This window comes from Nelumbo nucifera, chromosome 6 (assembly GCF_055504915.1).
Source record: "Nelumbo nucifera cultivar China Antique chromosome 6, China Antique-T2T, whole genome shotgun sequence".
NCBI lineage: Eukaryota > Viridiplantae > Streptophyta > Magnoliopsida > Proteales > Nelumbonaceae > Nelumbo > Nelumbo nucifera.
The window spans coordinates 26,258,630-26,402,808 of NC_142654.1; the positions used below are offsets into that span (position 1 = coordinate 26,258,630).

Genomic DNA, 144,179 nt, shown 5'->3' on the forward strand with positions numbered 1-144,179 from the left:
GAGCTCACCGTATTTCTGACTTCTGAAACTTCCGGCACGCGGTATGGACTACCGGGACCTGTTAATCCGTTGAAATGGCTGGCACGAATACAAAAGAAGGCAGAAGAAGACGATGAACAGTGCCACTGCCCTTTTTTTGATATTTTTCTAAAGAAGTTCTCTTACTTTAATTATTTTATAAAAGGATTATTTTTTATTGATATTAAGGGTCTCTTTCAATGCGAGAAAATTGGACTGAGAAAGGATGGGATGAGAAAAGGAAAATTTATTTTCTCGGTTAGTTATAATGTGTTTGTTTGCCCAGAAATTTTTTGTGAGAAAATCCACTTTCTAGTGTTTGTTTTGCAAGAAATTTTTTTTGAGTTGATTGTCACCAGCAATCAGAGACAGAACTTCGGATCATCGCCAGCAAGATTGGATCCAGAAATCCGAAATTGCTAGAGATTTCAACTGTCCTGAGATAGCCGGTAACCATTGAGACACGAAATTAACCGTCGTGAGGTAGAGATCGTCGGATTCGTCGTCGGCGTCGAGTATCCCCCGAAATGGATTTTCAACGCCAATAGAGCCACTGAGTTCTCTGGATTGCTCAGCACGAGGATCGCAGTTTGCTTCATTATGATCTTTGGCGTGTTCAACTGTTCCATGCTGGGATGGCGCATCTTTAGAATTCCTGGCGATGGTTGGTTGGGATTGGGGCTCAGAAGCGAGACAAAGCTTTCTCCCGTTTTGTTTGGAACAACCACTGTCTCCAACGCCTTCCTCTTGTTTGAAATCAGAGTTTGGGTTGGGATTTGAGCTAGTGGGGGCGGTGGTGCTAGAGATGCGAGACAGAGCTTTCTCCCGTTTGCGGAGGAGAATCTTGAAATCTTTGAGGGAAATGCAAGGGATTGGCATGAGCCATTGCCGAGGGACGTCGGGCGCCCTGTGCAGGTTCCCTTTGTACAGTGAGATCGCCACCATCTCGTTACTCGAATATCGATTGATCAAAAACGACGACAACTGCCCTTTTGTTCCGTTTCCTCTTTTGATGTTTCTCGGCCGCCTGAAGGCGAAGGGCACCACCTTCGTGAGGGAATGCCTTTTTTCTTCGTCCGATTGGAATCTATTTTACACCGCATCCCACCTTGTATTAGATTGCTCAGCTTGCATTTTCTTAGCGTTTTCTTTTCTCACCGGGGTCGCACTGTTTTGGTGCGACCCCACTCACTTAATTTTGGGATCCCGTGTCCCTCTTGTTTCTCATCCCAAAACACTGTTTACTAGTAAACAAACACAAGAAAGAAAGAATAATTCGGGAAGATTCCCATTTCTCATTCCTTTCTCAGCATCAAACAGACCCTTAGGGCAAAAAGTTGCCCTTATTTGCTAAAAACACTAAAACTTTGTAAAATCTTTGAAAATTTAATTGACTCAAACTTTGGTCTGTCCCACATCGGCTGGTGAAAAGAATCGAATAGGTAGCAGTATCTGTTCTTATCAGTTTAATATCTGATACGTGAGCAATTGGTCCACATGATATTAATTTTATTTTTATAGGGAGATGGCCCATTACAGTTGTTTTCTACTTGGGTCTTCGTGCTTCTCCTTTGCGTTTCACTACTTCTCGGGCCTGTTTACCCCTTCAAGTCACTTATCAAAGGGTTCTTCGGTTTAAGGCTATGAATTGTTCGAAAGAAAAATAAAATTCTAAAAAAAATTTGCCCACTTTGAACTGTGATAGATTCAGAATAATTTCTACTATGTGGACTGTGTCAATACTGTTCACAATTCGAAATCCAGACAAAACTGTGTAAAACCACTCTGGGATTTCAGAGAGAGAGAGGTGATGGCAATGGTCATCCACTACTGTGATTTACAATCGTTACGTCGTCTATCCCTTCCCTTCTAGCTTCTGGCTTTCATACTCAAATTCTGTGAGAATTCCTATATTCCATCTTCTCTCTTTTTTCTTCCCAATTCTGGTTCCCACTTTTCCATCCACAACCCCCCATCCCCAGATCCTCTCAATTCACTCAATTGAAAGCTCCTTTTCCTCATGTTTCCCTCTGTTGTACTGCTATTCAGTAATTGGCCTTCTGATCTTTTTAATCAGTCTCCAGTTTGTGTTAAGGATTCCACTCTCCACCTCCATCTCATCTCGTGGCTCTCGTTTTGGAAGCCTGGGCCCTACCCCAGTGGTAAAACCCTTTTCCAAATATGTCCAGCCCTCAGTGCTTACCAAGTTATATAACCTCAAGAGACAGAGCAACCGATCACCTCTTCACTAGTTCTTTTCACTCCCTTTAATTTCAACCTCTGGCTTGATTCTTTTCCGAGTTCTTATATTGTTATCATTATCTATAATCTGAGTAGATTACCAAGTGGATGTCTGATGACGTTTGTGCTTTTGTACTGCAGCAAATCCCTACTGGCCAGTGGATGACCCATGGATTTGTACTACCTCAACTGATTCAATTAACCGTAGTAGGTTTCTGATATATAAACCTGAGTTCCTTGTTTTCATTCTCAAACTGCTCGAGCTACCAAACCCATAAATTGTTTTAGCTTTACAGCTACTGTGTTGTTCTTGTTGTTGCTTGCTTGCTGCAGCTGCTGCTGCTGCTACCAAGAATATGGATGTGAATTTGTCGAGTATCACTCTGCGTCCGTTCAGACTCACAGACCTTGACGACTTCATGGTGTGGGCGAGTGACGATCAAGTAACTCATTTCATGAGATGGAACACCTTCAGCTCTAGGGAAGAGGCACTGAACTACATCAGGGACGTTTGCATCCCCCACCCTTGGCGCCGATCAATATGCTTGGATGACCGCTCCATTGGATTCATTTCTGTCAAGCCGGCTTCCGGCAACGACTACTGCAGGGCTGAGGTGGGTTATGCCATTGCCTTTAAGTACTGGGGCCAGGGGATTGCCACCAGAGCTTTGAAGATGGCACTCTCCTGTGTGTTCAAGGATATGCCATATTTGGTGAGACTGCAGGCTTTGGTTGATATAGATAATAAAGCTTCTGAGAGGGTCTTAGAAAAAGCCGGCTTCCTCAAGGAGGGTGTTTTGAGGAAGTATTGCCTTCTCAAAAGTGGGGTTAAGGATCTTGCTATCTACAGTTTCCTCAGTACTGATAGCATTCTAGACTGATATATATACTCTCTTGTTTTCTTTTTCTGGCCCCCTTTTCACATCTGAGCTGAACTGGATTAGTTAACTGACCAGTCTACGGTTTATTCTTTATAAACTTCTTCCCATCTCTCTCTGATAAGTGTGTATATGTCACCTGACATTGAAGGTTTCTATGGGTTCTCTTTGAAAAGTAAGTTTCAGTCTGAAGGCCTTGCCACCTGGCAAAAATAAAACGTTTTTGTTTTTCTCTCGCGTTTGTTTGTTAAAAAGTTGATCCTGACACTCAAAAGGTTCGACAAATGGTAGGGATAGAGGGTGCACATGAACAAGTGCGCAGTGGATTTTTAATTGGAATATAGGATTTGCCCTTTGAGCGAGTGAAGAGACGCATTACTCTTCAGTCATTGATAAACAAATGAAAGTTGACTGGAAGGTCATGATCCAACAGGCGCATGATTCACTGCGAAGGCTGCCAATAACTATAAAAATCCCTTTTCTTTTTCCTTTCTTCCCGGAAGAATACAGATGAAGTTCCGCAGATTCCACGGTGATACAAGAGGTCAGAAGCCTGATAAGAGGACATGTTGTCCCGGCGTCTTAGGCCACAAGGGCCAGAAACGTTATTTGCAGAAACAACGTTTCTGTCATTGGGGCCTGTGAACTTCTGACCGGATTTTGAATTTCAGTTAAACAGAGATCATGACTCTTGATGAAGTACAGTGGCAACACAAGATGGAAAATTTATATTTTTGGGTTAGTGGTGAGTTGGGTTTAGTTGACACAAACTTTTAAGAAAAACTTCTCTCAACCATTCATTCAAATGAAATGCAGCAATACTGCATATCAGAGAATAAGAACCTTGTGTACAAATTGATTTTGGTCAAGGTAAAGGAATATTGGGTTCCGGTGCCCCAAACATGGGACAACTGATACAGGACCTGTCTCCTCATACCCTGTTTTAGCCTTTGCACAAATATCCCGACTTGTGCCCCTTGATTTCTTTCTGTGTGCGTGGGAGACATTACTCGAGCAAAGTTCACATATCATTTTGTTAACATCACTGTTGGATACCATACACAGTTGTAGGCTGTAGGTCTACTTCTTCTATATGTTCATCAATTTCCAACAGAAAAGATAATATTGTTTTTTGTTTCAAGACCAGCATTAACCCTCTAGCTGTTATAAAGTAAGAAAAGTGCTATGGTAAAAGTGTTAATAAAAAATGTGTAGGAAATCTGTAGTCTGTCATGCTGTTAATCTGTGTGTGATAAAATTTCCGATTGGAATGTTCTACCAAATCAGAACCTTTTCTCTTCAACCAGTCAAGAAAGCCGGCTACCCTCACTTGTCTACAACAGAAAAAGACAACCCATTACCCATGTATGTGCCCACTTTGATTTTCTTCCACACTAATCTTTCTCATGTTTGGCACCAGTTGAGGAAAAAGGGAAAGGAACAACTCATGGACAGGAATCTCCTGGTTTTCTCAATACAGCTGACATCTCTGGAAATAGTTTTTCTTGGAATTTTCTTAATAGCACAAGGGTCTCACCTTGTCACATCCAGCTCTATAAATATCAGATTAGGAGATTAGCACTGGAGATCTTATCCGTTGCAACCTTGGAACCAGCACTCCCTTTAGAGTCTTCCCTTTGAAAAAAGGCCTTGGATATTTAAGAGGTATGCCTCCATCAATGATCGTTGGTGAGGAAACAGAAGCCAGGAAGAATACCGCCATCAAGATCTCACTCCGGCTTTTCCAACTCTCTGACGTCGATAGCTTCATGGAATGGGCAGGCGACGATGAAGTCACCCGTTACTGTAGATGGGACACCTACACCTCGAAAGACGACGCCCTCAACTTACTCAAGGATGTCATCAGGTCCCACCCTTGGTACAGGGCCGTTTGCGTCGACGGCCGGCCGATTGGATCCATCTACGTCATGCCGGGGACGGGCAAAGATGAACGCAGAGGAGAGATTGGATACGCTTTTGGGGTGAAGCACTGGGGCCAAGGGATTGCGACAATGGCGGTGAAGCTGGTCATGTCAACAGTGTTTGAGGAGATGCCATATTTGGAGAGGGTGGAAGGGTTGGTTTTTGCAGAGAACGTAGCGTCTCAGAGGGTGCTGGAGAAAGCTGGGTTCGTTAGAGATGGTCTTCTCAGAAAATATTTCTTTGTCAAGGGCAAGAGCAGGGACATCGTCGTATACAGCGTTGTTCCCGGTGAACCATCTATAGAAAGTTGATCGGATAAAGGGTTTATGTCTGTCCCAATTTCAATTCGAATCTGTTCCTTTTAAGGCTATCAGATTTCGATCTGATCCGCCTATGAATGGATCAAATGTAGATGAATGATTTTATCCAATATTTACATCATTATACAAATTGCTAATTATCAGTCTTCACATGCTTTCTTTTTATACAACACAACCTCAAATATATTTGGTAACTGATGTAACAGTTCTTGGTCAGGTATCAATTTTTTTGTGATCTATCAATTTTTTGGCTAAGTATCTGGTCAATGACATTGGCTCATGATGAGGGCAGATTTGGCCCTCCAGTGAAATTGCGATACGTGGCACCTCGTGACAACTAGGCAAGCACCTAGGCAACAACTTACCAAGTTGGTGTCCCCCTCGGGCACCGGTCTGGCTGGCCTAGCGCGACCTGCACGCGGCTTGCGTGGGACCTGGCGCGACCTGCGGGCGGCCTACGCGCGACCTGGCATGACCTGCGCGCGGCCTGCGTGACCTGGCCGGATCAGCCTGCTACAGGCGCCGACCTGGCAACCTGGCCCGGACACAGGCGCCGACCTGACAACCTGGCCCGGACACAGGCGCCACAGGCGCTGACCTGACAACCCGACCCGGACACAGGCACCGGCCTGGCAACCTGGCCCGGACACCGACCCGCCGACTGACACAGGCGCCGACCTGACAACCTGGCCCAGACACAGGCGCCGACCTGGCAAACTGGCCCGGACACCGACCCGCCGTCAGACACAGGCGCCGGCCTGGCAACCTGGCCCGGACACCAACCCGCCGACTGACATAGGCGCCGACCTGGCCGCCTAGCACAAGCGCCAGCCTGACAACCTCGAGGAGTTCATCACCGTACCCCGGTTCTGACGGGATATGACGTCTTACCATTTGAAGGCTTTTTCACCCACCTAACCCGCGAGGGCACCTCTATATAAGGACTCCGACCCCCAAAGCCAGAGAGGAGAAAAAAGGATGGTAACCCCCGCTCTCTAGCTCTCTCATTTCTCTCCAAGCCCTCTGTAATCAGAATGCTAACTTAGGCATCGGAGAGTCCCCGCCGGGAAAATACCCCCGGGTCCTCTGATTCAGTTCTTGCAGGTCCCTCAGCTCCCGCCGTCTACAAAGGAGAGAAAATCACCTCACGCGGAGGGTAGTCGGGTTGCGCTGCACCAAGGAGCTCCACCATCATTTGAGTTGCAGACCGCCTAGGAGCAAGTCAAGTGACGAGTTCGCCATCAGGCAGTCCGCCATCAGGCAGTTCGCCACTAGGGAGCACCACCAGGCAGTTCGCCACCAGGGAGCACTACCAGGCAGTTCGCCATCAGGCAGTTCGCCACCAGGCAGTTCACCCCCAAGCAGTTCGCCACCAGGTAGCTCGCCACCAGGCAGTTCGCCACCAAGCAGTTCGCCACCAGGGAGCACTACTAGGCAGTTCGCCACCAGGTAGCTCGCCACCAGGCAGTACGCCACCAGGCAGTTCGCCACCAGGTAGCTCGCCACCAGGCAGTTCGCCACCAGGCAGTTCACCACCAGGCAGCTCGCCACTGGGCAGTTCGCCATCAGGCAGTTCGCCACCAGGGAGTTCACCACTAGGCAGTTCGCCACCAGGCAGTTCGCCCCCAGGCAGTTCGCCACCAGGGAGCACCACCAGGCAGTTCGTCACCAAGTAGTTCTCCCCCAGGGAGTTCGCCACCAAGTAGCTCATCACCAAGGCACGTCACCACCGGGTCAAACAACGAGGTACTTAGCCAAAAAATTTATACATCACAAAAAATGGTACGTGACCAAAAGCGGTTACATCAGCTCCCAAGTGGCCTGTGACTTGGAGGTTGAAGTGGAGTTCCTTAGTGGCGAATTGCCTTGTGGTGAGCTACCTTGATGAGCTACCTGTGAGGTGTCGGGCAGGTGTCGAATTAACCAGGTGCTGGGCAGGTGCCGAACTAACCAGGTGACGAGCTTCCTTGCTCTTTAGAGTCCTGCAAGGAACCAAATGTCAGAGGACCCGGGGTGGTTAATCCGGCGAGGTCACTCCGATGCTTAAGTCAATACTTTCATAGTAGACTGTGAGCTAAAAATCATAAAGTATGAGAGCTAGAATATGCTTACTTGCTTACTTGCCCTCTTGCCATTGGGGCTGGTGCCTTTAAATAGGCATTGTTTGGCGTGGGCTTCACGAACCACATCCGAGATTTCTGCGAGGTCGTCTAAGTGGTTCGAGATTCCTGGAGGTAATCGCCATGCACGTTGACCACCCTCCAGATCGTTCGACACGTGGGCCAACTTCCAAGGATTGTGGGAGAGTTAGGATGTGCATGCCGAATTTGTCGGTGAGCACGTCTCGCAGGTCGCCAGGTTGGCGCCTATGCCAAGCCACCAGGTCGCGCCTGGGCCAGGCTGCCAGATCGACGCTTGGGCCAGGTCGTGCCTGTGCCAGGCTGCCAGCTCGTGCCTATGCCAGGCTGCCAACTCGTGCCTATGCCAGGTCGCGCCAAGGCCAAGCCGCCAGGTGGGACACCATCAACTTGGCTAAGACAAGTTGTTGCCAAAGTGGTTTCGGGTGTCACCTAATTGTTCTGAGGTGCCATGTGTCACAATATCATTGGAGGGCCAAATCCGCCCTCATCATTTGCCCTCCACTCCCGAGCCGAAAGTAACTCGGTGAAGGGAGTAGATTTCTCCTTTTGGCCCGGAATGAATAATTCGATGAGCTCGTAAGCATCGATTCAATTCCTTAGGCTCTAGGAGCGACTTGCAGTCCACTCCTTGATTTTGCCCATGCCGAAGAGGCGACTAGGTCTTATGTGATATTTTATCCCTTAGGCTCTGGGAGCAACTCGTAGTCCACTCTCCTTGACTTTGCCCATGCCGAAGAGGCGACTGGGTCTTGTGATGAGGAAGCCCCTTATCAGTTCGTCAGTTCGCGCTTGGCCAGACCGCTAGGTCGGCGCCCGCGCCGGGTCGCACCAGGTCGGCGCATGTGCCAGGCTACCAGGCCGCCAGGTGGGCGCCTTAGAGCTATGATTGTGTTGCATCAGCCTCGTAATGCCGGTCACCCACTCCTACAAGAAGCTACTAGGAGCTCAACTTTTGGGGGCAGCACTACTAAATTTGAGTCGCCAGCTCACACGGGAGCCTTGGAAGGCTCAACCAGCAATGGTGCCTATGTAGTCTATTGACCGCCAACTCCCATGGAAGCCACGAAGAGCTCATCTTTGTAGAGGGGACCTCACAAAGAGGACTGATGAGGTTTTATCTGAATTGAAAGTAAAGTTGGTAGAGCTGCTTAGTCTGTTAGCTCCTTGCATAGTCTTTGGGTTCATAAAAAAAGGGAAGTATAAAGCGAGAGCTTTTGTTTCTAAGAAATGAGGACTTAGCTTTCTGGAAGAAGAGGACTTAGCTTTTTAGATGAGAACTTAGCTTTTTGTAGTGATTCCCACAGACGGCGCCAAATGATGTAACCGTTCTTGGTCACGTATCAATTTTTTTGTGATGTATCAATTTTTTGGCTAAGTACCTCGTTAATGACGTTTGCTCCCAAGTGGCCTGTGACTCAGAGGCTGAAGTGGAGCTGTCTGGTGGTGAGCTACCTAGTGGCGAACTGCTTGGTGGTGAGCTGCCTGGTGGTAAACTGCCTTGTGGTGAGCTACCTTGTGGCGAACTGCCTTGTGGTGAGCTACCTTGATGAGCTACTTGGTGGTGAGCTACCTGGTGGCGAACTGCCTTGTGGTGAGCTACCTGTGAGGTGCCGGACAGGTGCCGAACTGACCAGGTGCTGAGTTAGGGAGGTTAGGTGACGAGTTTCCTTGCTCTTTAGAGTCCTACAAGGAACCAAATATCAAAGGACCCGGGGTGGCTAATCTGGCGAGGTCGCTCCGATGCTTAAGTTAGTACTCTCATAGTAGACTACGAGCTAAAAATCATAAAGTATGAGAGCTAGAATATGCTTACTTGCTTATTTTCCCTCTTGCCATTGGGGTTGGTGCCTTTATATAGGCATTGTTTGGCGTGGGATTCACGCACCACATCCGAGATTTTTGCAAGGTTGTTTAAGTGGTTCGAGATTCCTGGAGGTAATCGCCATCCACGTTGACCACCCTTTGGATCGTTTGGCACGTAGGCCAACTTCCAAGGATCATGGGAGAGTTAGGATATGCATGCCGAATTTGTCGGTGAGCACGCCTCGCAGGTCGCCAGGTCGACGCCTAAGCCGCCAGGTCGCGCCTGGGCTAGGCCGCCAGTTCGTGCCTGTGCCAGCTCATGCCTGTGCTAGGTTGCACCTGTGCCAGCTCGTGCATGTGCCAAGTCGCACCTGTGCCAGGCTGCCAGCTCACGCCTGTACCAGGCTGCCAGCTCGTGCCTATGCCAGGCTGCCAGGTCGCGTCTGTGCCAGGTCGCGTCTGTGCCAGGCCGCCAAGTGGGACACCATCAACTTGGCTAAGGCAAGTTGTTGTCAAAGTAGTTTCAGGTGTCACCTAGTTGTTCTGAGGTGCCCTGTGTCACAATATCATTGGAGGGTCAAATCCGCCCTCATCAGTTACAATGTCATTTATTTAGGTTGCGTTTGATGGAAATGCATGTGATTTAGGTTGTGTTTGGTGGAAATGCATGCGAGTACAAGTGAAAAGAATACAAATTCTGGTTGAATTTTGTTTTGGGGTTTTACTTTATTCTGCTTCAAATCTTATTTTTTCATTTGAACTGCAATCAAACAAAAGGAAAATTTTGAAACAAAAATTAATCAAAATTTACACCCACATCATTCGCATTACCATATTTTTGCATCAGTGCAAATATATTTGCACTGCAAACCAAACGGCAGCATTTGTATCTCATTAAAGTTATTTTCAATATTGAATTTAATTTTAGCCTAAATCCCACGGATAAGATAAGATTCGATTTAAATTTGAACATTAACAATGAAATCTGAAGCTTGCTCCAATCCATTTGCAGGGACTTGGGAATTGGGAATTCATGCCCTCACCCAGGCTTGGGTCGTTTTATGTAATCACTACATGGGCCTCCTGAATTGGGCTACCACGTTGAAGCTGTAAGTTGGGTTTGAGCCTCTAGTTTTAGGTAGACTTGTGTTAGCGTAGTTGTTTATGCCATTAATCCTAAACCCAAAACTATGAATACTACTTGGTTTCGGTCCACCCCTTCCACCCACGGTTTGGGCCAATGGTCCATTGAAACGCTAAGATTGTAAAATCTCATGATTTCCACCCGGGTTCGGTTTAGTCAAGACTTATCAAACAGTCAAAACTGTTGGTTTGGTCAATAACCGTTTGATTCAGCCGGTTTAACCATTGACCCATTCAATCCAGTGATTAGGTCACGGGTTGCACACTCAATACATGTAAAATTTTTGAAGGTTATAACTTTGTACTCCGATATTCGGTAAGGGTGTTTTTTTTTTTATTTTGGGTAACATTTTGAGATCTATGCATCCATAGTCACCTTGCCTCGCTATTTTTGTGGAAAACCCCTTTTTTATCCTCAAATTGCAATTTTTAATATTTTTATAAATAAAAAACTAAAAACTGAATTAAAAAATATAAATTAAATATAAAATAATACATATAACATATCTAAAACATATTTATACATTATTTATTGCTAAAATACATATTTATACATATACATACACACACATATATATACTTATACACATACATGCAATGATGTGGCACAGTCTAAATCGTTCAACCCGGCTGATTGAACCGGTGACCAGCGACCCAGAAAAATGATTCGACCTCCAGGTCGGTTTTAAAAACACTGCTTCAAACTTCAAATGTAAACCAATGGTTTGTAGAAGTTCTAAGATTGTTGAAAAGCTTATTTGGAGAAGATTTGTTGAACTATAAACAATCACATCACTCTCCTTTCCTTTCCTTTTTGTTTTTCTTGAGACTTTTGTCTTGTTATTCTCTTTTTTTAACTTTTATCTTCACTGGCGTCCTTAACTAGATTCGCTTATATCCTTGTTTTGGTCTCACAAAGTGGAAATTCCAGCAGTTTGAAGCCCTAGAACTTAGGTGGTGTTTGTAGAAGTTCTAAGATAGTTGAAACCTATTTGGAAAGAGCCCAGATTTCTTACTCACTTTTTTTACCCACTCTCTACCTGCAATGAATTGGGGTCACACATCTCTCAATTCATAATAGAGATGTATGGCTCCAATTCACGGCAGGTAGAGAGTTGGGGAAAAGTGAATAGGAAATCCCGAGTGATTTGGAGAAGACTTGTTGAACCATAAGCAAGTCTTCAGACTTCAACAACCATGTAAACCAATGGTTTGTAGATGTTCTAAGATTGTTGAAGCCTATTTTAGTCTCACTAAGTGGAAATTTAAACAGTTTGAAGCCCTAAAACTTAGGTGGTGTTTGGTGTCGTGGTGTTGCATTTCTTTTTAGACTCCACTTAGTGCTGTGTTAGCGTTTCCAGTTTCCACTTGGCTTTCCAATGTGGCACAAAGTAAAATAGTCTTCTCTCTCTCTAGCTTTAAGATTCAATACCAAAAACTATCTTAGTTTCTTCAATTTAACATTCATTTATGTTTTTTTTTTTTTCACTTAGAAGATGTACAATTTTCATAAGTAGGATGAAGTCTGGTTTGAATAAATTCTAAGGAAAGCTTAACCAAATCTCTAATGCATTTATGGAAGGTTTTAGCTATTTTCAAGTAGTTTGTGTATGTGGCTCCTTAATGTTGGATACCCAAATGCATAATTAATTAGACTTTAAAAAAGAGGCAAGGACATAAGAGAGTTGTGAGCTTCTTAATGGCTGAATGATATGTTGGATTGATAACCATTCACCCTCCTAACCTGCTTGAACCTTTGATTCATTGTCATTTATTTCCCTATTCTTCTTCCAGTGACAAGATGAATACTCGAAAGCCATCAAGGCTGCCTTTGGTCCTTGGTCTTGGTTAGACATGCGGAAGAATCAAGGAAGGAGATAAGAGAGTTCAAATCTGGTAAACACACCTAGTGAGTATGGAGAAATAACACAATCAATGTATTAATCGGATCCGATCTGGTCCCAACATGATCCCAATAGCCATTGCAGTCGTACATCGACAACATTTAGCCAATAGCCAATAGCCGCTGCAATGGCTGTTGTGTTGGGATCATAACCAAACTCCAACTCAACACACGGTTGAATCAGGATTTGTGATTTTAAAGCCCAGAAGAATTGGGATATGCTCTTCACACACTTCACACGAGTTCGGCTTCAGTCAGGGCAAAGCCCATTCGGGCAGCTTTTACTGCCTTGTATTAAGAATATCTCCGTACTTGTGTGCTTTATTTCATGGGGAGATATTCCCAATGCAAGGTTGCAAAAGGCTGTTAGAATGGTGTGGGCACAAATTTGCCTTGATAGAAGCCAATCTCACTTTACACCAACCTCATAACACATCCCACTATGTATTGGGAACATCTCCCATGAGTAATAACACTTAAGTAAGGGAGATATCCCCAATACATGATGGGATGTGTCTGTGAGGTTTGTGTGAGGAGCACTGTGTGAGGAGAAGATTCGATAACTTATAGGTAGGGGTGAGCAAAAAAACTGGAAAACCGAATTGACCAAAATCGAACCAAAAAATTGGTTAATCGAACCAGTCGGTTTGGTTTCGGTTAACCTTGTACAAAAACCAGTGGTTAATCGAATCGACCAGTGTATATATACAATAATATATTATATATATTATATATTATATTTTTATTTTTATTTTTTAAAATTGAATAAACCTCACCTAGTGTGTGCCTGTCCGCCTTTTCCCCCTTTCCCAGTTTCCCCTTCTTCGAAACCTAAACCAGTAAACCTAATAGGCTAACCCTTGGCTTTATCACTCTCTCAGTCTCTCTTGTCTCTTCGTCTTTCCCCAATCCCCAGTTTTTCCTCTGGTGCTAGTCATCCTCCGACCGACGGCCTCTCACCTAGTGGCCAGTTTTCCCCTTGCTTTGGTGCTTCCCTGTGTCTCTTTCTCTCTCTGTTGTCTGTCATCTCTGTCTCCGCCGCGCCAACTATCAAGCACAAGCACGCAACAAAACCGGTCGCCGCCTCGCCAGCAAGCACAAAGCCAGCTTAGCCAGCCCTAGCTACAACAACCAACCAAAACGTCGGTCACCGCCTCGACTCCGGCAAGAGCACAACCTCCTAGGCTCTGTCTCTGTCTCTCTCATCTCCGTGGTTCCGCCACCTCTCAAGCTTTCACTTCAGGTGGCAACAACCACCAACCAGTCTGGCACCGGCAAATCATCGGCCACCACTCTGCCCTCACTGACTCATCCCTCTACCATGTTTGTTCAAGTATTTTTTTCCCTTTTTTTCTTAATTTTGAGTGCAAAAAAAACCAAAAAACCGAACCACGGTTAACCAGTTACACCGGTTCAGTTTTGGTTCAGATTTTTAGAAAAATGATCAAATCGGTTCGGTTCAAAAAACCCATGGTTCGGTCCCCTATTTATAGGCTGAATTGGGATATGCTCCTCACAGGGCATGCCTCACATCCACATCCCACCCTGTATCGGGAACATCTCCGTATAAATAATAAATAACAAGTATGGGAGATGTTCCCGATGTGTGGCCAGGACATGCTATGAAGTTGGTGTGAGGTGCGTTGTGTGAGGAGCAGATAGGACGTGCTGTGAAGTTAGTGTGAGGCGCGCTATGTGAGAAGTATATCTGGACTCAAGTTATACTTGATGAAAATTCATGAAAGCCCAAATATGGCCATCCGGTGAAGCTTCTTTTAGTAACTTCTTCAAAGCATCTCATTCATCAAAGTTTCAGCAGTTCAGCCCTCCCAAACAGCAAACTGGATTTCCTGTCGACTACTCTCTTCCCACTTTGAATTCCAGCCGTACATTGTCATATTGTATTGTGAGATGTGCGACTGCAATGTACTGTGGGCAGGGCATGGGTAAAGAAAGTGAGTAGGAAAAATCTAGGTTCCCCAAACAGATCCTTAGTTTCTTTATCTTTTCAAAATAATACTTACCGAAAGCTCAATTTTTGTTTTTTCACAGCCAGCTCATTTATCCCAATAGAACCCTTTACCCTAGAAGGGTTTAGGGCCCCTGAAACTTTCTAAGTGTGCAATGTACCAACTTATTCCAACGACAGGGACCTACCAATGTTGGATCCCATATAAAACATTGGCTCCATTGATAATCAGAATAATTACATGATTTCTAATCATCTAAATTCAGCATCATAAAAATTATTTTTTAATTTAAACAACTATTTCCCACCATTCAAATAATTTATAAAACATGATGTTCATAGTGATCAATTCATATCCAAAATAGAAGCATAAAATCTGGGTTCTCAATACTTGAAGCATTGAAAAGGTGGCAAGTTACAAGGGCTCCAGATCCATCTAGATGTCCTACCAAAATTCAGCCTATATAGTATTTGATGAAATGTGAATCACTGAATTGCATCCACCAGCACCACCACTCCAGCTACAGAGAGAGAGAGAGAGAACTGAGACGGGACATTGAAGGTGAAATCAACAAGGGTACCAGCACATGCACTCGCTGATGAAAGTGCCCGGCGGTCTGTAGCAACTTCCACGGCCATTGTATTTCTCCAAGCACTGTTGATTGCACAAAGAGTCGACTTGGCAGCCAACAAACGCGATCTGGCATGTCCTCCCATCCACAGCCTCGATCGTCCTCATCTCCCCTGCTCAACCTCACAAATCATTCAACATATATATCAGATCGATTAGATGAAACCCATTACCCAACAACAGAAACGAGAAATGAAGAAGATGAAGTCATGAAACTGACCTGTGAAGAAGAGTAGGAGTGCTAAGACATGGAAGGAGAGACAGAGCTTTGCCATCTTCTAACAAGTCTGAGAGAATGAATAGTCCCCCCACCTCTATCAATAACAACGCTAAGGCTCGGCTCCATCATGTTTTAATAGAGCCTCTCTGTGTGGGAGTTAATGGGTTCATGACGTGCATGAATGTAAACACTGGGTCGAGATTTGATGGAATCTCATGCTCCCGTGTCACTAACACTCACGAGTCACGAGTCAGGACAGTATCAATTGTGTCATCATTTACTCTGAGAGGGCCTGATTATCCAGCTGCTGTTAATAGGTCCCGGATCCATCAATTTCAATTCTGGCTTTCTGGGCACAATAGAACGTACATTAGAGGACCAGCACTCAGTGAACGGCGAACAGACCTGCTGTTATTCATATGGGTTTGGCTAACTGGGTCGTCACAGGTCAAATGGTTTGTTTCATCATTCAGTTTGGCTGTTAGATTCATTCAAATAAAATGTCAGAAAATCAAAAGTTTTCTAAGAAGTAAGAACCAGTGATTGTTTTAAAATTCAAGGCACCCAGTAATAACTGATTTTTTCTCTTTTTCTGACTTTCATTTGAATGCTGGCGTGTTATTGTGGGGTGGCAGCAGATGTGATCTCACAAATACAGGTATTTGCAGGAATCTGACAACAGTCCTGAATGTTGACACAAGCTCAGAGAGAGAGAGAGAGAATGGTATTGAAGCAGCACATGGTATGTTAATGGTTATCATTGATATAAAGTCCACTCAAATTCAAGAAGAGTATTACTTTGGATCTAACATTTACTGATAAGACCATGCAACTCATTCAAAAAACTTCCTGATGCCTTCTGAGTTCTCACAGTACTATGAAGAGGAGAACCATTACAGATTAGTACCTTTACTTGGGGCTATTCTTACTTCAATATCCGAACTTTAAAACAAGTCACTGTAGTATCTAAGCTCTCAAAAATTGCCAATTTAGTATCCATCATTAGCAATCCTTCAGTTATGTGTCACATGACAAATGTCACTTAAAATTTTTTAAATTATTAAAATTACCCTTTTTGATATCTTTAAGTATCCATCATTAGCAATCCTTCAGTTATGTTCCCAATTGCAACGAAAAGAGAAAACATGGCTATTTTGGTCATTTCAAAAGTGATGGTTCTCTCACTTATTCAAAATTCAAAGGGTATTATGTCCTTTCATATGCCATCCAACATCGAGTTAAGATTTTGGACGAAATTGATAATTTTCAAGAATTTAGGTATTGCAATGACACATTTTAAAGTTAAGATACTAAAATGAAACTAATCCCAGAGTATAGGATATTAATATGCAATGTATCTAAAATTGTAAATATACTGGATAAAAGGGCTTAAAATAAGAAAAAGAGTAATCGAAATTAGCAGGAAAGAATCATAAAGAAACCTAAGAAAGTGTAATTATCCTTATCGAGGCAGTAAGCACCCACTCGAAGTCTCGAACCTTGACAAAATTGGCTTCAACCGTTTCATTGAAGCTTCGCAACAAATGCTTAAACCTTGAAAGGAAATTAAGCACTGTTTTCAAAATTGGATCGGACCGGACGGTCAGACTAGAAAAATCGGGAACTGATTACCTGATCGGTTCCATTTTCCTCCAAAATCACTTTTTTTCTTAAAACCGTTGGTTTTGGTCAACAAACCACTGAATTGGCTGATTAATCGTTTGAACCGTTCGAACGATTTTGACCATTTTCTAATTTTTTTTTTATTTTTTCTTAAATTTTTTTTAATTTTTTGTCAGAACAAATCAACCATTCGAGTCAAACAGTCAAACCATTTGAACTATTAACCGGACCCCTGACCGGTTCGTTTTTAAAAACCATGAAATCAAGTACGGGATTTGGAGTTGGAGAGAAGAGTGGGGAATGGAAGAGCACACCCAGACCCACTACACGGAATAAAGAGACTAACTAAAGTCCCGATTACACCTGTTATTTGTTAATTAATTCGTCTAAACGAAATCATGCTTTGATTTGTAATATGGACTGATTGCAAATTTATGAAGGGTGTTCCACTCAAACTCAACTGGACAACTAGAGAGTAGGGGCCAGCTATTTAATTTAGCTCCACTCTCTTTTCAGGCAAAATAAAACGCATGATTTTTAGACGGGAATGGCGAATGAAAATGATGGATCATAAGTGATACTGCATGCGCGATCTTCCTATTGGAGGACAGTTCAGATATCGGGTTGATGAGGTTGGCTGGCTGAACTGCAAGATAATAGTGTTAGAGTACTCGGGGTGGGTTTTCTGATATTTAAGTTAGCGAAGAGTTTTTGTGAAAGCTAGAAAGCAAGAGAGCAAGAGAGTTATGAGAGTTAAATCACGCGTACCTTTTTTGGTTGAAGGGAGCACCTTTATATGAGCGCAAGTAGTCATGAGTTTCAAGTAGTGCATCCAAGATCTTCGTGAGGATGTGGCTTATCTGCCCACCTCGCTTAGAGGTGATTTTTTACTCAAAAACGATCTCCACATAAAGAGATAGTGCTTATCTCGCTCGTTACCTCTGAAGCGGGCAGCATAGGAGCCAACTCCAATGATGAGGCGACGTGATCCCGAAGGATAAGGCGCACATAGAAGAAGCCAGTCGCCATGTCAAGTAGGTCGCCAATTGGACCGAAGCCAGATCGATGGGACCTCGGCGGGAGGTCGCCCCTTATGCCGAGGTGCCTACAGATCAGCTCTACCGAGGTGGCATCGGTATGCTTTCACAGTGTGCATGGTGTGTCTGATGTGCCTCTGAGGTGGTTCCAAAGTGGACTCTATTATCTAAGCAAAGGGAGGTCATTGCCTACGTGACACCAAGGTGTTAAGCAACAATTTGAAAGTGCCACATGGCATAATGTTACCGGATGGACAAATTCCCCCCATCAATAACCAGCCTCTCTGATTTGCAATCAACTTATTGTAATTAGCCATCTAATCGAACAGTAATGTTTCACCATTGTAAATGGCTCCCTCTCTGGAGCTCTGTTCTTTCCCATTATCCTACTCCACTTGCCTTCATCTTCGGGTGGTCCCTATTATTTGAGATAGAGGTGTCAATTGGACGGATTTGGTCCAACCCGATCCAGTCCAATGTGAGTCCACTTATAAATGGACTAGACCCAATCCGGTCCAAATCCAATTCAATCCATTAAAGTGTAAATGGATTGGATTGGTTCCAATTCAAACCGAATGAAATATCAAAAATTATATAAAAGCACTTTTAGCATTGAAAAAGAACTTTTGTAAAAGTACTTTGATAAAAATATTTTCATAAAAGTGCTTTTACAAAAGCACTTTATTGAAAGTACTTCAGAAAAGTGCTTTTATACTTTTGTAAAAGCACTTTTGTATAAGTACTTTTGTAAATGCACTTTTCAAAAATGTACTTCCATAGACTTTTGTAAAAGTACTTTTATAGAAGTGCTTTTGTAAAAGTACTTTTATAAAAGCACTTTCGTAGAAGTGTTTCTGTAAATGTATTTTTGTAAAAGCACTTTTCGAAAAGTACTTCCATAGACTTTTATAAAAGTACTTTTGTAGAAGTGCTTTCGTAAAAGTTTTTACATAAGTGATTTCCTAAAAGTGCTTTTATAAAAGTACTTTTATAAAAGTGCTTTCATAAAAGTACTTCCATACAAGTTTTTTTGTATATGATTTCATAAAAGTGCTTTCGTGTAAAAGTACATTTATAAAAGTGCTTTCATAAAAGTACTTTTGTAAAAGTGTTTTTATTAAAGTGATTTTGTAAAAGTGCTTTTATTAAACTACTTCTGGAAAAGTGCTTTCATAAAAGTACTTTTGTAAGTATTTTTATGTGTTTTCGTAAAAATATTTTTCATAAAAGTACTTTTATAAAAGTGCTTTTATAAAAATGTTTTCATAAAAGTGCTTTCGTAAAAGTACTTTCATAAAAGTGATTTTATGCTCTTTTCAGTTTTGATTGATTTCAAATTGGACAAGGGTTTGGCCTCATGATTGGATTATTGGAAATTTGGTTTAGATCTAATTCAAACTAATAACAATATGGACCAATTTATTTTGGATTGGCCTAATCCAATAATTAGAATGGACCGTCCAAATCCGATTTGATAAGGTTTGGATCCAAACCAAAACCGGTCAATTAACACCACTAATCTAAGATGAGATGTCCAGGAGTATACCACAGGGCGGATAATCTGCACGCCAATTCTGGACCATCCCATAAGAAACAAAGAATATCCAAATTATATCTCACAGACCTAAGAAACTCGAGCTACTGACTAAAAATGTCTTGAAGCTCTTGGTTGATGTGAGAAATGTAAGATCTCAACTGTCTGTTAAGAGGTATTTTCAGGAAGTATTGGATTCTCCATAGGAGGACTTTTCTTTTCTAGCTCCATGCGAGGACCTTGAACAAGGTATTGGTAGTGCATAGCGTTTTGCAGAAGATCCAGAGCCAGGAAGAAGTCGGGGGGGTCCTTTCATATTTCGTCATTTTTTTATATCATATTTCCCTCTCTCCGATGATCTGAACAAACACAGGAGATGCTCTCAATGCGCAACTGTAATGATGTATTGGTAGGTGAATAGGATTATTGTGGGTAGGAGATCCAAACACCTAAAAATCACCATCCCAAATTTACTTTTTTTTTTGCTTTCTAAAAAATACATTACATGGAAAGTGGAGAAGAGTTCATTTGGAATTTTATGCAAGCTCTGAATACAACCAACCAATATATGGAAAGTAGGTCATCAGATTATGCTGACACAGATGAAAGCGATGCTTAATTTGATAATCCATCCCAGAACTTAGCCCCGTCTGTTTTGGAGAGAGATGCCTTCGGCTCCTTTTTATTGTTTTGATGTTTGACACTGGATGGAAGGTGCAAATCTCAGACGCGGATGCATTAATGCAAGCAATTAAATCAACCATCATTTCCATTTTCCTTCAATTAATTTTTAATGAATAAATATAGCATAGAAACTAATATACATCCCTGAAAACTTCTGCCATGTTTAGATTTTAGAACAGGGGAAGACAGCTTTTTTACTCTTCCACAGCGGAATGGGTCATACTGAATGTAATAAAGTGGAGGCACTTCTCTTGTCAGACAAGATCCTCTCAGGCATCTTGCCAGTAGACTGGTTCTTACTGCCACAGCTACCGCTACCTTCTTTCCTAGAGACAGATCGCTGCATTATCCGAATGGGTATCCCACCCATATCGAAGTCTTCTTTCAAAGACTTGGTTAAGAACCTCAGATCTGTATCTGATAGTTGTTTCTTCCCACTCATAAAAGCAACAAAAGTTGGTGGTCGGGCTTTAACTTGTGTGAAGTACTTGATTTTGGGTTGTGCAGCTTGATCTTTCCAAGAATGCCTGCTCATAACCTGTTCAACCAGAACAAAAATCTGTCATCTGTAGGATCATGCCATGCTCAGAACATTGCGTGTGTGATTAGGACTACATGCAGTCCACCACCACCCCACCCCAAGACCCTGGATCACTGGGATCAGCACCGAGCAAATGGCTTTTCACATTACCAACAAATGATTTTACAGGCACTACAAGCTTACCTTGCGCAGCCAACGGTTAAGGCGTGCTGTTGACAATCTTAAACACCATTTTTCATAAGTTCCAATGACTTGGCGCATGACTGCTGTCCGACCCCTTCCCTCCAATGCAGAAACAAATACAACTGGTATCCCTGTCACCTGCCAACAAACTGTCTTTGTTAAAGGTTGACTAGATTATCATTGATTTAGGCATCAGAAGGTATTATTGGTTCAAAACGTGTTAAACTTTTCCTATAACTTACTTATTTAGTTTCTTAAACTTAGATTGCAGACAGGGATGTAGAAGTATGCTTGCTTAAGTTCTAATTGTGAAACTACAGGGAAAATATTTTCTTTCAGCGTCTGCAGGGGCAAAATGTGAATCCTTTTGAAGATAAAATGCAATATCACAGTATATGCAAATGTTTTATATTAAAAAAGGAACTAGAATCTTCTTTGAATTACAGAAGAAAACGTAAAAGTAAAACTAGATGATTGGCAAGTTTTATCTTATACTCCAAGATAGCCCATCATAATACACCTAAATCAATAAATGGGGACCTTCTAGTTTGCATGGGATTAAAAATCTCAATTAACTTGCTTATGGATGGATAGATCAATTAGACCTAATAAGGAAGCAATAACATCATCATCATCATGGAAGTATCCAATATCAGCTATCTACAGCACTTTGTAACAGCAGAGGAAGACATAACTAAACCATTTAAATATTAGTTGCTTATTTCATGATGTGGAGTCTAAAACTTTGCATCTAATGGTTTTATCAAGTACAAGGTTCCAGATTGGTACTTTGAATGCAAAACTTCCCAAGTCTACTGTCAGAATAATTGCATGACAAGCATGGATATTATAAAGTCCAGAAAAGCATTGAAAGCAGAATCCTATTCTTACCAAGTGACCGATGCTTCCTGATAGAACCCAAGCACACAAGGGCCAATCCAGAGGGCAACATTACATAATGGGTCGTTACTACAGCCGAGCTAGACTATTGGGCTCAACCCCAGGCCCCCAGTGAAGTGTGTCTATACAAGGAACCCACATCAACAGATCTGAGATCTGGCAATTACAATGGCACTAGTTAGTTATTCTGATAGTATCAGTTGTAATCATGATCGATTTCATGAGTCACCCAGCTATTAGGGTGATCCCATTTGAGGATGAATAATGAAGAAGCCATTAAAATGATAATCGATACCAATGTTCAAAATTTCAATATGATATGCCCCGTATTGGGTGTATTGTATCATACCAGTGGCCCATTGATATGCTATTTTTAAGGGTTTCTCAAAAACTAATGTTTTTAAATGATAAATATTGTTAAAACAGTCGCCCTGGAAAATTTGAAAGTAAAAAAAAAATTAAAAAAAATAGATTTCCACTCTATCGAAACACCTGATATGCATGTTCATGCGTATCAGGTGTATCAATACTTTGAACCTTGGTCGAGACTGATGGATTGAAACTTTGTATTATTTTTTAAATGACTTCCATAATCATTAAAAGAGAACCCGAATAGTTAATTACTAAACTGATGTTAGAGCTTTTGGAAGATATGGATAAAAAGTCTGTACATCATGCTGGGCAGATACAGACATTGTAAAGCATTTATTGTTAGACTCTCTTCTAAAACAGTTCAATGCACCTTCTTTGGCCCTTCATTGAATCTTGGGTTACACTTGCATACACCATATAAATTTGACTTCTGTATAGTATCCTAGTTAACTATGTCATTTGATAGACATGCTCTAGAGGGTGATTCTAGGCTTCTAGCCTTCATATGCTAGAAAATTTTCCTTTTCTAACATAGTTATTAATTATCCAAAAAAAATCAATAATTACCAATATTAAAAGGAAGAGAGAACATAAGCTGAAATTCTTAGAAATTAAGCCAAACTTTTCTGAACAAGTCAAAGACTAAGAAAGAGATAATTTGCCTTCGTAATGAAGCAGTCATTCTTCTAGTCTTCTGGTTGTCAATAGTTTCAAGGAATTTTTTGTAACCAACTTCTACTCTACATGCTATAATTTATCACCCCCTCATAGTGTAATGAACAGAAGACCCTTTCTTTGTGCTTCCACAAGGGGATTCCAATCCCCTTTGTTTTCTTTTCAGTTGCGGTTCCCCCTTTTCCTAATAAAATCCATAAAGTAACACATAAATGTCATGGGCAAGGGAAGTGACAAACCTGGGGTATGACAGTTTGAATTTCTTCTGGAACAGCTTTGATAACCTTCTCATATAACTTAGAATTTTTGCTCCCTTTTAGAAGATCCATCTTGTTCACAATAACAACCAGACCACGACCCTCTTCAACTGCTCGTCTTGCTATAACTGCCTCAGAATGCTTCATGCTGCTTCTGGCTCTTGCAATCTAAATGGATCACAGGTACACACACAGCAAAAAGTTACAGAGATCCAAATATGTTGGAAATAGAGATGAATCTCCTGTATCTAAATAATTTGGACATTACCTACAACAGAAAATGCCGGACATTATATACGGTTATAGAATGCATGTTACCTGGTGGAACTGAGTCTTCAAAAATGAAAAATGAAAAAAAAAAGTATTTCCATAAAAAAAAGCATATGAAATTTGTAATGACACATGAGGAAGAGGAACAAATAACCGCATTTTCCAAGAGAAGAACAGGCCAATAAATACATATCAGAGAACAATCTAAATCAAGAGTGCCATGTGGGCAATAAATTTTTTGTTTCTTTTCTTCCTTTCTGATCAGTAAGAGAAGAAGAATAAAGAGGCAATAAAAAAAGAGACAGGGGACCAACCCAAGAAAAGATAAAAAACAAAATAAAACAAAGACAACAACATAATATAAATAAGCAAGAATACAAACAAAGGAACAATTTGAGATAGATGGCCCACCATGTAACTCACATTTTTTAATGGAACATTTCAAAGAGAATTAGCAAGCAAGTTGGTTTGGCATATATTGAACTGAAAATGTTTAACCTGGATGCTAAAACACAAGCATGTTTGACGAAGAATCTACAGAAGAACCTCTCAAATCCAGGGATTTCCCAAGAATCTGACCCTGATGGAGGCCCATCCCAAGACCCACATCACCTTAGGGGCGGCAGCTCCTAGGATAAGGATAAGTCAAGATCCAAGAAAGAGATAAGTCAAGAAGGGATTCAAGATCCATCAAGAATTCAAGAATTCAAGATAATCAAGAATTCAAGATAATCAAGAACTCAAGAATTCAAGATAATCAAGAACTCAAGAATTCAAGATAATCAAGAAGTCCAGAGATCAAGATAATCCAGACTTCCAAGATTCATGCATGGAGATCGGACGGTGAAGATCATGGCAAAGAAGCCGATCCTATCAAAGATCAAGATCAAGAAGAATTCGACCCTATCCAGATTAGATGTTTTGATGTCTATCTTAGTTGTTCTTTCCTAGTTATCCTATGATTTCCAGATGTATTATAAATACTGCTATTGCTTTCAGTTAATGGACACTTCAGAATTATTCATCAATCTTCGCCACCTTTTCTCTCTCCTCTAGAGTTTTCTTTCTTTCTTGCTTCGCTAGAAGCTTGGCTCGCCCGTTGCTTGCATAGCCAGCCCGGTTTATTGCTTCCATGCTGCGTCAGACCCTCTCAAAATAAGTGAGATAATTTGCTAGAAACTCTATGAACACCCTCAAGAAGTCATCCTTGACAACTTCTCCAACTGTCCAACATTTTTTATCAGAAGTGATGATCAATCCAAATCATTAGTTTTAATATGATTTTGTTCTTTTCAAACCTATTATGTTTTTGAGTACATCATCATAGATGAATTTTTTCCTTCTTATTTTCTATTATGAAATTTATAACTATACATAAATTTATCAAAATAAAGTTGATGTTTTAATGTTTTCAACTCTTAACAAAGAACAAAAAATATAATAGCATAAGAAGCATATTCATATTTAAATAATAACATTTATATTAAATAAACATAATAAATTAGTATTAAGACTAAAAGATTAACAATGTATTATGTAATAATTTTTAAAGACCTAAATTTATTCTAGGTGAAGAAACAGGCTGTCTTGAAAAGGTATAATCATTCTAAAAGCATCATTATTATTACTATATAATAATGTAACTATTTAAAAGAGTATGTCCTTTAATACTTTCAAAAAGTATTTTATTAGATTAATGTTTACAATGTTATAAAATTTTACAATAAATCTATACAAAATTTCTAATATTTCTTATTTTTAAGTGGTCAACACATTTAAACCTTACTTCCTGAGAGAGCATCAATTAAGATCTATGGTTTCATGTATCTCCCAATCATCCCCAAACAGCTCCGGAAATGGAATCAAATCATGGAAGTAACAAAACCATGAATAAGTAGGTGGTGCTTTTCCGTTTCCCCTTTCTACTTGCAGAATGCAATGGGCACCAAAGTATATGGCCAGTGCAGAAAATTAGGAATTTCATAGAGTATATATATAGAGAAGATCATGCCGCTGAATAGAGAACCATTGTGTCAAGAGAGCATTGGAAGAAGATGCAGATATTCCTCCTAAGAAGACCCCTGCCATTTCAAAAATCAAGAAATTCTGTTGGGTGCTCCCTTATGATTTGCAGCTTGGCAAGGGTCAAGATAAGTATATGGAGAAAAGCTCAAGGTTACCTTAGAAGCTGACTAGCCAACAGTAAGATAGGACCACAAGATAGGCACCTTGGGTTGAGTCCTCAGTTTCTCAACTAAAGATATTGCTCCTCATTGGATTTGCACTTAACAGGCTAACAGCTAGGGTCATTCCAAAATTCAATAAACAACAAAATCTAAACTTGCAATTTTTTATAGAAAAGCCTAAATCACAAGTCTTCAAGCTATACATTAAACTGAGCTAAAATTAAGGTTGAACCCTTGATCATGATTCCAAGTAAGGAGCATCTCAGCTTGGCTCATTAATATTCCTAGTTCAAGGCTATCTTAAGGATGAGATGAACCACTGATCCCAAATGTTAGCAACAATTGGACAAGAGGATAGTTCAGTATTAGGACTGAAGAGAAGTTTTTGTTCTAAATCACCATACTTCCCTCGCAACCTGCCTTGGAAGACAAATTAACAAATTAATCGAACCAGGCTGCACAGAACCTTCAAGGCTTGAAGAGCCTTTCCTAACCATTTTTCTTTTTTTTTTCTTTTTTTTTCTTTTTTTTTTCCTTTTTTTAGAATGCCTTTACATCTAACAGGGATCATGTTATTATTATATATCTTTGAAAAAACATATATGCACAAAGAACAGTATGGTACATAACAAACCTCTTCTGCATCAAGGACCAAAGCAACCACATTAGCCCTCATAAGACTTTTTCTTGACTGCATAATACTCAAGGATGCTGGTCCTTTTTCCTGCTTTGTCCTTTGCAGCCACCCTGCAGTATCAACCTGAATAATAAAGCAACTCCATTATAAAAATATATCAACTAAAATGTCCAATGACATCTGATGTCACTCATGGTTTATCAAAGAAACATAATGGTTTTCCTTTTTTGGGGTAGGAAAAAAAAGGTGAAAGTTGAAGTATGAATATAGTAAAACCGACATTACGGTCTGTTAAAAAGATGTGGGGCTTTCTTTCTCAAGTCTCAACAAATATACTCTCCACTACAAACAAATAACTATAATAGATAATTAGTCCAATAAGGTAAGACCAACAATAGAGCTCATCTAACACTATGTCAGATTTAAAAGCACATGCAAATTTGATAAACAACCTTCTTATGAGAATATGATTGGAAAGTAAACATGTAGAATGGTGGTTTGTCAAACAAAATGCAATCTGATAGAACCAACCAATTTGAATTTCTAACAAAAAAAAGAGTTAACTGGACCAACAAAGGACCTTTTATTAATACAATCATACTTTACCCTTTTTCAAAAAACAAATGATATAGTACTATTGTATTGCTGAACAAACAAAATCTGAATGATATTAGATTGAGGAAGAGAATATATTTCACCAACAAGAGTCATAGTTCATAAATGAGAAAATAAACTTCCAGAATGTAACCTTGTTTTTGAGAGGAGAGAAGGATAAAGTATGGAGGAATCCCCAAAAACTATATGGTGAGAGACTGTATACCCACCAGAAATAAAATCCCTTAATTACAAACAAAACAAAATAACAGCATTCAGCCCAGTAACAGTTCCTGGGTAAACAGAAAACAAAAACTAACATTTCTAAACATCTCCCCCACTAATAGCCACAAAAACACCAAAGAAGTTGCACTTTTGAGAATTGCATCTTATTGCTTTTCTTGATTCTCAAAAATTCTAGAATTTCTTTCTGTCCAGATACTCTAGATGATGGCCACCAGACTAGCCTTCAATATCAATCTATCTCTACAGTTAAGACCCCCCAAATGCCATCCAATCAGAGCCTCCTTAACTGATCTGGAAAAGCACCAGTGCATGTTTAGGCATCTTGGGAAGAAACACCATATCTTTAAACTCGTAGGGCAATGGATGAAGAGGTGTCTGAAGATTCTGCAGGGTGATTGCGGAAAGAGAAATTCAAAGAATTGAATAGAAAAACTCAAAGACAAGGTGCCCAAACCTCCCCTTAACTAATTCACCTATATAAGATATTTATCCAGAGATATGCAATCCATAGAATGAAGCCAATCTTAGAAGGTACCCTTGGGAGCCGCACAATCTCTAAATGAGAAAATTCCTATTGCCCTCAGTAGTCAAGTTTTTAATACATAGTTTAACTGAAAAAAAAAAAAACCCTGATTTCTCCCACTTCCACCTCCTAATATCCACATAGCCAACCCTTGGAAAAAGGTTTTGAGGTTGCAGGAACAAGGCTGCTACCTAATCCAGTTCCCTATCAAATAAGTTTCTTCAAAATGTTAGGGTACAAAACACCTTATTTTTCACTATCTCATAGAATTGCTGCACCCTGTAACTTGATAAAGCTTAATTATTTCATCTTCAGCTTACTCATAAGTCATTATTAACCTGCGTGTCCACTAAACAAGAAAAAGGAGAAAAATATTTAAATCCATCTCATAAAAAACTTACTCCAACAAGCAGCCTTTTGGCATAGTCCAAACGCAATAAGATTTCCATTACTGAATGATGGCCAAGGTTCAGAACCAGCATTATTACTAAAAACCTCAAGGAACAAATGTTTTTCAAGATACTAAATACTACAATCATGCATGCAATGTACCATGGATACATCAATTAATGCTAATGCTCTGAAAGAGGTGGAGAATGGTAATTCATGGTTCAACAGTTCAACCATCCAATTCGAAAAGTTTGACCGCTGACATCTGGAGATGCAATAAAAACATTAAAAAAATAGGAAAATAGGGAAAATATTTAAAAAAGGAAAACAGGAATAGGATAGCAAGTAACCAAAAGAAAATCCATACCAAGAAATTAATTTTTTTTTCTAATAAATTTTAGGTAAATTTATATTTATTAACAGGATAGTTACAGTGGTTTTTGGCCAAGTCCATGATTCTTTATAAGATGACAATATGGGGTTAATCTGAACTGATTGGTGACCAGTTCAGAATTGGAGTGTCAACTGTCCAATCTGATTAAACATCTCAAGAAAAATCTTGGGGATCAATGGTGACATTCAGCTGGTAGGCCAAGGAAACAAACTCCTTAACATAAAAAGTTCTCTGTAATCTGTATTCGCAAAATCCTCTTCATCCACCTCTTCAGGTTCTCCAATTTGAATAAAAGATAATTAAATAAATATAGGAAAATTCAATAGTTTAATCCATCTTCTTTTTCCTCTTCACAAACCAGTGCTTAAGATACATATAACAAGATTCAAGGGTATTCTGGCCTTTTCCTTTATGTTAGGGACTAGGGCTTATCTGGCATTTTTGTACCAATCTAGGGATAGATTGGAAGTGAATTTAGGTACATGTCGCACAGTTGATAATTTAAGTCAAATGTTTGTTGCAGACCAAACAAACAGTTTGTCATAAGGCAGTGTAGGAGTTCCTTATTGCACAAGTGTAGTCTCTAGGGCTTTCCTTCTTTTCTTAACTGAAAAGATTGCATCAAAGAGGCTCTGAACAGGCCACTCAAGAAAGGATGGAAAAGATAATAAGGCTCCACAAAGCACATCCCTGATGCACAGAAAGAACCCAAATGCAAGGAATCTCTCCTCACACCCTCTCTAGCAAGCTTGTGAACAACTTGCTTCCTGAAAGATAGGCTCAATGTCCACATACCTTTACCAAGTAACAACCCTAATAATGACCTTTTGAAAGCCTATTGGTAGACGGTTTACATCCTTGGAGAAAACATAAGAGTTCTGCTCTCACTGATTTGCCATCACTCAGACCCCAGAGGCCCAGTCACACCATAATAACCAGACCTCAAACCTGAAGATTCTGCCTATTCCACAGGCCACCTCTGCTCGAGGACCACTATAATAACAAGATGAATTCATAGGTTTTCATAGGCCATGTCCAGGATTTGAACATAGAAGACAGCAAAGAGGCGTGGAGGGTACTAGAAGTAAACATTAGAAGTAGAACAAAAGCAAATCAGTCAAATAGGTGGTAGAATGAAAATGATAAAAAAATGAAAGATGTGAAAATATATCTTGATGTACATTATTAGAGTAGTCCTTGTTGTACAGTATGTAGTTCTTATTATTTTATTTGTTCTTTTTATCTTTAAGCCATGTAAGGGCATTCTCGTAACTGTACATACCTTTTATCTCTTTAATATAAAAGAGACTCTTTGGGGTTGACTATTCTTGACACCCCTAGATCTGTTTTCTTCTTGCTCTGAATTTAGTTCACATGGTATCAGAGCAGGTTGCTCTTTGATCTTCCTTCTCTCTGATCAATCTTGTTTTTGTGATTTATTGAGAACCTACATCTCTGTCGAGTGGTCCTGGACTGTTTTGATTTCTCCGGGAACTCCTCTCTTCTGTTTTCTGCGCATCTAAAGAGAGAGATTTTATTGGATCTCTCTCGTTTGACCTCCGTTTGCAGCAAGAATTGAAAGGAGTTGTCGCCTAGCCCTTCTCAACATATTCTGAAATTTTTACAGAGATCCGTGAAGTTTTGAGAGAGATCTGGACTCTTCTTCTTGGCTGCTGCGCCCAGACTTTTCCTTTTCTGGACTGTGTTCAGTTTCTCCTTGTTTTGGATCTTGAACAATCTCCGGTGAAAGTAAGGGGTTTCTATCTCAGTTTTTTGACTCTCTTGGATTGATTACAGCCTATTTCACTCGTCTTTAGATCAAGTTTTACTTTAGTTTAGTTTCTTTAAACTTCAGCCTAACCCTATTTTGTGCTTTTTTTCTTGCTGTAATGGCTTCAGACAGAGGTGATATCATTCCTATAAAGATGAATGGACGGAATTATGGGATGTGGAAGTTCCACTTCGACTTTTATGTTGAGGGAAAGGGTTTAGAAGGATATCTGAATGGAACGGTCACCAAACCAGCTGAGACCGAGGCCAAAGCTTTACAACAATGGAAGTTGGATAATGGTAAACTTGTTTCTTGGATTCTGAGTTCTATTGACTATCATATATCTATACCCATGAGGAGATTGAAAACAGCACATGAGATGTACATGTATCTAAAAAAAGTTTATCAACAGTCCAACGTATCTAAACAATATCAGATAGAATCAGAAATATTCTTTTACAGCCAAGGAGATAGGAGGATACAGGAGTATTATTCTGATTTTCTTGATTTATGGGCTGAATATGAGATTGTTCACATTGAACCCTCGGATCCAGTAGAGTGTGTGAAATATCTTCAAAAGCACTTTGAGAAGAGAAAGGTGACTCCGTTCCTGATGAGACTTAGACCTGAATATGAGATAATCAGGTCCAACATTCTAAGTAGGGGAACACTTCCAGATATGGATTCTGTTTTAGGGGAACTTCTGAGGGAAGAGACTAGACTTCTCACTGCAACCGGGTTTGATGGGAAGATGGCTGAAGTTGGGGCTGAAACAACCTTTGTTGCTCATGGGGGTAAGAAGCCAACCTCCAAGGACTTCTCCAAAACCCAATGCTATGAGTGTAAGGGTTTTGGACATATTGCATCTCACTATAAGAAGAATGTGCGTACCTATTGCAAGCAACATGGTCACATCATTCCAGACTGTCCAGTCCAACCAGCTAAGGGCTCTCAAAAAAAGACTCAGCCTCAGGCCTATCAGGCAACAGATGGACTAGCAATAGACATTGTATCTACCAGGGGTGGGTCTTCGGCAAAAAGTGATTCAACAGGTGTCATGGATGAAGAAAGGGTCGGCAACTAGTATCTTCTGCTATTTCCTCTGCTTTCTCTGTTGTTGGCTTGTCTGGTAAGTTCTCTGCATATTGTTCTTCCCCTTCACATGCTTGGATTATAGATTCAGGTGCCACCAACCATATGATAGAAGCCTACCTCAATCACCCAATCCCTTCCACTAAAACTCACCATAAACATATTATTACTGCTAATGGTGAAAAGTTGGACATCATTGGTAGTAATGATCTGTCCCTTCAACTATCTCCAACCAGATCCTTTCCTCTCTCCAAAACCCTCTTAGTACCCAACCTTACTACTAATTCGATTTCTGTTGGCCAACTTGTTGATGAAGGAAATGTTCTCACCTTTTCTCATGATGGTTGCTTGATACAAGACCGGTACACTAGGAAGGTGAAAGGGAAGGGGCGTAGGCTAGGCCATCTGTTTGCACTGGAATTTGAGAAATCTCAATCGGAGGCATCCATAGCTTTACTTAGTTCTTCCTTGTCTGATTCTCTGTTGAGTTATAGAAATAATGTTTGGGATTTATGGCATAAACGATTGGGTCATCCATATTCCCAGAAATTAAAATTTTTGTTTGACTCTGGTTTAATTAAGAATAAAATTCCCCCTGTTGATACTTTTGATGTTTCTTGCACTACGTGTTGTTTGAGTAAAAGTCATGTTTTATCATTTCTTCATACATCTGAACATGCCACTAAACATTTTGAGATAATACATAGTGATGTTTGGTTTGCTTCTATTACTTCACGATTGGGGTACAGATATTTCGTATTATTTATAGATGATTGTACCAGATATACTTGGATTTATTTTCTGCAACACAAATCAGAAGTCTTTAGTGCATTTAAATTGTTTCATACTATGGTGCAAAATTGATTCAAGTGCAATGTGACTATCCTCCGCTCAGACTCAGGGGGAGAATATAGAGATGGAGACTTCCTGGCATACTTGAGGAGTTATGGAATTCAGTCTCAGGCAGCTACCCAGACACTCCACAGTAGAATGGTGTAGCTGAACGGAAGAACGAACATATTCTCAGTGTTGTGCGGACATTACTACAGGAGTCTCATACTCCAACTTCGTTTTGGGTAGAAGCAACCAGTACAGTCGTGTATTTGATCAATTTTCTTCCATCCTCTGTTCTAGGCAACACTTTTCCCTTCCAGAAACTTTTTGGTTATCCCCCAGATTTCTCTAGCCTTTATGTTTTTTGTTGTCTTTGTTTTGTTTGTCTTCCTGTTCGTGAACGATCTAAATTAACTGCTCAATCTGCTATGTGTGCCTTAGTGGGATATAGTCCTGACCACAAAGGATTTTTGTGTTATGATCCTGCTATTCGTCGTATTCGGATTTCTCAGAATGTTGTGTTTCTTGAACATATCTCCTTCTTTGCTGGGGTTGCTAGGTTGTCTACTTCCATCTCTGTTTTGCAAGACTTTGATTCAAATGACACTACTACTTCCTCAACTGAGAGAGATCTTCTTGTCTTCACCCACAAGCGGCTACATGTCTCGACTCCTGCACCTACAACCCCCCTTCCACCCGATCCAGAGCATTCATCTCAGATATCCTCTGTAAGTGAAACCTTGACCCAAGATCCTCCTATTTCAGATAGTAGTTCGGTTATTCCACTTCGTCGTTCTACCCATATCTCTCGACCTCCTAACCGCTATGGTTTTCCTTCAAACCATAATTCCTTTTCTATTGTACTTTCTTCCACAGATATCCCTAGATCTTATCAGCAAGTCATTAGAAGTTCTCAGTGGAAAGAAGCTATGGATGCCGAAATTCAAGCCCTCCATGACAATGATACTTGGGATCTTGTGCCAGCTCCTCCAGATACTTCTATTGTTGGAAGTTGTTGGGTCTATACGATCAAACTGAAATCAAATGGCTGTCTTGATCGATATAAGGCCCGGTTAGTTGCCCAAGGATACAGTCAGGATTATGGGATTGATTATGAAGAAACATTTGCCCCGGTTGCTAAGATCACCACAGTTCGGACTCTTATGACCATATCTGTTGTTTATTCCTAGACTATTTACCAATTAGATGTGAAGAATGCTTTCCTTCATGGTGAACTAAAGGAGACAGTCTACATGAAACCTCCGCCTGGATATTGCAGTGATCCTTCACATGTCTGTCACCTGAATAAGTCTTTATATGGCCTGGAGCAAGCACCCAGGGCTTGGTTTGAACGCTTTCGGGATGTTGTTGTTACAGTTGGGTATAATTAGAGTTCCTCTGACTACTCCCTCTTTGTTAAGAGAAGACCCCAAGGTATTACTATTCTTCTATTGTATGTTGATGACATGCTCCTAACGGGGGATGATCATGACGACATTTGTGAGCTGAAGTCCTTACTTCATAACTCATTTCACATGAGGGACCTGGGTCCTCTCACTTACTTCTTAGGTTTGGAGGTTCATCGTAGCAATCGAGGGTATTTTATTTGTCAACAAAAATACGCCTCTGATCTCGTCAAACTAGTTGGAATCACTGATGAGAAACATGTTGATACCCCCCTGGAGCTGAATGTCAAGCTATCTAAATCCGAAGGCCTCATCCTTCCTGATGCTACCTTGTACCATCAGCTTGTTGGCTCTTTGATCTATCTTACTATGACCAGGCCTGATATTTCACATGTTGTTCAGGTCGTCAGTCAATTTGTCTCTACCCCGAGACAACCTCATATGGCTGTTGTTCGCCGCATCATCTGTTATGTTAGAGACACAACCTCTCAGGGACTATTTTTCTCTTCCTCATCATCCATACAATTGAGGGTTTATGCTGATGCTGATTAGGCTGGTTGCCTTGACACTCGTCGATCCACTACTGGGTGGTGCGTCTTCATGGGTGACTCTCTCATCTCCTGGAAGTGCAAGAAACAACAAACTGTTTCTAAGTCTTCTACTAAAGTCGAGTATAGAGCTATGTCTTCTGCATGTAGCGAGATTGTTTGGCTGAAGTCACTTTTCATGGATCTTGGTATTTCTCTTCCTACTCCTATCCCTATGTATGCCAACAACACCAACACTATCAAAATCGCATCTAATCCAGTCTTTCATGAGAGGACTAAACATATCAAGGTGGATTGTCACTTTATTAGAGACCTCCTTGCTGCAAGCTCTATATCTCTTCCTCATGTTGCCTCTCACATGCAAATTGCCAACATCTTCACCAAGGCCATGACTAAAAGTCGACATCTCATTCTTGTGGGTAAACTGATGTTGATGTTTACGCATCAGTTTGAGGGGGAGTGTGAAGATAATATCTTGATGTACATTATTAGAGTAGTCCTTGTTGTACAATATCGTAGTTCTTATATTTTTATTTGTTCTTTTTATCTTTCAGCCCTGTAAGAGCATTCTCGTAACTGTACATGCATTTTATCTCTTTAATATAAAAGAGACTCTTTGGGGTGGGGGTCGACTATTCTTGACACCCCTAGATCTGTTTTCTTCTTGCTCTGAATTTAGTTCACAAAAGAAAAATGCTTTTAATCCATCATTGATCATTTCCATTCTAAAAAGCATTAATAAAAGAAAATTAATAATACATAGCCTATGAAAGAAAAAAAAATTGTGTGATAAATCAAAAATAATGGGAAAAAACAAATAAAGAAACGGATATAGACCTTATTATGCTGAATGCAATAGAGATATAGAGGAAAGAAAATGTCTGTGTTACTTGTAGTTAAAAGGGGAAAAAATGAAGGGTTGGAGCCCCTACTCCTAGTCACAGAAAGAAAGGAGTGATTACATAGGGAAAAAAGAACAAATGAATGATGCTTTGTTTTGTTTAAAGAAATTAAAAGTCATAGAAGAGACCTTCATGAAGAACAGATGAAGAAAGATACTAGTTGAAGCCATACTATAATAAGCACACCACTTTCTACCCTAAACTTAGTGGTTCTCCAAATTGGAATTTGGTCTTTATGATGCCCTTTTATACCTTTTCACCTTTATTTCAACAATATAATGTTGTTTAGCTGTGCTACACCTTTTTTTTTTTTTTGAGAAGAGGCGACATGTATCACTCATTCATTTATAGCAAAAAAGAGGGATGAACATCAGAGATGTACAAAACGAACACAAAAAGAGCAAAAACAAAGCCAAAGAACCACCTAAATTTCACAGGCATTGTGTTTGCACTATACAAAATGGTCCCATCCACCCCTGTTTTAGACACGCACACACACACAAAAAAAAAAAAAAAATCAGTGATAGAGCACTCCCTTAACCTGACAAGTGACACAATCTAATATCTGAAAATTTTGATTATAATAAACTTCTGCAAAGTGCCACCTATACAGTAGGTGATGGTAGCAAATTTGCAGCACAGACTGTAATTTGTTTCCACAGCCAGAAAGTAGATGCTATATTAGATGCACAGATATATCTCAAAATAGATATGTCGATGACCACAGATTTATCAACTCTACAATGACTTATAATTACAATCCTGCCTACAAAGTATACCATCATTCTTTGCACATCACTACCAAAAATAAAGATAGTGTACCCAGCTTGCCGTTGACCATTCAAAACATTACAGAATAATATCAATGCCTCTAGAGGCTCCTATGACTTATTGGTTGAGGCAGCAAATGTCAACCAGATGATCTACATGCCTGAGACAAAAAGTAGATATTTGGAAGCCTTCTCAAATAAATTACAAAGTCAAGCCTTTTCCAAATATGTATTCAATATGCATTGTTAGAACAAGGACATGGCAAAAAATATCGTCAAAATCCAAACAAAATAGGTGTCATGGAAATTACCAAGTATATTGTTCGCCCTTGAAATTCAAACTGAGCTCTGACCGAATCTCTTGTCAAACCAGCTTCTGGCCCAACCAGAACACGATTTTGTTGTAATAATGTGTTCAGCAGTGTAGACTTCCCAACATTGGGCCGTCCTACAATTGCCAACTGCAAGGGTAATTTAGACTCCTCAACCTCTGAGAAGCAATTATCCTCGCTTTCTCTGTCTGTGATAGAAAACGCAATCTTAGCTAAAGATCAAAAGACAGCAATGGCACAACAGAAATAGTCAGACATTAAGAAGAGCAAGTGCAAAAGATTGTGCAACAATGAAGAATGAGGGCTTTGTATTTGCACCATACTTTCAACCATACTCATTGTTATGATGTTCTCAGTCAGCCTTAATACTGTTGTAACTGTCCCCCTCCCACTTGAGACTTATCTGAAAGAATGAATTTTTTCTAAGGTATTTAAATAAATCCTTTGATCATGGTTACTGATCAAAATTGTTCATGATTGAATTATTTGGTTAATATGGACTATCAACTAATAAGGTAATTACAATGGTTCACTTTTTGTTCTAACATAAGATAACCACTTAACAACAGGGTACTTTTTTTTTATCAATTTAACAATAGGGTACTTTCTTTATTCTACAAGTATGTACCTATCACAACTAGTAGGAATTAGGAAATCATGGACTCAAATTAGTTTCTACTAGCACAAGCAAGCTTATTTCAGTCTGGCAGGACAAAAACTGAGAGACACGTTGCTTACCATTTAAAACATGGAGCATATAATCATCAAGCAAAGGCTGAAGGGTTTCATATAATTCGACCATACCCAATCCAGTCTCTGCAGATATAGGAATGGGATCCCCATATCCTAATTTATGGGCTTCCCCAGCTACTGCAGTAAGAAACCCACTTTGGTCATCAAGTGATTCAGATTTGTTCATCACTAAAATGGTAGCGATTCCAGGTGCATGCTTGCGCAGCCACTTCCCAACTTCTACATCCATTGGTTGCAAACCATCCCTAAAACAGAGATTAGAGGTAAAGAAAGATAGAAAATCCACACCAATAGAGAACAACAATATGTATGCAATAAATGACTAGTATGCCACAACATGAAATAAATACATCAAACAACAAGTCTAAGTTATAAACATACTGATTAAAATAAAAACCTAAGTCATCTAGCATATGCTAAAAAATCATTCATGAAACTGACCTGACGTCCAACAATATGTATGCAATAAATGACTAGTATGCCACAACATGAAATAAATACATCAAACAACAAGTCTAAGTTATAAACATACTGATTAAAATAAAAACCTAAGTCATCTAGCATATGCTAAAAAATCATTCATGAAACTGACCTGACGTCTATCAAGAAGATTGCAAATTGTGTCCTTGCCAGCACATTTCTAGTCATTTCAGAAGTTCTGTCAAGAACACTTCCCGAAGATGCTGCCGTTTCTAAGCCAGCTGAATCCAATACCCTAAACCGCAAGTCACCCAATTTTGCGATTCCTTCACGTATGTCCCTTGTAACATGATCGTCTGGGGTGTTATATACAAGAGCTTCCCTCCTCCGGATAAAACTACATTAGATAAAAGGGAGGGGAGGATACAGTAACTAGCTTCAGATAAGAACACCCTTCCATGTTCCATGCGATCTAAAAAGAAAATACCAGAGAATCAACTCACCGATTAAAGAGTGCCGACTTGCCTACATTAGGACGCCCAACAAGAATTACAGTTGGGAGTAGCTCAGTGTCAACTTTGCTGAATTCAACGAATGATTTATTGCGGATTCTCTTGACCCTTTTTGTTTCAGCACTACCGGCGGTATCAGCGGCAGAATCCACAACTATGAGATCATCACCTGAATTATGACAACCCAGCAGTTTCTCTTCTTTTGCTCCAGCAAGTCCGCAAAATCCAACCGAGAGAGCTCGACATCTCCGCATAGATGAGAATGAGATTAAACTGCAACAGTTCAATCTCTGGGGTGTCACTCTGGTGGTTTTCCTGAGTGAGTTGAGTGCATGACCCAATAAAGCTCCTAGGAAGCATCATCGTCAGCTCAGTTTAGTTTAACCCACATAAATTCTTCAATCAGAACGGCATAACAGATTTATTGGAATCTTAAAATTCGATTAAAAAGGGGAAAATGAAAGATTGTCTAATATATCAATTATCAAGTGGGAATCGAGGATAAACACAATACAAACCAAATGAATTGGCAACGTCTCTTTCGCTTTCGCCCCAAGACAAGAAGCTCTTTACTCCATTAATATTGCTAGGTGGCGTAGGACTGTGCCAGAGGAAGGTGAAGCCACAGGGCGGCCTCCGGCTGGCCAGAAGAGCTCGAACGCAGGATCGTCGAGCCATCTAAGGACTACATTTACATTTTACACTACGGTTGTGCTGCTACAAGAGCAATAGAAAAGGTCTCCGTCTCATTTTCGTATAATCCTTTTGGTTCCAATGCAGCTCTGTTTTCAACTTCGACTGCAACTGACGAGACGGGATACAAATTCAAACCTACACGAATGCCCGGACCTGGAGGCTGGAATGAGGTCTTCTGCTCTTAGGGTTCGTCTTGGACTCACACTCTCGGTCTGATCCAATCGGATCCGGTCCGATCCAATCGGGCTACTCACTCGTTGGCTTGCTGCTGCCCTTATCGCCCAACGGCCAACGCCCACAAATCACCGTAACAAATAAGAGAGAAAAGATCGAGGCAAATTAACATTACAAAGAAGAAAGAGAGGAGTCATAGAGCCTCCCTTGCCCTCAAATCCGCAGCTTGGTTAGTTTCATGATAAATTTGATGGTATTCTGGAATTGGGATCTGTTCCTCACGCAGGGCGCCCCACACCGATATGACCATGTGAGACGCCCTATTTGAGGAGCAGATCCACTCTCGATTTTCTGCCCCCGCAAATCAGCAGCTCATGAACCTTATAGCATTCCTCTGTGAGGAGTCCATATCTGCTCCTCACATTGTGTGCCTCACAGCATGCAGGAACATTTTCTGTCCTTAAATTTATTATTCATGGGGAGATGTTCCCAATACAGGGTGGGATGTGGGTTGTGAAGAGTGCAGTGTAAGGAACAGATCTCAATTCCTCTGTGAAAGTCTTTAGTATCCACCGCATCTCAATCTTCCTCTTTAAGCTCAGTTTGGAAGGAGTATAAATACAAATATATAGAATGCAAAACCTTGTGTTTTTGGATTATTTTGTATATATTTGTATTTATATTCTTTCCAAACTAAGCCTAAGGCATGACTAGGAGAGAATCGCCCCTCAATAGTAATTGGATGTCCATATAATTTAAGGCAATGTTATAGGCTTCCCAAGCAGCCCAAGCTTTCGCAGGTTAATGGAAGTGTTGTTAATAAAATATGCTTTAACCTTCAACACTTCTCCAAAAGCATATCTTGCAACACATGCAATAGCACAAGAATTATCACAATCTCGAGATGCAACAAAATTTATTTTGATCTCATCATCTCTTGGAAACTTCTAAATAATATGCTTCCATTTATCCCTTTTCGCTATTTCTGCAATTAGGTTGTAACTTCTTTGAGTATCTGAGAAAAGTTAAGCACAAAAACAGAATTTTTGTATGTATTGAATTGAATCCACAAGTGTTTACAATAAATAGATGTTGGTACCATTTACTTTTGGTAACCAGGAAAAAGGGAAAAATATACAAGGTAATGTTTGCTAGACACATATGGTAATCATACAACAATATACAAGGTAATAAATTGCAAGACTCCCCCTCAAGTTGGGGCATGAATGTTGAGAATGCCCAACTTGCGTGTGAGATAACGAAGTTGTGTTGCACCTAGGGGTTTGGTAAAAACATCGACAAGTTGATTAGAAGTTGAAACATGTATAGTGCAAATCAAGTCTTGTTGGAGCTTTTCTCATACGATGTAACAGTCAATCTCTATGTGTTCTGTGCATTCATGAAACACGGGATTAGTAACAATGTGTAGAGCATCTTGTTTGTCACAATAAAGAAAAGCATGTCAATGATGAGATACTTGTAAATCTTGTAATAAATAAAATAATCATTGGAGTTCACAACAAGTGGAGGCCATAGCTTTGTATTCCACTTCAGTAGAGGAGCGAGAGAATGTGTTTTGCTTCTTTGATTTCCACAAGATGGGTGATGGTCCAAGCAAGTTACGATAACCTAAAACAAAGCGACGAGACTCAGAGCAACTGGCCCAATCAAAATCACAATATGCATGAAACTGCAAAAGAACTAGAAGCAGTAAATAGTATTCATTGTCTTGGAGCCATCTTAATCTTAATAAAATGCAAGATCTGATGAGCTGCATCAAGATGCGGCAGGCATGGCTTGTCCATATATTGGCTCAACGCTTACATAGAGTAGGCAATGTCGAGCCATGTAATGGTGAGGTAGGGAAGATGCCCCACTAATCGGCAATAAGAAAAAGGATCAAAGAGCAGATTTCCATCAATGAAGGTAAGCTTGAGTTGTTGCTCCATGGGAACAGGAGAAGGTCGAGAACCAAGAAAACCAACATCATTAAGTATTCTTAAAGCATATTTGCATTAGGATAAGTGAATCCCACTAAAAGAACGAGCAATCTCAAGACCAAGGAAATATTTCAACTACCCAAGGTCTTTAATTTGAAATTGGTGGTGAAGATGATCTTTGAGCTGCTGAGTAGATGAAAGATCATTTCTAACCAAGATAACATCATCAACATATATGAGAATAGCAGTAAAAGAAGTGGTAGTTAAGCATGTGAAGAGAGAGTGATCAGCCTGTGATTGTGTGTACCCTATTGCAATCAAGGTAGCAGATAATTTGGCGAACTATTGTCGAGATGCTTGTTTAAGACCATAAAGTGATTTGTTCAATTTGCATACCCTATGCTCCCCCTGTCATGAAGAACCGAGAGGGATATCCATGTAAATCTCTTTTTTTAGGTATCCATGAAGGAAAGCCTTATTGACATCAAGTTGATATAAATGCCAATTACGAATTGCAGCAACCGCAAGGAGACAACGAATAGTGACAAGCTTTGCTATGGTAGCAAAAGTCTCATGATAATCAAGCCCTTCCTTTTGATTATATCCCTTAGCAACAAGACAAGCTTTATATCTTTCAATGAAACCATTAGATTTATACTTGACTTTGTAAATCCATTTGCATCCAATAGATTCTTTACTTGGAGGTAGTAAAGTGAGGGTCCAAGTATTATTAGCTTCAAGAGTTTGAATCTCCTTAGCCATAGCCTTTCTCCATAAGGGATCATGCATAGATTGTTGTAAACTATGAGGTTCTTGTGTGGAAGAGATAGACATTGAGAATGCTTTGTAAGCAGGGGATAGTTTATCATAAGATAAAACACAAGAGAGAGGGTGTGATGTATTGGACAAAAGACTCTATTGAAGAAGATATTGGCAAAGAAGGTGAAGAAGGACCCTAGGATGACTCATGTAAAGACGGTGGGTGGGGGCTATTGATCCAATAAGTGGAGTGACATGTAAGTCTGGCATGGGTAATGGTACAATATGAGAGGAACCAGTTTCGCTTGATGAGAGGGGGAAGACATCTTCATAAAAGACAACATAACAAGAAACAAAGATTGTTTGAGTTTCAAGATCATAAACTTGATATCGCTTTTTGCCATAACCCTAGAAAATACACCTACATACACAAGGATCAAATTTGGTTCGAGTAGAATTTATCATAGTTGCATAGCACAAACAACCAAACACATGGAGATGAGTTTATGAAGGCTTCAAACCAAAGAAGACTTTATATGGTCTTTTACTAGAAAGGAGTGGAGTGGGTGTTTGGTTTGTGAGATAGGTAGCTGTTAGCACACTATCTCCCCAAAAACAAGTGGGTAGTTCGGCTTGAAATAATAAGGTACGAGCAATTTCGATGATGTGGTGATTTTTTCTCTCAACAACTTCATTTTGTTGTGGAATGTACATGCAACTCTGTTGGTGAACAATTCTTTTGTCATTAAAGAAATCATCCATGTCAAACTCAAGGCCATTGCCACTCTTAACTTATTGGATGTACAAAAAAATAAAAATAGCACGAGTTTCATATCTATGATGCATCAAGTAAACCCAAGTGCTTTGTGAAAAATCATCAACTATACTCAAAAATAATGAGAACCATTCAAAGTGGTTGTATGATAACCACCCCAAATATCATAATGAACAAGTTGAAAATGTCTTGTTGTAGTAATTGAACTGATTGGAAATGACAAATGACTTTATTTAGCTAAATTAATGACAAATATCACAAGGTTCAACATTGTTAGGAACTATCAAACTCGAAATGTCTTTGGACAAAAGACCCATACGATTGTTATAAGGATCCCCCATCTGTTTATGCCAAATGTCATGAGAAATAATAGTAGTTATGGCATGCTTCGTAAGAAAAAAATAGTGTCCACCCTGTTTACCCGCTCCAATCATTGTCTTCAATGACGGGTCCTGTATAAGACAATGATCATGTGAGAAACTTTACGACACATTGACATTGTGTGGTAAGTTTGTGCACTGAAATAACGTTAAAACCAAAAGATGGAATACAAAGAATTACTATTAAGATAATGAAGGGCACTAAAGTAACTGTTCCAATATGGGTAACAGGTGTTAGTCGACCAAAATCTGTTCAATCGAAAGAAATGAACAATTTAAAATAAAATTTTACCTCCAGTGGCCATAACCTCTGTGCAAGGAACTCCCTTACCAATAAGTGTATATTGATCGAAACCGCTTTCTACTTTGATTCCTTGCTTCGGATTGATACAGTCGAGTTACTCAACAGCTACACACCGATTATAGTCGGTGACTCGCGAGAACTGTAATAACCCCTTAGATCTCTAGTTGATTTCTCTTGTGTATTAACTCTCTAGTTCAGTGCTAATAGGGAGTATTCTTTTTCTCTTTTTGGGAGAGCAAAATGAGAATGAAACTTGAAGGAGAAAAGCCAAGAGGGATCACACGCCTAGGGGAGATGGATCCTCTCTCTAGTCATTCTTTTAGGCAATCTTCCTATCAAAGATCTTGCCTAATTAGAGGGAATTTAATTCCCATAATTTCTGTCAATCAATCAGCCCCATGGTTTCCAAAATTGTAAATGGGATATTTAAATTAAAATTTGAATCTCACAAATCCCTCAATTTATGAGGCTGTTTTATTAGGAAATTGTTTAAGTCCAACACCCTCATAATGAGCTCTAATTAGGGTGATTGGATTTGGACCAATTCAATCTGGATCGTGGCCATTATGATGGGCCACAATCCGGGTCCTACCCAACGGGTAATTTCTCTAACAACATGCACACTAAACCCATTTGGTAACTTGATAGTTGAAGAACCAACAACAGTAATGGTGGATAACAAAGAAACTGAACAAACCATGTGGTCGGTGGTTCTTGTGTTTAATATCCACTGAGTAGTTGAAGAAATTAAAGTGAGACTAAGAGAGATACCTGATAACATGTTATCTGATTGAGAAATATACCTGCAAGGTTGGCACTATGAGGGGACTTATTGAGTAATATTTAGTAGTTGTTGATATTGAGCTGGAGTGAAGGGAAAGTTTCCAGCAGATTGGTTTGTATTAGTTTCACATGAAACCTGATTTGCATTAGAATGTGAGGCATCCTTCTTGTAGAGACGATGACCTAGAGGATACCCATGAAGCTTATAACACCCATCCATAGTGATCACAAGGGCGTCTTTCTTGATTTTCTGTTCCTTTCTTCTTTTGTGTCATTGCATATCTATTATTAGTAGTAGCATCTCCTCCGGTAAGAAATGCAACTGAATCTGAATGAGTAGTGCTACCAATCACGATGTCATGTTGCCACTCTTCTTGTAAAAGGAGGGAGAAGTACAGATACAGTTGATGCAGAATTCTGAATTCCAGTCCCCCTTCCCCCTACTACTAGCTCTCTCCCCCTATAAATCACATCCTGCCCGTAAATTTAGTATCAATTCATGGTCAGGATGCATTCCCCCTGTACTATAGGGACTATAAAATCCTGTTGTAGGCTGATTGGTCATTCTCCCAAAACCCAATTGATGTCAAGGGATGGATCCATCATGAGGACCTGTCCTCGCACAGCAATGTAAGACTCGTTGAGTCCCATTAAATATTCGATGACCCGATCCTTCTGTATGTAATCAACAAGTGATGTCATGGCACCACAGGAACAGGTAGGCAAGGGCCGATAGTTATTCTAACTCATTGTGAGCGATGTGCCCTTATATAGGTGTTAAAGAGTGTCGTTGTGGTCATTGCTTGTGGGACATGTCGGAATTGGAATCAGAATGATATATTCTCTTCATCTGTTTGGTTTAGTTTAGAATCCAAATCAAAATTGGTTGTAATGGATTCTTATGGGAGGGAATCGCCATCCCCTAATGTCATTTCACTAAGAATAGGAGTGGGATTTTAATTTTGGCATTGATCTTAGCGTTATGATGTTTGCCACGTGTCCCCAATCCCTTTGACGGTTGCATTGCGCATCAGCGTTAGCCTTCAGGGCATATAGGTGTGCCACATCACCATTCTTCGACTCAGCTTACCATCACTTCGTCAAACTTCCACGTGGAGATTCAACCTGGGCCAGATTTACGACCCATCAAATTTTAAAACACAAGTACACAACCACACTTTGTTCGAACTTCGAAGTTAACCACGAAAAACATCCCCTATTAACTACTAACCGAGTTCGGATCAGGACATTGCTGGTCACGCGCATCTTGCCGTACATCAAAAACATTGATTGTACTTTATAACACTGATATTCCTGATGTATAGCTGGATGCGCGTGGCCAGTAATGTATCGTCGTCAGCAGATCCGGACTCTTAGTCTAATCCGACGGCATGGAAACCCAACCGACCCAACCGGCCCGATTCGAATTTGTTTAATTGGATGTGCTAAAGTCCAAACACGACGCACACTATGAACTACTATCGTAAAGTGATACTTCCAGCCATTTTCAGCCGTACATCAGGAACATCTCCGGGAGTAAATCTGAATTCTCGCTAAAAATCCCTAAAATCTCTGACTCGAAGTAAGGTAGAGGTGAGCAGCAGAGTCTCAGCAGACCACCTAGACACCAACACCAACCGGCGGAGAAAGATCTTCTGTCAGAGGTAAAATGAAAAGAATCTTTGGTTGAAGAGGGAGAAAATAAGAGAGAAAGAAAGGTTTCTTCTCCTGCTTTAGTTGCGGTTCTTTCGATAAAGAAATCTGTGGCAGTCTCTCCCGTCTCAGAGCTTCGCTTCTTTTATTTACAGTGATCTGTGTGTGTGTATGTGTGTCAAAGAAATTGAAATGTTTCTAAACTCCGAAGTGCATCATGGAAGCAATTCATTATCCAAATGCAGGACGACCTTCAACAACGCTTTACGACAAGAAAATGCGTGAAGATATTATGAAACTTGAAAATGAATCACGAAGAAGTGATTCTTCAAGAGACACAAAGGAACCCCCAAATAGAATATTGTGAATGGATTATCCCTCTTCTCCATGGGCATTAAGCAAGTTCCTCAGTAATCAGTATTAAAGATATTAATGGATTCTATTTAAATGCTAAACCAACATTTTTTAATGGTTGATGTATTTCTGTACTTGCTGAAGGTAATTTGGATTTTGAATCATAAAAGCATCGTTTGTTCAATGTAATGGGGGAAGGAATGGAAAACTTTCTGCGCAAGGAAGGCTAATATAGAGATGAGTATTTCAGAGAGTAATCCTTTCCCGCCTTTTTTACATTGAAACTTGTGCCAGAACAAAAATTGAAAACAAGTATAGCGTTCAATTTGAGTTAATTTTATAGTAATTTCGTGTATATTCAACCGTTCAATTTGACAAGGCCTCTATTTTTCCGATACATCATGTTTGATTTGGTAGAAACCGAGAGAGAAACAAACAATATATTTGTAATGATCTATTTTAAAATCTTCAGTGGCTTGTGGAAACAATTGAAGCTTTGATTATCACAATGTGGAAGTTTTTGTTATAGAGAGAATGAGTACTTAAATGTGAATCTGTTTGACTTGAAATCAATTTAAATATCATATTCTTTTTAGTTAGAAAAGAATATATTCTTTTTCTTTTAATATGGAAAAGTTATATACAAAGGACCAACAAAAAAATTATATAAATAAGGAATATATCAAAACAAGGAGATAAAACATACACAAAATGTCTTGCTACTTCAAACACTTCATAACTGCTAAATTTAATAAAGTTAAGGATTACCTGGTCAATAGGCTTGCTAACTGTGTCAATTGCACTATTACAACTACATTAAACTCTATCAGAAGTTGGAGCATGGTTCTGACAAAAAGGGCTTGCTATTTGTTCTTTTCTTGCAGTGGAGATTGCTCAGTTTCATTAGTGGATAACTCCAGGCCTAGGGTACCTCTTCATACTGATTCCATAAGATCAGTTTGTTTTGGTGCAGAAGGGAGTCTATAATTCTATTTGCATCTGCTGGTAAAGGCAAGCTTGTCAAGATTTGGATATAGATTCTGGGCAATGAATCTATACAGTGTAAGTTCTGGTGTGTTTGTTTCATGTTCATGGGAACTGATTAAGACCATATGGATAGCCTTTAAGCACCTATAAATACTAATGATGCACAATTGTAGTGTTGGGACAATATCTCAATGCTCTTATTTTCAAAAGACCATAAATCTTAATTCTGTTGCAATTTTCTATCTGTTTGGTTGTTAGATAAACAAAGGGACAAACTAGGGTGGTGGGGGAAGGGGAACCTTTAAAACATGGTTCCATCTTGTCAGACATCATCATCCCTCTTTCTATGCAGAGATCTCTTATGGTAATTTCAGTTGAATGGTGGATCTGAGATCTCTTATGGTAATAACCACAACTATGTTGTAGTTTCTAGTCTGTCCATGTTATTTGTGTTTTAACTGGATTTAGGATGGATTGGGTGCCTAGGTTGTCAATGCAAGCTTTGTGTATTTGCTTTTCCTGGCTCAAGCACAATCTATGTCAATGGTTGGGTCAATTTGGTCCAAGCTTCATGCATAATCTCTATCACTTGCATGTGTCGAAATTTATCACTCTTCCTTGTTAGTAAATGTCTATGTTTTTCTTTTTTATCATTATTGTTATTGATATGATTTTGGTTACCAAAATGATGTAGGTGCTCCGATAAGCGTGAGTACGATTACTATAAGCCATGGCAATTCTTTTCTTTGTTTTGCTGATAAGTTTGGTGTTGTTGGCTGGTGGATTTAGATGGGAATAGTGAAAATCAGTCTTTTGTCAAAATAATGAGGATAATTGATCCTTCTTCATTATTGAAATATCATGACTTCTATAGTTTGTAATTTATTATGGCTCTTCTTTTTCCTTATGCTTTATATTCCTTCTACAGGAAACCATTGGCTTTTTTACATTACAACTAGTCTTGCTGATGTATTCACAAGGTTGCTTATTTTTTGATGAACACGAATGGTCAAGCCTGACTTGTAAAGTTGATAGATGGGGATTAGAATCTTTATCTGTTGATTTACAAGCTGAACATAGATGATAATTTGGAAAAGAAAGATTTCAGCTTTAATTTTCATGTAAACATTTGTTGCTTATGTCACCCTTCTTCCTCCTTAGCCTGACTAGCACAAGAATACAAGTTTGAGTATGAGAGCATGCTAAAAATGCTGGAGGTTAGCTTCATTTCGAATCTTCTGCTCCCAAGATCCAGTATATCTGGGACCAACATTGGACAATGGTTTAAACCATTTAAATAGTACATGGTGAACTCTTGGACCATTGGACAATGGTTTAAATTTAAACCATTTAAAAGCACCTGGGTTGGATTGGTTCTCTATGGCATTTTTCCACAACTGTTGGGAAGTCTTGGAAAAGGATTTAAAAGAGGTGTTTGATGAATTTGACCAGAAATGGAAGATTTCACGAGGAACAAATTCCACTTTCATTTCCCTAGTGCCCAAGGAAAAGGAAGCTAAAACTCCAAGGGACTTCAGACCAATCAGTTTGGTGGGTGGCCTATACAAAATAATAGCAAAAGTCCTCTCAGGTAGAATAAAGAAGGTCTTACCCACAATAATCTCCCAATCTCAAGGAGCTTTTGTTGAAGGAAGACAAATTGTTTATCAAATATTAGTGATCAATGAGCGTGTTAAAAAGAAGTACAAGGGTGGAAAAGGATTTATTTGTAAATTGGACTTAGAAAAAGCTTATCATTTGGTGGACTGGTCCTTTCTTCTTGAGATTATGGAGAGAATTGTGTTTGGGGAAAAATGGAGGCTATGGGTTGAGGGATGCTTAAGAATAGTGCAATATTCAGTTCTGATTAATGGGTCTGCTAGAGATTTCTTTCTAGACAAGAGAGGTTTAAGACAGAGTAACCCTTTATGTTTGTTCCTTTTCACCTTATTGCAGAGGTCTTAAGCAGAATGGCCACAAAGGCGGATTTGAATGGCTTATTTGGAGGATGGAGGGTGGGAAGGGATGAGATTGTAGTCACCCATTTGTAATTTATAGATGGCATAATCCTCTTCAGTGAGGAATCTAGTTCTAAGTCCCTAGGGAACCTAAAAGAGTTGGTGAGTTCCTTTGAGAAACTGCCTAACTTATGGCTCAAATTTGGAAAAAGCTTTGTGGTGAAGATGAACTTGCAAGAAGAAGAAGTCCTTAATATAGCAGAGCTCTTAGGTTGTGAAATCAAAATGTGGCCTTTAGAATATCTAGGACTCCCCCTGGGTGGAAACCCAAGATCTAAGAGCTTTTAGAAGCCTTCTTTGGAAAGATTTACTAAAAAATTGGCTCTTTGGAAGAGGAATTACATCTCTTTGGAAGGGAGGATAACTTTGATCAAAGCAACCCTATCCAACCTTCCTATCTACTTCTTGTTCACTGCCCTTATACCCGTTAAAATTGCTAGGTAGTTAGAAAAGCTAATGTGGGATTTCTTGTGGGAACTGAGGGGTGGAAAGAAAGATCACTTAGTGAAATGGGAACAAGCTAGTAGACCCAAAGAAAAGGGTGGACTTGGTTTAGGAAACTTACCCCAAAAGAACTCAACTCTTCTAGGAAAGTGGCTATGAAGGTTTCCCCTAGAAAGAAACAAGCTCTAGCAAATCGGACAATGGCTGGGATGCAAAGGTAGCACTCAATGCAAACTCCTTCTCTCCTTGGAAAGCAATCTATGAGGTATATCTTTTCTTTGTTAATCTCATTCGGTATGATGTGGGCAATGGTCAGGAGTATTGTTTTGGGAGGAACTTTGGATAGGTAGTCAACCTCTAAAGGTTCAATTTTCTGCACTTTATGCACTCTCCGATTACAAATGTGAACCCATTTCTAATTATGTGATTTTCTTGGCCTCAAGGATAAATTGGGATTTTGGGTTTAGAAGAGGTCTAAGGGAAATGGAGTGTGATTCTCTCATCCTCCTCTTGGCCAAACTTGATTCCATCTTCTTGGATCAAAGTGTAGAGGGAAACAGAGCGTGGTCCATTTCCTCAGATGGTCTATTTACTTGTGCTTCCTTTTTTAACTTCTTAATTCAGCCTTCTACCTCAGGGGTGAATTTCCCTGTGAAAGAAATTTGGAGAAAGCCAATCCCTCCTAAAATTCAGGCTTTTTGCTGGGAAGTTTTCCTTGGAAAGATTAATACCAATGACATGCTGCAAAAAATAAGGCCAATTACATGCCTCTCTCCTCACATGTGCTTTCTTTGCAAAAACAATGGTGAAACTATTTCCCATATTTTCTTATCCTGTCCTTTTGTGCTTTGTATTTGGGACCATCTTTGTTCTCTCTTTGGGTGTAGATGGATTCCTCAAGATGTGGCAGGGATCTTTGTGAAGGGATGAGAGATCCATCCTATGGACGCCCAAAGATTGCGGAATAAGGGGCGAATTTCAAAAATTTTATCTCTCCCTTCAACTGGGAATCGTATTCCCTATTTAGAAAATCATATTTTCAATGATCAATCTTGAACCATAAACTGAACCAGATCTGAACCAAAAGGAGTAGGAGAGGATTATACCTGATACGGAGAAATACTATCTCCCAATGGAGGTGTTCACGCCCAAGGAAGGATCCAAAATCAGCTCCCACTGAAGATGGCGCAGTGAAGGATGGAGCAGAATCAGCAATGTTCTTCAAAAGAACTTGACCCTTCGCAAGAATCAACTGGACGGCTTGTGAGTACAGCTCCAATCAATCTTTTCCCAAAAGATTGAAATCAAGATCCAATCTTGATTGCTCCCAAGAACTGGAGATCGAACTGAAGGAATGGCAATGGCAGGAAGGTGGCGGTAGAAGAGAATTCGCAGTATGCAGGAAATCTCTTAATCTCTCTTTCTTAAAGAGAAGAATGCTATTGATGTTATTCTGTTCTTCAAGGCTGCCGCCCCTTTCCCCTTTTATAATCTTAAAGGGATCAGATCCTAATCAGATTAGGAGTTGCTAATCCAAATCATATTTGGATTAGAAGTCCCTTAGTGATAAGGGATAATCCTTATCTTATCTGCAGATCAGATCAGCTGTTTCCTAATCTAATTAGGAGGTTTCCAGATCTAAATCTTATTTAGATCTTGGACTCTCTGAGTGGATAGGGTCTAAGCCCAATCCTTTTAGCTGACCCACTTCAGAATTCGCCCCCTTTAAATGACTGGTCAAATCAGCCCAGTTCAAAATGGGCTTAAGGCCCATTAAGGTTATGTACTCAAAAACCTTCCAAATTGCTGCCCAGTTGGGCTTCCTTGTATGGCGTGGGACCCAAGCATTGATCTACACATCAGCCACATGGGTTCAACCCAGCCTTTGTTACAAGGCCTGGCCGAATGCACTGCTGAAGACAGTGTACCCCCTGAAACCCATCAAATGAGCTCTATGGGCCCAACACTTACACTAAGTGGTCCCTGGGCCAAGCCACCTTGTAACACCCAGGGACTGTGGGCAGATGCAAGATTAGCCCATCAGGCATTATCCTCAATGGTCTTACACTTAACCTCTCAGCCCATAATGATCATACACTGCCCGACAAGAGAGGACCTCTCCCTCGGCTGCAAGGAACAGTGTTGCACTCTCCACTTATATGGATCCCGGGAATTAAAACCTTCTTGCAAACATTTTAGAAACCATATATATACTTTTATATCTTATATAAATATATTTTGCAAAACAAATCTCAACGGTTGAAATCGGCTACCGGCAGTCTTGGTTTCCACAGTGTCAGCCTTGTCAGGGTAGGTCTCCCCAGACCAACCCACCGGCCGCGAACATTCTAAACTAACACGAGTCTCATTAAGTGTCCAGTTTAAGGGTATTACACAGAAACATACCAAGGGAACATGAATCAAATATGTATCTTTATTCATTTACAATAAACTCATAAAGTACATCATTCTGATTGAAGCTAAGGGCATACAAAACTGTCTAACAGCTCCCACTTGCACTTAGGTCCAATCAGGTACTAGCCGGAGTCCCATGCTTTCCATGTGTTTCTCAAACACTTTCTGTGACAGTGGCTTAGTCAATGGGTCTACCACATTCTCCGCTGATGCTACCTCTTTACACTATCCTCCCGTAGGTCCAGCGTTGTCATACAACGGTGGAATGGGTGATGTGCTGAATTCCAAATTCAGGAATGAATACCTTCATTCATAAGGCAGCCTCACTTACGGCAATGCTTTCGGCTTGGGTTGTGGACTATTAATTTGCTACTTAGGACCCCTGTTTGCTGACATTCAGGAAACAACACACGATCCTATCGTGAAAGCATATCCAGATGTAGACTTTCTATCATCTGGGTCTGACTGGAAATCGGCATCTGTATACCCTTGGATCTGTAGTGAGCTACCGTCGAACACCAGACAAAACTCTTTTGTCCTTCGAAGGTACTTAAGTATGTTTTTCAGAGCAGTCCAATGCTCCTGCCCTGGGTTGGCCTGAAATCTGCTTACTACACTCACTGCCTGAGCTATGTCAGGACGAGTGCATAGCATGGCATACATGATGCTCCCTACGGCTGAGGCATAAGGAACGTCTTTCTTGCCATCAATCTCCTCAGAAGTCTTGGGAGACATCTTCTTGGAGAGAGTGACTCCGTGCCTGAAAGGAACATTTCCTTTCTTGGAGTTTTCCATGCTGTATCTTTTGACTATTTTGTCAATGTAAGCAGATTGGGATAATCCTATTATCCGCTTCGATCTATCTCTATAGAGTCGAAGACCCAGTATATAGGAGGCTTCTCCTAGATCTTTCATGGAGAATTGCTGCGAAAGCCATACTTTCACTGTATTTAACATTCCTACATCATTCCCAATGAGTAGAATGTCATCTACATACAGAACCAAGAAGGTAACCTTATCCCCACTGTACTTCCTGTAGACACAGGGTTCATCCGGATTCTGCTCGAAGTCAAACGATTTGACAGCAGAGTTAAAACGGATGTTCCAACTTCTAGAAGCTTTTTTAAGCCCATATATGGATCTGTTAAGTTTACATACCATGTTTTCCTGACCTACAGCAATGAAGCCTTGCGGCTGCTGCATATAGATATCTTCAATAAGATCTCCATTCAGGAATGTAGTTTTGACATCCATCTGCCAAATCTCATAATCATGGTATGCTGCTACAGCTAGCAGGATCCTAATGGATTTAAGCATGGCCACAGGCGGAAAGGTTTCCTCATAATCGATGCCTTCTTTCTGAGTGTACCCTTTCGCCACTAGACGAGCCTTGAAGGTCTCAATCCTGCCATCGGGGCCCTTCTTCCTCTTGTAAATCCATTTGCAACCGATTGCTTTTACCCCGGAGGGTGGATCTACTAGAGTCCAGACTCCATTGGTCTCCATTGAGTCCATCTCTGCCCTCATGGCCTCCACCCACTTCTGGGAATCTATGTCCAACATAGCTTCCGCGTAAGTCACGGGATCCTCCTCACTAGTCAAGGTTTCCACCAGGTAACTATCCTGGTCATAACCATAACGGACTGGTGGCCTGGATGCCCGAGTGGATCTTCTAAGTTGGTCACTACCTGGAACTTGTGGGACATCTCCCACTGCTCCTGAGCTCTCCTCATCAAGAACAACTTCCTGACGATGGGTGTCCAGGATATAGTCGGTTTCCAAGAATTGCGCATTTCGACTGCAGAACACTTTCTGCTCACTTGGGTCATAGAAAAGGTAACCTACAGAGCCTTTTGGGTAGCCTACAAATAGGCAACGACTAGTTTTAGATTCCAACTTGTCTGCACTCGTTCTTTTAACGTGTGCTGGACAACCCCAAATCTTCAAGTGTCTGACACTTGGTTTCTTTCCGGTCCAAAGTTCATATGGAGTATTCGGAACCGATTTGGTTGGAACCCGATTCAGCACGTAAGTCGCAGTCTCTAATGCGTAACCCCAAAAGGATGTGGGTAACTCTGAGTGTATGAGAAGCGACCGGACCATATCTAATAAGGTCCTATTCCTCCTCTCTGAAACACCGTTAAGTTGTGGTGTAGCAGGAGGAGCTAATTGTGATACTATCCCATTGTCCTTTAAGTAGTCCCTGAATTCGTCAGAGAGATATTTGCCACCTCGATCGGATCGAAGGGCTTTAATTTCTCTCCCTAACTGTTTCTCGACCTCTTGTCTAAACTCTTTGAACTTTTCAAAGGATTCAGACTTGTGTCTCATTAGGTACACGTAACCATATCGTGAAAAATCATCTGTGAAGATGATGAAATACACGTGTTGATTTCGTGTCCTAACACTCAGGGGACCACATACATCAGTATGTATTAGGTCAAGTGTGCCCGTACATCTTTCAGGCTTACCATTAAATGGCCGTTTCGTCATCTTGCCTTGTAGGCAAGGCTCACAGGTGGGAAGATCTTCTACAGCTAGAAAATCCAAAGGACCATCCTTTACCAACCTTGTGATTCGGTCAACACCGATGTGGCCAAGTCGGTAATGCCACAGACACGTAGGATTAACTGTATCACGGGCTCTCTTCTTGGGGTTTTCAACCGACGTAGTTTCGGTTATGTTAGTTTCTAGAGAAGGATGTAGAACATAGAGACCGTTCTCCAGTTCCCCGTATGCGATGAATCTGTTGTTTCTTTTAATAGTAATCGTATTACTAAAGAAGACAGAATAACCATCTGCACACAGTTTTGAGACAGAAATCAAATTTCTTCTTAAATTTTGTACATAAAGACAATCTTTCAGTACAATTATTCCTTCTCTAAAATATAATTCCACGGTTCCTATGGCCGCGGCTGCAACAGTTGTAGTAGTCCCCAAGTTGAGTGTGACTTCTCCTTCACTCAGCCTTCTGCTTACCTTGAACCCCTGCAGTGAGTTACACGCATGAGTTGAAGCCCCGGAGTCAATACACCAGGACGCAGAAGCTACCAACAAATTGGTTTCTATAACACAAGTTTCGAAATTACCTTTCTTGGATTCTAGGTAGGCAGGACAATTCCTTTTCCAGTGCCCGGTCTTCTTGCAAAAATGACAGGCATCTGATGCCTTGTCCTTCCTCTGTTTCTTGGGTTTGGCAGCCTTTTTCTGGGGCTTTCTCTTCGCCTTCCTTTTCTTGCCCGATTTGCCAGTTTCAACAAGCATGGCAATGGGCTCATCCTTTTTAATCAATTCTTCGGCCCTCTGCAACATATTGCTAAGTTCCTGCAAGCTGACGTTCAGCTTGTTCATGTTGTAGTTCATGATGAATGGATTAAAGGATGGAGGCAGAGAGTTGAGAATAGCATCGATCTGAGTTACCAGATCCAGCCCGGATCCAAGAGCCTCTAGTTCGTTGATATAGCCCATCATCCGGAGACAATGGTCGTGAACTTGTTGGCCCTTGGTCATCTGCGCGGTCATGAACTGTTTCAAGACCTTCTGCCGAGTAGAACGATTCTGCTCTTCGTACATTGTCCTAAGACTGTCCAATACGTCCTTAGCAAATTCGATCTGATCGAACTGCCTCTGAATTGGATTGTCTAAGGAGGCAATGATATAGCAGCGGGCAAGGGAGTTTTTCTCCTCCCATTCTTGGTATTCTCTTCTTCGGGCCTCAGAAGCCCTACCTCCCGGACGATTCGGGGCAGGATTCTTGGCTACCTTGTCCAATTTCTCAGAGGTTAAGACCAACATAAGGTTCCTATACCAGTCAGCATAGTTTGGGCCTTTCAACTTGTTGTCATCAAGTAGCTTTGCAAATGATCCGTTTGCCATTTTCTGATAAAAGAGCAAACATCAGTCCACGACCTAATTCGATTCATGTTCATTTCATAGATATGGATTTTAATCTACGATCCATTTCCATTTATTCATCTCTGAGATTTCCCTCCTTTCTCAGTGACGGAAACTACGGGTTGTCTCTGGAAATGTGGGAAATCACATAGGGTGCATGAAGCCAACTGTTTCAGCTGCATAACCCCACCACCTTTCTGTGAAGGATCATATCCACTCATCATATGAGTTTTCCCTTTGGCCTCTGTCAGACAAGGTTCAGAGCCGTTTTCAGGTAAACCTTTCTGTCCAGTGAGTGCTTACCCATCTTATTCGTGAACGCCAAGGTACCGTGAGAGAGTTCCCATTTTCTGGTGAAGCCCCTCCCACATCGGTCTATGACGCCCCTATCATCTTATGAAACACTTAGACAAGCCCAACAGCAAATGGATAGCCCATTTTCTGGTGCGTTTCCTCATTACTGAAGGACCCATCCTCGTGCTAATGATGGAAGGCCTTTAGAGAGTTCATCATATGAATCTCCCTATCACATGCACTCATATCATCTAGAGGGAACAGATAATTACGCCCTAGTTCCATCTTTAGGTCAAACCAAAGTGGCTCCCACTGACTTCCATAAAGCCAGATTTTGGTGGGCCTAAATCGGCTAGGGTTCCGCACGAGACCTCATGATGAGGTGTGGGGCCCACCACTGAGGGAGGTCATCCAATGACCAAAAGGGACACCATGGCAATGATGTGCATTCAGCCATGGTGTGCGAAAGAGCCACTGTCGATTGAGCATGGGCCAAGTACTTATGGCCCATGTACGTAGCACATCACACATCCATACATCACATGCAGGGATAAATTGATCCAATCAATTAATTATCTGTAAAGCCCATTCGAAGCCCATTTTAAATCCATAATATTAACCATTAATATTATCTAGGTATATGGGCCGAATGGTTCAACCCATATAGCTTTTAAGGGTTAGGTGGGCTTTTAGCACTTTTAACTGTTTAAAACTGGGCCTTTACAGGTTGGGCCGAATTAACCATTTAATTAAATATCAATCCTTAGGCCCATTAGTGGGAAATTAGGGCTGACTTTCAACCTTGATTAAACCCTAGATTCGGTCCAAACAGTTTGAACCAATCTTGGTTCGAATGGGTCTAGGGTTTGATCTTTAATTAAATCTTTAATTCAAGAAAATAATCTGAAATTAATTACTGATAAAAGAAAAACAAGAATCAGTAAATCAGGGCTGTTCGCACAATCCATCCTGCAAAACAGAGGTTAGATCACAGAATGCAGTTTCACAAACTGCAAATCGCAGATGGCGATTCTCCCATCTGCGAAATCTTCTTCTCTGCGAAATCTCCCTTTCTGCGCCGCCATCTTCGATCCAAAATTAAAATAAATAGAAATCCTATTTCTATTAATAATTACAACAGATCAAATACCTATACATTGAGTCTAGAAAATAAAAAAAATTATTTACAGACCAAATGTAATAAATAAATCAAGAAACTGCAAATCTTGCAGGTTCCCTGCGCAAACCAAGATTTTGATCTCCTCTTGTATGAACAGCCCATAAATCAAGAAAATCATAAAGAACAATTCTAAATAATAATCAGATTTATATAAAATTAATTTCAGATTATTCGCCCATTAATTTTGGGAACAAAATTTCCCAAAACCCATATCTGCGCAAATCAGGTAGAACACCTTCTGCCCATTTGCGCAGGTTCAGATCTGAAACAAACTGGTTCAAGATTTGAACCATGGCTCTGATACCACTGAAGGGATGAGAGATCCATCCTATGGACGCCCAAAGATTGCGGAATAAGGGGCGAATTTCAAAAATTTTATCTCTCCCTTCAACTGGGAATCGTATTCCCTATTTAGAAAATCATATTTTCAAGGATCAATCTTGAACCATAAACTGAACCAGATCTGAACCAAAAGGAGTGGGAGAGGATTATACCTGATACGGAGAAATACTATCTCCCAATGGAGGTGTTCACGCCCAAGGAAGGATCCAAAATCAGCTCCCACTGAAGATGGCGCAGTGAAGGATGGAACAGAATCAGCAATGTTCTTCAAAAGAACTTGACCCTTCGCAAGAATCAACTGGACGGCTTGTGAGTACAGCTCCAATCAATCTTTTCCCAAAAGATTGAAATCAAGATCCAATCTTGATTGCTCCTAAGAACTGGAGATCGAACTGAAGGAATGGCAATGGCAGGAAGGTGGCGGTAGAAGAGAATTCGCAGTATGCAGGAAATCTCTTAATCTCTCTTTCTTAAAGAGAAGAATGCTATTGATGTTATTCTGTTCTTCAAGGCTGCCGCCCCCTTCCCCTTTTATAATCTTAAAGGGATCAGCTCCTAATCAGATTAGGAGTTGCTAATCCAAATCATATTTGGGTTAGAAGTCCCTTAGTGATAAGGGATAATCCTTATCTTATCTGCAGATCAGATCAGCTGTTTCCTAATCTAATTAGGAGGTTTCCAGATCTAAATCTTATTTAGATCTTGGACTCTCTGAGTGGATAGGGTCTAAGCCCAATCCTTTTAGCTGACCCACTTCAGAATTCGCCCCCTTTAAATGACTGATCAAATCAGCCCAGTTCAAAATGGGCTTAAGGCCCATTAAGGTTATGTACTCAAAAACCTTCCAAATTACTGCCCAGTTGGGCTTCCTTGTATGGCGTGGGACCCAAGCATTGATCTACACATCAGCCACATGGGTTCAGCCCAGCCTTTGTTACAAGGCCTGGCCGAATGCACTGCTGAAGACAGTGTACCCCCTGAAACCCATCAAATGAGCTCTATGGGCCCAACACTTACACTAAGTGGTCCCTGGGCCAAGCCGCCTTGTAACACCCAGGGACTGTGGGCAGATGCAAGATTAGCCCATCAGGCATTATCCTCAATGGTCTTACACTTAACCTCTCAGCCCATAATGATCATACACTGCCCGACAAGAGAGGACCTCTCCCTCGGCTGCAAGGAACAGTGTTGCACTCTCCACTTATATGGATCCCGGGAATTAAAACCTTCTTGCAAACATTTTAGAAACCATATATATACTTTTATATCTTATATAAATATATTTTGCAAAACAAATCTCAACGGTTGAAATCGGCTGCCGGCAGTCTTGGTTTCCATCAGTGAGAGTGCATCCCCGATCATTACCTTTGTCCGACAAAGGGGCTGATCTTGTCACTATGATCACCCACTCAGATGAATTCTCGGACTGTCCCAACATACCCAGGTTTTGACCCCCACTAAGGATCTCACTGATTGGTACATCAAAGATAGCCCAATCCGACACCTAGTGCAGTATCATAATCGAGTCTAGGGGTCAGGTGTAACTTTCCAGTTTTGTCCATCAATCTCCAAGGTCCAGGGCAATACTGGAAATATGGTCCAGTTCAAAGATTCAATTAATCCTACACTGTATGTGCCTAGGGTCTCACCCTGGCAGCTGAGACAGGCCACCCCAACCGACTTGGTGGCACCACAGTGTCAGCCTTGTCAGGGTAGGTCTCCCCAGACCGACCCACCGGCTGCGAACATTCTAAACTAACACGAGTCTCATTAAGTGTCCAGTTTAAGGGTATTACACAGAAACATACCAAGGGAACATGAATCAAATATGTATCTTTATTCATTTACAATAAACTCATAAAGTACATCATTCTGATTGAAGCTAAGGGCATACAAAACTGTCTAACACTTTGGAAATCCTGAAAAGTGGAAAAAATAAAAATAAAAGTAGCACATTGGGTAAAGCCCTTGGAGGAATTTAAATCTTTCTCACTAAATGATATTCTGAGAGATGGAAGAGTGGCTATGTCAGCTCAAAACAAGGAAAGAACAATGATGGAATGGAGACAACCAGCGGCCAACGTGTAAAACTTAACTTTGATGGAAGTTACATAGGCAATCAAGCAATAGCTGGGATAGGAGGGTTTTTTGAGACTTATAAGGGAAGGTGCTTGCATTATATTCAGGACCTGTAGCTAATGGTGATGCATTGATAATAGAGTTGTCTACTCTACTTCAGGGACTAAAATTTGCTAAGCAATTTTGGTTTCATAACTTGGAGGTGGAAGGGGATTCACAAGTGGTTATCTCATGGGCAAGGAATAGTACCCAAATCCCATGGTTTACAGGCATACTATCTGGGAAATAGAGTCCTTAGCAAGGGAGATAGATGTTGCTTTTAGATGGGTGAGAAGAACCAGCAAATGGGATGGTGGACACATTGGCTAAACAAGGGACTACAAGACAATAGATTTTTTGGGCAAAAATCTAAAGTTTTTCTTGGTGGGGAATTTTTCCACCTTGATGTAATTCCTTTAATTTGAAGTTAATAAAATTTATCCTTATTGATAAAAAAAACTCTTGGACCAATGACAATATTCTCCCGAATTTTGATATTATTGTTGTAATATCCCATTCCTTAAATAACGTTTTCTTTACAAATAATCTTGTGCTCAACTTAGTTGTATGCTTTTCCTGTCACTTTTTTAGAAAACATCTATTTGCCTTATTAGTCTTCTTTTTATTAGGGGATATATGTTGACAATATGAAATTTCCTGATTAAATAGAAGAAAACCAACCTAATCCAGATTGGAAAATGACTTGTCAAGACAAGGTATGGGACATGGAATTTATACTGAATTGAAGTTTCTACATGATAAGGCACTACAATTATTGAAAAAGAATTGAGTAAAACATAGGTTCAATAAAATGTGAAGCTACATTTTCACTTTTGTCAAGAACCTAGATGATCTTGTGATCTCTAAAATTTAGGAGGTTCTTCTGAAGTAATATTCAGTTATGCCCACATTGTCCTATTTTATTATCAGAGTGGTTCTTCTAACAATTTTTTATTTATGGTGTTAAAACTATTGCCTTATTTATCACTGTTACTTCTTTTCATTCCAAATTTAATATTTTGGAATTTTCTTCTGATTGGTAGTTCCTTGTTAGTGTAAATTCATGTAATTGAAGTTCCTGCTTCTTTAAAATTTATTGATGTTTTTAATGTAGATTTAATGCTTCCTTTATGCTCATTATACTTCTCTTGGCTAAGAAACCCATAAATGGAGGAGTAGGTGTGTGGTGTCCCAGTTTTAGAAGGAACCTGAATGATTGGGAAGTGGAATAATGGGAGGAGTTGATGCAGATCCTGAGCGTGATAAGGGTGGATACAACAAGGGGGGACAGGAGGATTTGGGCAAAGGAGAAATCAGGTAGTTTCTCAGCCAAATCTTTTAACAGCAGCCTGTGCAGGGAGGAGGAAGATAATTTTTCCGAAGACCTCATTTGGAGAACGGTGGCTCCTCTAAAAGTTTCCTTTTGTCTATGGGTGACGGCATTAGGGAAGTGCTTAACAGATGACAATTTGACAAAGAGAGGGTGGGTAGTAGAACCAAGTAGACGTGTCCTATTTGGAAACAACTCTGAAAAGTTGGAGCATCTCTTCCTGCACTGTAGATTTAGTTGGGTAATTTGGATGAAAATGTTAAAGAGGTTTTTGGAGTTCAGTCGTGCCTCCCAAGGAATGTATTTGGATCTGCTACGGGGTTGGATTCTAAGGGGTCTGTCGAGAAGAGGTAAGATTGTATGGAAGGTGCTGCCAGCGGTGGTGGTTGGTCAATCTGGTTGGAAAGAAACAAGAGACTCTTTGAAAACCAGTTGAGATCAGAGGAGGAAGTCTTAAAAAGCATTTGGGGAAGGTTACACTTCTGGGTGGCAACACACAAACTGTGCAAGAATTGCCCTTACAGTTCTTTTTTGGAGTATAGAAATCTTCTTGTATGATGTTCTTTTTTGGTTTTTCTGAGTTGTACAAAGCTTTGCCTTTCTCAGTTCCTCAGTGGGCAAGGCTGGATCTTTTTTCAGTCTTCTGTTAATGAAATACTTTACCTTTTCTCTCAAAAAAATAAAAAAAAAAACCCATAAATGGAGCTCATAAGATAAAATTTTTTTGCCCAGGTCACACAAATTCACACAAGAGTGAATTCCTGCCATCATATTTTCAATTCTTTTTACTTCTAATGTTCATTCCTTTGTTGGTCTATTTTTTTATGCACTCCAGAAATAAAAGTTATATTTTGATCTATTAAACCATGGGTTGATTACCAGACCAAAAAGGGCACTTTGACACTCAAAAAGAAAGGAAAAAGATAAACCAAACGTTTAACCTTTGAATGTATTCATTTTTTTTTTATCGGCAACTCAAGAAAATTTTATTAAGGTTAAGGAACAAAAAGGTACAACAAGAAGTTGTTAGGGAAAAGATCCCTTACAGCAAAGAACCCCCACACATTTAAGATTCAGCCCAAAACAAACCTTTGAATGTATTCATGTATGAATTAAGCATGAATTTATTTACCTACATACATGTCTACATTGCAAGTAAGCATGTGAATGCCTATGTGCCTTGTTTGTAGTTCTACCATTTTCCTGTTTTTCATTGATAAAAGTTTCTATTATCAATGAAAAAAGAACTCTTGATTAACTTTGATTCATTGCAAGTACTTTTGTTATTACAACCTCCACAATATGTTCATTGCTTTAAAATTGGATATGACAACTTAACTATATTGAACTCAACTCAATTAGATTTTGGATAGAGTATGATTGTAAAGTTGATCTATAGAACTCTGTTAAGTCAAATTGAAAAACGTGGGTAGCTTACCTATCCACCTTGACCCATGAGTTAATTCTCTCTCTCATTGGCCATGTTGAAGAGAAGTTTGCTCCCACACCCTCTGCATTCTCAGCCTTAGTCCTTTGAAGGCTTCAACCATGCAAAATACAGAGTTCAAGGCTTCAAAGCCTCATCCTTTAACAGTAAAAACTGAAAATGTGACAAGACCATCTTCAGGGCTTCAACTTTTTGACTGTTACACCGTGGTTTTTATAGTAATTTTACAAGAGAAATAACCTACAAGATAAGAACTTCGGTTGTTTGTTTGTTTGTTCCCCTTAAAAGCCATGCCATTTTTTCCTGAGCATTGGCATGGAGTTCAAATGACTTTTATGGTGATACCTTAATGTACATTCAACAAGTTGAGATTTGAGAATTTCTAGAACTGTAATTCTTTATTGTCCAATACACCATATTTGAACATATCCATGGTGCTGATACACTCTTCTGGTTTCTAGCTGTTGAATTCCTGAATGGAGGGATGATTCTTAGATAACTCTGTCTGGACCTTAGCAGGTTGAGAGTGGAGATTAATCCATGGTCACGACAGGTTTCTGTCTTGCTTCGCCTTTGTTTGTTCCCCAAGTTGTCAACATGGATTTCTTCCCCTTGGTAGTTGTGATTCAACTGTTTTTCTTGTGGGATTCCTGGATATCTTCTTGATATTTGTTAAATTGGAGCACAGGTAACCAAGCCTATTTATTCCATATGTCAGCTGTTATGCTTCATCTAAACAATCCATACTAGAAGGAAAAGGATGATACAAAATCTTTGCTATATGGAAATTAGCAATTATTTTTATTTCCACACCCTTCCTGATAGGGCAATAATGACATTTTTTTTGCTTGCCTCTTGAAGGTAGGATTTAAAGAGTCTAATAGGAAAGAAATCTGCTATCCTGCTGTCACTGGTATTTCTGCCTTTGCCAACGGTTCAATGGTTGTTGTGACCATCCAGAGGCAAGTCCCTTGGCTTTTCATACATTACATGGTTTAAAGGAATTGCCAATATATTCATTTCCTCAGGCTTTGAGGCTCCTTTTGGTACATTTCTTACATATATTTTAACCCCCCCCAAACAGTTGAGTAATGATTCTTATCTGTCACGTTTCTATGAGGGAACCTTTTCTTGTCAAGGTAAACATCTCAATTTCAGTAAGGAAGTATAACATGGATGGATTTTTTTTGAGTAGAAAAACTGGTAAATATTTGGATAAATACCAAAGCAGAAAAAATTCATACAATTCAATTTACATTGTCAGCTAAGCATTTTTCTTTGATCTGACTCATGATTTTAAGTACCTAGTTTTTGGTTGCATTTAGTTGCACTTTTGTTCAGTCAAACCCTCAAACTAATAAACCGATGACTGGGTAGCACCAGTGATGCAGACATGGACAAGATAAAGAAACTATGCAAGGATAAAGCAAGTTTCTCCAAATTCATGTTCCAGTTTCAATTTCATAATATCCAGGTAACTTTGGTGGTGTTTTTCTTGTTGCAGAGTTCCAGAAACAAATCAAAACCACCTATTTTGAAAGCAAATTTTTTGTTAAAATAAAAACACATAAATCATGTTCTTGGTTGTATATGTGTTGTTTTGTTTCTAGAACTGAAACTCAAAATGTATTCTTGAATTTCTGGTTTAAAGATCATGTTTTCATCCAGTGTTTGATATCATGTTTCACAAATCGTATAATATCTGTACCCAAAACTTGTTTTTGTTTTAAAAACCATTGCTTTTATGGTTTCAAAAGCATGACCTGTTTTTTAAACAAAACAACTTTGTTTTTGAGAAGGCAAAACAAGAACACAGTTCAACTTCAATTTTTTTGCTGATGTGGCAACTATATAAACAAATGAAACAAAAATGCTCATGTTGAAGAACACCCCCTTAGTTTTTAGTCAATTTGAATATTTTGAAAGATATTTTCTAGCTTGTTATTGTCATATGGATAGGATTAATCATCCTAAAGGGTCAAACTAGTTTAAAGAGCCTTATTGGGGAGGTTTTGGAATTTGAAAAGTTGATATCTTAATTATCACTTTTCTTGCAGTCTAAGATTTAAAGGGTCAAAACTTGTCTTTTTAACTTGATTTTGATGTCATTAAACAGTTTTTGATTTCAATTATTTATCCAACAAGATCAAGATCTTCTGAGTTTGATGTGTTTTGTGAAAGCTATGGTCATCTTAGTAATAGCCTAATAGGGTGTAAGTCTGACAAGATTCGCATCTGTCTAGTAAGCTTTTCTTAGAGTTGTTTAAGACAGTAGTCAAGGGTATGTCTTGGATTGTTTTTATGTTACATGTTTTTGCCACTTAGGCTTGCATATTTAACTGCTGCAATGCACTCTTGACCTGAACTTTGCTGGATTGAGCTGCTTTATGATTTATTACATACGTTAAGAACTTATCCTAAAAAGCCTGTATATATGCAAGTTATACATAAGCCTGCATTTAAGTATAAAAAAAACCTAGACAAGTACTAACGTCATTAAGCATTAAAAAAGCTCATAGGAAATAAATATGAACAAATCATATAGTTCACGTCTTAAAGCAAATCCAATGGAGAGGGTTTTGAATGTTAATGTCTATGACTTTTACATCTACGTTTGCATGCTAATATAAGTAATGTGAAATAAGAAAGAACATTGCCTTTTTTAGAATTCTCATAAACTCTTTATGGTAGTTCTTTCTATTTGATCTAGTCCATTTTTTTTTTTTTCAGCTTCTGATTTTCTTCCACGGGATTAGAGAGAGAGAGAGAGAGAGGGAGAGATGTCCAGTACTTATGTTTCTACGCATACACATATGCATGCTTTCTGGTCCAGGTGCTTTAAGAATTAAAATGTCTTTAAGCGGACTGTGCATGACCACTACTGGCTTTTCTGGTCCAGTTGGAATTGTTCATTACATGTGATTCGATGATGCTGCTTTTACCTTTAACTACTGACCACTACTGGCTTTTCCTTCAAAAAACCCCAAAAGGAAGAAAAAAGAACTCCAAGGACAACTTCTCATGGTTTCTTAATTCTTATTCCCTAACATATTCCTTCCTCTCTTTGGATGGCCTACCATGACCATCTAAGTCTAAGAGCACTAAGAATCAAATCAGAGGCAAGGGAGGGACATGAACTTTAGAGGTATGTCAACCTGCTGCTAAGACAGAGAGCACTTTTGGAGGGGGATTGGACCCCTGATCTCCACAACAGCCACTGGGGATTTCTCTTCTGGAAGGTGGTGCCTGGTGGTAAACAAGTTGCTTCTCTTTATCCACATTAAATTTTGTAAAGTGGGAAGAGTAATAGAGTATGTTGCTCTGAGGATGCCTTCTTAGTTCTTATGGTTCAGATTCAATTGGATGATCAATGAGGTCCTGGTCTGTTCAGGGCCACCCACCCCTCTTATCATGCTGGTCTTCTCTTTTGATAATTTATTTGCTGGGAAATCCAATTCAAACTCAATACATATAAATGAAGAAGACGAACTTCAAAGAAAAGATTTGCACGTATGAAATCCAGTTGGAATTGATGATGTGCGTATCTGAGCTTTAACTTAAAACTGATAAAGCCCAAATTCGATTAGTATGGACATAGATTAATTTCATGCATCCAGTTGGATTTCTTCAAAGAGTGATGAAAATAATTGAAGTGATTGGTCATTCGTGCAAATTTAGCTTTTGGTACGACAGGATCTGACAATTCTTACAAAGGTACGTTCTTTGTTCAAACAATGCTTTTAGAATAATATTGGTTTAATAGAACAAGAATGTTCTTTAGTTCTTATCCCAGTCTAGCTCGACCAAACCCTAGTTGGGTTAGATCGGATTTAAAGGGTAAACCACTATACTTTGTTTGGGGGTGGGGATCATTTAACTACCTAAATTTCATTTTGTGCTTTATTCCTTTCCTGAACTAACAACTCTATGAGCATTCCTTAGGCTGTGTTTAGTTGTTTGCACTGATGCAAAACTATGGTAATGGCGTATGATTTGGGTGCTAATTTTGACTTATTTTTGTTTAAATATGTGGGTGGCGGGCCCAAAATCCTAATTCCTAATTTCTAGCTATGTGAACAATGTAAGGTGGATATCATCGATTCGGCCAACAAGGCACTCATCCTCTGCTGGACACTGCTGAAGTATGCAAATACCGATCGTAATTCGTAAACCAGATCTACTATATTGGGGGCCCACATTGTAGCTGTCGTACACATCTCCAAAATTATGGATGAAGATAATTCCAACACCATAAGGCAACTTTTTCTTGATTAATCACCATAATGCAACTTCGTCGGATCAATAATCAAAAAGCAAATATAAGCTTGAAGGCTTTACCGTAGTCCAATCTCCAAACATAGCTCATGGCCATGATCGATCTACAAGGTGGGACCCATTGAGCACTGAATCATAATCCCCATGATTGTGTACCATATTTAGAAATTTGCACCAAGGTTCTGGATTTTATTTTGAAACAAGGCTCAGTTTGGGAAGTATAAATATAAATATGTACACTGCAAAATCTCTTGTAAATCCTATTTGCATTATGGATATTTGTACTTGTACTCTTCAAATTGAGCCCAAATGACAAACTTTATTGAGTTGTGCCCAGGATATAAATGAAAAACAAGCTGTAAAGGACAACCAAGAAAAACGATAATTTGATACTTTGAGCCTATGATCATGTAACCCACTTTCAATTGAAGAAATGAGAAGAGAAGGTTGATTAAGAGGGGTTTTATTATATGTTTTAATTGAATTGAAGATTAAACTACTGGTTTAGATCAATTTACAAATGAGCACACTACAGAACAGGATCGGCCAAATCCATATTTGTGTTTCAATTTTCAATAATTAGATAAGGTTTGGATGTGGTTCCACCCCAATTATATAAAGAATTCAAATCAAATTATTCATGTTTTTTTTTCATTTTCTTATAAATATATAATCTTTGGAAAATGTAAGTTATGGATGTAATACACATATAAAAAGAATCTATGTTGCTGGAAATATATGATATGAGAAGAGTTTTGACCAATCAATCTCCCTACCTCGGTGAATTTTGATAAATACCACCTGATTGGTTACAAGTTTTCTCGGTATTCAGAATGCTAAACATATAACCACCCTCATAAACCCTGTGCAATCTTAGAAAATGATAAGTTGATAACACAGTAGAGGTGGGGTATTGTCCTCGTCAACTGGACCCAGTTAATGTACTTTTAGGCAACCTAGCAGTTGATCAGTCCCAACAGACAGACCAGCCCATGATGGCCTTTTGTTCTTCTCCAACTTCTCTATCCTCCTCTCCTTTATTATTATTTAATTTTTGTTATTTTTTTTTTAATCTCATGTTAATACTAAGGTGACATTTGATAACACTGACATGAGTCTGTAATCTGAAAAACGGTGGTCTTTGGACCCATTTTCCTCTAAATTAGTTTCATATCACCATCAAGCTTTTTCTGTGAAAGATATCATTGTTTCCGAATTTTGCCTTTTTTTTTTCAAAATTTTTTTATCTTTTCTCTAAAGGTAGGGAGGAAATAAAAACCATGGGCATCTTCATCTATTACTATTACTATTAGCATTTTTCGGCTACTCCTTTCAATGGTCAGAAACATCATTAAAGCAGGGCTGGAATCTTTAAAAAAGCACATATGACATATCTACCTATTTCCTTGCATGTCACAATTCCGACTTCTCAAACCTTGAGTTGGTCATAATAGGAGAACATCAGGAGACTATGACTACTCATGGACGTCTTCTGATCAGGCCACGTGGTGCACTATAAGTGGAACAAGTGGATGCATGGAAGTAGAGCGGTAGTATATGCCTTATTTAAGTTGTTTACTTCATTCAAGGGGTCTATTTCATCCTACTAGGATAATCAAAGACATGATGAATAAATGCCATATACCCACCTCTCTCTCAATCAAAGCTTGAAAGGAAGTGGCCATGTGGCTAGTGAGTCAATGGGCTTGACATATGGCACAAGCCAACAGTAAATCCTGTCAATCATCCCATGACACGTGGCACGACAAAAGGGGATGCATAAATGGGTCGGAGAGGTGGGGTCAGTCACTAAAGAAAGAAGAAGAGTAGGGGACAAATGAAGAGGTCCCCATTAGTTGGCTTCAATCAGAATTTGACACCTGCCACTAAATGACAAACCCAAGCTATGCCACCACTACTTGTTTTTGCGTTATTCCACTCAGGGTGAAAGGCATATGTCCATGGTCCCATGCATCCAAAAGAGACTAGTGATTGAATTGGATTGAGATAAGGCCGAAGCATTGAAGGGAACCAGAGATCCAGAGCATGATTGATTGGGAAGAGGGTGAGCAACTTATATTGGAGGAGTTGGAGAGAGAACCGTTTGCGTTTTATAAGTTGTTTGGACACGGCACTGAGGCTTTGATTTGATTGCAACTTTTTGAGATATAAAATATATTGACGTGCATAATTAAGACAGTAGATGGTAGTATCCATCCATAAAGCAGGCCACAGCATGGCATATAGCAAATTTGTGAGAATCAGGTTTAAGGGAAAAAATGGTAAAAAAAGGGAAATGTGGTAAGCTTTTAGTGTTGAGGAATGATGTATGTTGTTGAATAACTCAAATATAGGCATTAATATTAAATACCACCTCTCACCAATTACTTCATATGTGGTGATAGGGCTGTGTTTAATTAAAAATTTGCTCCAAGGTTCACTATGTGAAGAATGGATTTTAAGCCCAAATTAAAGAATTAATTCTAACAGTTTTCTTATGTGAAAACTTGGAAATGTTTCTTAAAATCACAAAATTCATCAGAATTATTTCTCTAAAATCATGCCAAATGCCTCCTTTCTTTGTTTCTTTTTTTGATCCTGATGGTTAAACTTGTGGGTGGTGAATGAGGGATTCGATGCCAATGGTAACAATGTTAGTCCGCTTTACTTGCTCAAACTTCCGTCCTAAACTCCTAATCATTACTAGCGTAAGAGCATGTGCTATGTATAGTATTTGGATTTAACTTTTATGAGTTGTACTGAAACCAAGACAAATATGTGTCTGCTTTATATAATATAGACAGTAGCAGTTCATGATTCAGTAATGCATAATAATACCTTATGGGAAAATTCTTTTGAGGAATATACATCCAGAGGGGGAGCCAAGAATTTTTCTTTTGGAGGGGGGCTAAGTTAAACAAGAAAATGACATATGGAGTAGAAGATGTAGGGTTTGGAGGGAAATGGGGTAGGAAGGTTTGAGTCTATTATAGATCTTTTTTAAAGAAAAAATAAACTTTTTTTTATTATTTTTAGAGTTGGAAGAACACTAGAGAATGATACTTAACATTTTAGTTCAAGTTTTGAGGGGCCAAGGACCCACTTTATTAAGTTTTAGTTGCTAACTATATAAATAATTATTTTAATAAAAAGGTTTTTCTTTTTTTTTTGGGGGGGGGGCGGGGGGCTAAGTTAAACAAGAAAATGACATAAGGAGTAGAAGATGTAGGGTTTGGAGGGAAATGGGGTAGGAAGGCTTGAATCTATTATAGATTTTTTTAAAGAAAAAATAAACATTTTTTTTTTAATTTTTAGAGTTGGACCCACTTTATTACGTTTTAGCTACTAACTATATAAATAATTATTTTAATAAAAAGTTTTGGGGGCGGGGGGAAATACTTGGTTCAGCCCCTGAGTACACTATTCAAAATAAATATTTTTATAGTTTTTATTTCTCGATGCTAAGACTGAAAATATCATTGGACTGTAATATGTGAATATTATGGTTATCATCATGATGAACAAATCCATACATTATATGCAAGTATAAAAGTAAAGATGGGTATAAGTATAAATATAGAATTACAATATATAATATTTCAAAAGCCATATAATTACTTGTTTATTCTATTTCCCTTTCCATAGAAACTCCCCATTTCAATTGCGTATAACATGCAAATTTAGCATGCGGCATTCTGATGAATTGGAGGATGGAAGGTCTAATAGAATGTTAAAAAAAATAATAATAAAATAAGAACAAAAAATTTTAGCTTGTTCCTCCTCCTTTAATTTCTAATTCAATCTGAGCTACCCAACAAAATAAGTTGTTTATCTGCTAAAGTAATATTCAACACTAAGGAGTCAGGAGAGTAATAAAATTTCCTCTTTTTCAATGCATAACAACGGTCACTTTGTTTATTAAAGTTGGATAGGGGGAATGAAATGTGATGAGGTCAGTTATGGGAGGATATGATTTTCAACTCCAATGGGTCCCAATGAAATAGAATACGTAATTGAAAAGTCCAACCAACTTGGGCAACTACAACAGCCATAATCTTCTCAGAGATGGATGCAAATAATGAAGGAGGGGGAGAGCAGCAGAAGAAATCACTCTTCCCTTACAACCACCATGGACATCATACCATTTTTCTGTAAGGAAGCACACGTTTAAACCTGTTGAAGAATAGGTTCTCAGGAAAATACTCGGCTCCTGTACAGTTGAAAGACGAGATCGGATTCGATTCTCATAAGACCGTGCTAACACTGTTCTTATAGTCTTTTATAGTCATGTATTGGGAATGTCTCTGTACTTATATATATATATATATTTTATGGGGAGATATTTTCAATGCAAGGCAACAAAGGACTCTGCGAACAATAAGAACATGGTCTTGAAGGACACATTTTCAGTTAAAGCCATTTTGTACACTAACTTTAGAATTTAAGGGTTTAAAAATTTTAAGGTTTAGGGCTTTAGTTTAGAATCAAAGAGGTGGTTGGATGCTTTCATCCGACTATGACTATAGTAGGAGCATATTGAATGTCAATAAATCAACAGAGCATCCCTGCTACCATTGACCCTCCTAATTGGGTTTGGTGTTGATACTATGGGTTTAGTTTTTAATATCTCTCTAAACCCTAAACCCTAATTGGGTCTAGCATATGGCATCCCCCCAACACTAGATTCAGTTATGTGGGTTTGTGGTGGCAGGGATGAATGCAAAAGGTCATTCATTGTATAAAAGTTTTTTACAATTGAGAATTTGAGATTGATTAGGTATCAACTGAACAGCAAAGAAGGAACAGAGACTCCATGAATCGAGATTAAATAAGGTACAATTTATTAGGTTTTTGGTGAAAGCTACAATTTTGGCAATCGATGATTAATCTTAGATTTTCCATTCTTGCAATTTTTATTCAGGTTGTCCTTGTTAGGTGGACGCCATCACTTTTGATATAATTTGGGTGTTACAAACCTTCTTCTTCTTGGACTTGTACCAGACTTGATATAATTATTAATGAAAATTAGTCCTTCAATGAATGTCAATGTTAAGTCAATTTCTCAAGGAACAATGACATAATGAATAACTAGGGCAGTGTTTGGAATGGCTGTGCTTTTTCAGTTTTCTGGTCATTCTTTCTTTTTAAGTTGCCACATTGCTGCATAAGCCGTCAAACACAACAAGGCCCTTTGATCTTTTTGTGTTGTTATGTAAACGACATTTTGACATTTCCACAATCAGTGATGTGGCACATTGAAAAGTGAAATATCTTAACACTTTTCTGATCCCAGCAATGTTTTCCAACAACAAAAGCAAAACAGTTTGAACACCTCATCAACATTTTCCCAACCAAACAGGTTCATAGCATAAATATTGTGTTTAGGGTTATGGTGTTGCCATGGAGTCTGGATCTCTTGCCCACACAAATTCTGTTCATGTTTATTGCAGTCATACATGAAAAATATCTCATCCTCTGCATAATATTATGAATGGGGAGATGTTTTCAATTCATGGGAGGGTAGTGTGTTGTGGGTAGAGGTGGACAGAGTTCTCGTGAGCAGAAGATCTAGAGTCGTTGCACCGTGAGACAAAATAGAAGGCCATTCCTCAATAGTGGTCTCAGCAATTTAGGATCTTTGACATTTTTTCTCTTATACAAAGTGGCCACTCTCAGACTTGAACCTGCATTCTCCAGGCTTGTCGAGTCGAGATTTTTTTATTGCGTTCTAATTGAAGCGAAACAGCGACACCCCAACAAAAAATTGCAGTCATTACAAACACCATCTACAAAATTGCTTTGACAGTGAAAAACTCGAATTTAAGGCTAAAAAGGACCATTTAACCATATCATAAATTTGTAATGTAGCTTTCTATCACATTTAAAACTAGAATCACAATTCAACAAGTCCTTGCACTGAATTGCCACTTTCAAGTCTCAACCTCTAGATTGGTGTTAGACAATGTAATTTCCAATGCTGGGATTGGTATGGGTGTTCAGTGGATGTCGATATGACATATTAAAGAAGCCCCTTGTGAGGGATCCATCGTTTAGTAAAGACCATTATCTAATGCTGGATCCAGCTATTTGGAGGAGTCATGGGAAGGGTGGACTGGATATGGATTGAAATTGATGGTAGGAATCGAAATTCTCAACTTCGTAAATTTTCTGTGTTTTGGGTCCATTTCAGTGCTGGTGGAATTTGGCAAAACATGAAAGTCTAGCTTTAAAGCTCTGTATTTGTCTTAGCAGAATTCCAAATGATCAGGGGATTTATCACTTAAATTTCAAATAATCTGGGCTCAATTAAATTCAAATGAATCAGATCCAAATCAACGAAAATGGTCCAAAAGCAACTTAGGCTGAAGTATTAGGCTAAGGGTGGAAACAAGATTAGTAAGATTCGATTTGGGTGTTAAGTGCATGCCAAGTTGATGGATTAAAGGGAACATCAATGAATCAAAATCCTTTGGGCTGTGTTTAGACTGGGGTAGAAACATAAAACAGTGAAAAGATTTATACATTTTTACAGTTTTCAGGATTTGTTGTTTTGGGTAGAATTGTAGGAAGTAGGGCTGAGTGGAATCTTGATACTAGTGCCATATTATGGGGGGCTAGTCATCCATTTTTCACTTGGTCCATTGAAGGGTGGAATCACTTCCACTTTCATTTCCCCAAATCCAAACACAACCTAAAACCATGAAACTGGAGAAAGAAACAGAGTGGTCTGGAATTTTGCATCACAATTCTGTAACTTTTGGTTGCAAAAAAGAAAAGAAATAAAGAGAAAGAAAATACAAAAAGATGACAAGGGAAACCAAAAGTGAAAAGAAAGCTGAGACAAAATAAGAGGGTAAATTTTCTCTTTGATCTCTTCTATTTTCTCCCTAAAAAGCAGAGAAAGTAGAATATAACTGTAGAGAGTAAAAGTAAAATTGACCCACATTCTCTCAAATAAAGATAATTCTTTTCTTTGTTCTTTTTCTTTTTCTTTTTACCTCTCTCTCATTTTTCTTTTCAATCAAATCTCTAAGAATGATGCCTTGTGAAAATGAGAAACTTGCAGAAAATATACTAGTACAAAACCTCTGATCTTGGCATTATCTAAAACCCATAAAGTGGTAACATGTGAAATATGTGGAAATTGAAAAGAGGTGAATTTGGGTTCCAATTCCACTCTTGAAATCCATGGTAATTAAGGAAGGATGTAATCTAACACTTTAACCCAAAGTAGGGTTTGTGGTAACGAGTTAATCTTCAAAAGTGCTTCTGGTGGGGATAGTGTCTACTTCCCAGTCTCATCAAAATCTTTCCATGGACTCGTTATAACAAAGTCCTATCATGGGGTCATCCTAATTGGTAATGACGTGGCAGCAACAAGGGATAGATCAGATGTAGGCCCCAGTGTTGGGGCCATAGTTTGAATAATTACACATCGGTTTGAAACTGGCTTACAATTCTTCACGTTCATTTTCCAAGTCTTCTCCAGGGGACAAGTAGCATCACCAATGAAATGAACCACAAGAAAGGGAAATGGGCCCAAATAAGGAGACCCCACCTCCCACAAACGGCACAGGAAATGGGTCTTCTTCCCTATCTTAGTTCATTTTGTTATAATATAAAGTTCAATACATCATTGAGAAAAGAAATATACATGACTGTGTGGCTCTAAAACTAGGGTTACATCACCCGTGGAAAGTCCAGAACCCCACTTACTCCAACTAGGCTTAGGGTTTCAGGAAGCACATTATTAAATATTAGAAACTTGTCCACATTTACTCCAAATTTCAACCATTCAGGCCCTAACAGTGGTTGATATCATGTTCTCTAGTTAGGGTTTTGCCTTGGTAGTGTTAACTGCCACACCACTTGCTCCACCTTCAAATGGGTTTGTTAATTTGTTTGGGTGCCTCCATTTCTTGTTTGGCAAATAATTCTAGGAAGCCCCACTCAGGGATGATGTAGTTTGTAGATGATTTATTTTGTCTTCTACAATCAGTCCATTCACCATGCTGTCATTACCAAGAATATCCCCTCAAATTGCATTTCTAAAATATGTCGCTGTTTGAAGTATTTCAGGAAAATCGGCTTCATGTGGACAAAGAATCATGAACCCAGAAACCCTCGAGTTTTCAGTCTTCACCAAGTACAGATTACGAGGCATAAATGAAGATAGCCATCAAAAAACAAAATCATTAGGTTTAATTAGTCGATCTTAATTGCCAATTATCTTTTGCTAAGAATTACCAATGAAGTTCATGTGTATTATAATCCAAAATGGGAAACAAACAAGGAAAACAAGAGAAAAACCAGGGGATTGGGTGTGAAACTTGGGAGGACAATGCATGGAAAAGAAACTCGAAAAATAAAGAGTTTAGACTTAGTCCACCATTTCCCATTTTTCCCTATTCAGGTTTTTCTTCTCTTCAAATGGCATTCCCTTTCCCATGTCGCCTGATCTTCTCTATGTATCCAAACATCCAACCAAATGTGCTCGTGATTTCATCAGATGGGTCCCACCAAATTACTCAGACCGAAGAGGGTAAAATGGAGAATTTGATCTAATATAGCCTAATGCAGTACTGTACTAGCATAGCATGATTTGGATTGGAGTACCCAACCCCACAGCCCGCTAGTCCACTATCTCATGTTTCTCTCTCTCTCCCCCTCTAAAGTTTAAACTAAGCTAATGATAATCAATAATCAACTTATAAAGATTATTATTTGGGGTAATAGTATATAATGGCAACTTTTGGGGTTTAATATCAATAAAAGCAATATTTTTAAAAAAATTTAAAAAATAGGTTAACTTTTTAAAAATAATATCAATAAAGGGCAAAAACATTGATCATCATCTTCTTCTTGCCATTTGTTCATCAACACTGCCGTCTGCCGTCGCCCGCCACCACCTGCTACCGCCATTCGTCGCCGCCTTTGCCCATCTCTGCCTCATTGCCGGAGGCGGCCGAAGGCAAAGGTGGCGGTGGCGGTGGCCAAAGGCAAAGGCGACTGTAGGCATTGGGCAGAGAAATGACCACCAGTGCCGCCATCGCCACCTCTGGCAACGTTGTCGGAGACAGAGGCGGGGGTGGTAGCGAATGGTGGTGGCAAACGGCGGCGGACGATGGCGCTGATGAACAAATGGCAAGAAGAAGATGATGAACAATATTTTTTCCTTTTATTGATATTATTTTAAAAACTTAACCTATTTTTTATTTTTTTTAAATATTATTTTTATTGATATTAAACCCCAAAAATTGCCCTTATAAACTATTATCCCTTATTTTTTTAATAGAAATAAACTTATAAAGATTGAAAAAGTAAAATAGAAGCAATGAAGACCTACTGTAAATGATACCATCTGCTTTTGCCATGGACTTATTAAATTAACTACTTATACATCTTCATCAAGATTTAAAAGATCTTAAGCAACAAGGATGAGAGATGCTGGCACAACTTAACAAGGCATGACACGTAGGATGTATCAGTCTTCCAATTGGAGCTTGCTTGTAAGTTGTAATTGCATAGCCTCCTGTAAAGTGCAAACTTGTGTTTTGTGTAATCAGGGATTAAATAAAACCTAACCCTAGTTTAGTTGGGTGGGTTATTGTGCAAAACTAGGGTTAATCTCATTTGAGTTCTAGATGATCATGTCATCAATTTCATCTTTCTCCAACTAGGGTTTTTTTTTTTTTTGTTTGTTTGTGTAATACTCCTCCAATCAAGGTTTTTATTTTCTTTTTTTGGGGGGGGTGGGGGAGGGGGGGGGGGGGTTGACTCTAATTAGGGTTTCTCTTTTTGTGGTGGTGGAGGGGTGGGGGGGAGGGGTAATGACTATAACTAGGGTTTAGGGGACCTATGGAAAACAATTAAAAGCGTAATCATATCTTTTCGTTGGTAATTAAACTCCTTTTAATGACAATATGGACCCAACCCCTAATAAGAAAATTAGAGGCATCATTACCCTTTTGTTCTTTTATAGGCAATTATTGAAGAAAAAAGGGTAAATAATTATTAAGAAATAAATAAATCGTTAATTAAATAAATAAAATAAATTAAAGGCTCTTTAATCTCTGTCTCCGAGACGGGTAACAGTTCTCGTCTTTTGAACAGTCCTTATTTTATTCCCATTTTGGTCCTTTATTTATTTCGAACTTCAATGAAAAAATCCATGCGGGTGGGCCCTCTGATTTGACGGTCTTACGGGGGAGGAATTTAATACGCTCAAATGTCACCCACGTGTACGGCGAAGATCAGACTCGTGTTCTGGGCCGGGCGGAGATCGAGAATTTCGAATCTTGGCCGTAGAAACTATGCAACACGTGTAATGCCTGCGAATACGATAGCACGCGCGTGCAGTGGAAAGGTTAAAAAAGGTGAAAGCGGTTTCGGGATCGGGAAAAAAAAATAACACTAGACCGAGATAAAAAGATAGGACCAACAATAGCTTCTGTTCTATTGGCGTTGTTATCATGCAGTATTCCTCATTTGTCAGAAATAGTTTCTTAGATCGTGGAACCGTGATATCCGTCCGATTGGTGTCAAAATGATACAGTGAAAAATGGGGTGGGAAATGAAGTATATATATATGATAAGAAAAAGGAAAGACCGAAAGAGTAGCTGTAGGTTGTGACGAAAGAACAAGAAGCTTAGTACTTAGGAGGAGGAGTGGGGGGGGCTATGGGCCCCATGACTGATGCGTCTGAATCGTCGGTCCAGAACTGCAGTTTAAAGTGGGACCCACTTAACGTAGGCGATGGGGTATTGTGGACTTTGATAATGACGTGTACGTGTTCTACAGGAGAGAGTCCGTGAACTTCCCACCGTTCGTTGGTGGATCCCCACCGCCAACTAACTTAATCTTCCTAGAAGTTTTCGACTCGACGCGGTTCTCACTTCTCTGAGAGTCTGAAGCTCTGAGCCTCCGACTCCGACCGACGTTCGTCGGCTAAGCCTAGCAGTGGCCAGTAGCAATTATTGTGAGTTTGTCCGTCAAACATGAATGATTCTGATTTCTGATTTCTGTCCTTTACATGAGTCATGAGGGTCACCGTATTACCGTAATACTCACGTATTGATTATTAATTAGGATGTGTTTGGTTAGATAGAAAATAAAAGAGAAACAAAAGTCGAATTTCATAAAATTGTTGAGGAAAAGTTTTTAAAGAATTTCATTAATGAGGCTGTGTTTGTGAGGTTCGACTTGCCACCGGAAAAACTTAAAACCAATCAATGGTAGAGGTGTAAATATAAATATATAAATATATAAATAATATATATGAGTCGTATCAGGCTGTATTGGATTAAGCTGCGGACTGGCTTATATCGTACTGTATTGGCCCGTAAATCTAAAACCCTAAACTCAGCATGACTCACATAATCGTACCGGATCAATCCAAATTCGTTGGGCCGTGCCGGGCTATGGACACCTCTAATCAACGGGTATCAAAAAAGTGGCACCATTCCGGCATCATAAATTTAAGCTTAACAAGAAGAAATTGAGAATCATATCTACAAGATGTCTGCTTATGCAAAAACAAGAAGATATTGATGGTGTATAAAATTGTGTACACTTTTTATTAACATGAGATACATTAAAGGGAGATTAAGGGGTGTGGATAGATTAGGGTGCACACGAGATCCGCTGGCTTATCACAAAGGAGTGCAGATGATGTATATGCACCATGCATAGGATACTATAACTGTACAGCGATAACATCCAAACTTGTATGTTGTCATTTATGGGGAATAGGTCTGCAACTTAGGATTGGGTTAGCTGAAACCTAATTCAAATCTACTTGACTTAACTTGGAGTTGGTTTAGGCTGTGTTTGGTTTAAAGGAAAAAGTAGGGAAAAGGTATGGAAGCTTTTACAAATCCTATATAGGTTTTCTTGTCTTTCCCTTCTTTTTCCTATATTTTCCTTCAAATCAAACATAACTTTAGGGTTGAGGCCCTGACTTGAATATACATGTTTTTTTGTTGTAAGTTGTATGTATGTATATATATATTTATCTATTTAAACATGTATACATGTGTATTATATGTAAAAAATAAAGTTTAAAAGAAATAATTTCTAAAATATTTGACAAAAGTAGAGAAGTCAGGTCAACCCGACTAACCTGAACCTAACTTAAAAACTCAACCCAACCTGAATATGTTCCCAATGTGCAACTGTAGTGTAATGTTCAAGGTGTACACACAACATTTCTGCACAGCATATCCAAGATCACCAATTCACCATAGAGGAAGTTCACATCAGACCTCAGCACATCCCAACCGTGTAATGGGAGCATCTCCCAATGACAAGGGAGATGTTCTGTTTCCCAATGCACACTGAGATGTATATGTGGGGCGTGTTGTGTGGGGCACTGATGTGATACCCCATAGAGGGCCTACAATTACGAGGATTTGATCCCACCTCCACTTTTTAAGGGATGTTGATGAGCATCTAAGTTTTTGGGGGGTCAGGATGAAAATGATCACCCTCCTTATTTTCATTCCAAATAATCTTTGGGGGTGTTCTTTATTTGGATTTTGAGAGGAGGGAAAGTTGGTCAATGGGATTTTGGTTCCCACTGACCAAGAATCCCGTTTCTTTTTTCAGTTTTATGTGGGGACTAAGGAAAGTTTATTTTTCTGGGTATCATTTACCCAGGAAAGTGATATCCATCTTCTAGGTGAGTAAATAACTTCCCCACATAAGGGGAAAATTACCAACACTTGAATGGGACAAAAATGCCCCTTTTAATAATGAATTTCTTTGGTTAAAATGGCCATTGCCTTATTTACCTAGGAAATAAAAGAACATCGGCAAATGCACTTACCCGAGTAAGTAATTTATCGAAAAGTGAACAGGGCCTTGGAGTGATGCTTGAGAAAATGAGTTTGAAGAATCAATTCCTCTTACCTTACTATCTTAAAAAATCAACTAATAAAAATTCGTTATTTAGGGGGTGTTCTACAACACAAGTGTTTTTGTTTTCATTTGTTTTTGAAATTGCCACATCATCAAAAAAATAAAGACATGTTTTTGAATTCTGTTTTTGTTTTCAAAAGGAAAAATAAGTTGGTTTTGTTTCAAAAAACAGTATATATTTTTGAAACCAACAAAATATTGGTTTTTAAAACAAAAACAATTTTTAGTATAGAAATTATATGATTTTTTGGAGTATGAAGTTGAACAATCAAATGAAAACATGTTTTTGAAATTAGATTCAAGAACATATTTTTTGTTTCAGTTTTGAAAACAGAAAATAAATACACAACTAATAACATGTTTTTTGTGTTGAACCGGAAAATGATTTTTAAGCTCAGTTTGGAAGGAGTATAAATACAATTTTGTAGAGTGCAAAACCTTGTATTTTATATGTATTTGCACTGTACATATTTGTATTTATACTCCTTCCAAACTGAGCCTTAGAATCAAAATGAAATAATCCCGTTTTCAATGCAGAATATTTCCTTGGCTTTGAAGATGGGGATGTTTTTGAAACTAAATGATGAATTTCCCTCTCTTATACTTCCCCCTTTTTAATTTATTGAAAAAAGAGAAAAGCTTACCCTTTTTTTAAATGGAGAAGTACGGACAGGCCCAATGCAGATTTCTAATTTCCACCGAAAATCTATAAACATTCGAAAGGTCAAAACCTCCATTCTACACACCAATGCCCACGTGTGAATTGGTATCAATAATGAGTTGGCATCCACCCCAACTGTACTTTGGACCTACAAATTCTGACCCTGGGCTGATCAGTCATTCTCCCTTTTTTGAACATATGGGGTCCACTTAAAAATGAGGTAGTTTATGCCAAGGAACTCACAATAAGTGATTTCATTCCCAAAAAGCACTAAAATTGAAATCACTCCATGAGGACCAACATCCTAACAATCGTGCCCCGATAATAGTAAATATCGTACATTGTCATAACCATTTTTTAATTTTTGACCGAACATCATAATGATTTAGAATGATATTGATTTCTAAAATACGAGAAAAATGAGAATACTTTAATATGCCTTTATAATATATGATTATCTTGTAAATAAGCATATTTTTAATAGATTGTACATATGTAAAATGTACCAAACCTTTTTATTCTATATCTTAAAATATAAATTATTAAACATGTATTCATTTTTAATTAATCTTATTATACCATGTTTATTTAGCTTAATTTTTAGGATAAATCTATGAAGCCAATTAAAAGAGCTTTAACAAACCAATCCCTTTCAATTTTGATGAATACCACCTGATTAGTTAATAATTACCACTTTTATGTTATCAGTTGATTTATAATAATTTTTTTCTGACATCATAGTCGAACCTGTATTGTGTTTTTTATTCTTGAAAGTAAATACACACCGTTTCTATACCATACTCAATTCTCTATGCTTATCCACTAACTATGGTCTACATTGCAAAATTTATTTTTGAATATGGTCTAGGTCAGGTCCATATGACCAGTTGCCACCCTGTTAGACAATTTGCTATAGTGGAAGTTGATATTAGTTTTTGGTACCATGGTGTTTTAGGTATCAACATTTTAACCTAGGGGATGTTTGGTATGGCTTCAGTTTATTAAAAAAAAAATATATTTGTATTTGATTTGTCTTCATAACCGATGAAAAGTGGTTGGTAAGTGTTTTCCTATTGTTTATTGATGGTTAGGCGCCATTAGGTGCCACATAAGTAGAATAGTAAATAAACACCTTAGTATTAGGGAAAACATTAAAATGAATCTTATCCCAATGGTTGATTTACTAGGAACATCACAACGTTTTTTCATAAAAATGTTGATGGGCATGTGTGAGTTGTAAGCACCGTTTTCTTTTTTGTTTGAAAGCGGTGCTGCCACATATGTTGTTTTTTGGGAAAACAACACTGATTGTGTTTGGTGTCAGTGTTATAGAACCATTTTTAGCATTGGTCATATTATCAAATGTCCAAAATGATACCATATCGTTGCATCGCTGGCAACAATGAGCTGTTTTTCGAGAAAACATCAAATTTAACGTTTTTTCATACACTTTCCAAATTTCCAAGGTATGGTCTGAAACACCGCTTTTTCTATATGATGCTTATATGGCACCGTTTTTTATGCCAAACACCCACTTTGGTTTTAAAAATAAGAATAACTGCCACGTCAACAGATATGTGGAATCAAGTTACAACTTTCAACCACTGATAAGGCCATTAATGATGTTTATTGATTTTAGTGCAAAAATTTTCTTTACAAGCTCAATCAACGATTTAAGCTAAGTAATTCAAAAATTAATATCCTTGGATATTAATTAGGGTTCAAATCGAAAAGACATTATACCCGAAAACCTTGTAATCAATGAACCAATGTCGTAAAGGTGATAATCAATTATAATTAGCACCCGAAAAAATTGTAATCAATGAACCAATGTCATAAAGGTGATAATCAATTATAATTAGGGCGACATTTAATCATACTATATGATTTGGTCAAACAAGCATTAATAGAATCATACTTTATGAATGGTTTTTATTCTTAGTATTTATGAAAATTGGTGGGGGGTTTGATTAGTCAAAGTCCTTCCGTTATCATGTATTTTAGATGATCAAAATTCTAACAATCCAAACGCAACTCAAAACTTGCAAGAATTAAGACAATCTTCAAACCCAGCGGGAAATCAAGGAAACGTGTACGGAACAATTACACTGTAGTCGGAGAGTTGCTGGTTTAAATTAGACCCATTTGCGTCCAATTGTCTTCGGATAAACCATTAATTCGGATCATCTACTCCTTTCCACATCAAACAGAAAACTTTCTAGAAAAGTTTGAACTCTCCGGTCTCTACCACTTTGATTCCATCGAGTCAAAGAAATAAACTGAAGATTGATGGGTCCCCGTCAAACAGTAGCCATACCTAACTGCCATTTTAACTGCTGTAACGGCCGTTACCCGGTTGGTTTTTGGACCTTATAGCCAAGTATTTTATATTTTATTATTTTTTGAATAAGTATAAAAGAAAAGAGATAATTCAATTGGTCAGATAGAATAGAATAAGAAATAGAACAAAAGACAGTACGAGCCCATCAAGAAAGGCCCAGCTGAGCGGAGCCGTTGTATAGACCTAGACGGCTGTATTTTTGTCGGTTTTTGCTTCCGGAATCTACAGTTTAACCGAGGTTAAAAGTTAAACTCGTATGTGAGGTTAAAGAGGCGACGTACGGCCGGCGAAATGGACGTAGCGTGTCGTCAGCCTACGAGTCTGTTGTGTTTATATTCGTATTCAGTGACTGGAGAATGGAGAGGGCGAAAAACGGGAAAAAAGAAAAAAATTACAGAGGAAGAGAAAAGGAATAGCATCAGAGAGAGAGAGAGAGAGAGAGAGAGAGAGAGAGAGGTGAGAAAGCGAAAGGAGTCCAGAGAGAGAAAGGGAAGGGAAGAAAGCTCGCAGCCATCAGACTTCTGTTTCTGTCTAAAACCGCCAAGGTAAAACTGCCATTTTGAGAGCAGTGGCGGTTTTTACCAAAACCACTGATTCCTATGCACACGCGTCCTTATATCTTCGAGTCCGTCCGCCACCCCTTTAACCACGAGCTCTCACTTCTTCGTATGGTTTGATGGTCTTTCTTTCCCTGCAAATCCATGGCGATTCTGCAGTACTGATACTGAAAGAGAAGAAATAAAGCTGAAAAAGATAGAAAGAGAGGAGGAAGAAAAGAAAATCCACTGGGGAAAAGGAGAGTGAGAGGGGAGGGAGGAGCAGTGCCACTCAGCTTTTTGTTTTAATGTTGGTTTTTCGTTTCTGTTCCTATTTTTGTTTATGGGTCTTGTCTTCACCTGGGTTTTGAATCTTTTTCTGTGTAGCAGTAGTAGAAAGTAGAGCTAAGAACTGTTTTTGCTGATATACTGGGGAAAGAACGAAGGAGAGATAAAAGGCAAAGGAAAGAAGAAACGAAAGCATAAAAATACAAGCTTTTTCTGTCTGCTTGTCGATTCACGTCTGTTCTTCACATCTTTCGATCGTGAAGCTTGTTTCTATGTGGGTTCCGATGGAGAGTGATTCTTGTCATTAAAACTGGGGAAGAAAATACTTGAACTAATTCAGAGAGAAAATCAAGAATATAGGGGAACAGGGGAGCTTTTTTCTTGTTCTATTACATTGTTTGAAAGAGGTTATAGAAGTAGAGAAGAAATTCTCATGGAGCAGACCTGGGCCATTCTTGTTTCTGGTTATTTGATGGGTGATGGTTCTGCCATCTAGTAAAGACCTTTAAAATCCATTTTACTCCCTTCAGTCCTCTGCATTTTGATGTGGTCTGCAAAACAGCACCTTTAATCCATGGTGACATTTTAAGTTCAGTTCTTGCTTCTGTGTGCGCTCCCAAATTATCTCAGGTTAGTTCGGAAGTTCATATTATGTTGTTTTCACTGTATGAATCTTTCTTATTGGAAGGAAAAACAATCTAATTTGTTTTTTCGTTCTTTTCTGCTCTGCAGAGGAGGAAGTTAAGGCTTCCGAGACTCTGATAGAGGAAGTTATGCTAAGGAAGAGATCGAGGGCTATGACCAGTAAGCAAGCTCTTATGGCTGATCATGGTTCTCTTCCATCTCCCAAGGGCAAATACATAAGGCCGACTTCGCCCTTCTTCAGTTCTCCACGGCTCTTCACCGCTTTATCTGGAAAGGGCTTTTCTGAAACCGAAGCTGTGATGAGCCCGACTTCTATACTTGACACTAAACCATTCTCTGGTTTTGGTAACCCTATTTGGTCTGATAGATTAACTGCTAAATCCCCAGAACCTTGTCCGGAGAACAGACACCCGTGGGAGAAATTAGACTCAAGAGGCATTGGTCTCGGTATTGTTGATGCTCTTAGTGATGAAAGAAGCACGAACAGTTTTTCCAAACCTGAAAGCCGAATGGTTCTGTTCGGATCACAGCTGAAGATTCAAATACCTCCTCTCCCACCTTCTGTACTTTCTCCCACCGAATCCCCCAAATCTCCTGCTGACTTCGGTATCAAAACCCGAAGTTCTCAGTTGGGTCCTTTCTCCCCGGGAGTATCTCCTTCGGCAAAGAAATCTGCATTTGGGTCAGCAAATTCTGGCCTGGACGCACCCGCCTCTCCTAAGATATTCACAGGTTGTCTCTCTGCAAGCGAGATGGAGCTTTCAGAGGATTATACCTGTGTCATCACCCATGGGCCTAATCCAAGAACGACTCACATCTTTGATAACTGCATCGTGGAGAGTTGCTGTGGTGTTGTTGGTTTGTCTGCATCAAGGAAGGAGAACTGTTTTTCCTCTGACCGATCAAATTATCCCTCAGTGAATTTCCTTAGCTTCTGTTACACTTGCAAGAAGGATCTTGGACAGGGGAAAGACATTTACATTTACAGGTTTGTTCAGATATGCTTTTGTTGCATATAAATTTTGCTTTAATCAGATCCAGAATGATCCTGCTATAAATGGGCTTTGGTTAGACTTATAGTGTCTCGAGTTATAGGTATTATGAAATCTCAGAGAAACTTAAGTTGATGCAGACAAACCTAATTTGAGTTTATCCATTATGGTTATGATCTTTAGTTCAGAGTGGACTATTAATTCTCATATTGATTGATCCCAACTGGTTGAGTTTTTAACATGCTTTTCGGTTCTAATTCTGGTTATGATTTTGATTATGGTTTTACGAGGACTGAACTGTGATTACTGTTAATCTAGTTGTGACCTTTTCTTTTTCTCCTGCTATGTTGTTGAATCAACAGAGTTCCAAATTAACATTTTTTTTCTCATATTTCAGGGGTGAGAAGGCGTTCTGCAGCCGCGAATGCCGCTACCAAGAGATGCTGTTCGACGAAGGAATGGAGAAATCTGAGTTAGATGGTGCTCTTAGGGCCTGTTCCTGATCCTACCCAGATTTTGATCTATCTCCCAATTCACTAGATCGTAGAAATACTTTCAGCAGTTGAGGAAATTCTGTAAATTCTCGATTTTTCAGTATACCCCTATCAACCAATGAAAGAGGACCGAGTCTAGACTGCTTAAATTTGAATACGGATTAATCAACATGGCGCCTGGGTATACTGGGGTAGCTTGCTTATTATTCCTTTTTCTTGTCTTGGCTTATTATTCCCTCTTTCAGTCTCAGACAGAGAGGCTGAGAAGTCTGTTGATTTTGGTTAGATAAGGAGATTGCTGTTGGGTTTTGTCCACAGTTTTTGGCTTCCAAGGGTGATAATGTATGACTGAAACTGTATTACCTTTGTTTATTCTATACTAATCCTTATATAATTGTCAACATGTAAAATAGGACAAATTACTCCATGCCTTTAGATTCTCTTCTTCCTTTTTCCTTTCTTTGTGCATCCTTTTCTTTGGGCTCATTCCCATTTTGTTTGTCTTGATGGACCAAATTACTTAAACAAATGTTTGCTTAGTTGCATTTCTTTATGGCTCAGTCTGATGTAACATTGGTTACTATATTAAGAGAGCAAAGCCAACCTTGAGCGTTGAGCCATATCCAGATTGTGATCCTTTAATTTATTTGATCTAGTAACATGGACTTTCTTGGAAATTCAATCTCAGGACTTTGGACGTAATTGAGCTTGTAGAATCTGAAGAACAATCAACTCTTTGGTTCCACCTTGTATGACTTTGATTAAGATGGCTGATCTCAATGTGTGTTTTTTTTTTTTAAAAAGTTCAGGTCCTTGCCAGCGTTATTAAACTGATTGCCCCCTGTTCCTTCAAACATGGGGAGGCAGATACCAGATGGTCCAACAGATCCATTGCTGCAGGCCTCCGTGGATGATTTCTTATCAACCCTTCATCTCTATAGCTTTCTTCACGAGTTTGTGAAAATTTCCAGACTATTATCTTTTGAACTGGTTAAGTTTTCTCAGCTCAGTTCCAGTTACTGTATGCTGGGGTTTCTCTCATACAGTTATACACTTGTACTAGCTTAAGCGAAACATCAAAAGATGAAAGTTGAAATCAGGTTAAGCATAAATTCTGGACCACTTTTGTCTTGGAATGGGTTTTCGTCATTCAATTGCTTGTAGAGAACAATGGCCTTTTCTTTAATCTTCTTGTCCTGTCCCTAGTTTGTTAAGTCACGGCCAACTTGCTTGAACACGAATCCTGGGTGTCTCTTTCCCTTTAAATTGATTATCTGCATTCTAATCGTTCGATCGTTTTCCCTAATGAAGGAATTAATGGATCTATAGTTTCTTCTTTTAATTTCATAATAACCAATTGGTACAGAATAATTAAGAACCCATCAGCTGGTTGGTGCGACTTCCGATAGGCATTATGTGAGATGTAACCTATCAAAATTCAAGAGATGGCTCTTAGCTCCAACTCCTTGGATTGATTAGCATTGACAGCTAAGTATAAAGTGTCGCCTTCTTTCTGTATAAAAAAACAAGGAGTTGATCTAGGTCTGTATTCTAGTATTTTAGTCCTTTTAATCTTGTTTCTTGATTCTTCCTCCAATTATAATTTCTAATAAAATTAATGGATAAACTGGAATCTACCCCTCACACAATAATATCTTTGAATGCAAGGAAAGCTATGTAGATGGGCTAATGGGTAATGCACAGACTCATGTATGCCAGAGGTGTCTCCTTTATTGTCATCATTATTGTGTTCAGAGAATAGTTAGGAGAATGAATTATGAATCCCAACCACTAGCTTTAAAAAAACAATTAACATAATTTAAAACTTTCAGTCCTTTTCTTGGTTTGTCTTTCTTTCCTCTTACTTCATCTATTTAATTGCTTATATTGTTCTGGACTTACGTGAGCATTGTTTCTATTTCTTAACTGATACTGAAAGCTAGTGAACATGGATGCTGTTGTAGGCAACGTTTTTTCTGGTTCTGGGTTTTAAGTTTTAATTACTTCTGTCCATGAAGCAAGATGAGCTTCAACAAGGACAACTATATTGACTCCAAATGGCTTCCAAGAACAGTGGATCGAGTTAAAGGAAGCTACTGTTAGGAGTCTGAAGTGAAGTTGGTTCGGTCCAAAATATGATCCATGTTCATTGCATTTTAAGATAAGGTTGACTTGAGGTGGGGATTGGATTTGTGACGGGTTGCAATGAACCACCTAGTTGGGTTTTGTGTTGGCTTTGGATCTAGATCTGGTTAGAGACTTGGAGTAGTAACTACTAGTAAGGATGCAGGCTTTAAATCTACTGGGCCTCCAAGAATGGTCTGACCCATTTTTATGTATGTATACTAAATATGAATTACCGAATGTGGATCTGATTCTTAAGTAGATAAGGATCACCCCATGTGTAGTTGGTTTCTTGGTTGGATGTATTATTTGGAGCTGGTTCATTATCATCATCTAAGCCTTATCCCAATCATATGGGGTTGGTTATATAAATGATGAATCCTGTTTGACCATTCCATTTTGTTTAATGTCATATCTAATTATGAGCATTTAAATCATTTCTTGCTACTTCAACCCATGCTCTTTTTGGTCTGCCCCTAATCCCATTACTCCTTTCAATTTTCAAGAGATCATCATTTCTTGTGAGAGTGTTGTCAATGGCATTTGTTTACTTCTCTCATTTTATTTTTACCACCCATTACAGTTATTCCTAGCTCCCTAGGTTCCTTGGAAAGGCTTTGTTTCTAACACTTTAGAGCTAGTTAAATTAAATCCACTAAATAACAAAGCAATAAGTCATTCAGTTTAGCCACTTCAGCTGTTACCAATTCGTCATTTTTGTAAATTTTCAAATTTTGAAAAACCAAACCCACAAACAGGATCAGGTGATGATTTGAATGACTGAACTGTCTAGATGGATACTTCATCGTCGGATGATTGAAAACATTGTGTAAAATCTTTTTAGTACCATAGCCTAGATTCCTTAAATGGCCAATATTAGTTGAAATCTAGGTACATTCCACTTTTATTAATAGCTGCGTTTTGTTTGGACAACCGACAACCTAGATTAATTAAAAATTTGGTACATCACTTCAACGGCTAATTGTCACGGGCACGGGTGACCGAACGAGTAATAGGACGTCCGATCAGGAGGACTTGCCGGGATCCGGTCACCGGAGAAGAGAAAGAAAGTTTCCTCTTCCCTATTTTGAAAGAGATAAGAGTGAACTCCTGGGTTTGTTCGAGAGGCAACCCTTTCCTCCAAGATAATTAATCCGGAAAAAAATAAAACTCTTCATACTTTACTGATAATGACCAACCTTTTTATAGTTGGTTTATTACAACGGTAAGGTTCCTTAAAGAAGGAAAAGATATAACAAATAACAAAGATAAACTTCCAGAACGAAAAAATAACAACTGACTATATATGAAGCATAAAAATCCTATATATGTAAATACTACGTAAATAAGACCAATTCAAAACACTCTCCTACTCAATAGGGAACCTCTAAGATGGTGAGTGAACCGCTGCATGGCTCATGCACACGTCATGGCAGGTCCATATGCAATGGGTCTGTGACACTAATTCAATGAAACCACTTCGATGACCCTTTATCAACCTAGGTTGGGATGTAAATAGTTGGATATCTGTTTATCCATAATCAGATTTGAAAATATGATCCATTTATTGATAGGATTCAATTTGGATATAATGTTCTAAGTATCAATACACCCCAATATAGGTCTTAGGCCCGTCTACTCCTTGAAATAAGTCAAACCCCTAAAGCATTCTTATTTAGTGTATCAATGACCCATCGATACTGTGAATACATAACGGAATTTTGACTTTTCATTTATAAAACATTTTTTTAATATTAAAATTGTTCAGAATTTTGTTAAATTTGGGATTTAGAGAAACTTTCTTTTTCCATTTTCCATTTTCCATTATAGTTTATGTTTTTGGTGTTGTTTCTAATTTTTATATAAATTTATTGATGTTGTTCAATATCCCATATGTCAACAAATAAATTTCAATCTTGATGTATTTGATTTGATCCGATCCATTAGAGGACTTTGGGTAGGGGGTGCAATTTGGGTGGATTGGGTTGGAGGTCAACCTAGGCATATAGCCTTAGGACGACTGTGTTTGGTTGCAATGCAAATAAATTTGTATTGATGCAAAACTATGACAGTGCAAATGATATGTTTTTGTTTCAAACTTTAACTTATTTTGTTTGATTGCAATACAAATAAAATAAATTAAGACAGGAAACAGAATAAAGTAAAATCCAAAACAAAATTAAATAGCATCTTTTACATTTGCACTCCCATGCATTTGTATTAATACAGATAAATTTGCACTGCAAACCAAACACAGCTTAAGATACAACTTGGTCCTGGCTCAACTCGAGGTCAAGCCTGGATTTCTCAGTCCAAGCTCAAATTGAGCTTAACCCAACACAAGTCAGATTGGGCTTGGCCGCTTGAGTTGGGATTGGATTGTACCGGACTAGGTAGGTTGGTTGGGTTTAAAAGATTTTATGCTTATCTTTTTATACAATCATCTTTCACCGAGCTTTAATCCCAATTTAGAAGTAGAATGAATTAACAATAAATACATGTATGTATTTCTTTGGACGGATTCAGGTTGAGTCAGGCCTAAGATTTTGTGGCCCAGCCCAAAGCTCGAAAAACTCGGGCCCAACCCGTACAAAAGCTCAGATCGGATTCGGGTTGGATCAGATCAAATTTCACTCCTACGTTTGCTGTACGACGTATCCGACGAGATCCGATCCGTTTGGGGGTGTGAAAATGGAAAGTACCAAAAAACGATCTAATTGTACATGCAGTTATGGAGTCCAACTCGAACCGCTACTCGCCCTTTCTCTCTTCTCCCGTTGTCGCAAGCCTGCTGAGCAGCTGAGGACCAGATACATGAATCCAGTTCTCCAGTTCCTCTAAACGAACTCACCGGAAATTACGATGTCAACGGTCGGACAAAGACATGTCAATCATTGTTTCCGCTCTAGCCCCGTCTATCCAGCGAGAGAATGAAGATGATGAACCTTATCCCGATTCTATAACTCGTGAGTTTCACTTTTTCTGCATTTTACGAATTTTCAGTTAATTTAATTCGGGTATTCCATTATTTAGCTCTTCTCCTGCTTGTTAAAATGTTAACATGGAATTTGATTTAAATTTAATGTTCATACTCATCATTTGATGCAACAGAACAGTTGGGTGAAACAAATAACGACCCAAATTGTTAACTAAGTTAAATGGGCAACTCTAATTGCTCATGCAAATGCAGTTTTATGTGCATACTGTAACATTTTGTTAATAAAATGTATTAAAATGAAGGATGACTATTAGCCTTTACATGATTTCTGAAAAGCAGGACCTGTGAGCAAAACCAGGCCCCTAAAAGGAGTTTTACTATGGAATAGAGCTGGGCTTCACCGCTCTCCAATTTAGCCAGGCTATCGGCCACTCCATATAGACTGACGCTCGGCAAGCTTCCGTGACCCCACGACTTCTCCCCTTGTCCATCTAAATAGTTGCGTTGCTCGAATCACCTCCCATCACCATTGGACTAAACCCAAGGGCAGAGCTAGAAATTTTTATGGGGGGCCAAAACCTAAGTGAATTGGGGGAGGGGGGGGGGGCAACCATTGGATGGGGAGTGGGGAGAAGGGAAAAATATACATGGAATTGTGGAGTTTTCTGGGTCATAGGGGGGCCATGGCTACTCTGGGTCCCCCTTGGCTCCGCCCCTGACTAAACCTCTAGTCTTTGCAATCCATACCTGGCAGTAAAGCCATTACTTCAACTTTTAGTGAGTAAGCATTACATAATCATGCAAGAAGGATATCATATTGAGAAATGAAAGTACCAATGAATCCCAATGTTATAAATGCATCTGGGGGTGCATAAATAGATGAATAGCAATAGCTTGTTAGATCCACCATGTATTGTTTAATTAATGCCCCTGAATTCTTCTGTGTTTAAACCCACAAGGTGAGATAGGAGATTATCCTCTCCGTACTAGATGGTGATAAATTGATATCTTGGAAGAAAAAGGACAAAATAATAGAGACAAGGACTGAACTTTGTTATTTCTCAAAATCTAATATTTTCACAACAAGAAGCTGCTCTATTTATAGAGCTAAAACCAAACGGATAAGTGCTTGAAACTAGGAAGTGCAACCACCAACTCCTAAAAACATGCAACTTACTCCTAGAGCTACGTATTCTCCTATAGACCAGGTAACAGAAAAACAAACTAAACCACTTAAACAAACTCCTATTGACGAGGACAACTTAACAGAAAAACAAACTACAACCACTTAAACAAACTCCTATTGACGAGGACAACTTAACAGAAAAGCAAACTACAACCACTTAAACAAACTCCTATTGACGAGGACAACTAGGAGACTTGGTAAATATTTCAACAATTATCCCTCCCTTAAACTGAAAGTTTTCAAACATTCAGTTTAGAAAAAACAACAAACTCTCTTCAAGCTGGGCCGTCCAAAGTGGAGACACCTAGCAGTTTTCTAAACTTCACAAATGACGTGAATTTGAGAGGTTTGGTCATTATATCAGCAATCTAGTCTTCACTCTTGTAGTAGACGAGCTCAATGACTCCTTCATTTGTCAGGTTCCTTAGGAAGTGAAACTTCACATCTATATGCTTGCTTCTTCCATGTAGAACAAGATTTTTGGAGAGTTTGATGGAAGAACTGTTGTCACAAAAAATTGTTATAGGCCCTTGTCGTTCAAAGTTTAGCTCTTCTAGAATTTTCTTCAGCCAAATAGCTTGACAGGCGCAGCCTGTTGCAGCTACAAACTCTGCTTCAGTTGTTGACAAAGTGACAATTGATTGCTTTTTTGAAGACCACGAAACAGCTCCAGAACCAAGCATGAAAACATATCCTGAAGTGCTTTTCCAATCATCTAAATCTCCGACATAATCACTGTCAGTGAAATCGAACAAATCTGACTTTTCTCCTTTCTTGTAGAACAGCCCATAACTAGCAGTCCCTTGCAAGTATCGAAAGATTCTTTTTGCAGCTAAGAGATGAATCTCTTTCGGACACTCCATGAACCTGCTTATGAGACTCACAACATGCATTATGTCAGGTCTTGTAGCTGTTAAATACATTAGACTCCCTACAATTTGCTTGTAAAGAGCGCTATCAATCTTCCTTCCTTCAGGATTTCGAACAAGCTTTAGACCCACTTCAGTTGGCGTGCTAACAGAATTGCAATTTTTCATTTGAAACCTATCCAAAATTTCTTGCACATACTTCCTTTGTGAAATAAAAATTCCAACTGCAGATTGCACCACTTCAATACCCAAAAAATAATGCATCTTTCCAAGGTCAGACATATCAAACTCAATCATCATGGACTTCTTAAAACTTTCAAACATGGCACTCTCATTTCCAGTGAAAATAAGATCGTCAACATATAAGCAAACAATGAGCAATTTTCCTCCATCTTCAATCTTTGTAAAAAGTGTGTGCTCATATGGACATTTCTTAAATCCCTCTTTAGAAAAATAAGCATCTATACGACTATACCAAGCGCGTGGTGCTTGTTTTAGCCCGTATAATGCCTTTTTGAGTTTATAAGCCTTATTTTCACTTCCAAGCTTCACATAACCAGGAGGTTGGTCAATAAATACCTGTTCCTGCAGTTCATCATGCAAGAATGCTGATTTCACATCCAATTGGAAGATAGGCCATGAATGTTGAGCTGCCAATGCAATCACCAATCTGATCGTATCATGTCTTGCGACAGGAGCAAAGACTTCTCTATAATCCACTCCAAATTCTTGCTTATAGCCTTTAGCTACTAGGCGTGCCTTGTATTTGTCAACTTCTCCATTCTCCTTCAATTTTGTCTTGTACACCCACTTGACACCAATTGTCTTGTGCCCTCTTGGAAGATCAGTCAACTCCCAAGTGTTGTTCCGTTCAATGGCTGCAATTTCTTCGTCCATTGCCTTTTGCCATTTGGATTCTTTGACAGCCTCTTCGAAAACTGTAGGATCACAATCCGAAAATAGAGCAAAATATGTAAGTGGGTCCTCAGATTGGTCAATTTCGGTTACCTCATAATCAGTCATCCATGCGGGCCTTCTTCTAACACGTTGAGGCCGTTCTATTGCTGTTGGCGAGCTTAGAGCATCTGTCAGACCATCTGGTGGAATTTGTTGATCATTTTCTATTGGCTGTTGCCTCTCCTCTTCGTTGTCTCCATCAAAGTTGACGGGTATTTGCTGTTTGACAACATTGTTGTTCCATGGCCAAAAACTTTCTTCATCAAAAACAACATCACGACTGATAACAATTTTCTTAGTGATAGGATTGTAAAGCTTATAGGCTTTTGATTGATCACTAACACCAAGAAAAATGCATTTTTCTCCCTTGTCATCTAGCTTTGTTCTCTTCTGGTCTGGAATATGAGCATAGCCAACACACCCAAAAATTCTGAAATGATCTACTCCCGGTCTCCGTCCGCTCCATGCTTCCTCTGGAGTCATATTTTGAACGAGTGTGGGACACCTATTCAAAATATGAATGCTCCAATTAACTGCTTCGGGCCAGAAGGTTTTTGGAATGCCGTTCCTCTGCAACAGACTTCGCACCATATTCAAAATAGTGCGATTTTTCCGCTCACAAACTCCATTTTGTTGAGGCGTGTAAGCTGCCGTAAGTTGCCTCTTGATTCCATGGGTCTCACAAAATTTTGCAAATTCAAGTGAGTTGTATTCTCCACCACGATCAGTGCGAAGAACCTTTATTGGGCTGCCAACTTCTTTCTCAACAAGCACTTTATAATTTTTAAATGCTGCAAAAGCTTCAAATTTTTCTTGCAAAAAATAGACCCATACTTTTCAACTATAATCATCAATGAAGGTAATTATGTACCTCTTACCTCCGTTGGAAGATGGATCAATTGGCCCGCAAAGATCAGAATGAACCAGCTCCAACGCCTTTTTCGTTCTCCATGATTTTCCTTTCGGAAATTGATTACGGTGTTGTTTGCTAACAACACATTCTTCACAAACTTCAGATGGAGCTGTAATTTGAGGAAGACCAATCACCATATTTTTCTGTTGTAGAGTCTTCAGTCCACCAAAGTTTAGGTGACCATAGCGAAAATGCCATAGCCATGCTGCATCCTTCAATTTGGTTGAGAAGCATGAATGAGTGATGTTGTGGAGATAAAGCGGAAACATACGATTCGCTGTCATGTTAACTTGAGCAATTAAGCCTAACTTTGCATCTTGAATTCGACAAACTCCATATTTGATAGAAATCTCGTATCCCTTTTCTTGCAGCTGACCCACACTAAGTAGATTGGTCTTCAAGTTTGGAACGAAGAGCACATTGGAGATTGTTTGAGTAGAATCCCCCTTGGTTTGGATTGTCACCCTTCCTTTTCCCATAACTGAGAGTCTAGAATTGTCACCAAACTTCACATTATCGCGAAATGACTCATCCAAATAAGAGAATGCCGACTTGTCTCCACACATATGATTGCTGCAGCCTGTGTCTAAGTACCACAAATTCTTCTTGGTTTCCTCCTTTACATGACAAACCATTAACAAGGATACTTCTTCTTCCTTCTCTGCAAGATTAGACATTTCTCCATGTTGTCTATTTAAATTAGTTCGGCATTCAGACTTATAGTGGCCATACCTGTGACATCTGTAGCACTCGACATTGGACTTGTCTGCTGACCTTGGTCTATATGTAGTCGAGTGGTGGTCTCCTCTTCCTCTTCCTCTTCCTTGAACTTGGTTGTCTTGATGTTGATGTTGTTGTTGGTTTCCACGATCATTGCTTTCTCTGCCTCTGCCACTACCTCTACCTCGTCCTCTATCTCTCCTTGGTGCTGGATGATTTTCTGTGGAGGCCTTCAAAGCTTGCTCCTCTTTCTCCTGCTGGTTGATTTTATGCTCATGAATCAACAAAGAACTTTGTAATTCGTCAATTGAAAGTTCATCAATATCATGGGATTCTTCTATGGAACAAACAACAAAATTAAATTTTGGTGTCATGGATCGAAGGGTCTTCTCTACTATGGTGACGTCCTCCGTCTTGTCACCGTGGATCCGCATCTTATTGACGATTGCCATTGTCCGTGAAAAGTAATCTGTCACCGACTCTCCTGATTTCATTCGTAGTGTTTTGAACTCCGAACGAAGTGCTTGAAGCTGCTGCCTCTTTGCCCTTGCCGAACCTTGATACTTCTTCTTCATGGAATCCCAGATGTGCTTGGACGTATCCTTGCAAAGAATGGTTTCCAAGATTGAACGATCAATGGCTTGGAAAAGATAATTTTTCGCTTTGAGATTCTTCAAACGTTGTCCTTCTAATTCTGTTTTCTGTGCATCTGTCACTGCTGTGCCTGCTGCTGGTTCTGCTATTCCGTTGGAGACGACCTGCCAATATTCTTTGGACCTCAAGAAGTTCTCCATCAACATACTCCAATGGTCATAGTGACCATCAAAGCGCGGGATGGCAGGTTGAATGAAGTTATCAGTAGCCATACGGGATGAACTTTGTGACACTTCCACACTTTTCTCTCTGCAATACAAAAGACAGGAAGAAAGCTACTGCTATACTCTCCCCTTTTTTTCGTGACTCTCTCTTCACCGGCTCTGATACCACTGATAAATTAATATCTTGGAAGAAAAAGGACAAAATAATAGAGACAAGGACTGAACTATGTTATTTCTCAAAATCTAATATTTTCACAACAAGAAGCTGCTCTATTTATAGAGCTAAAACCAAACGGATAAGTGCTTGAAACTAGGAAGTGCAACCATCAACTCCTAAAAACATGCAACTTACTCCTGGAGCTACGTATTCTCCTATAGACCAGGTAACAGAAAAACAAACTAAACCACTTAAACAACTCCTATTGACGATGACAACTTAACAGAAAAAAAAACTACAACCACTTAAACAAACTCCTATTGACGAGGACAACTTAACAGAAAAACAAACTACAACCACTTAAACAAACTCCTATTGACGAGGACAACTAGGAGACTTAGTAAATATTTCAACAGATGGATTATATAATACTCTCCCTTGGCAAGTGTGGCTACTGATTTCCGCCCACAGCCCACAAAGAATGATCATCACTATGAGTCTCCATGTTTACTCTAAAAAGGATTAGGAGAACATATTGGACAATCTCAGTGATTAGGCAATGCAATGTGTGGTTAATGGATTACTTCCATAGAAACGGACAGGTTCTTGGCAATGCATATTTGAAGCAGTGACTTCTTTGTTGGAAAACATCATACCTGTTCACCTTCCTTTTGATGCTACCCACATGGGAGCACACATCATAGACAGGAGTCACAGGACATATAGAATCCATATCTTCTTGGCTGGGTAGAGAGAAATGGAGGGCAACCTTTTCAGAACTTGAAATAAATATCTGATGCAAAAATATCCACCAAAACTTCGGATTCGAATATAACAATCTAAGTCAAAAGAAGAGAAAAGGACCTTACTAAGAGATAACAAAGAGTGGTGAGTTTTCAAATTTCCTACTAACAGCTTGAAGGTGATCTCCTTCCATTTTTTTTTGATTGGTAGTTTTTCCTCCTTACATTAACACACTATGAACTAGCTTTTTTGATTGGTCACACTACAAAGCTTCTAGTGGATATTAGGAAGGCAGGAAAGATGGAGAGAATGAGAATTTTACATGTGAGTCTTGTAGGAAGAGTGGTGGCAAAGGATTATGAGATGGAAAAAATGGAAGCTTGGGTGGTGTTAGAATGGGGAAGAAAGAAAGTGATGGGGGTGAGAAAATTGAATGCGGGGTTATTATTGTTCATGTTTCATAGCAAGCACTAGGCAGTATGTAAAGTGGGTGTTGGAAATAGAGAAAACAAAAGAAAGAGGTTTTGATTTAAGGTTGGACTAGTAGTTCCTAGCAGTTGGAGAAATAGTTGCAGGCAGAAGGAATATGGCAGTGTGGATTGGAGTGGTAGGCATCCCACATTCCCATTGCATGCTTAGAGTATTTTGACTTTTGGAGAAATTTCTAGATGTTGTGGTAGATTCTTGAAATTTGATGATAGGAATAGGACCTGGGAGAAGCTTGACATGGCGAGGATACTGGTCGAAGTTAAGGATTCCACTACAATTCCAAATAGATTAGAACTTGAACTTGTAGTGGAACTCTTTGAATTGAGAATAATTGTTGAAGGTGCCAATGGGTCGTTTTGGAAGGTGGAGGAAAGGGATGTGATGGATAGAAGATTGAATGAAGAAGAGGAGACAAAGGAAGACGGAGTTGGGGCAGGGGAAGTTGGAGGGTTGTCTGGTTGTAGAGTAGAGGAGGAGGCATACATGAAGAGGATTCGAATGGTCAACTGGAAAGAGGAGAAGATGAGGTGGAAGTTCCTTACAATAGGGAGGTACAACTGGCCAAAGTCGGGATAAGTGGCTTGTATGAAGGGAGACAGCTGGGGGGGGGGGGGGGAGGGAGAATGAGTTAACGGAAGGCTAAAATCCAGAAATCTGGGTGGGGAAGGAGGGAGATGGGAAATAGGCGGGGTTATTATTGTTCATGTTTCAATGAACCCACTCTAAAATTATACATATATAAATGTATTTATGCAAATATATATACATATATTTATGTATGTATGTAAATATGTATGCAGAATATCTATACAAATGTTATATATATAAATATGTATGTATATATATATATATATATGCAACATTTACATATATACACATATATGTATAAATGTATATAATTGGGCCGGGTTCAGGCTACCTGAGCCCGGCCCAAAAAATAAAAAAACCCGACTTCTTGGGCCAGAGGACTGTAAATCCAAGCCCAGCCCAGCCCGTGTAAGATTCCAGGTTGGGCCGATTTAGGCTCAGTCTGGGCCTGCCCAAGTTGCACCCCTAGCCCCAAGACAACAATGAGTGGTTTTGGGTGGTGACAGTCTTGGTCCTTGCCATTGTCCAAGGAGAAAAAGAAGCTACTTGAGGTGCTAGTCTTGCATCCCAGCCATTGTCCACTACACCATGGATGCTTTCAATGACCTTGTGCCACAACCTCTCACTTTCTAGGGGAAATCTCCAAAGCCATTTTCCCAAGAGAGCCGTATTCCTCTTAACTAGATTTCCTACGCCAAGTCCTCCTTGGTCCTTGCCTTTACATACCTGTTCCCATTTTATCCGATGGTCTTTTTTTTCATCTCCCGGCTCCCACAAGAAATCTCATTATTTTTTCCAATTGCTTTGCAATTTTTATCGAGATTCTAAAGGTGGATAGGTAATAGGTGGGTAGGTTGGCTAGAGTGGATCTAATCAAAGTGATTCTTCCCCCATGGAAATGTAGTTTCTCTTCCACATGGCTAGCTTCCTAGAAAACCTTTCTATTATGGGTTTCCAAAAGTTGTCTGCTCTCGGGTCCCCCCCGAGACTCTCTGAAAATGTTCTATTAGGACCTTCAAGTTTCTTAAGTTGGATTCTGAGTAGTCCTCACAAAATATGATTATGTCATCTGCAAACTGCAAGTGGGTTACCGCAATCTGATTTCTTCCTAGCCTCCACTCTCTAAACTGGTTTTCTAGGTCAGCATTTATAATCAGCCTACTTAGCACCTCCACAACTAGGGTGAAAAGGAAGGGGGAAATGGGATCTCCTTGCCTTAGCCCTCTTTTTGCTGGGAAGAAATCTTTTGCCACACCATTGACTAGAATTGAGAAATGAGCTGAACTAATACAACCTTTGATCCATTTTTCCATCTTCTACCAACCCAACCTTTTCTAGTAAACCTAGGAGAAAGGATGAATCCACCATATCATAGGCTTTCTCTAGATCTAATTACAAATTAAGCCTTTGCCTCGTTTTTTTCCTTTCTGCTACACATTCATTTGCTACAAGAATCTGATTAATTATTTGTCTCCCTTCTACAAAGGCTCCCTGATTTTGAGAGATTACCTGGGGCAAGATGCTCTTAAAACATCCCGCTAGGGCTTTAGCAATGATTTTGTACAAGCTACCCACTAGGCTTATTGGTCTATAATCCTTTGGAGATTTGGCACCTTTTTTGTTGGGCACTAGGGCTATGAAGGTTGCATTTGCTCCTGGTGAAATCTTCCCTTTGATGTGGAACTCAGTGAAGACTTCCATCGAATCAGATTTTATTATTTCTAAACAATCCTGAAAAAAATCCATTGAGAAACCATCAGGTCCAAGGGCTTTGGATCTCTCCATTGAGAAAATTGCCTCATGAACCTCTTCCACACTGAAGTGCCTTTCTAGGAGGGCTTCTGGCACTCTAGACCAATTCAGATCCTCCAACTCCATGATTCTTTCACCTACAGTGGAAAACAGTGATTTAAAATGATCCACAAAGGTCTTTGTAATTTCTTCCTCTAAAGTTATCATCTGGCCTTCAGATTCAATGTTAGAAATTTGATTCTTCTTTCTTCTTCCATTTGCCACTGAGTGAAAAATGTTTTCTTCCCATCACTCTCCAAAAGCCATTTACATCTCGATTTTTGGCTCCAGGAAATTTCCTCCTTTCTCAAAATCTCCTCTAATTCCACCTTTAGGCGCGATCTTTCCTCCTCAGTACACGCTCTCTGGGCTTCCTTACAATCTAACTCCTCTATCCTTTTAGCAATTAATTCCTTTTTTTCTTCAATTCTTCCTTATTAATCCTTTCTTTCAACCTCTTTAATTTTTTCATGAATCTCACCCCTCTGTTGTTGGCATTGATCCTATCTTCCATCCACCACCCCTTTATTTTTTCAATGAACTTTGGGACTTCCAATCACACGTTTTCAAATCTAAAAGGAATGGGACCTCCAAAAGAGTGCTCTTGGCTAAGGCTTAGGGGACAGTGATCGGAGGTTACCCTAGGAAGTGCTTTCAAGACTAGGTTTCCCCAAAGTTTCTTCCACTCTACAGAGAACAGAAACCTATCCAGCTTTGGACAAACTTGGTTTTCCTGAAGGTTGGACCAGGTAAAAGAGGCTTGCAAAAGGTGGGGTTCTTTTAGCTCTAGAGACTCTACCAGGGCATTAAACCTCCTCATACTAGTGATTATGGTATGGTTTGGGTTATTTGTTTCATTTGTATATCTTATGACATTGAAATCTCCCCCCAAACAACAAGGCCCCTCCCACAGGATATTTATATCCATGTTTATACATCTAGATCTTGGTTCTCAGCAGAAATTTGTCTCACAATCAAGTACTTGGTGTGTACAAATCTTATTTCATTGTGCTTGAAGCCATTATCCATGAACATTGTATCCCCTCCCCCCCCCAAAAAAAAATAATAATAATAATAATAAAATAAAATAAATAACAAACACACACATGAGTGTTTAGCAAGCAAGCCAAGCAAAGTCAACATATAGCCAACCAGTGGGTTGGTAAGGCCTCCTGCTGGTCATAGTAGAGACTTGGGATTGATTCCCGCTTGCACCTGGGTTGGGGGATGGGCTACTCCTGTTGTGTAGTCATTCAAAAGAAATAAAAAAAAAGTCAACATATAGCCAAAGTACTCTGTAATGAGCTATATGTGACTACTAAATGCTTCACTTTTTTTTTTTATGTAAAAATTTAGAATGAAAAGTATCTTGTATATGACATATGTATGAGTGCAAAGATATACAAGTCTTTGACCCGTGAACAATCGGGTGCTATTATAATTGGCAATTAAATGTTCAGCCATCAACATATCATATATCTATGTTGCACATACAATGAGTCATAAACAAAATATTTAGAGTAAGGTACATCCATGAACTTTTTGTAAACTGATCCAAGAATAAGAAATGCCAATTGCCTTGTGGAGCACCACCTATGAGGTCAATGGATGGTTATCAAAAATTTGACCGTTCCTTTAACTTCAGTCTATCTAGAAAACCACAAAACGGAAAAAGTCCCCACAGCATCTTTCCCCTCTAACTAAAGCCCTTAATCTGCGAACCAAGAAATGACTCACTAGTGGACAAGGGGAATACTCTAGTGCTCCGAAGATGCTAAAAAGGTGGGCCTAGAGGACTTGGCTGAATTCATAATGACTAAGGAATGGGTTTGAACTTTGAAGAGTAAAGGATCATATTAAATTAAATTATTTTGATAATATTTATGTACGTGTTAGTGGAAATTTTTTTAGTATAATTTCTCACATAACATAATTCACCCAATTAGACTAATAACTGGGTTTTTTGTTATTTGGGTAATCCTCATTCGGGAAATCACGTAGATATTCCCTTAATTACATCTCTGCTAGGGGCAGAGAAAACCTTTTGATTCTGATTCAGAAGTACAATGAATAGAGACTAAACTAAGTATGAATTTTCTACAGAATTTTCCTTTGAAAATTCTGGTATATATTCCCTCTTTATTTGAGAGAAAACCAACATATGAAGAAGCAAACATTGTATGCATAACAAGTAAATAGGTATCATAAAAAGCATGTTTCATCAATAAGGCTACAAATGGCCTTTAAATTATGGTTGTGTGCACTATCATGCTGTGAGGAACCATAATCAGCCAAGTTTCATGAACAAGTACATGGTTTTTCCCCTCACACATAGGTTAGTAGGTTGTAAGGAACCATAATCAGCCAAGTTTCATGAGCAAGGCTGTAGATGGTTGTCTCCTTACATGTATTTCAATATGAAACAAGGAAGAAAAGAAAAAATAAAAGGAAGAAAGAAAGAGGTGAGAGGAATTGATAGAATATGGGCTTCCATCTCATGTGAGAAGCACAAGGAGTATCATATTGAAGAGGTGTAGGAAGAACACAAGATTCCCTACCTTCTTCTTCCTTTTTCTTTTATGCTCTCCACACCAATCTTCTTCTCTTTTCTCTTCGCACTTGTTTCTTAATGCTAGAAATCCTGCAAATCAATTAGTAATAGCCAACAAAAAAGGCATTAGCCTCTTCTCCTTGTAGGAGAGGGGTTTATATAGAGCAGGTAGGTGGTTAAGTAACTCCCCACTCCTCTTTTCTTAGGGTGCTAAGTGTCAACCCACTTAAAATGGGTTAAGGAGGGAAAAGAAAACTTTTCCTTCCTAAGGTGACAAGTGTCCCCCCATTTCAAGTGGTTAGAGGAGGAAAAATAACTCCTTCCTAGGGTGACATGTGTCCCCCCCACTTCAAGTGGTTAGAGGAGGGAAAACAAATCCTTCTTCCTAGGGTGACATGTTTCCCCCCCACTTCAAGTGGTTAGAGGAGGGAAAACAAATCCTTCTTCCTGGGGTGACATGTTTCCCCCCCACTTCAAGTGGTTAGAGGAGGTAAAACAAATCCTTCTTCCTGGGGTGACATGTGTCCCCCCACTTCAAGTGGGTAAAGGAGGGAAAATAGTCCTCTTGTTAGAATAGGACAATGGCATCCCCTCATAAATAAGTGGGACACCTCACAAGAAATTAAATAAAATGGATATATTCTTTTAGGGCCTGCTGTTCCACTAAATGGGCTCTACTGCAAGCCCATTAAATGCTTATTGCATTATAAATAAGCCCAAATAACTTGGGGCCTGTTGTTCACTAAACTAGACTGCAGGCCCCTTTCTTTATTAAAATGTTTCAGCCCACCAATACGATTGATTGGGCTTATAAGAAAGCCCTTTTCTCTTCTTTATTATTATTTTTTTTAAGCTGTGACTGGGAGTATCTTAATAACCTGCTCCCAGTCCAGCAAATTTAAGGACTTAACAACGTGTAAATTGAAAACCTTAAATTGATATTCATTAACAAAGTAGAATCTATTGAAAATGATATAAAAGTGTTAAGGCACTGGGGAACATTCCAATTCCAGAAATATTTCATGTTAGTAGTACCTAAGAAAGTGGAAATATGTCATGAAAATATTAAGAAATATGCCAACATTTTAAATTGTTGAGCTGTTGGGTTGACCTGATATTGCTTCCTTTTATTTTATGTTTATGGGCCTTGTTCATAATGGGCCTACTCCTACTATTGCTTGGTTCTTTTACAACTAATAAAGTTCAATTAGGGGGCTGGGTGATCTCACGATCCTTTGACTCCCATGACCCTTTTTCTCTCTCTTCTCCGCTTTCTCTGAATCTTACCTCTACACTTCCAACCATAATTTTCTTGATTAAAGTTCAGGTTTATTGCTGTTTTATTTCTCATCTTGGTATCAGAGAAGGAACTCTCTTATTTTCTCCCTAAAAGGAACCATATATCTCTAGGACCAGTAAGGTGTATGGGCTTTCAAGGCTTAGAACCTGTTGTTTAAGTTGCTGCCCAAGATCAAGATCAACCGGAGAGATCGGGCCTGTTTTGAGTTACACACCAAAGGGGCTGATTGGGGCTGGCACTCTACCTTTTTTGGATTTCTTTTGAATCACTTTAGAGATCAACTTGCATTGGAATACCTGGTATTGAAGCTAGTTGGAGTGGCTAGGTGTTTTTAGGTTTCTCCCAGGTTGCAGGGTTGGTGAAACCTTAGCTTTGAGTTGATTTCTTAACTATATGTCAAGAGTTTGAAGCCGGTATTGACAATTATTGTTTACAGCAGTATTTCTGTCTTGTCCTGGGATCAATGAAACGATCTGGAGTTGATTTGAAGTAGTACATGGAATCCAAGGTTTGTCCAACACCAACAGGGTCTATAGACAATCTGTTCAATGATGTGACCACAAGTTGAAGAAATCTTTCTATTGGCTCAAACAGTCACCTTAAGCTTGGCTTAAGAGATTCCATAATGCCCTGGTGAAATTTGGTTATGTTTTAGTCTTTAGACCTAGTTAGATCATATCCTCTTTGTGAAGAGGAGAGATACTTTGGTGACTATACTTATAGTTTATGTTGATCATATTGTAGTTATTGGTGATGATGTGTAGGAAATTGACTAACTTAAACACTTTCTTAGCACAAAATTTGGAATAAAAAACTTAGGAAAATTGTGGTATTTGTTGGGAATTGAGGTTGCTTGCTCTAAGGATGTTATCTTTATTCCAGTAGAAATCACTAATTGCAGATTTAGTTGAATTCCTTGTGAAGGGAAAGAGGAGGAAGATGAAGATTTCAGTAGTAGAGAAGAAAAGAGGAGAAAAGAGTAGGAAGTCTGTTGAGGGCCCGGGAATAGGATCTCGTCACGGGTTGGTCCATGGGGAAAACCTCCTGTTTTCCCTTGTTCCTTCCTGCTTGTGATGAACCTATCTTGGCACCTTCGGTGATTTGTCCAAGAGATCACCAACTCTCCTAACTCACTCTTGACTGAATAATTTGATATCTCATTCAATAATGGGGTCTCCTTAAATAGGAGATTACAAGAGTCCTAATCAAAGGGAGTCTCCTTGCTGAATAGGGAGACTTCCAGTTTTATCTTGCTAAGGATAAGATAAGCTAATCCTAATCTGATAAGCTACTAACAAGATAAGATAAGCTAAGCTAATCCTAATCTGATAAGCTATTAACAAGATAAGATAAGAGATAAGAACAAGCAAAATGAGCTAATCTAATCTAGATAAGGCTGCTGTTGCCGAACTGGGTAGGATGAGCATCACTGAATCCTTGCTACTGCTGGCGGTGGGCCTGGGGCCTGTTGCTGCCAGCGGCGATGGTACGTCTTCCCGAGGAAGGCGTCCATAACATTACTCCCCTCCTGGACTACGAGCTTGTCCTCAAGCTCGAAAGCTGGATATGTGGCTTGGAACTCTGCCAATGGGATCCATGTGGCTTCTGTTGGTGGTAGATCACACCATTCCACCAAGACTTAAAGGATTCCACGATTGAAACGAGAGCGGGTGACAGTTTTAGGCGGGGGGACCAGTTTGCCATCTTTCAAGGGTGGCAGGGAGGGAACTTGGTCCGGGGGAACACCCGTAAATGGTTTCAGCAAGGAGATGTGGAAGACATCATGAATTTGGCTAGTCTCTGGCAATTCCAGCTGGTAGGCCACACTGCCAATCCGTCGCAGAACCTTGTAGGGCCCATAGTACTTAGGGGCCAGCTTCGGGGCAGCTTTGTGGCGCAAGGAGAGCTGCCGATAGGGCTGGAGCTTCAACCAAACAAATTGTCCTGGATCGAACGACAATTCCCGGTGGTGCTTATCATAGTGGAGCTTCATGCGGAGCTGGGCCTGCTGTAAGTGAATGCGGACGTCGGCGAGGAGGGCGTCGCGGTCCTGTAAGGAGTGATCGATTGCATCCAAGCGAGTAGATCCGGGCTCGTAGGACAGCAAGCGGGGAGGATCCCTGCCGTAAACGACGCGAAAGGGAGTCATGCTGAGGGACGAATGGTAGGCTGTGTTGTAGTAGTACTCGGCCCAAGGAAGCCATTCCAACCACCATCGAGGTTGATCGCCTACGAAACAACGGAGATACATCTTGATAGTGCGGTTAACCACTTCCGTCTGACCGTTGGTTTGTGGTAAGCTGATGAGTAGGCCAGGGTGGTGCCGTGTAGTCAAAATAACTCTTTCTAGAAGGCACTAGTGAAGACCGGGTCTCTATCGCTGACGACGGATTCCGACAACCCATGTAAGCAAAAGATATGTGTAAAGAAGGCGAGGGCAACCGAAGTGGCACTGTACGGGTGTGATAGAGGAATGAAGTGCGCGTATTTAGAGAAGCGGTCAACTACCACAAAGAGAACTTATTTGCCCCCTACCTTGGGAAGTCCCTCAATGAAGTCCATGGAGATGTCGGCCCAGATCTGCGATGGGATGGAAAGGGGCTGAAGGAGGCCTGCCGGGTGTAGGTTTTCCCATTTGTGCTGTTGGCATGTGGAGCAATTTTGGACAAAATCTCGAATAGAAGTCTTCATACCTCGCCATGGAAATCAGTCCGGACGTGGTATAGTGTTTTTTGAATGCCCTCGTGGGTGGAGTTATGGATGCTGGTGATGATGGTGGAAATCAACGGGCAGTCTGCTGGAAGATGGACTCGTCCCTTATACAGTACCAACTCGTCGTGAAGTGACCAATCGGGGTCGGCCGTGCCGGTCTGGATCTTTTGTAGTAAGAGCGACCATTTCGGGGACTGTGGTGCTGCCTTCTTAATGTTGTCAAACAGAGAGATCTGAGGTTGGGAAATGCTACATAGAACCATCGTGTCTTCTTCTCGCCTAGACAAGGCATCAGCTGCGCGATTAGAGGATCCTGCCTTATATTCCACCTGGAAGTCAAACCCGAGCAGTTTGCTAACCCAATGCTGCTGAGGGGAAGTGGTGAGACGCTGCTCTAACAGGTATTTGAGGCCGTAATGATCAGTTTTGACGATGAACGACCGCCCCCACAAATACGGCTTCCAGTGCTGGATGGCTCGGGCAAGGCCGATTAGTTCGCGCTCATAGGCTGGAAGCTTCAGATGCCGGTCAGCCATTCTGCGGCTGAAGAAAGTGATCGGGTGCCCTTGCTGCTGTAGTACGGCCCCGATACCCACTCCGGAAGCATCGCACTCAACTGTAAATTCGAGGGCGAAATTAGGTAATTGTAGGACAGGGGTTGAAGACAGTGCATTTCGCAGTGACAAAAAAGCTTCATCAGCTGCGTCGTCCCACCGGAAGGAGTTTCTCTTCAACATGTTGGTTAACAGGGCTGCCAACACTCCATAGTTCTGTACAAATTTGCAGTAGTAACCCATTAAACCGAGGAACCCGCGTAAGGCCTTGGTGGATTGAGGTTTGGGCCATTCTGTTATAGCTTGAATCTTGGAACTATCAACTGTTACACCCTGCCCATGGATGATGTGGCCGAGGTAAAGAACCTGTCGCTCCCCGAAGGAGCACTTGGACCGTTTCAGGAATAAGCTGTGTTGGCGTAGGAGTACAAAAACGGTCCTCAGATGGTGGACATGCTCTACCCATGATTTGCTGTAAACGAGGATATCATCAAAGAAAACTAAAACAAATTTGCACAGATGGGGCTGGAATACCTCGTTCATTAGTGACTGAAATGTAGATGGTGCATTGGATAGTCCGAATGGCATGACTAAAAATTTGAAGTGGCCATGGTGGGTGCGAAAAGCAGTCTTCTTCACGTCACCGGGAGCCATGCGAACTTGGAAATATCCAGACCTGAGGTCCAACTTAGAGAAATACTGGGCACCATGCAACTCGTCCAGCAGTTCGTCCACAACGGGAATAGGGAACTTATCTTTGATCGTCCGGTCATTGAGTTCTCTATAGTCAACACAGAACCTCCACGTTCCATCTTGCTTCGCCACCAACAGAACCGGCGAAGAGAAGGGGGAGTGACTTTTGCATATGATCCCTTGGTTCAGCATCGCTGTACATTGTTTTTCTATCTCATCCTTCTGTAAGTGAGGGTAGCGATAAGGCCTGACAACAACTGGTGCCGAACCCGCCACCAAAGGAATACGATGGTCGCAAGCTCGGGAAGGGGGAAGGCCCTTCGGTTCCTGGAATAGATCTGAAAACTCGGCAAGAAGTTTTTCCATGGCTGCCGGTTCTGTCTGGAGTGCATGAACCTGTGGTGTCTTTTCTTTAACCCTGCAACCGTGCCATGAAACTTGCTTGCCATTCAGGTGGAAGGTCATGGTGAGTGCGCTGAAGTCCCACAAAATCGGGCCTAGGGTAATTAACCATTTGACCCCAAGAACAATATTGAACCCATCCAATGAGAGTACAAATAAATCAATAAGAATTAGTTTGGAATTGACCTGTACTGGGACGTCCTTACAAATCCCTGGACTGTGAACTTTTTCACCATTTGCGACGGCTACCTGTAGTCGCGGCCGGAGTTCCATTGGTAGTTTTAACTACAGGGCTGCATGTTCACTTATGAAGTTGTGTGTGCTCCCTGAATCGACGAGAATGCGCACTGGCCGACCTGCGATCTGTGCCTGTAACTGCATGGTCTGAGAGGTTTTAATACCGGTGACCGCATGGAGAGAGATCTCTGGTTCGAATATGACGGGTTCCCCTTCCTCCTCCTCTTGCTCATCTATGAGAAGGCAAAAAAGCCTCTTGCATCTATGTCCTGCCGAGTAGAGGTCATCACAGTTGAAACATTGACCTCTCGCTCGGCGCTCTGCCATTTCTGCCCTGGTCAAGCGCTTGATGGGAGGAGTGACCATGTTACTGCCTGTACTTGTCACTGCTCTAGAGGTGGTGGTCGTGGGAGGCTTCATTTCCCGGCTGGTAGCAGAAGAGGGGGTCGTTGCTGCTGGTCTTGGGGGCACCCACGAGTTCGGTGGACGACCCACATTAAAAATTCCGCGGCTGAGCTGCAGCTTGCGTTCAAATGCGCGGGCTAAGTTCATGGCTGTGACCAAATTTGGGGGATTCTGCATCTCGACATCCACTCGCAGGGGTTTTGCTAACCCTGCTGTGAACATATCCACTTGCTGGTCTGGTTGCACGAAGGATGCCCTCGCGAGGAGGGTTTGGAACTGTCGCTGGTATTCAGCAACTGTTCTGGTCTGTTTAAGTTTAATTAGCTCGCCCAGTGGGTTGCTGGTCAATGGGGGTCCGAATCGAAGAAGGCAATAGGATTTAAACTGGGGCCAACTGAGCCCGGGTTCTTCTTGCTCTAACCGATAAAACCAAAGCTGTGCTTCTTCTGTTAAATGAAAGGCGGCTAGGCTTACCTTGTCCTGGTCATTTGTCTGTTGATTCCGGAAGAACTGCTCGCAGCGATACAGCCAGCCTAGGGGGTCTCCGTTGCCGTTGTACGATGGGAACTTCAGCCTGCTGTACTTGGGGATGATGGCTGCTCCATGGCCGACGGACTGCTGTTCGCCGGAAGACTCCGACAGATCTGGCCGGCGGTCGTTAGCTGCTGTCCCTCCGTCAGAGTTCCTTTCCCTGTTGGAAAGAAACATCTCCATTAGTCGTCGCAGTCCTCGCACTTCACCTTTGATCTCACGAACTTCGGAGCTGGTCTCCATGAGTTGGTGGTCGAGGTCGTGGACCCTGGAAGGTAGCTGCTCCAGATCTCCCATGACGCCTTGCTCTAATACCAAGTTGTTGAGGGCCCGGGAATAGGATCTCGTCACGGGTTGGTCCATGGGGAAAACCTCCTGTTTTCCCTTGTTCCTTCCTGCTTGTGATGAACCTATCTTGGCACCTTCGGTGATTTGTCCAAGAGATCACCAACTCTCCTAACTCACTCTTGACTGAATAATTTGATATCTCATTCAATAATGGGGTCTCCTTAAATAGGAGATTACAAGAGTCCTAATCAAAGGGAGTCTCCTTGCTGAATAGGGAGACTTCCAGTTTTATCTTGCTAAGGATAAGATAAGCTAATCCTAATCTGATAAGCTACTAACAAGATAAGATAAGCTAAGCTAATCCTAATATGATAAGCTATTAACAAGATAAGATAAGAGATAAGAACAAGCAAAATGAGCTAATCTAATCTAGATAAGGCTATTGTTGCCGAACTGGGTAGGATTAGCATCACTGAATCCTTGCTGCTGCTGGCGGTGGGCCCGGGGCCTGTTGTTGCCGGCGGCGATGGTACGTCTTCCCGAGGAAGGCGTCCATAACAAAGTCAACCAGGATTCTTAGATTAACCCTAGCTGCCAACCCCTCATTATAATTTATACTTAACTTAAAGGATGAGATATTACAAGGATGCCCTTAGTAGGGCGACTACTAATGTAGCTGAACAGTCACAACTTAAAAACATAAACTAATGGGCCTAAAGCCTAACAACTTCCTAACTAAATAACTTAAAATAAGAATAAAAACAACTAGACCCAACTCAACATTCCCCCTCAAGTTGGGAGTAAATGTCACACATTCCCAACTTGCGTAGATTATGCTCCAGCTTGTTCTTTGCAACACTTTTTGTGAGAACATCAGCAAGCTGCAGATCTGAAGCAATGTATGGAAGACAAACTTCTCCAGAAGTCACTCTTTCTCTGATAAAATGTCTATCCACTTCAATGTGCTTAGTTCGGTCATGCTGGACTGGGTTATGGGCAATGTTAATTGCTGCCTGGTTATCACAGTACAACATCATAGGTTCTTCTGCCTGTACACCAATTTCTTCTAATAGGGAACGGATCCAGAGAAGTTCTGAAACTCCATGTGCCATGGCCCTGTATTCAACTTCAGCATTTGATCTTGCCACCACTGTTTGTTTCTTACTCTTCCACGAGACAAGGTTACCCCCAACAAGGGTGCACACTCCTGAAGTTGATCTCCTGTCATCAAGGCATCCTGCCCAATCTGCATCTGTATAAGCCTCTAGTTTCAACTGTCCATGATTAGTAAACAATATGCCTCTGCCTGGGTGTCCCTTCAGATAAGCAAGAATCCTGTCAACTGCCTCCCAATGCTGGACTCGTGGAGCATGCATGTATTGACTTACCACACTTACTGCATAGGAAATGTCTGGTCTTGTCATACACAAATATAGCAGCCAACCCACAAATCTCTGATATCTCCCATTGTCCTTTACTGGCTCACCTTCTGATGCGTTGATTCTATGGTTCTGATCAATAGGGGTATTGATTGCCTTCGTTCCAAGCTTCCCTATCTCTTGAAGAAGATCCAAGACATACTTCATTTGAGAGATAAAAATTCCATATTTTGATCTTGCAACTTCAATGCCTAAGAAGTATCTCAGTTCTCCAAGATCCTTAATTTCAAATTCTTTATGTAGATTCCTTTTCAGACAATCAATCTCACTTAGGTCATTCCCCGTGACAACAATATCATCCACATAAACAATTAGGACGACACCAAAGATCCCCTTTGCTTCACAAACAAGGTATGATCGGATTGAGTCTAAGTGTAGCCAAAAGCAATCAAGGCCTTTCTGAATCTGTCAAACCATGCTCTGGGAGATTGTTTCAAGCCAATAAAGTGACTTCTTAAGCCTGCATACCTTTTCCTTTTCAACATCACTGTAGAAGTCAGCAGGAAGATCCATATACACTTCCTCTTGCAGATCCCCATTTAGGAAAGCATTCTTCACATCAAGTTGAAACAAGGGTCAAGAGTATGAGGCAGCAAGAGAAAGAAGTATCCGAACAGAGGTCATCTTTGCAACTGGTGCAAAGGTATCTAAGTAATCAATGCCATAGGTCTGTGTGTACCCTTTTGCAACAAGTCTTGCCTTGTACTTTTCTATACTTCTATCTGCCTTATATTTTACTGTGTAAACCCATCTGCATCCAACTGTCTCCTTGCCCTCTGGTAGATCCACAATGTCCCATGTCTGATTCTTAATCAAAGCTTCCATCTCTTCCTGCATAGTTGTCTTCCACTCAGGTTTGGAGAGGGCCTCACTAACACCCTTGGGTATAGACACAGAGTCAAGAGAGGGAAAAAAAGAATGGTAGGAAGGAGAAAGTCCACTATAGGATAAGTACTGTGAAATACAATGAGCAGTACACTTTCTCTTCCCTTTTCTGAGAGCAATAGGAAGATCGAGGTTATCTGTAACAGGGTTAGTAGAATCAATGGGAACTGAAACAGTAATGGGACCAAGAGGAATACTTGAATCCATGTCAGCTGAATCTGGAGTCTCCAAGGAACCAATAGGAAGTGATGTGAGTTTTGTTGTAGTGGAATCAACCTCCTTGTGAAGTCTCTGTTGTAAATAATGCTGAGAAGCAGGACGCAAAGGAGGTGGTGAGGTAGGTGACACAGGAGGGTCAAGCACAGGAGTAGGCACAGGGACTGGAACTGGGAGAGGAATAGACTACTGACTCACTTCCCCAAAACACTCCCCCTGAGAAGGATTCTTTGAGAAGAAGTATGTGGATTCAAAAAAGGTGACATCCATGGTAACATACCGGCTCCCAGAGACTGGATCATAGCAGTAGTACCCTTTCTGATTTTCTACATATCCAAGGAAGACACACTTCTTTGCCTTGGGATCAAGCTTCGAGCAATGAGGACCAAGGATATGTGCAAAGCAGACACACCCAAACACCCTGAGAGGAATATGAAATATCTCCCCCTCAGGAAAAAGGAGACTAAATGGGGTGCTGAATCCAAGTATACGAGAGGGCACCCTGTTAATTAGATATATTGCTGTGAGAACTGCATCACCCCAAAACCGAACTGGAACTGTAGATGTGATCATCATGCTTCTTGCAATCTCAACAATGTGTCTGTTCTTTCTTTCTGCAACACCATTCTGCTATGAACTGTAGGGACAACTGCTCTGATGGACAACACCATATTCTAACAGATATGAGGCAAGGTGTTTTTCAAAATATTCCCTGGCATTGTCTGATCTGAACACCTTTGTTCTTGTTCCGAACTATGTTAGCACCATTTGATGAAATTGCCTCACCAAGGATGGTACTTCATCGCGGGATCTCATAAGGTAAACCCAAGATTTTCGTGAGAAATCATCCACAAATAAGAGAAAATATCGATAGCCTCCCATAGAAGGAACATGGTAAGGTCCCCACACATCAGAATGAATAACATCAAAAGAATAACACCTTTTATTACTAGGTTTAAATGAATGTCTACAATGCTTTCCAAGTTGACAACCTTCACACTCTAGACTTGACAAACTAACAGACTCAAAAAGTTTTGGAAACAAAAGACTCAAAGAAGAAAAAGGTAAATGGCCCAAACGATTATGCCAAAGCATAATTTGATCCACAGACCCTGACTCACTTTCCTGTTGACATGATGACTCTGATGAGGAGGAAGCACATCCAGGAGGTAGATCCCATTCACTTCACGACCTCCCAATCGTCCTCTTTGAATCCAGATCCTGCAAAATACAATGACCAGGAGAAAAAATTACTGAGCAGTTCAGATTCTTAATCAAACTATTAACAGATAACAAATTAGTGCTCAATCTGGGAACATGAAGGATAGAGGGAAGGGAAATAGAATCGCTAATCTTGACAGATCCCTTCCCAGCAATGGGAACATGGGATCCATCAGCTGTGGAGACCCTATCTCTGGCAGAACAGAGCTGGTAAGAGGAAAAAATAGTAGAGCTATGGGTCATGTGCTCTGAGGCTCCAGAATTTATAATCCAAGGAGGTCCTTCCTTACTTGAAGTAGAAACATAATTTGTAGTGACGTGTGAACTACCTGTGTGAGCAAAGGAAGTAGAGTGGACTCCACCAGTACCACCTGTACCTTGTTTTCCGCTTGCTGTTTAACTGGAACTGGCTGTATCCCGCTAGTTGAGAAGTTGCCCATACCTCTCAAGTTCAGCCCTTACTGCAGTAGCTGCAACAGACTCCAGAGCAGCTGTCCCTGGAAAGAAGATGCTGTCTTGCAATATCATACTCAGGATTAAGGCCTGCAATAAATTCAAACACCCTATACTTCTCTAGATGTTTCTGATAGGTAGCTGTATCCTTAGTGGTTTCTCAAGCAAATGTCTCTAAATGGTCAATCTCCTGCCACAAAAGGGCTGAAAAATAGGCTGCAATAGGTCTATCTCCCTGCCTTGTAGAAATAATCTGATTTCTCAACTGATAAGCCCTAGCAATATTCTCCCTCTGTGAATAGGTTTCTGCAACCCCATCCCATATTTTCTTAGCTATATTTTCCCATAAAAAAAATTTTACTTATATGGGGTAACATGGAATTACACAACCAAGTCATTACCATATAATTCTCCTGTACCCACTGAGAGTTGCTAGTTCCGGGTTTCACTTCTTCACCAGTGATATACCCTAATTTCCTACGAGCACCAATGGCCATCTTTGCAGATTGTGACCATTCTAAGTAATTTGCACCTCCTCCCACTGGTCCCATTTCACTCCCGGGCTTATTTTCAACTCCATGACCCTCCATGCTTCTCAAAAAGTGTAAAGAAAATAACTGAAATATGCAAGAAGATCAAACGAAACACTTCTGGAATCAACAACACATTTCTTGTGTCCTAGACTGTCTTCCCACAAAAGATTCATTTTCTACGGAACGGGAGAAGAGAGAGAAGAGGCAGCCACTCTCTCTAGAAGCCTCCAAATCAGGCAGGACTTGAACCGCCCCTTACAGAAAACTCCAAGGAACCCTAAAAAATTAGGGCGCCACTTCCTATGTCAAAATTGAAGAGTCCAACAGAAACATGACTTTTCCCCTTTCTCCGGTTTTTCCTGATTTTGATGAGAAACCCTAGACCAGCTACAGGGCAAACAGATCCACCAAAAAATCCATAAACTGGGCTTACCTGAGATCTTCAATCAGCCTTTTAAATCACCATGCAGTTAGCCGATCTAGGGCTGCATGAGAAAACAACTCAAGGAACCTTCGGCCTGCTCTGAGACCAAGTAGGAATCACTGATTGCAGATTTAGTTGAATTCCTTGTGAAGGGAAAGAGGAGGAAGATGAAGAATTCAGCAGTAGAGAAGAAAAGAGGAGGAAGTCAACTAGGATTCTTAGATTAACCCTAGCCGCCAACCCCTCATTATAATTTATACTTAACTTAAAGCCCAACTTAAAAACATAAACTAATGGGCCTAAAGCCCAACAACTTCCTAACTAAATAACTTAAAATAAGAATAAAAACAATTAGGCCGAACTCAACAATTCCCATAGGAAATATGTGCTTGATTTGCTAGTGGAAACTGGGAAACTTGGTGTTAAGCTTGTCTCTGCTTATATAGACTTGAACTATAAGCTCTCTACTACTGAAGGTGAATTGTTAAATGATAGGGGAGTGTTTTAGAAACTTGTAGGGAAGTTGCAATACCTTTGCATGACAAGGCCTAATATTTCCTATGTAGTAAGTGTGAGTAGCTAGCTTATTCATGTAGCTAGAGACACTCATTTGGTTGTCGCAAAGCGAGTCTTATGCTACTTGAAGAGGTCACCAAGGAAAGGGATTCTATTTGCCAATCATGGGCATTTGAGATTAAAAGCTTCCAAATGTTGATTGGGCAATTTGTATTAATGATAAAAGGTCTACATCTAGGCATTGTACTTTAGTTATTAGAAATCTCTAATTTCTTAGAGTAAGAAACAGTCAGTAATGGCATGGTCTTCAACTGAAGCAGAACAGAACATGGTGTATTCGAGCTGCTATGACTAATCTCTCTTGGACAAGCTGGGTGTTGTCTATGATAAGCCAATGATGTTGTACTATGATAATCAAGTGACTACCAACATAGCCTATAATCTCATTCAACATGATAGAACAAAACATATTGAGGTAGATAGACATTTCATAGGGGAGAGAGTTGCATTTGGAGAAGTTTGTCTACCATTCATTGTGTCCGAGTTACAATTGGCTGATGTCCTAACAAAAAGGGTTCCAAAGCACAAGCTACAATAGTATGTAAGCAAGCTGGGCATGATTAACATCTATGCTTAGCTTAAGGGGGAGTGCTGAGATATTGGGCTAGCCTGATATTTCTTCCTTTTATTTTGTGCTCATGGGCCTTGTTCATAATGGGCCTACCATTGCTTGGTTCATTTATTTCTTTAGTTGTGCAGCCACCCTATTAAAGGCATTCATGTGATTTCCTTTTTAGTAATTACAAGTAATAAAGTTTGATGAGGGGGCTATGAGATTTCACGATCCTTTGACTACCATAACCCTTTTTTCTATCTCTTGTCTATTCTCTTCTCCTCTTGCTCTGAATCCTACTTCTACACTTCCAACCATAAATTTCTGATTAAAATTCAGGTTAATTGCTGTTTTATTTCTCATCTCATGATTGAAACTTGCTACATGGATCCTAATGGATGGTCTGATGCAATTCTAGTGTCTAATATCCTATGTGTCTTTTTCCTCTTCCTTCAATAAAATCTTTACCTTACCTTTAAAAAAAAATGTCCTATGTGTCTTGTAAGGGGTCTTAGAAGCTACCAAATTTACACTTGGATGGATGAAAGAGGCTATGTAGGACGACTGGACAAGAAGGAGAAAATCCTACCATGGTGAGCATGGTGGGATGAAGAGGGACAATAAAAGATCTGAATTATATGATGAAGAGATTCAGATCTGAGATGGAGAAGGAGAAAAAAGATTTCACCTTTAGAAGAAATATTGAGAGGAGAGAGAGAAAGAATAAGATAACACATTATGACTAATTGGTAACTCCAAAAGAAACCTTTCGTTTCACTCTTCAGATTCAAATACAATGTCTTTATTTATAAACTAATATAAGAACTCAAGTCTCTCTTTATTGATCCAATTACCAAATTTCCAAGACTCAAAACAAATTCTAACCACTTTAGGCCGAAGGCAACCCAAAAGATAACCCATGGGGAAACTTAGATAAGGATTTAACTCCTAAAATAACTTTAATTACTCATTACTAATCAGACTAAAACTAACTTAATGTAGATAGAGAAAGCAGAAATGACTAAAAATAGTATGTCACAAATTTTCTATAAATAATAATTATGAAATTACTATAAGTAGTAATTTCAAAAATTACCATAAATAATACATTTGATTTCTGCTAAAAATAGTTAATGTGTAGAAGACTGAAACTTAACCCTATTCCTGAGACACCTAAAAATTAGAAAACAAATTATAAAAAAAAAAACTCCAAACCAAAATAGTAGCATTCAAAACACCCAAAAATTATAAATTTGTCATTAAGGGGTGATTTGGGCACATCCCAAATTTGAAAAATGGGAAGCGTCCTACCTTTTTCTAAGTGTCAGTCACTTTGGGTTCTGATGTTTCTGTAATACCAGAATTGCTCTCATCTCATTAATAAGAACATAAAAGCTGTCTAGTTCTCAGAAGCTACAAATTGGTTCCTTCTCAATGACCAAACTATTCCTGTTTTTCTAAACATGCCAAATGTCACCTATTTTTTCAAAATGATGCATCTTGTCAAATGTGTCATATATATGCCATATTCACATGATCTAATCCATCTTATGGTACTTCTCACCTCTTTTAGATTAAAATAAAATCAGATCATAGCATGATGCAACTTCACAGTTTTGATGCATAAATTTGGACCATGCAATCCGTCAAGTTTTCATAAAGTAAATTATGGAGTAAATGGTTCAAAAGTTAACCGTGTTTATTTTTAGCATCAGGCATTTTTTAGGTAAGATCCATCTAACATAATCCCTCAAGTATAACAAGATATGAAGACAAAGTCCAAAACCCATATCCTACTCATAACAACTTGCTTTAATTTTTAATGTTGTGTTTAGTCTAAAGTTTATATATGCATTTGATAGTAGGTATAAATACAAATATGATGGCTACTTAATTTCTCCAACTATTGGACCCACCATTTTAAGTTATTATTGTTTTTCCTTTTACCTATTTTTTCTGCAAACCAACTAAACAACTATACTTGCTTCTAAATTTATGTTGAATCCATAAATAAAATGAGTAAAATGAAATAAACAAAAAGAATAAGGGAAAATATAATGAACTATTGATTTGGTTAATTACTAGAATGAAAGAAAATGAAGATGAAAAGACAAAAAAAAATGTAAAAGAGGCAAGTTGAATGATTACCTTGAATATTTCTTTGATCAATAATTGAGAATGCCATTATAGAAGAAAATTGGCTAAAATACCTTACTATTGGTTAACATTTCAAGTAATAGGTGGTTAGATTACAGCGTGCAAAAGGTAAAGTGCCAATGGAAGAGAAGAATGCTTGGGAGAGGAAGAAAAGTGAAACAGTAGATTACAGTTTCTTTGTTCATTTCGTTAGTGAAATGAGGGCAATTCTAGTACATTGAAATATCAGAACCCCAAGTGACTGACACACTGAGAAAAAGGTGAGGTGTACCCTCTCTAGCTAGTGCCTAGTTGACATTGGCCAGAATTTGGTGTAAACAATAACATTTGTATTATTACCTATCCAGCAGGGTTGGGTAGACCTTTGAGGATTTCCAAGATGACATTAAGAAACTTAAATAAAACTGTTAGTTACTCAGAACAATAAGAAAAATCCACGTGGCTCCTACTAGGGCGCTTAAACATCAAGTCTTAGTATATAACTACTACAACCATTACTGTTCCTACTGTTAGAGAATAAAACCTATTCAGGGATAAGTAATTAAATTTCAGCACAAGGTATGGTTCGGCCTTTGCTTGTCCATGCTTCAAGCCTGATGGGATTTCACATCAGGGGTGTGTGTGCGTCAGAGAATAAAACCTATTCAGGGACCATCACTTAACAGCTTAAGCATTTAGGTTGAATGGTTCCTTGAAACCTACTAAAAGCAAATGAATTAAAATCAACAAAAAAATAATGAAAAAGTTAAACAGAAAATAGAAAATTCCGGTAGTTAGATATGCCACTCTATAATAGGATGTAGGGGAAGAGGCACAAACTCCAAAATTGGTATGAATGTAGGGAGCTAAGACAGCTGGCCCTAACAATCTTGCCTTCTCTTGAAGTTATTAGGGTCATAAGCCCTATAAGCCCTACTGGAGTCATTTGGGCCTTACTCAATTTTTGCCAATTTTTTTCACGGGCTTCACTATGGCCGATTTATGAATGGACCACTTGAGATCAGTGACTACTGCATCAATGAACCACTTGAGAATCAATGATTTTGGTTTAGAGATGAGTGACTGAACATAATAAAGAGGAATTCTAGTGAACTAGTTTATGGAGGTCTTATATTCTTATTCTCGGCATAGATAATGGAACCCCTGAAAAGACACACTACAAGACAAATGAGGACATGTCTTTTATGGGTCCCACCTTGTCTGTAGGGTGGAGAAAACCAAGAGTTGTGTAAACTTGGTTACTAGCATTCCTCTTATAGCTTTCTTTCATCAATTGAAATAAAAGTTATTTACTACCATTCATCCATAATGTATGATCCCTCTTTTGTTTTATCTTTCTTGCTAATCCTTGTACATCTACTCATACATATAGGCGGGCCATTAATGCTGCGTATGGGGAGGAAATCCTTTCTTTCTTTTGTAATATAATACAATCTTTTACATGTACCTATCAAAAGATTTCCATCTTGAGTACAGAATCTGGTTTCAGAATCTTATTGCATGTTTGTAATAAAGCTTTGGGAGTTGCAATGGTTTCAGATGCAACGTTTGGACTAGGATAGGATGTGAAAAATATACTAATAGCTTTTTTCATCAACTGAATGTGGTTATCAAATTTCAAGGGATTGACATAGTCTTATCTAGTCTGTTCTGAAACTAGGTTAGATCAATTATACTTTGTCTGAAGTCATCTTCATATTTTGACAAGGCTTCCATTAACTACAACGTTAACTTCATTATATTGCTGATAAAATATATAAAAAAAAACTAAGCAAATACTAAGATGATATCTAGGCTGCTTACAACTGACAATTTTTCTTTTTCCACTTCTTCTAAACGCATTTCCTTTTTTGAAAAATTAAGGCAAGTGGAGGAAATGCTAAAAGTTACAGAACTTTGCAGGCGTCCTTCATCCCTGTACTTGTCTTAGCAGCAAGAATATGTCAAGGGGCATGGAGGCAACTTTGTTTGCCATCCCAATGTCCATTTCAAATGGAGATAGTTCCATTGGTGGACTGATATGTTCTGGATTGATGCAACTCTTTGGTGTCACAAAGGATAACTTTGACAACTTGGCGATGTTGATATTGATGGTTCTGTACAACATCAGATACTTGATAGTTCTTGGTCTTGTTCCCAGAGACAATCTGATTGCCATGTCAAAGAGGTATGTGGATGTTGCTCAGATGAAGTCCAGTTGAGTTAAATAGATTTGATTAACATGCTCGGCAATGTATTTAAAGGGAAAAGGAGACGTATAGCTCATTTTTATGTGGAGACAAAAGGGGAAAGGTGAAAGTAATTGCTTTAAATGTAACAGGCCTGTTTAAAGGACAATTGGAGGGTTCCTTTCCCGTTTGCTTTGATTTTAGACAAAGTGATCTGAGTAATTTTCTTCGGCTTTGGTTTTTCTGGAGAAGAGGATACCTTGGTGCATGCATTTTTTTGCCAGGTTCACTGTCTATGGGTGTTAATTTGAATCACTGCAGGGTGGAGGCCATTGCCCAGCATTCTGTATATCTTTGTCCACTTTCTGATGTGGCCCAGGATTTGGATTCACTTATGCACCTTGATGTGAGACAGACATAACTCACTGGATTCATTTGGTTCTTGAAAAGATGGTTTCAGATTTTATTCAGCCTTAAATTGTAGTAAGAAGCTCCTGTTTGACTGTTAGTGAGGGAACCTGTATATTGCTGATCCAGTCTAAATATAAGCATCTTGGGGTGGGTTTTTTTTTTTTTTTTGGGGGGGGGAGGTGTGGCGTGTAAGTTTTTAACCTTGTGGGGGGCCCGTTTGGATGTAGGACACTTTTCGGATGCCAGGTTGTGATAAGAAATGCATTCTATCCGTGAGAGGACAATGTCACTGGCTCAGAACTGCATGTCCCTTCAAAACATTTTTATGCAAGTCTATTAAATATCCATACCTTTTATTGTTATGAATTTCCCTCTTTCATAAATGTCATGGACAAGTCTGCAGAATTGCAATTTGATTTAACTCAATTCAACTAGGCTTGTTTCGATTAATTGAGTTGGGCTCAGTACTTCAGTTACATGAAAACTTTTCATCTCACCACTTTGTTTGGGGCCATGGCTGCTGACTATCCTGAAACTGGGTATAGAAAGAAAGGGAAAAAATAATTGCTTTCTCACAAAAGGATCCACCAATGCATCTCATGTGTGCAGGTATTTCTGAATCACTTACCCTGAATTATTGATGAAATTAGGATTTGGTAGAACAATAGTAGATCTATGAATTATTTCAGAATACATCAGCATCTTCTTTATTGTTGAGCCGTGATTGATGGGTCCTGCTTTCTATTATCATCCGGCATAAATCTATTTTATACTGATCGGGCGGGCAAAAGAGCCATTCACCCTTACTAAAATGGGGACCGATCTTCATTGCAAAAGAGATTGCATAGCTATCCTATCCAAGAAAAGTGCCTTTCTCCACCATCCATTTTGTTTATCCACAAAAATAGTCAACGGAGATGGAGGCCATGGAGCCATGGAGGGTTGTCTCAATTCCAGCCACCATCTGGTTAGATGCGCAAACTGCTTGCATTTATTTCAGCATGGATATATTACATGGGATATTTCTCCAGACGATGACCTGGGGCTCAGCTGGAGAATTGTGTGGATGCATCAGAAGGGGACACGCACGTACATACACAGACCATCACGTGGCATGCTGACTGTTAAACCCACATGGAGGGCCCCACGAATGTTCACATGTGCTGTCATATCCTCTGGTCCTGACCAAGTCTATGGGCTCTAAGTGGGTCCCAGCCAACATTTGTGCGACTTGAGGGGCCCAGGGAACATCAACAAGCATATGAGACAGCCCCCGCGAATCTAAGGTTAAGTTTCTCATTTGAGGATTCTCATGGCTCTAGTTCATATTTTCAAGATGCCCATATCCTCATCTCTGGATGTTGTACTCTTATAAAGCTGTTCCATATTCTTCTTCTCAATTATTTGACCCGAAATAATTTAGGTGCTTCATTTCTGTATTAGTTTAATTTCATCATCTAGTTATACATGAAAAAATCTAACTGTTCTAGTAAGTTTGGGTTAAGAGCTGACAGTTGCCACTTCAAGACATTCAAAATGGACTTGATTGACATTGGAAATTGACAAAATCCCTAATTTGTTGAATGGATTTAATAAGTCTATGGGTCCCAATGGGATTAACAAAAAGATGGACAGATTTTTCTGTTCAATAATGTCAATCCTATAACATATCTAGTCCTAAAATAAATGCGAAAGCGTTCTGTTTAGACATACCAGCATTAGAGGGCTGGATGCAGCCCATCACCACATATCCATTTCATAAGAAACCTTCTGCACCGACTATATGGATGTTTCTAATTTCAAGTCATCTTCATGTATCAGACTCTTTGGTGTAGATCTTAGAACTCTTGAAAATTTTGACTGAAAATAGATCTGAAAGGGTCTGGTTGAAGCTTCCTTTATCCAAAACCTGGGTGGTTCAAATGTGTTTAGCTGATTCATCCCTGCCACATCAGCAGCATGATCAGTAAGATTGCAGAATCATGAAGCATGAAAGCTAATGGACTTGGGTGATAAATAGGATTACATAAATTGAACCAACTATGAAGTATGAGCAAATTTTGATAACCTTGTATGATAAGAAAAGAAAACAATAGCAGAGCTGTTAACTGAGAACAAATGATTGATTGAACTTTGTCAAATGGGATAGAGAATCCATGTTGGGAGCTGAGATCAAGAAGGGAGAGGGTGGCATGTGAATTTGCATGTGAAGGGCATCAAGTGCATATTCCTCCCAATAAAATTCACTTATCTTGATCTGAAGATGGCAGAAAACAACAAGAACCCATGTGAGAAATCATTGAACTCTGAACAAAGGATATAGAGCTAAAACCATGGACCAATGATGATCCAAGTGAACATAAAATAAAATTTCTTAGAGAACAAGACATAGCTAGCTACTTAAAGAACTCTAACCAAGACAAAATAGTGCAAGACAGAAATCAGGTAAGTTAACCACTTGGGCATTTTAGATTCTTTTTACAGTGCTTTTATTTACTTTTACAAAGCCTTGGCTCAAGCTTCATTTTGGAGGTCTGGCTCAAGTGTATGGAGCCAAGTCTAGAGCAGTGGAGCTTGATTCCATGTCAAGTGTGATAACAACCTTCTCAATTTGGTCGACTCTTAAGCCTATGACTGGTTTCCCTCAATTTTCTGTTTCTCTCTTATATTCTATCAAACCAAACTCAACCCAAGACGAATGCAAATTTGGACTTTGAAAATCCGGGCCAGTTCAACTCAGAGGAATGGATTAAGCTTGCAAAATGGGTTTTCCACAGCATAAGATTCAGAAATGAAAATTAGACCTTAGCACCTCCTTTTCATGGCTTCAATCACTCGGGTGGATCCTTTCAACTGGTCAATTAAATGATACAAGTTGATTGTAACGTGTTTTCGGAGACCAAGACCAGTCCCATCCAGTGATTTAAAATCGAAACTCAAGATTCAGTTCAGAAGTCCGTTGAGTTGAGTTGACTCATCACTCATCCGAGTTTATTGAGTTTTCTGAGTCAATGACTCGAGAAATTGCACCAAAGTCATTCGACTAGGTTGAGTTCCGGCTTGACCCGTTGAGTTTTGAAATGATGAATGATCCATTCAGAAGCTTGGTCTGGGCAGCGGGTATATAGTCCAATCTGGTTCCTAAAACCTTGATAAAAAGTTAAATTCATAGGGTTGTTAAGATGAAAAGCTGGTGTTCATTATTCATTGGCTTGAAATTTTTAATTTAAAACTTTTCTAGGAGAGAGATATGGACACATTCATATATATATATATATATATACACACACCCTATGCCTAGGGCCCATTGTTTGGTGCAATGCAAAATATTGTCAAGCTTACAAACATGAGAATACAGGTTTTGGGCAGCAACTTTGTGCAAGAAAATACTGAAGGTTATGTTCATATCCAGTTCAACCCTTACAATATTCCCGGATAGCTGCAACCAACATTGATTATTTTCCCTTTTTTTATCCCTAAGAAGAGAAAAAGAAAAACCCCTTTTATAATGATAATGATCAATATTAATGGGTGTTTTTGTCTTTTTATTTTGGTGATAATGAGAGAAGAAATCACACAAGATGGGGATAATTGGACCCTAGAAATGTTCAAATGTGATGCAACTGATGCCTCTAAACTTGACTTCATCCCCGATTAAGGCTGTGCTTGGCATGGTAATTAAAAAGGACTTTTCTCCTTTTATCCATCTTTGGTCACCCTACTTTTGTTTGCAATCCTCCCCACTGTTACTTAGGATCAGTTTGGAAGGAGTACAAATACAAATATGTACAGTGCAAATACATACAGAATAATACAAAATACAAGGTTTTGTATTTTACAAATTTGCATTTGTACTCCTTCCAAACTAAGCCTTAAGGATATGTTTGGTTTGAAGGAAAAAAAGTAGGGAAAGGAAGGGAAAGGTAGAGAAACTTTTACAAACCATGTATAGGTTTCCCCACCTTTCCCTTCCTTTCCCTTCCTTTCCCTACCTTTTCCTTCAAACCAATCATAGCCTAAGAGTTAAGATGGCAATCATCCACGAATCCTCTATGATTGTTCTTATCATTTAATGGATTTCACCTTGACCTTGTAAGCACTCCACAGTCAACTTTGTATCTCTTTCCAATCTAATCTAGGTATGATCAATCATTTTTCCAGCTTTGATTGCTTCCCAAGCTATCGCAGAAGTGGAATTTGGAAATGTGAATTCTGATTAAGGTGGTGTTTGATAATGCTTTAACGGGGCCTGATATTTGAAAAAAAAAAAGAAAACTTGTTTTTTAGAGATTAGGTCTCATTTGTATCAACATATAAACCATATCTTTGAAAAATGATAATAGGTCAGATTTGGTAAGAAGTAATCCACATGAATAATATTTCCAGTGTGTTTCATATGGTTCATAATGACTAAAGTGCTCTTATTTTTTAATACTATAGAGGCTCTAAAAAAATAAAAAACAAATTTATTGTTTCCAAATATCAGATTTGTAAGAAAAGCTTTTCTACTTTTTAGCTATCTTCTTTTATTATCACACACCACCTAAACATTATTAAGACAATAACTTGATTTTATGGTTGAAATATATATTTCTAAAATCTGATTGATCATGTAGATTTGTGGATCTGAAAATAGCAAAATATTAAAATAGTACAGGAAGCATTTATTTGCACAACTAGTAAGTGATAAGTGGTGATTCCATTACTGAGTAATGATATAAAAAATTGAGATGTAAGTGGGCCCATAAGATGTGTAACCAAATGGACAAAAAGGAAGAAGATATTCATAACAAGTGGCAATAAATGTCACCTTAATGGGAAATAGAAGAATGCCATCACTATAAATGACTCCTCCAAGCTCCAAGTGGCAGCTTAGCTATTGGCCAAAAAGAATTCACATGCCCACACATTAGTCTTCCTCATGTGGGTCATTCATCACATGGCAAACGAATTTCTTTTCTTAAATAATATTTTACTAAAAAAAGGATGGATTGGTCATGTAATCAACTCAAGCCATCTCTATATAAGGTGACAACTCGCTTAGTTGATAAATTTAGTCGGTATTTGGTATCGATGTCATTTTTTTTAAAACAGTGTTACATTAGTGTCAGTGTTCATTGTTTGGTTAGATGTTTTTTCTAAAAATATTTTCTCAGATCGTACCTTAGAAATCAGGAAAGGTGTGGTCTGAGAAACTCCCTTTTTGACGTTTTTGCATTTTTCTACTGTTGTACCAATTGGCATTGAAAAATGCATATGTGGCAGTTATGGTCCCAAAAAACCCATTTTCTAAGAAAATACTAATAACCCAAGAAGAAAAGCTTTTCCCCTTAAAATCAAATTACGTACTGTTTTTGGTTGCATTGCTTCGTGTGGTTACACAATGGGGACAGCCCATCTCCCATACCCATAACCTCTCCAACCCTGGTGACAGCATGATTTGATCCAAATCTCCCTTACAACCATTTAAAACTTACCAACTGAGCCACCGTTAATTGGTTATTTAAATGCATTGAAGCTCTAATTCTTTTAACATAAACAGCATCAAATTTTTCATTCTCAAATATTTCTTAACTGAGAATTTTATTTTTAAATTCTGAGCTTTTTACATTAAAACAAACACAACATAAGGTCGTCTTTGGTTTGATAGAAAATAAAGGAAAAACATAAATTTGAGATAGAGTTTTAAGAAATTACACAAAATTTATTAACTTTTCCTCATCTCTCTATATCAAACCAAACATAGCCTAAACAAATTTTGAAAAGCAATAATGTGATGGACAGAATGCATTTGCAAACAACTACATGTGTATCAAGCATTTTGGGTGGAATTGGAAAATGGTGATGGAGAAACTTGGATTTGTAGTCAAGGGTAATCTATTTTGGGCATTTTCTGAATTTAAAAAATCATCCTTATATGCAGAGCTTTTAGTTTATTTGTGAGGAGGCTGATTTAGAAACAAAACGAAAAGTCGAAAAAGGGTTATCTTTATAAGGGCAATTAATCATGGCACAATATTGCTTCGAAGGTCTGAAATTTTGTAAAGAGACACAGCTTCACCGTTATCCCTCTCTTGCCACATTTGCATTGTGGTCCACGTGGCAAGACAATGGCTTGTATTCCATTTTGCCATACCCTCCAACTTCAAAGCAATTATTTGTGCCGTCCACCTTCCAAACAAAAGTCTACATGTAGGGACGCACAAACAATGCATAAGACAACAAGTGGCCCGAGTGAATGATATGTACAGAGACGTCGTTGCAGCAAATGGAGGAGCTCCACGTGCTATGCCACTCGTATGTCTGTGAGCCCTAAAGTGAATGACGATGACCTCCCTTGGGGACGAAAGTGATACGAGATTAGGCGTGTGTTTGGAAGAGTGGACATTTTTCCCTGTCATATATGTGTCATTTCAGCATTTCCTCTTTCATGTTTTTCTGTATGTATAAAAAATCATAAAAGGTGGTTTCGATTTATGTGCATGCTTATTGTTTAGGGAAGTTACTTTTTAAAGCTTATTCCAATGATTAAGTGCTGTTTTATTACTATGCTGATGTGGTGCAACTGGTGCTTAATGGTGTCTAATTGTCATAAACGGTAATGAAAAAATGCCTATGGTTCTAAACACATACTAAGACTCACATGGAAAGCAATGACTTGGTGGAACGATGTAGAAAAATAGGCCAGCTCAAGGTTTGAAATTTCTATACGTATCGGGCCTTTTGGCTGATAATTGTATCGGGGGATTCCTGATACATCCCTACAGAGGGTGTTTTGGAGTTTAACCCAGTTCAAGTGTAGATAGGCCTTAAACCAATCCCTCCGAATCAGGATTAAAAAAACAAAAAAAAAATGAAAAATGAAAAATGAACTTCAGTACATGCCGATACGCCCCTATCAGTATATCGGCCATATCAACATTTTGAACCTTGGGCCAACTGATGGATAAATATGCCTAAGTAAAAATAATTATATAATTATATACCACCATGTGAGAATCATGAGGTATAAAAAAACCTTGGCGTCTCATTCATGGGAGCTGAGGTCATCAAGTGAGATCCTACGCATGTCAATAGAAAGAGGTTTCTCTAGTTATAATTCATTCTCATAATAATAATAATAATAATAATAATAATAATAATAATAATAATATACGTAGCCAAGTGAGGGGTGCTTAGTTGGTATGTTAGCTGTTTTCATAGCCAAGTCAAGTATATTGGTGGGGAGCTTCGCCCTATATTGAGAACATCTCCTGGTGATGCCCCCCCCCCCCCCCTAAACAAAAAAAAGAAAAAGTTTAAATCATGGTTATTTAGTGGAGGTTGGGTTAAAAACATAATAAAGTGTGTTCTTGACTCCTAAAATTTGAACTAAAATTGTAAAACATCACTCTTTGAGACTCCTCCAACTCCCCCCAAAAAAAAAATTCTTTAAAAAATCTCTAATAAGCCCAAACCTTCTCAGTTCATTTTTTTCCAAACCCTACTTCGCCCCCTCCCAAAAAAAAAAAAGAAACAAAATTGATTTGTTCTGGTAGAGATGGGGATTGGAGTCCCTCTATCACCAAATTTGGGGGGTGAGGGGCGTTATAAGTGCAGTTGTGTGCTACTCAAACAGCCCCTATCCTACATTCGGGTGTATCACCAAATACCAAAAGAAAAATCAATATCAAATCCATCCTGATACATCTATTTGTGAATTATCAAACTGGAAAAAAAATCAACTGCTCACGATACACGATTTGTTATCAATACTTTGAACCAAGCTCAGAGTATTGGCATGGTTTGCTAAATTGCAGTTAATTTTGTTAGGAAAAATGAAATTAAACATATTGGCATAGCAGATAGCCCATCTCTGATATCTCAGCTACTACAGTCAGCCACAGCCAGACACTTTAATAGCAAAGCTTTAAAGGAGGGCGGGTGTTGTGATCTATTTGAGCTGCCTGGGAGACCTTCTGAGTCAAAACTTAAACCAATCAAAGGGGTCCATTGTTAATGATTTTATGGATTGTGGTCAATGTGAATGCGATTGATTGAATGGTTATAACCAATGAAATTACATGGCATTAAACGTTTGGGAAAACTGTATTTAATGCTATAAACTGATTGGTGTACCTATATGCCAAACTTATTTAATTGAATCTTATCCATTGGATTCATTCTATAGATTTGGTTTGTTTCCTGAGAAAAATATTGAAAGGGGGAAAATGGTTGAGATATTAATTCAAAAAATCAAATGCAGTATGGTATAGTAAATAAGAAAGTAATCAGAAAATTAAATTGTTAATAAAATGAAATTTTAATAATATTTTTTTATTATGAAGTAATTCCATGATCCTGCATTTAGATTGCTTCTCAACATGTTCTGATTATGGCCATCTGTTGTTTCTCTTTATTCCTTACGATTGCTTAATTAGCTTTATTATACTTAAAAATATTACTTACAGCTGCAATTTTTTACTTAATATTGGACATTTCTTTACTTATTCCCCCCTTCCATCTGGAATTCTTGGAATTTTAACCCTATCCACATGATCACCTTATGGATTGGCTACTGTCCACAGTTTAATTTTAAGTTTTTCTTAGGCTCAATTTGGAAGCAGTACAAAAGCAAATATGTACAGCGTAAATACATACAAAACAATACAAGGTTTTGCACTCTACATATTTGCATTTGTATTCCTTCCAAGTTCCAAACTCAGCCTTAGTGAGATGATTATAATCACTTCTTAAACAGAAATACGATCCATCTAATTACATTTAATGCGGGTCAATCCATTAAAAAAAAAACAGTCATTACTCAAAATTGGTCCTAGTCATATGAAGTCTTGGGAGGGATAGATTAGATATAAACTAAGACAACAAAGTGGTCGTTTTCAAATTTGAATATGCATTTTCATGCTTGTCAAACTAAGATTTTACAATTACACTAAGGTGATGATTTTGTTTTTGAAAACAAAAACAACTGCAATATCAGTAAAGATTATATACTTTTTTTGACATAAAAATTATTTTTATTTTCAAAAACAAAACCAATTATATTTTAAAACATGCCGTACGTGTGTACATACAAAACAAGCGCATCAACACTCTCTAGGTCTAGCTAGGGGCACTCCAAATCCAAGCATATTGATTACTTAGTTTTAAGACTCATCTCTGAAAACAAATCAAATCTCAGGTACATATGACATACATTTGGGTGTTTATAAACAAAATACATCTTTCCAGATTATATATATGCAATTGCTACTGTACCAAGAATATTATCTATTAATACAACCTTCTACAGATATAATAACGATAGAAGAGGAAAGAGCTGTTGATGAAAATTTCTTTTGATTATAAAATAATATTTGCATTTATAATTTTTTATTTGGAATGACTGATCAGAGTAAAATGTTTGTCAATATCAATCTACCCTGATAGATCATAGGTAGTGGGAAAATATAAAAGCAAACTACCAAAAGACAGAAGAGAAGGCAGAAAAATCAGTTTCATCTTTCGTTATGTCAAGAAAATAACAAAAAGTAAACGTAAAAGGGCCGTTTTGTGCTTGCATGTTTTTTCTTGTGCTCACATTTCTTTTTCTTTGTCTTTCTGATTTCTGGTTGTCTGTATTTCTGACTTAAAGGCTTGAAGTTCTTTATTCACTTATATATAATTAACAAAGAACATATACTTAAATACTCTAAGTAATGCATATAATGAGGATGATAACAGCATTGAGGATGGGGAGCAATGTGGATTTCCATGTTAGACCTACTTTCTGAGAGCAATAGTGACCTTCCATGGAGACTTAAATACTCATGGAAGAAGGTATGTAATTGATGAAGAAGTTCTCTAATGTGTGGTCGTCTCTTATGCATCTCAGAATTATATTAATTTGCAATAACGCAGCAGCACATAAAAATCAAATCAGCCAAGTATGCTGTTCTTCGAAATAAAACAGTGATCTGATCTTTGACACCAGAATTTTAAGGTCATTAATTGATGTTGAGATATCACCATTTATTTGAGTAGACTGAAATCAAGTAATTCAATGGCTTTAAATGATCCCACTCTAAACAATATTTATGATTGTAGCCTACATATTGGTATGAAATACACCACATAAGCTGTTATGTTATGCTTATATGAGCAAACCATGTTTCTTGATTGAGAAAGCGAGATTGTTAAGGCTCCATTTGGAACGAATTCAAATACAAATATGTAGAGCACAAAACCTTATATTTTGTATGGATTTATACCGTACATATTTGTATTTGTACTCCTTCCAAAGAAAAAAAAAAAAAAACCCATTTTTTCTGGTTTTGGAATCATATAGAACACTGGTTGTGTTCATGAACCAGATGAAACACGAATATACTCGAAGTTGGGTTTTTCTTTGTTAAGCAAGTTGATTAATTTTGTTCAAACAAAGAAAACTGCAAATTGTTAGAACAGAAGAGCCTGAAGTATCATCAATAAAATGAGGTGTGGGCAATGATAGGAAACTTGATGGTGACCTTAATGGGAATGCAATGTAGAAAAGGATCTTGTTCTTTCTTTCTCCTCTTGAACAGGAAAACAAAATTGTGTGTGGCAGACTTTTTCTCTATACTTTTTTTATCATTCCAATTTTCAAGAGAAAAAAAAAACACTAAAGTAGTTTAATGTAATATATCTATATGTATGCATTATGCATATAATACATATTTGCATGTTAATGCATTCTAAAATCTAATATTATTTTGACAAAAAAATCTAATATTATATATAAAACAAATTTCTTAAAAATTATTTTCTAGTAAGCATTAATCGGAGGATATTAGTTATAACTGTGGAACCAAGTTAGTTCTCCAAATTTGTATTAGATTATAGGAATTATCATTTGTAAAATAAAGGAACCTACTATTACCCAGAATTTCCTGAATAGCTACTACTAGAATTTCAAAAATAATTGGGACATTAAGGCTTAGTTTGGAAAGAGTACAAATGCAAATATGTACAATGTAAATACATACAAAATAATAAAAAATATAAGGTTTTGCACTCTACATATTTGCATTTGTACTCCTTTCAAATTAAGTCTAAGTTGTGTTTGGTACGTACAATTCTTTTAGGTTGACGGATAAAACTTGGTGAGAGAAATGTATTATTGTCACATAACATATAAGAATCACTCCAGCTAGAATGATTAAATTTCACCACCCCTTTAGCAACAGAGACATGCATTTGAAGAATTATAGACATCAATATTGATCAGTCCTATTCCTACTTTAACTATAAACAGCCTCAAATAACAGTTGTATGACAATTTGTATTAATCAACCTAGCTAATTAAAAGCTTTCAGGTAAAAACTTGCATGACTAAAACTATAAATACAAATATGTACTGTGTCAAATACATACAAAATAATATAAAGTACAAGGTTTTGCACTCTATTTGTATTCCTTCCAAACACAGCATTAGTCAATATACCCATTTAATGCTAACTAGGTCAAAATCTTCTAAATATGCATACAAAACACATGGTGATTGAAGGGAAGGCATTGCAGTTATGATGAAGAAACCCTAGTTTCAATACAAGGGTTGTTTCTGCTATAATGTTCGACATAGCTAACACAAAGCACCGATCTCAGAAATGACTCTATAGAGAGATATAGAGTAGATAGTGATGCATTTATTGTTCCCAGTGCAATTCTGTGTGAATGTGTGTGTAAAGTCAAGTTTGATGGACAAATTCCTCCGAAACACATTTCAAAAAATTGTCAAAAGCATATTATATCCGACAATGTAGTAGTAGCTAATAAATGTTGTCTCCCTCGCTTTATAGAAAGGTTGTCAAATAGACTAAAAATGACAAAAATAATTGCTTTTACCTGGGAAAAATAATAGTATGACCCAACACCCAAGTGATGAGGATGAAAAGATGGAATTTTCATTCAAAAATGTTTTAAATGATGTAACCAAATTGTGGTGGTTGTATTGAAGAGTCTCAATACGGGCAGCTAGGCCATGTCTGGTTTGTCACAGATTGGTTTTGTTGTTGTTTGGTTTCTTTTTATTTTTTTTCCTATTGTTCTCTCGGTCTGTTTCCTGTTTTGGTTAATGAATGTTTTAATTACCAAAATAGCCCTTTAATAGTAACATAAAATCAATTAAATTTCATTTTCTTAATTAGTATGCATAAAATTTATTACACTGAGGTATTAAGGATAAATAAGAAAGTACTTAATAGAATTTTTTAAATTAATATAAATAATAAGAATAATTGCATTACTTAAAATGGAAAAAGAAAGGAGATATGCAAAATTGCTACATATGTACATAATAATTTATGCTATTTAAAGCAAGGGTCAAAATTTCAATGCAAAACATGACCACTATGTCAATAATAAGAGATTTTAAAAAGAAATCTTTTTTTAATAAGTTAAATAGAATTTTTATGGCCCACTTCTGAAATTTGAAAAAAAAAAAAGTGGAAGGTTCAAAGTACCAATACACCCGCTCTGCCCTATCTGCAGGGTGCATGTATCGATATTTTGAACCTTGATTTAAGGGTTATTATTGTTCAAGAAAATGATAAACTAATTATATATGTGTTTGGTTCCGTTTACGTTTTTTCATTCAACGTTTGTATTTTATTTGCTTGTAAAACCGAAAAAGATAATAATTACAACCGTTTATGACAACTAAACACCACATCAGCATAATAGTGAAAAAACACCTAACTGTTTGAGAAATCTTTAAAAAATAACTTTTCCAAATAGTAGACGTGCACAAAAACCGAATTCACCTTTTGCTATTCTCAATGCATACGGAGGAACATGAGAAGGGAACTGTTGAAGTGACACCTATATAACAGTATTTATAGAATAAATGCCCACGGTTCAAAACACCCTCTATATCGTTTCCTATTTTTTCTACTTTTATTACTAAATTAGAATGTAGCATACATTAGATTTGATATGAAGTCATTCAATATTCAATGACATTATGATAGTCCAGAAAATTATACCCCAGCCATTCTTATTTAGAAATATATATTATGTTAAAAAATATGTAGCCCCATACATATAAAACTGTTATAGTTCAACAAACTTGACAGACATTTGCTTTCTCCATATTTTTCAGATCCTGCATTTATTAGGATCCTAATTTCTCCTTTAAAAAATTAACAAGAAATGCCAAAATATTCTAACCACTGTTTAGGGTTTGAGAACTTTAATTTGAATATTCATATTCTATAATATTAGCTACCAAATATTCGTACTGATGAATCAATATTGTTCAATAAGTACTTTAACCCGAATGAGTATTTAAACCGACCAAATAGTTGGTTAACTATTAGTATTTATTTTGTTTTTCCTAGATAGTTAAATTAATTAATATCAATATAAGAAGAGATCAAATTCATCAAAAATGGAAGTTGAACAACCACCTTTGAGGGCAGTAGAGGATAGGTTGGTCTCGGTTGGCAGTAACGAGTTAACTCGGTTGAATCCGTGTGCATGATCCATAGCATGCAATTTTCCCCTCCCACTCAACAAATGAAGTCGAGAGATCAATACATTCATAAAGATAGAACCATTCAGAACAAACGAGGCCTACATACTGGAAGACAATCTGAGCCAGCCCACCCAAGCCAACCCAATTAGCCAAGCCATCTCACAGTTCTAACCGAAAGTAACTGCCAACCAAACAAAAGAAAACAACCCAAGAGTGAGAAAGAAAAACCAGACCAGACCAGAAAGAAAGATGACACGGGGAATAGAGAATCCAATTCCTGAACCCCCTAGATCTTGAGTATTAAATGCAAGAAAAGACCAACCGTGAGAGATGAGCCCCCCCCTCCCCCCCAACACATTGTTTCATTTTTCTACTCTCGTTGTCCCTTAGAACAGGGAGAAAATCATGGCAAATTTCCCTACTACAAATCTTTCTCTTCCTCCCACACCATAAAAAAAAAAAAAGTCTCTAGCAAGAACCAACTCCACTTGTGAACAAAACCAGCAAATCCAACAAAGCAGAAAAGCAGCCTACCATTAGTATAACCAAAAGCGGCGTCAATTGGCAATAATACTGTAATCACTTTGGCTTGAGACTTGGGTTTGATTATCCTTCAGAGAGTCCCAGAAGCAGAGAAAGGTCATCAGTGAGATGGAGATTGAGTTGGTGCGATGTGAGTGCTGCGGATTGAAAGAGGACTGTACCCAGGACTACATTAGTGAGGTGAAGGCAAAATTCGACGGGAAATGGCTTTGTGGCTTGTGCTCAGAAGCTGTTAGAGATGAGGTGAGTAGGGGGAAGAAACCATTTGGAATGGAAGAAGCTGTAATGGCTCACATGTCATTCTGTCGGAAATTCAAGTCCAACCCCGCAGTCCGAGTTGCGGATGGGATGAGACAGATGCTCAGGAGGAGGTCAGGGGATTTTTCTTCCCCAAAATCATCATCATCATCTTCTTCTTCTACTTCCAAGAAGTACCTGAGATCGGCAAGCACATCGCAAGTAGGTGATGAATCATCATTCTCGCTTTACTAGTTACAGAAACTGGGTGAGGAGGGGGACCTCTTCTCGGTTTGAATAAGTATCCAGCTTTTCATGGCCAATTCTCTTCTTCTCTTGTACAGAGAATGTAATTCCAATGGAGGCTTGATGCTAGTTCTGTTTTTTCTTAAGTTGGGTATGTTCTTCATCGCTTTTTCCATGTTTCCACTCTAGCTACATGAGAAAGAGAAAATTTTATCAGTAGACTTACTGAAACTTGCCAACTATAGAAGAGATGAAGAAAAAACACATAGAATCCTGCTTTCCAAAACAAATATAAGAAAGACTACTGGAAAACCTACCTATCTTTTCATGTCTTTCACTAGTTATTATTGCCCAACAAATTAGGTAAAGAAACGCCACTAAAAAACCCAGTTTTGTTTTCTTCAGAGTTGAGTTATTTCTTCCTTGTTAAGCTTACTTTCTGTTGGGTGTTTCTATTAATCTTGCTACTGGGTTTTCTTTGCCATTTCTTTTTCTTTTTGAGTTTTAGTTAATTATAGTTATGTTGTCATTAAAGGCATTTGTATGTATCGACGTAGTAAATAGAAGGTGAAAACAATGGAATGAAGTCAAGTTTTGAAGAAACAAAATGCATTTCTGAGTCATTGAATTTTCATTGGTACCAGGAGAGAGAGAAGAAAACAAAATGTTTGGTTTAAAAAGTTGGAAAACGAGGAAAATTTTGTTTCCATCAAAACATGGGTTTCTTGAGATCCTTCTTGAAAACTGCTTTTTCTCGCTGACCTGGGTTCTAGAATTCAAAATCAAGATCAGATCTGCATTTGTTATATATTAAATTACTAGAGCAAAAGTCAGCCGGCCGCTCCGCTCCACTACAGGGGACTTTGTGAGCAGACAAGATAGAAGATGGACTGATGCATGAGAACCAATGATGTGAAAGAAAACTATTATATATTTCGTCCACTATGGTATAATATATTAAGTGGTTGGGAGGTACATCCCCCAAGATTAAATATTTCGTAATTTTTTTAATTATTAAAAGTTGTCCTGTGATTCAATGCTAGAAACTTGCACTAGCTAGGTTTCTGCTGATCTAGATCAGAGTCATAGTATCCTTTCATCGGCCATGACCTATGCTATGAGAGAGATTATTAACTTGTTGAGCTAAATGATTAAAAGGTATTATTTTCCTATTTGCATTCATACATTAACAATCAAAATCCCAAGGCCAACTGAAAGCAGCACAGTTGAGAGAAAAAGATATTGACCATAACTAATCTGGTTCAGTTTGTTTGCACTGTAAATTTCATTTGCGCTTGTGTAAATGCATAGTGCAAGCAAGCAGAGTGTAAATTTTGATTTACTTTTGCTTTAGAACTAAGTTTTATTTGGCATTCCTTATTTTAAGGACTTATGAACACTGAATTAGGCTGCATTTGGCATTTCTTTTTAGGGTTAAAATGCCCTTATAAACACTGAAATTTTAACAGAAAAAAAGAGATATCCTTAAAATAAGAAATGCCACATACAGCCTTAATTTTGTCTTATTTGTTTGTAAGATGTATAATAGGAAAATATAATGTGATTCCTGCCTTATATGAAAGAGAGTGGAGGTAGGAGGGGGGTTAATTGTTTTGGAGTGTGAGGTAGAAAGCAAGAAGATGTGGTAGTTGCTGGAACCACATTCTTTGAGAGAGAATCGAGGAAGGACGGGAGGAATGCGGTGTAAATATTGCATCAGCTTTTGGGATGCAAGCTAGCTTGCATTGTCAGTGAGTGCAAATGGGACAAAAAGTGAATTTTTTGTATCAGTTAAGAATGCAAATTATGGAAATAAACAGTTAAAGGATGCAAAACTGAACCAGGTGCAAAATTTGTATACGGTTCAGATTAATTTGCACTGCAAATAAACAAAGTCTCATACAACCAAAAGGGGAAAATAATGGGGTTAATATACTTATAGTCCTTCAAGTCAATTTCATAAGGCTGCGTTTGGAAACTATGCAAATAGAGTGTAAATCCCGGTTCAAGGTAAATTTGCACTCTGGTTCACTTTTGCCTGTGTTTTGGCAACATTACATTTATGTATTGACAAATAATAGAAAATACATTTTTCAATGCATATTTACATTGATAATAAGATGTAAAAGTACATCAATAAAAAAGAAGTAAATTTGCATTCAAGTGGGCTTTTGATAAAAAAAAAAGCATATGCTTTATTGGAATTCGTATTTGCATCCATTACAGCTAAAAGTCTATTTGGTAAGAAGGTAAATTTGTCAATGCAAAATTAACCCAACTTTGCAATTTATATGTACTGTTTTACACTCTAAATATTTGCATTCACACTTATTTGCATCGTTTCCAAATGCAGTCTAAAAGATTTTCCATTTGTTGGGCCTTTATTTACTTCTTTTTTTTTCTCATTTTTGTTTTGACACCATTTAACTTGTTACCAAGGCAATACCACATGTCAACTTTGCACTTACTTGAATACATATTAGACATTTTGAATCAGATTCTAGTGTGATGGGACAAATATGCAATCTAAGGAATAAATTGTCCCTGGAGTCTGGAGAGTTCATGAACTAGTGTAAGATGCCTGGCATTTGAGGGAATTGTGACACATTCAAGTTTCTCAATCTAAAATGAAGAATGAGAAAGATGTGTAGACACTCCTGCTGAGAGTCCAAAGAAAATTTTCAGGAGAATATTTCTTTGACCAATCTCTCTTAGCAATATAGTTCTCAAAGTAAAGTCTGAGGTCCCCCTAAGAAGCCCATGATTCAATGCGCTCACCCTAAACGTTGAGGCCCGAGGAGACTAAATGACTATAACCATATATATGATCAGTTCATCAGTTGGTTTACATTCAGACCAAAAATTATAAGGTATTACTGATGTGGCTGCCCAATAACTCTCATGAAATTATTAACCAACCCAGTGAATTTAGTGGTGATTAAGGGGTTTCATCTGTATTAAAAGGAACAGAAAACTAAAGAGGTGTTCTCCAATTTCCTTTGTGCAATTTCAAGAAAAAAACTAGTTTTCATACCTGACAAAATAATATTTTCTTGAAACAAAACCCCAGAAAACATGTTATTCACTGTCTACGTTTTTCTATTTTAGAAAATGAAGTCAGAAACATGTTCTTTATTTTCTTATTTTGGAGATGTAAATTCATTTGAATATGAACCGGTATAAATCCTAATAACTTTAAGGCTTCTTCCTTTTTTGGGAAGCTATTTATCCGAATAGTGCATTTATATATATGTATGTTCTTTTATTTCTTAGGTAAACAAAATAATGGCCGTTTTAATCATAAGAATCCATTATTAAACGGACAATTTTGTCTCATCTAAGTGTGGGCAACTGCCCCCCTCCTCCAAAGTGTTAAAATTATTTATCCAATTTGGAGATAAGAATCACTTACTTAGGTAATATCCAGGGAAAATGAATTTTTCATAGACCCCATATAAATTAAAAAAAAAAGAACATAAGCATCTCGATCAATCGAAATCAAAATCCTATCAACCGTCTTAAAAATTTTTCAGTGTGCATGCACACACCAAGTGTTAGCCCATGTCAGCCTTCTTGAATATGTCTTCAGCACCATTGACATGGTATTAAACACTTACTTTTTGTTTGGTTGGGAAGTTTATTATTTTTTAAATGCCTCCAATTGTATGAAAAGTTACCGGTGTAGCAAACACAAAATGAAGCTTATTGCAATGGTACCACTGTTCTTTAATTCTTGATGTATGTAACACCTAATTAGTGATGCCTAATTGGCTTGAATAAATAATAAAAAATGTGTATATAATTTAATACTATTTCAATGGTTTTTAAGGTATAAATGTTTTTTTTTTTTAAAAAACGCCTACGGTACTAAACTTGTTCATGCTCGGAATTAAAAATACTTAATGGTTTTAGAAACAAGGGTACGTTGCTGAAGCACACTGAAAACATTTTCAGTTTGTTTTGATGAAATTGCATTTTGACAAATATAAATATGTACGGTACAAATACATATAAAATAATATAAAATACAAGAATTTACACTCTATATATGTATTTGTACTCCTTTCAAACTGAGCCTTATATGTGAAAATGTAGTTGAGAATTTGAGAGTGAAAATGTCTCCTGCCCAAAAGATTTGTTTCACGAAAACCCCAATAACTAGAAAGCCAGAAATCAAACTAAGCAATTAGGTTGTGTTTAGTTTGAAAGAAAAAATAGGAAAAAAAAGGGAAATGTAGGAAATTTTTACAAACCTTATATATGTTTCCTTCCTTTCCCTACCTTTTCCTTGAAACCAAACATAATCTTACTTAACGTAAGAGTTACAAATGATCTTTTCCTGTGACACCTCATATGGACAGAATATTTGCAAATTTGTAAAGGACAAATAGAATGTAGAAACATGTCAATGCTGTTACAGTTTCTTGCTATCTATCTTTTCTGAAGATAAGATACTAATTCGTCCCACTTTGTCTGTCTGTAGGGTTGTTCCTACTTGTTGCTTTCTGGAGATGTTTCCAGAAGCAGTCCCGTTGTCTTTTCGACGTATTAGTGATCAAAGTGCCAGCTGGTTCATCACCTGGTACAGTCAGTGATGGATATAGTTTCTACTTTCTACTTTCTACTTCCTACTCATGATCTGATCTGATCCCAGATCAGATTCTGCCTTCACCCTTCTCATTAGGTTACGGGTCCTGTATTACAGTGTTCATCTTTGGATCAAAATTTCAGACAACAATGCTTTCTCTATTTTACAGTACAATGATGATACCATAATTTGGGAATACCCAATGAAATTGGGTCCATTGGATGGCCCACCTTATAAGTTAGAACTAAAAGGTTCCTTTAGATTGGGACCCTATCGACCTACCAACGAACATGCACCCGAAGGTGCCAGCTGGCTTGCTAGTAAAGTCTCTTGCTAATTGTAATGAAGATCTAGGTCGAATATCTCGCCTTAGGGTTTTAGGTGGGGTGGGGGGAGTGTAGCCCATTCACCTAGCAAAAAAACAACCATTGTTGTAGGCCATCCTTATCTTTTGGTCCAATTGCTATTTCTACATGAAATGTTTCGAGTTGATTCATAAAATTTGGCATGATATAGTATGTGTTTGATATAACTTTCATTTATTAAATAAATGTTTATATTTAATTTGTCTTTAAAATTGAGAAAAATATTTGTTAAATCATTTTTGGACAATTAAGTGCCACTAGGCACCATTAAGGCACTACATCACCAGAACAGTGAATAAATACTTAATTGTGGGGGGAAGTTATAAAATGAAAATTCCTCAACGATTGATGAGCACATAAATCAAAACACACTTTTATGAATACTAATATGTATAAATAAATATAATGGGAAAAATACTAATTTAGCGATGACATACAACATTTTGACAAATGCCATGCCTATCACAAAATGCCTACAAAATAAAACACATGCAAAACCATTATTTGCAGCTACTTATAATTGAAACAGACATACCTTAAAAATGCATATATGGAAGTTATTTGTAAAAACGTCTCTGATCATTCTAGCTTTAACTCTCATATGTGATTGTCAATACATATCTCTAATAACCAATTTGCATTAATCAAAACCCAAAAGATTTCAGGTAAAAACAGCAGTGGTACAAACACAACCATATTCTCTTTCTTTCTCTTCTAATTGCAAACTCCTAATTATCTGGACAGGTAAGGTTTTCTTTCTCAAGCTTAGACTGTTTCAGTGAGAACTTTACTAATAGGGATTGGTAATCGACAGTGGTATTTGCACATGCAGCTACAATAATTCTTAATGTGAAAAGCAGTATAGGGTATCAATTCGCCTAATAGTTTCAATCAAGTTGTTTTATGAAATACCATAAAAGATCAGGTTATTTTATGCAAGGTTACAAACACCTTATACACACCTTATCGGTCTTTCAACCCCACAGACCTTTTGTAATTTTTTTTTCAAAACCTGTTCAGAGGATTGACCTAAGGCTTCTCTAATCCGTGAATAGATCAAATTAAAACATGGAAAAATTCTTGATTAGTACCCTGTATTTTGAGCTTAATGCTATTTTAGTGCCTGAATTTTAAAATGTGACAATTCAGTACCCAAACTTTTAAAACGTAACATTCTAGTACCTGTCGTTAATTAGCTGTTAGCCAACTATTATGTGGCATTTGAAAAAGACACAAGTGTCCTTTAAGTGTCATTTAATTTTCTTTATCAACCATCTAAACATTGACAAAGAATTAACAGTCCCAAATCTTAGCCTTTTCCATTTAAGAAGGTTGGGGGCATGTTTGAGTGGGCATTCTGGTGACCCCAACTTTCTTGAATAGAAGAGGCAAGGATTTGAGACTATTAAATTTTTGTCAATGTTTGGATGGTTGATAAAGAAAATTAGATGACACTCGAAAGGGTACTTGTGTCTTTTTTCAAATGCCACTTAACGACTGGTTAACAGTTAGTTATCAGCAAGTACTGGATTGTCATGTTTTAAAAATTCGGATATTGAATTATCGCATTTTAAAGTTCGGGGACCAAAGTGGCACTAGGCCCAAAGTACAAGGTGCTAATAGGGAATTTTCCCTAAAACATTAAAACTTCAATATTTGGCATTGATGACCCATCAATACGATATGTATCAGCCAGTACACGACAAAATTGTGAACCTTGATTTTATATTTTCTAAGTAAAATCTTCCCTATCCACATGATAAGGGCCACCATGATCCCCTTTCTTTTTTTCATAGGTAAAAAAGCCCATCAACTTGGGTTGAGAATTTACTATTATCCCCTTTCTTTTTTTCTCATAGGCTAAATGCCCATCAGCTTGGGTTGAGAATTTACTATTCTAATTAGGTTATATTTGGTTTAATAGAAAACAAGAGAGAAATAGAAAGTTGAGAAAAAGTTATGTAAGGACCAGATATTCCATTTTTCATGCAAAGAAAGCTTGGAGAGAAAATGGTGGGAACCATGCAAAGGCTGGTTATTGTAAACATTGATTACAATTCCATTTTTCATGCAAAGAATGCTTGGAGAGATTTTGGCATTCTACATATCCTTCCAAACTGAGCCATGGCGGATTTTGGCGTCTCTAAGGAAGGGCTTGCTTTGGTATAAGTACTTTGCCATCAATAAAGGTTATGGTGGTCGACAAAGGTGTTTAGGAATGCGAGGAGTTCTTGCACAGATGTCTAATCATGCGGGTTTTCAGATGATTGTCCATCGAGTGAGGAGGTGAACTAGTGGTCGCTCCTCCTTTGACAACATGTATAGTGTTGATGCTCGGATTGGCCGAGGTTAACAGTAGCTCCTAAGTCGAGGTACGAGGTGCTCGAAGTCAAGGTGTCTGAGGTGGCCGAGGGTGGGTAGATCAATCTTGCAAGGTGAGAGAGCTCGTTAGAGGCCCCGGGTTGGTACCCGAGGTGGAGGCTCCGATGATCAAGTTAGTAATAGGAGGTGAAAAGTGGACGAGGTCTTGGGTGCGGGCACAAAAGACGAGGCCACTAAAGAGCAGGAGATCTTAGAGAGCAAGAAGAGTGCTTGAGAGACAAGTTCCGGGATCTTTTACCTTGTGGGGGTCACCTCTTATTTGTACTTGAGGCCGCCAGGGGGTAGGTGACCTCGGATGGCCTGGATGCAGTCCGTACCGAGGGCGCGATCGTTTGGGAGTGCCAGGTGAGGGCACGCAATTGGCTCCACGAGGCCTACCAAGCCCGACCTAGTGTGTGCCCTGGTTGGTCCAGCGCGAGGTGCTGACACCGGCTCAGCCCACGACCCAATTGGTTCCGCTATGTGCTTCGTCGCCTGACGTGTGTAGGCTTGCCATTGGCCAAGTCGAATGTGCCTACATCATTTGCCCCCCACTCCCGAAGCTGGGGTGGGGGTGGGGGTCCAAGATAGGAGGGGCCTTGACTTTAGCTGAAGGGAGTGCACTGTCTCGTACTAGGAGGCGTCAATAGACCTATGTGCGTCGTGGCTTGCGGTCGCGTCGGTATGCTTTTCCTTTGAACTACGAGGATGGCCAAAGCTCATGCAAGGCCTCGGTTTAACTACACCTGCAGAGGGGGGCCTTGGCTTCGGCTCCGAGTTTGCCGTGGCACGAGGTGGGCGAAAGGGAGGTTGCCCCCCAGTCTTGTGAATGTTGGGTGCGTCTCGTGAGGCCTCGGCTTCGGCTGCCGAGAAGGAAGAGCAAGGGTACCCAATCTGGTGACTTGGTTGCTTTGTGAGGGAGTATCTTTATGCAGTGCCGTGGGTCATGAAGGAAGTGGTTCCCAGAGCTGGATATGTGTCACACTGATCGCGAGTCCCCGAATTGGCAAGTTGGGGGTCGAGCCCTCAACGGGTTGTTGAGTCGTTGCCGTATGGTGGATGGGACGCGGATGAGCCGGATCGCACTTTTGCTGAGTCAACTTGGTTGGGATGACTAGTGAGTTGCGGTGAGAAGGTGATTTAGATCACCAGGCATCGTTTCATCTACCCAAGGAAATCCACCCGTGTTGGTCAGTGGACGGGTGGAAAAGGCGGTCGTTAGTCAGCTGTTGGATACCGCACAATCTGGGTCGTCTATTTTCTTTAAATAGGGGTCTCGGCTTTAGTCGTCACTTGTTCACTAGTGCTTTCGCTTCCAAGAGTTTCCTACTTCGCTAGAGCCCTCAGTTTCAATTGCTCGCCTTCATCTCCATCGTCCTCGTTTTCTTCATGTTGTTTGCTACTATTTTCTTGTAGAGATGCTCGTGGATGCCAAGAGACTGCTACTAGAGGGCGACTTGGCCAGGAAGAAAGGCCAGGCAAAGGGCACCTCGGGGGAGCAGACTCCAAGGAGAGTGGTCATGGTGCCGCCCGCAAGGGTGGAGAGGGGGTCCACGCCCGGCAAGGGAACCCCATGTCCACAAGCCCCCACTGGTGGGGGCGACAGAAGAAAGAAGGCCGAGGAGGATCGGCCAAGGAAGACTGACTAGAAAAGGGTCGGGGTGCCGCCAGCACCTCCCGCGAAGAGGCTTGCGTAGAAGGACAGCCTAGCCGAGGGCGGTGTGCTGAGGAAGGGAGCTCCAATTGCTCCGAGGAGACTACCTACCGAGGAAGGGGGCTCCTACTGCTCTGAGGAGACCACTTGCGAAGGGGGTCGTTGCCAGGCCCTCATCTGCTTCTCCCTCCACTTCTGAGCCCGCCAAGGGGGGGAGTGCCTAAACCATCTCTACCACCCGAAGTGGGAAGTCCATGAGGGGGACTCCATTGATACCGAGGGCATCGGCAGGGCCCTCGTCAAGGGGATGGTCCCTCCGGGGGACCGCTTAGACATGATGCAGACGGACCCTATTGCCATCGTCGACGAGGGGATGGGCTTCTTGGTCCAGGTGAGTTTCCTTCTCTTTTTGACTTGTTGCTTGCTAGATCCTACTGCCTTTACTAATGGTGTGCCTGGTGCAGGTCTGCAGTCACTATGTTGGCCTCAGTGACCACATCCGCCTCCTTCTCGAGCGTGCAGCTCGGCTTGAGAAGAAGAATAAACAGCTTCAAGTATGGATGGCTTCAATAGAGAGCAACCAAGATGAGACCTTCACATTGCTGAAGGAGGAGAAACTGCTCCAGCAGACGTTGGAGGACGACTTGAAGGCCGAGAAGGCTCTCATCGCCAG

At 39.1% G+C, this 144,179-nt stretch overlaps 5 protein-coding genes, 2 long non-coding RNA genes and 1 other non-coding gene across 12 annotated transcripts; 6 read left to right on the forward strand and 2 right to left on the reverse strand.

Annotated features, from left to right (window-relative positions):
* The first annotated feature begins 1,429 nt into the window (after positions 1 to 1,429).
* LOC148790694 (U2 spliceosomal RNA) lies at positions 1,430 to 1,625 on the forward strand. The gene has a single exon (XR_016078020.1). It is a non-coding gene; the product is annotated as a U2 spliceosomal RNA (small nuclear RNA).
* LOC104598617 (uncharacterized) lies at positions 1,470 to 4,552 on the forward strand. The gene is made up of 2 exons (XM_010260775.3): positions 1,470 to 2,466; positions 2,593 to 4,552. The coding sequence occupies exon 2, from the start codon at positions 2,616 to 2,618 to the stop codon at positions 3,138 to 3,140; it is 525 nt and encodes a 174-aa protein (XP_010259077.1). The 5' UTR covers positions 1,470 to 2,466; positions 2,593 to 2,615; the 3' UTR covers positions 3,141 to 4,552.
* Positions 4,553 to 14,504: 9,952 nt separating this feature from the next.
* LOC148790695 (uncharacterized) lies at positions 14,505 to 15,659 on the reverse strand. The gene is made up of 2 exons (XR_016077054.1): positions 15,191 to 15,659; positions 14,505 to 15,083 (listed from the first exon to the last, which is right to left on the reverse strand). It is a non-coding gene; the product is annotated as an uncharacterized LOC148790695 (long non-coding RNA).
* A 4,476-nt stretch (positions 15,660 to 20,135) lies between these two features.
* LOC104598616 (GTP-binding protein) lies at positions 20,136 to 39,040 on the reverse strand. Of its 2 annotated transcripts, XR_016077473.1 has the most exons (10): positions 38,095 to 39,040; positions 37,568 to 37,925; positions 37,237 to 37,461; positions 36,630 to 36,889; positions 35,871 to 36,079; positions 26,087 to 26,212; positions 22,979 to 23,164; positions 21,684 to 21,848; positions 20,793 to 20,930; positions 20,136 to 20,606 (listed from the first exon to the last, which is right to left on the reverse strand). XR_016077473.1 is itself a non-coding variant. In XM_010260774.3 (9 exons), exons 1-9 carry the CDS (start codon positions 38,252 to 38,254, stop codon positions 20,286 to 20,288), a joined length of 1,983 nt encoding a protein of 660 aa, XP_010259076.2. In that variant the 5' UTR covers positions 38,255 to 39,040; the 3' UTR covers positions 20,136 to 20,285. The 2 variants fall into 2 exon arrangements, 1 of the variants encoding a protein (XP_010259076.2); XM_010260774.3 differs by lacking the exon at positions 21,684 to 21,848.
* A 4,161-nt stretch (positions 39,041 to 43,201) lies between these two features.
* LOC148790696 (uncharacterized) lies at positions 43,202 to 65,580 on the forward strand. Its single transcript, XR_016077134.1, has 3 exons — positions 43,202 to 45,051; positions 46,279 to 46,456; positions 64,594 to 65,580. It is a non-coding gene; the product is annotated as an uncharacterized LOC148790696 (long non-coding RNA).
* A 16,835-nt stretch (positions 65,581 to 82,415) lies between these two features.
* On the forward strand, positions 82,416 to 85,441 carry LOC104598615 (FCS-Like Zinc finger 8). Its single transcript, XM_010260773.3, has 3 exons — positions 82,416 to 83,513; positions 83,616 to 84,516; positions 84,918 to 85,441. Exons 2-3 carry the CDS (start codon positions 83,657 to 83,659, stop codon positions 85,021 to 85,023), a joined length of 966 nt encoding a protein of 321 aa, XP_010259075.1. The 5' UTR covers positions 82,416 to 83,513; positions 83,616 to 83,656; the 3' UTR covers positions 85,024 to 85,441.
* Positions 85,442 to 89,403: 3,962 nt separating this feature from the next.
* On the forward strand, positions 89,404 to 121,589 carry LOC148790697 (folate-biopterin transporter 1, chloroplastic-like). Of its 4 annotated transcripts, none has more exons than XR_016077978.1 (3): positions 89,781 to 90,104; positions 119,341 to 120,626; positions 120,809 to 121,583. XR_016077978.1 is itself a non-coding variant. In XM_088890891.1 (3 exons), the coding sequence occupies exons 1-3, from the start codon at positions 90,023 to 90,025 to the stop codon at positions 120,469 to 120,471; spliced, it is 366 nt and encodes a 121-aa protein (XP_088747017.1). In that variant the 5' UTR covers positions 89,839 to 90,022; the 3' UTR covers positions 120,472 to 121,589. The 4 variants fall into 4 exon arrangements, 2 of the variants coding, with proteins under 2 accessions (XP_088747017.1, XP_088747018.1); XM_088890891.1 differs by having other exon boundaries at positions 89,839 to 90,104; positions 119,341 to 119,605; positions 120,453 to 121,589; XM_088890892.1 differs by lacking the exon at positions 120,809 to 121,583 and having other exon boundaries at positions 89,842 to 90,104; positions 119,341 to 119,605; positions 119,759 to 120,364.
* A 12,248-nt stretch (positions 121,590 to 133,837) lies between these two features.
* Positions 133,838 to 135,172, forward strand: LOC104598613 (uncharacterized). The gene has a single exon (XM_010260770.3). The coding sequence runs from the start codon at positions 134,164 to 134,166 to the stop codon at positions 134,545 to 134,547; it is 384 nt and encodes a 127-aa protein (XP_010259072.1). The 5' UTR covers positions 133,838 to 134,163; the 3' UTR covers positions 134,548 to 135,172.
* Positions 135,173 to 144,179: the final 9,007 nt, after the last annotated feature.

Coding starts and splice junctions, on each gene's coding strand:
- LOC104598613 (XM_010260770.3), top strand. CDS start 134,164: ATGGAGATTGAGTTGGTGCGATGTGAGTGCTGCGGATTGAAAGAGGAC.
- LOC104598615 (XM_010260773.3), top strand. CDS start 83,657: ATGCTAAGGAAGAGATCGAGGGCTATGACCAGTAAGCAAGCTCTTATG. Junction 84,517..84,917: donor AAAGACATTTACATTTACAG/GTTTGTTCAGAT, acceptor CTCATATTTCAG/GGGTGAGAAGGCGTTCTGCA.
- LOC104598616 (XM_010260774.3), bottom strand. CDS start 38,254: ATGGCTCGACGATCCTGCGTTCGAGCTCTTCTGGCCAGCCGGAGGCCG. Junction 26,213..35,870: donor AAGGGCGAACAATATACTTG/GTAATTTCCATG, acceptor TTTATTATTCAG/GTTGATACTGCAGGGTGGCT. Junction 23,165..26,086: donor TGGTCCTTGATGCAGAAGAG/GTTTGTTATGTA, acceptor TGATCCATTTAG/ATTGCAAGAGCCAGAAGCAG.
- LOC148790697 (XM_088890891.1), top strand. CDS start 90,023: ATGTCAATCATTGTTTCCGCTCTAGCCCCGTCTATCCAGCGAGAGAAT. Junction 90,105..119,340: donor TTATCCCGATTCTATAACTC/GTGAGTTTCACT, acceptor AGAACTTTGCAG/GCGTCCTTCATCCCTGTACT.
- LOC104598617 (XM_010260775.3), top strand. CDS start 2,616: ATGGATGTGAATTTGTCGAGTATCACTCTGCGTCCGTTCAGACTCACA.